We start from the raw sequence: 129,741 nt of genomic DNA on the forward strand, positions 1-129,741 counted from the left end.
CCGAATTGGAGCGCAGCTCTTGAGGAGGAGGAGGGAAGGGTACTGAGGGTTACCTGTTCTCGAAGCGGGGGGGGGGGGGGGGGGGGTCATGTGACCTTGGGGGGTCACGTGACCCCCCAGAAAAAAATTTTCCGCTAGATTAAGCGGGGAATTTTTCCCGCTAAATTTAGCGGAGAAATTTCCCTGCTAAATCTAGCGGAAAAATGTCCCCGCTAAATCTAGCGGAAAAACTTTCCCCGCTAGATTTAGCGGAAAAAATTTCCCGCTGAATCTAGCGGAAAAATTTTCCCGCTAAATTTAGCGGAAAAATTTCTCCGCTAAATTTAGCGGGGAATTTTTCCCGCTAGATTTTTCCGCTATATTTAGCGGAGAAATTTTTCCGCCAGATTTAGCGGGGAAATTTTTCCGCTAGATTTAGCGGGGAATTTTTTCCGCTAAATCTAGTGGGGAAAATTTTTACGCTAGATTTAGTGGAGAAATTTTTCCGCTAAATCTAGCGGGAGAAATTTTTCCGCTAGATTTAGCGGGGAAATTTACCCATAATGCACCGCGCGGCGACGGCGACGGCGACGGCGACGCCGACGGCGACGCCGACGCCGCTCAAGCCGGAAACGGGCCCCTAAGAGCTGCGCTCTAAAAAGTCCCTTGCCGTGTTGGCGAGCTGCTCGTCGGTCTTGTTCATCTTGAGGGCCATCGCCGAAGTGGCTCCCTTCTCCTTCCTCTTCCCCAGAAGTGTTCGGCGGACCGCCCAGGGCATTTTTACCGATGTCTTCTCTGAAAGAGAGGCGCTAAAATTGAGCCAGCGGCTAGAGTCCAGTTGCTTGGCATAGATCTTGGTTTCCACCGTGGCGCGCGTAATCGCACGCCGAGCATGCGGGGTCATGGGGCCGTTGCGGTAGCGTTGTATCGCTTGCAGCCGCTTTGCCCATAGGCCCAGTAGTCGGAGATCCGATGTCGGCGCGTCCCGCTTGACGCGAGTTTCGGCGGTTGCCTTTTTCAGCGCTGAGTGCAGAAGTCGATCGAAGGATGCCGCCGCGGAGGAGTCCGATTGTTCTAGGTCTTGACGAAACTTGTCCCAGTTGATAGTGCGTGCTGTGCGTTTCTTGCCTGTCTTGACTTTCCTTGTTGGGGAGAACTCAAAATAAATCGGGCAGTCGTCGCTTCCCAAGGAGTCCCGGAGACATTTACATTTGTGATATTGGTTGTGCGGATTGGAGGTCCAAGTGAGGTCCGGGAATGTGTTTTTGCTCCGGGCGTCCCCGATCCTCGCCTTGATTCCTGGTTTGTTTACCAGCTGTATGCGATGAGCTTGCATTTCCCCAATGAAGCTCTCTGCGCAGTGGGTGTTATGATCCTAGCCCCACAGATGGTGCTGCATATTGAAGTCGCCCCCATATAGCTTCTTGTCCCTCGGGTATAGATCGTGCAAGTGCCCGGTCCACCCGTGATCCAATTTTTGCTTGTTACTTCGGTTGGGTCTGTAGTAGGAAGAAGTAAAAACAACGTTCACGCCCTGGTGCATCCTGACGCGGACTGTGACGACTTCTTGCCTCTCGGTGCAGTAACTGCCCAAGTCGATCTGGTGGCGTTCAGTCCTATCCGACCGTACGTATACGAGGGACTTCCCTGGAGGGTCGTCCCTGGCCGGGGCGAAGGGAAGTGATGGACGGACGTGAATATACATTGAATCGATAAAAATTGATGGAGCTCGTGTTGGTTTCCGGAAGCAGGATTACGGCAGGCTTCTCTTCGGATTTGTCGTGGAAATTTGCACGAAGTTCAGCCGCCCGTTTGCTGAGCCCGTCGCAGTTCCACTGTAAGACCCGAATCACGTTGTTGTGGTGATGAATGGGCTGGTAAATAAAGTTTTAATCAGTGAAAACTTCGCCTTATACTGATTGTTCTCCTCTTGCTGGGCTTGAACCATGTTCTTAAGCCGATCCAGCTCAGCCTTGAGGAAAGCGCATGTGTCCCTAAGCTCTTGCACCTCTGCCGACTGTGTTGTCGCAGGCGCCGCTGGCAGTGTCGGTGGTTCGCGGCCGCGTTTGACCATGTCGGCCCACGTGGCGGCGTTGGGCGGGAGTGGGACTTTTACTTCCCGCGCCGCCTCTTGTCATTGTTGCTGTGCCTTATTCAGCTCTTTGTGTTTTTTTACCTCTTCCCGGATTTGCTTGTTTGCCTCCAGCCACGTCCGGCAGGTTCGGTCAGTGCCTATGTGACCTGCCTTTCGGCACCCTTGACAAAACAGGGCGCTGGGGCTTTTGCACCTGACGTCTTGGAGGATGTCGTGATGTATGTTGCCGCAGGTGGCACAATCCTAAGCATTGGGGCAGATGTCCGGCTTGTGGCCCAGGCGATGGCAGTTGGTGCATGTAACTGCCTTTTGCTTGTATGGATATACTCGCATATACCGTCCTCCGTATAACACGGATCGTGGTATCCTGTCACTGTCGAAGGTGAGCATCGCCGTGGTGGCCTTGCCCAGGCGCCGGGCTGCTACTACAGGAATCTTCTCAGAGTCCAGTTCGAGGTTTACGACCTTGTCCTGCGGATCTTCTTTTAAGGTGTGGATGTCATAAATAGCTCCCTTGCAGTAAGCGACTCCATATGCCCGGAATACTTGCACGGGTATATTTTGTTGCTCTATAACGACCTCCCGGATCTCCTGGATGGACTTGGCAACCTCCTCTGAGTCAGTCCTGACAGAGATGGTGTTGCCCTTTCCATCAAGTGCATTGTAAATGCTGCCGTATCATGTCGTGTCTTGATCATGGTTTTCAGTTGGGGTAGTAGCAGCTTGATCGATGTCCTGGTCCGAGTAAGGCGGATCTTATACTCGTTGAAGCGTTTCTGACGGGGCTTCGCTGGGGCCACGCACTGTGTAGCGGTAGAAGGACCGGCCCGAAAGCGTTTCCTCTTTTTTTTTTTTGTTTGTAACGGGGATCCATTCGGAGCCGTCATTGTCGCCCGCAGGCGCGACACCAGCTACGTCGCTCACCATATTCGTACCGTCAGTGGGCGTCAGCATCCCTTCTGCGCCGCAGGGCTGGCTCAGCATTGGAATATCTGATGCAATGGTGGTTGGATTTGACGAAAAGTCAATTTCCTTTGTTGTTGCTACAGGAGCTATCGGGGCTTTACCGGCCGCCGAATTCTTCTTCTTTCTCCGCGTCGATGCCTTGACCGTTGCAGAGGAATTGCCTGTTGAGTCTTCTAGAATGTTCTTGAAAATGTTGACTAGGCTTTCCCGTGGAATGCTCCGAAGCAAGGTCCGTAACACTTGCTCTTTGCCTGAGGCCGGGCAGGTCGGTAAGAGTGGAAGTTGCTCACTGATAGTGGTGGTCTACGGTTGGAAGTGCCTGAGAAATCTGACAGTCCTTGTCCGCCGTGGCGGCGGCGGGCTTGGGTCCTGCGGCAGATCCCTTTGTTTTCGCGTCCATATGTTCAAGTCCTCGAATGCAGGGGCCAGATGCTTCGAACGCCTCTTTGCGGTTCCCCAAAGATGCGGCCGAGTTCGCCTGGCTGTCCATGCTTGTCTGAATTGCCTGGACGAGAGCGATGCTATAGGCTTAGGCCTAGCCGCTACGGTTCCGGTGCTTATCTTCGGACCCTTGAAATTCCCTTTTCGGGGACTTCCAAGGGTCCATCGGCATGTCGGCTGGTTAGCTGTGGCGTCCTTGTTGGTCCTCGATATAAAAAAAAACAACACAAATTGGGTTATGGGGATATTTATACAGCGTGTAGTTGGTCAGCCATTTAAAGTTGCGACGAGTCACTCGCTGTAGATGAGCGATTTAGCCAGTGCGGTACAACCGCTAGCCTGAAGTCTTTAACGTGCAGCACGCAGTAGTGATACCCGACCGCACGCCGGTACGAAGCTCATTCAGATCGAAACGGGCAGATCGAGAGTGGCTGCGAAGGGGTGCCAAGGCCCCTTCGAATTGGAGCAATGAAAAACCGTCTGTTTTTAGGTATGGTACCAGTAATATAATTCTGCGACAAGTTTATACATACAAGTATTTGGGTATTTTTTTCGTGCCTAGTCTCAAATGGGATAAGCACATCAGCTCTATTTGTTCTCGCGCTCTGCAAAGGCTAGGATATGTCAAACGAACTTTAAAATCTTCAACTAGGGAAGTTAAAATAACCGCGTATAAAAATTTGATTGGACCTATCTTAGAGTATTGTTGTGTGGTGTGGGATCCGTATCTAAAGGGTGATATTAAGCAGATTGACAATATTGACACGCCAGTCAACAATTTGTTCCTTCTTGGTAGGGTTTATTGCGAAAGCCCGTGGCAACCGACGAACCGCATGTCCCTATGTCAGGGAACAATTATTACCCTGCCTGACATTCTCGCATAGATGAGTGTGCTGGGCCACGCTATTGAGCCAGCTGAGGACAGCTGGCAGCCGCGCGAGAAAGGCCACGATGGGAACGTGATGGTGCTCGAGCCATCCCACCCCACGGGTGCGTGTCGCCATCTATTGGTTGAACTAACGCCTTGTTCAAGATGGCTGCCATGAGACCGCGGCCTTAATTATACCAACTTAAAAACCGTAACGAAATCTGCAATATTCTTAGATCGTAAAGCAACAAAACTGCTTGAGAACATGATGAAATTTATACAAGCGGAGATGGAAATCGAATAAGAAAATGAAAGGCATTTACAATTCCCTGTAACGCCGGATGAGAGCGCAGCTCTTGAGGAGGAGGAGGAGGGGGTACTGAGGGATAGGATGGAAGGGCACTGAGGGATAGGTGACTCCCTGATGTCACGTGACCTCAGAGGGGGGGGGACACGTGATTTTAGGGGGTAACCCTAGTAACCCTTGTGAGGGTAACCCTCGTGAGGGTACCCTTGGTGAAAAGTCGTTCAAAATCAGTATACTGAATGTATACTGATAGCGAACTTAGGGTATGTACTAAAATCGTACTAGTTTCACAGTTTTATGAGACAAAATAGTATACCTTTAGTACACCCCATGTACATATGTAGTATATCATAAGTACACGTCTGGTGTACATCTAGCCTAATATAAGTGTACATTTTGTACACTACATGCATACTTTTCGTGTACTAAATATACACTAGCAGTACTTATATATGGGGTGTCCTAGATAACTTGCACCAAACTTTAAAAAAAAAAAACCGGGGCGTTCTGCGGGAGTGAAACCAACTGTACGATGTTAGCAAGTCTCTTGCGAAAGCGTACATAACTTTTTTAGTGGGCCTAGTTATTTAATTAAGAATAACAAGCTAACTTTTGAAATGTTTGTTTAAAAGCCGAGGTGTGAATTGGGAAGTTGTAGAGCGCATTAAAAACACCATTTTGAACTATTTTCAAAAAGGTGCACTTTGCATGTTCCTCTTTCTAGCCTTAAAAAAGCGCCCGCAAGATACAAAATATTGCGTGAGAACTCGCGTCCCCAATCACGGCGCGCGGGTGTGCCGCGAATGTACGTTCTTTGAAGGCCGGAAAAAAGTACGAAAGCGTATTATGTTGCAAACACTTTAATTGGGTGTTTCTCAATGCGCCCTGCAACTTTACAATTGACATCTTGGCCCTTAAAAGAATATTTGAAACGTTAGCTGATTAATCTTAGTTATTTAGATAACCAGGTGCTTTAAAAAGGTCCGTGTACTTTCGCAAGACGCTTGCTAACGACAGATGATTTCACTCCTGCAGAGCGCTCTGGTGTTTATTAAGTATGGTGAAAGTTATCTGGCACGCCGTGTATGTCGGGCGTTCTGAATGGCAAAAAACAGTCTAAAATTGGCAAAAAAAAAATAATCGGCGCCTGTATTTAAAAAGTTGACTTTTCGAAGGTGTTTCTTTGAACGGCTGGATTCTAACTTGTGAAATTTCATGACGTATAGCTCCATTCTCGTCAAATGTTAAGAAACAGCATTGACAACTTAATTGATGATAATGCAGTGGCGCCACCATCGGGAGATGCACTTTTAAAAATGTCAGGAAATTTACAAGGAAATTCTTGGCAGCTCTATTTCCAAACATTTCTCTTCAAAATAACGTACAATCATGTCATGAAATTGTGTGGGAAAAGTGAAAAAAAGAGGCACTGCATTTTGAAGTTGCGAGCATATACGTGAAAATGACCAATTGAATCATTTCCAAATCTTCCCTCGTGAAAATAATGTACTGCCGTTTTTCAACATTGACTAGGAGAGTCGTCATTTTGATTTGCGGCTATGTGCGTGAAAATTACGAGGAAATCTTTGGCAGCTCTATTTGCAGACATTCCTGGTGAAAATAACGTACCAGCGTCTTCTAAAACTGTGTGAGAAAAACCACAAAGAAAAGGTGCATTGCATTTTTCAACTGAAAGTATGTATGTGTAGCATACAAACAGAATGATCAGTGTTCTTCACGTAATTGATAAGACAGAAATTGAAATCCTACATATCACTTTAATCAAGTTTCCGAGCCTGCCTCACTGTACACTCTCCTTTGTGATGATGGTGTGCTATTACATCCTGCGTAAAAAGAGAAGAGAAAATTGCCCTATGCCACCCTATGATATAACGTCACATAACTGGCTCAAAGGAGTAATATGTGAGGAAGGTAAGATAGTAACAACTTCATCCTGACACAAGGGTGAGGAAAATCGGACAATAGAATTTCTGAAAGCCTGATATGTCAGACATTGGTGGTGTGCCTTCTTTCCATGCCCAGGGCTATACTACAGGTAATAGTGTTCATTGCAGGGCACAACATTTATTACCTAAAATCTTTGGCACCATAAAGAAAATGTGACAAACAATAGCATTTTCCAGATTCAGGGTTGAAGCTGTTACATATTAAGCAAATATTAATTGATGAAGGCAGCAACGAAAACATCCAAGAATGGCCATTTTCAGGGCTGTAGTAATATTAAAATTTTATTTTAGAAGTTTAATATATTACGGTATTTGATATTGGTTTCAAGATTAATTGTAATATTGTAAACGACTTAATCTTTGCGAAGTCTTAGTTTTTGCGAGTTTAAGTAACCCTATGGATGCGAATGGATTGAACATTACTCCTGATTGCGAAATTTTGTACCTGCCAAAGTATTCCCAACACTAACACTTCATACGATGTATGAAATATTGAGCTCGCGAAAATAAAGTCGTTTATGCCATTCAAACCTTTCAAGGCGCTCGCAAAGTCACTATTGGGATTGATTTGCTTTGTTCAGTGCGCTTCTCCGCATGTGCCAGTGCGCTGCAGAGATTAGTTCTGGATGAAATCCCAAGAATAAGACATTTGAACGCGAGACATACGCACTTTTTGATAAAATAGAATCTCGAAAATTTCACATCGAGTGGTTTCCCAGGAGACTTTTCGGGTCCGCATGCACTGTTACTCCGCAACAAGCAGGCTCTCTTGGGATGACAAGAAAAAACCCAGCGCCCTGAACGCTGTTCGAACCAGCACTCGGGAGAATTCAAAAGCCTGTCAGAGGGCACGACACCGCCACGGGAACAATGTACTTACGCCTCCTCTTTGTACAGACGGTCCTGCTCGCTGCCGCCCAACACATCGGTGCGCTCGGAACCAGCGCCGAAAGCTCGACGGAGATTGCCACGGACCACTACGGGCTACAGTGCTGACGCTGCTATCAGACTAATGACGCTGCAACCCACGCTCATCGAGAACCTTTACAACAACTGGCAACAACGAACGGTGACGTCAAGCCAAGTACTACAAAAGCATGAAGCACTGCTCGGCATACCAGGGCACGACACCGCCACGGGAACAATGTACTTACGCCTCCTCTCTGTACAGGTCAGTTACTTGAACCATTCTTCGTGCATCAGGAGTAGTAACCGTTTCTTAATACTGGTGTCGTGCCCAAACGACTTTGCTGTGACGCGGAAGTGCATGTCTATCTATGTTAAAGCATGCGCCAATATCTTCGTGCCAGACTTGCTGTTGCTGCTCTCCGGTGATGTGGAGCGGAATCCCGGTCCCCTTACTACAGCTCAGGCTGACTTACTGACTCAAATCCACGCTACTGTAACCCAGTTACAGACGGGACAGACAGACCTGGCGAAACAAATAGGGGCACTCACTGAACATTAAAAGCGTATCTTACCAGTTAGTTTGCGACCTGAACGCACGAGTGAGCGCTATTGAAGAACATTTGCCAATTCCCCTGAGTGAACAGTATACCGCCCAAAAAACTGAGTCGGAGCTGAAAGCAGCTTAAACAGAGCTCGCGCTTTTAAAGGCGCGCTCTGCCGACAACGAGAACCGGTCACGCAGGTCGAACTTAGTCTTTTTTGGATTTCAAAACAAAGCGAAGGAAACATGATCTGAATCTGAGTCACTCGTGGTCAACCTGTGCGCGAGTAAACTAAACATAGCAATCAACCCTGATAACATAAAAAGAGCACACCGTATCGGTCCTTTTAAAACTGGAAAAAAAGGCCCCCCAATCGTTGCGAAATTCTGCTTCTTTAAGCAAAAAATGCAATATTAACTGCAGGTATAAAACTTAGATATACTGGATTTGTAGTCAGTGAGGATTTTCCTCGACCTGTGCAGTTGGCCCGTCGTAAACTATTGGAATTTGCTAGAACACAAAACACTCGTTATATACTGCGCGTAGACAATTGTACATTGATGAAAAGTGCTTTAGTTTTGATGATGTGTCAGGCAGTGTTGTTGAAATAAAGAAATAGCAACCCGGGAGCACCGCTGTCCGGTCACCACGTGCACTTCAAATTGAATTCAGTGCACATCCTCAACGTAACCATTCTATTGTAAAGCTTTCCAACAGACCCCTGTCCTTTCTTTATACCAATATAAGAAGTGTTATGTCAAAGCAAGATGAGATATGCAGCCTCATAGCATCTACTGATTCTGACGTCATAGTTCTTACTGAAATATGGCTATCATCACCTATCACTGCTACCGAAATTGTCCCCGACGTATCTGGTTATAATTTATTTCGACGGGATAGGACATGTAGCCGAGGGGGTGGGGTCCTGATCGCAATAAAAGATAGTTTCGTGTGCAAACTTGTGGATATTTCCTCGCCAGTCGAAATGTTGTGGCTCTCTGTTCATCTTTGCATGCTACATTTCTTATTGGTGTAAGCTACCGACCACCTCACAAGGATCCAACTTTTCTTATTCATCTGAATGATGCACTCGGTGTTTTGTGCCTCAGACATCCCCTGTCCAGCATTCTGCTTTTCGGTGATTTTAACTACCCCTCAATAAACTGGTCGGCCCTAGCTGTTTCAACTCCCCTTGATAAGAGTGAAGCAACGGAATTCATTAATTTCTGCTTTAATTTCAATCTTTCGCAAGTTATAACTGAACCCACGCGATCAACTTCCCCTTCTTCTAATATTCTTGACCTCATTCTTTGTTCAAAGCCTGAGACTTTGAAATCGATCAACTCCTTACGCGAAATAAGTGACCATAAAGTAATTCACTGTACTTTTTTTTTGCATCTTCAGTCTAAATCCAAGCGAGTTAAAACCGTATCACTATACGATAAAGGGAATTACCAAAGTATGAATGCTGAACTAGAAAAATTTTTATTTTCCTTTCTGGTTGACTTTGATGTTCGCTGTTTCTGATAATTTTTTTTTCAAACGCAAAATGCAAGAACTTGCGGCCATGTTCATTCCAACTGTCACTTTTTGTGAAAACTCGTCTGCACCCTGGTTTAACTCTTCTTTAAAACGCATAAATTCAAAAAAAGAAGAGACTGTTTCTAACGGCTAAGTCCGCTGGGTGCAGCTTAAGCTGGGAAAAATTTTATTCCGTCGATAGGCAGCGCAGAGTTGAAATTAAGAAGCGAAAACAATCATTTAATAACATCGATCTTGCGTGTATGCTTAAAAATGATCCTAAAAAGTTCTGGAAAGTTATTAACCCTAAATCTGATACTGCAATCACACTTAAAAATAACGGTGACACATTGGTTCACGATAACGAATCTGCCGATTTACTGAATCATACTTTTTGTTTCATATTTACGCAAGAAAATAGCGAAGCCTTTTTTTCTCTTCTTTCCGCTATTCCTACACCGATGTCAGGTATTGTGTTTGAACCCGCAGGCATCGCTAAAATCATTCACAACCTTAAAATCTCTTCATCAGCAGGCATGGATAACGTAAATGCAAACATTCTAAAAAACACGAAAGACTTGGTGAGCGTGATATTAGCTAAAATATTTTCGCAATCTCTTTTAAGGAGTCTACTGTCTGATGACTGGAAAGTGGCAAAGATTGTCCCGATTTTCAAAAATGGTGACAAATACTCTCCATTTAACTACCGACCCATCTCCCTAACAAGCGTATCATGCCAACTAATGGAGCATATCATCTACACTAACATCATTCAATTTCAGTCAGACAACTGTTTCATCAACCCATCCTAGCACGGCTTTCGAAAAAGATTTTTTATGTAAAACTTAACTTGCATCGTTTCCTCATGACATACATGTTAACCTTGATTCAAACATTCAGACTGACGCTATCTTCCTGGACTTCGCCAAAGCGTTTGATAAGGTTCCTCATAGACGACTCATATACAAGCTTTCTATACTCAACTTAGATTCCACGATTCTGAACTAGATTATTAACTTTTTAACTAACACGCAGCAACTTGTTACCGCTAACCAGTAATCATCTTCTTTTGCTCCAGTCATTTCCGGTGTTCCTCAAGGATCGGTCCTCGGACCCCTTCTATTTTTAATTTACATTAATGACATGCCTACATCAATAACATAGCATGTTCGTCTTTTTGCTGACGACTGTGTCATCTATCGCCAAGTGACTAACCCATCAGATCACCTACTCCTCTAAGGTGACCTGAACCGCATCCAAGCGTGGTGCAATAAATGGCAGATGTGTCTCAATGTCCATAAGCGCAAGCTTGTGTCTTTTACACGTCGCTTTAAACCCTCTATCTTTTCCTACTCCCTTAACAGCGTTCCTTTGGAAAGAACTAATTTTTACAAGTACCTCGGAGTTCATCTTACATCCAATCTTTCCTGGGCTACTCATATCAGTCACACCATATCCTCTGCTAATCGCTCTCTAGGTTTTTTGAGGCGCAATTTGAAACTGGCCCCTCCTCACATAAAACAACTTGCCTACTCATCCCTTATCCGCCCTAAACTGGAATACGCATCTGCTATCTGGGATCCGCACCAAGCCTACCTCATCAATAACATCGAATCAGTTCAGCGTCGAGCATTACGTTTTATTTACCCAGATTATTCTTCTTTTACTAGCGTCACGTCTCTTTGAACCCCTGCCAACCTCCCCTCTCTCTGAACGCCGCCGTTTAGCTAGGTTATCTCTTTTTCACAATTTTTTTTTACAGCCCGTGCCTCCGATTATTGTGCATCGATCTTTCTGTACGCCGCAACCGTCGCATGGGTCACAATCTCGATATACAGCGACCAAAGGCAAGAATTTCAGAACTCATTTTTTTCACGTACAGCCTCTGATTGGAATGGGCTCCCCCAGAACATTGTAACTACTCATGACTCATTAGAATTTAAAGAATTAATACGTGCAATTGCGTTCTAGGTATATTTGGTGTTTTTTTGTTTTGTTTGCATACTAATTTTCTTGACAATTTTGTTTTATTTTATATGCATAATTTGCTTTTGTGATATTTGTACCCTTTTGTTGATGTTTATTGTATGCCACCCCTTATGTAATACCCCCTACGGGGGCCCTTAAGTTATATAAATAAAAAAGAAAGCGCTAGCTATCAGGAGAGGCCGCTTACTTCCGGTGGCTTCATATCTCTCTGCTCGATGCACCATCCAGCCACCCATAGTAGAGATCAGTGGGTGGACGTCACTTTTACTCTTGTGTGGTACAGTTCCCTGCAGGTTCCCATGGGTTGCAACCTGCTAACCAAACTGAGTCAGGCGTGCAGCCCTGCGGGAAATGTCAATTCCACTCTTTTAGACGTAGACACCAGACTTTGGAAGTAATTAGTTACAAGTAACGAAATTACCTGTAATTAATTACTTTTCTAGTAATTTTGTAATTAATACGTTACTTTTTTGAAAATGTAATTTGTAATTTAATTTCATTACTTTTTCAGCAACGTGTTACTGAAATAACTCGTTACGATTCTTTCGCCCCGTCAAAGGGAAAAATAGAGTGGAAGAAGGGGGATGCAACGGCCTTCGCGCTTTTAGCATGGTAACAGAAGGCGGGGGTTCGCTCGCGAAGAGAGTGCTGGCGAGGGAAAGGAATTCACGGAAACGGCGACAGCCCAGCCAAAGCCCGTTTCTGGACTACTAGTTCGTAGGGTCAGTTAGGCTGGGAGGATTCGACTGTCTACATGAAGGCAACAAGCTTCGAGTTGAAAATGAACGGACTGTTTCGAGCGCACAAAAGAGCAGAAAACTCATGGCCCATAAAACCGTCGCGCGGGGGTCGTGAAGAGTACGAACGTGGACACTGACAGTGGTGCATATGTCCGCTCGCCCCCTTCCCCCCCCCCTCCCCCCCCCCCTCCTTTTCGCTCCACACCCTGCATGATGTCCCCCAAAAACCAATCAGCATTTTCTTTTTTTGCGACATGAGACCGTCCTGTGCTTGTCGATGTTCCGCCTACACACACACCCGGCAGACAAAAAAAAAATTTGTAAGGAAACCTTGACCCTGTTCATTTTTGACAGCGCGGTGAAAGCTAAACACTGGCTGGACCAATTCTTTGTGGCTTCTGTCACTTGACTTCGCAATGGCGGATGCGTAAGGCACTAACATAAGGGAAGTGATGGCAACAGCTCATTGGAACAGAAAAAAAAAGTAGCATCAATATTACTGTCAGTTAAAACTGTAGCTTTCGACAGCAGGCGATAAGGTGGCCGGGAAGCCGCAGCCAAAATGGCTTGGGACTTCGAAGCTGAACCCATATTCCTAGAAACAAGAATGATGGGGTTCTCGTCAACGGATTGTGCCTACGGAAACTTACTTCAACATTTTAGGGAAAGGAAACACAGCCCGAGTTTTCTGAGAATAAACAGTGGCTGACTTGGACACAGGAGTTAAGGCAGCGTAAGGCGGCTGTGAACGCGTAAGATACATTGAAGCCTGCTGTTCACTGACAATTGTGTTTTTTTTTAATAATTCCTAAAAGAAAAAAAAATCAGCTTAGCTGCAAGATTGTGGATTAATATTTTGTGTGAAGTTTCGGTTTTGATTAGTTTGATGATCAAGAAAAAAGATCAGGTGGGTCAAGGCCCGATAACAATCTTCAACAAGCGGGACTCTTTGAAGTGTGCCCAAACGCAACTGCCGCATGTAGGTCTCACAGGCAGTTGGTTTTAGTGGCTAAACTAGCCCCTATTTAGGCAATATGCAGAAACCATAGAAAAAACAGATCTTCAGGAGAGTCGTGTTCTAAAATTTGCCGATGCTATATTTCGAATGGTGTGTGTGCCTCCGCCGCCCATGTGCATTCGTCGCATGTTCATGGGATTCAGTTCTGTCCCGGGTGAACAACGCTAGATTCGTTTATATCGAACACCTGTTCCGGCCCTTTACAGCTTTATGGATCCATCCTCCTAAAAATATTATCCTAAAATAATCGGTAGATATAGTACTGAATCTGTTTTATTGTTGATGGGGCCCGAAATGCCCCCCACGAACACGCAGTAGATATTGCAGGTATACTTTGCGTGTTTCTTTGGAGTAACGTAAAAGTAATTGAGTAAAGTAACGAAGTAATTAATCAGTTACTTTTTATGGGGAGTAATGTGTAACGGTAATATACTACTTTTTAGGCCAAGTAATTATAATTGTAATTAATTACTTTTTGGGGTAACGAGCGCAAGTCTGGTAGACACCCCACATTTCGCGTGTACCTGAAAGAAGCTCTAACGCAGAGGAAACAAAATGATTGGCCCTTTTTGAATGCATCCTTCTCTTTTGCAGAGAACATACATAAAAGTCACACGCGATCACATATTCAGTGGTGCGGCATAATTTATGATGCGCACTTTTTCTGATAGAACTTCGAGCTTTTAGAGAAAAGATTTAATATAGTGGTTCGGACATAAATGGTTGCTATGAACTATCCTATACATTTACACATTACCTGATATCATAAAAGCACTAGAGCAGGGAAAGCTGTACTGCATCAATTACAAATTTGTAACCAGTTAAAAGTTGGCATTTATTTAAATTATTACTATTAGCTATTTCTTTTTGGCAAAAAATAACTGGGCGAGTTGGTATAGTCTTTCAACTCCATCGAATATTCAAGTCCTTTTCGATTTTTTCACGCTTTTGCTTTGTCTATCCGTCCTCCTTCTTGCAGCGGCTTTCGCCGCCACTAAAAAAGCGTGAAATTCAAACTCACTTTATGTACATCACACAATCGTAAACTTGAAAAGCGTGCTGTTTCGGCATACGCAAAGAAACCGCGCGCCTCTACAGCACAGGCATCAGCACAGGCAAGAAATCATGCTGCTCGCTCTTGTAACGTTTTTCTCGCTCCCGCTTTATGAAGCAAATCGTTGGCGAGAGGCTGTTGGGACCACACGTCAGAACTAGCATGACCTGTGTTTGCTTGACCTGCCGTCAGACTGCACTTGAACGCTCCGCAAAGGTGTCGTCGGGCGAGCGTCGTAGGACAGCGCCCAGAAGAGGCCCGCGGCTGGCTTTCGTTTCCGCCGCACACGAATCTTTCTCACTCTGCGGAAAGAGTAATAAATTTTGAAGATACAATCTTTCAAATAACGAAATAACACCGGGTAGAGCATAGTTAGAATCAAGCATAGCTTAGCAAGCAAACGGTACACGACAAAGTTTGAAATAACGGCGCACTTCGGCAAAAACAAAAGAAACTTCCTCACCGGCGGATCTTTTGGACCACGTTGTCTGCAGTGAAATGAGAAATGAAGCATCCCTTTGTCACATTATGTCAGCTATACCCGGTGATATTTTTTTATTCAACAGGTTTTTAAAAAAGGGCTCACTGCCATGTTGATGCACTCTTCATGTGTGTCGTGCGACTCGACGGATATTACATGGGTGGATAACCGTGGCAAAATGTTTATTAATTAACTAAAATCCGTAAATTACCTTTTTTACTATAGCAGTTTTAGAGACAGTGATTATTAGACCCCAACCCAATCAAAGCTATTCAGGAAATAGCAAAGGGCTTTGAGATATTTATTTATCAAGTTTTGCACTTTCTTCCCCCGATTCAAGAACCACGCGTGACAGGGGCGGGGAAAGTGTAGAGTAACTTCGCGGTTTTGACATGGTATGTCGGTGATGGCATGTTTGTTTGTGTTAGTGAGAACTTCTGATATTGGAGTTCATGCATTATTTAATTTTCTAGTGAATTTACAACCCTCATAAAGTGCTGTCGCATTCAGCATGAACAAACTTGTACACTTTTGACAGCGGCCCGTTAGTGGATGGTCCAGCATTATACATCCAACGGTGCGTGTGAAGGGACTACGTAAGCATAACATCCTGCGCTCTGTCCAGCGCGCTGTTTTTTAATCAGGCGACGAAAGGCAGACTTTTAGCTATGAATAACCCAAAACTCGTCGCCTTTTCGCAAATTGTTTCAGTTGGGCTAGAGTTTATACATAGCCCCTTTAAAATTGAAAATTCAACATTGTCAATTACACTGTCAAATAAAAAAAGTTAATTAGGCAACGTACTGTGACGTGTATTTACTCATCTAATGTCCGCCGAGCTCCACAAATATCCTGTGAAAACGGCATCGGCCTATCTATCGCGTTTTTAATGTGTTTATCTTAAAAAAATCGCACTATCTATCAATATATATATATCGTAAAAAGGAGGTAAATGCTTTAAAACGTATTTATTGGACGACGTTCCGAGTGGGATCCGCTCTTCATCAGGTCCCAATGTTGCAGTGAAAGCTGGAAGCCCGCCACCATAACAAAAAACAAAAAAAAAGAGCATTGAGGAAAGGCGAAAAACAACCTCTCAAAACCGACTATGGGTAGACGAAGGCCGCGGCCACGGAAGGGGCCCCGCATGCATCCCAAACAACCTCCCGCTAGGCGCCGTTGGGGCTCGGCAGTGTCCAGAACGAAACAAGGGAATAAAACAAAATCAAGTAAACCCAAAAGCGCGCCCGGGTGGCCGAGAAGAGCCAGCAGAGACACAGGAGCAGCTCGGGTGTGAACCGAGACGCGCGATGGTTCAAGTTACACACCCAAACACCCCTCTCCACCCCCCTCCCCCCCTCCCCCCCCCCCCCCCCCCACACACACACCCACACTCTCACGTGCAAGCATGCCCCCCCCCCCCCCCCCCCCCGCTTTTTTCTTCCGTTTTCCTTTATATATATATTGTAAGACTTGAGAAGGGTTCATTTAATGGGGTGATAGTTGACTGAACGATGGCGGTCTCCGACGAACTGACTTCTTCCACTTCGTTCACCACAGTTACTCCTCCGTGCAGAAAGCGCCGGAATCCGGCGTTAGGGTGCAGGACTTTGGTAACGCTTTAGGCGTGCAACATGAACGATGTGAGTTTGTTTTGAGCGATGGTCAGAGTGTGGGGAAACCGGGGCGACCTCGTAGTTGGTCGCGGAGATTCGGCGAAGTATTTGGTATGGCCCCTTGAACTTTTTGAGCAGCTTATCGTACTTGTATGGCACTCGAGACGGTGTCCATAAGAGTACGTCTTCACCCACTGTATACTCAACCGGAGTATGAGTGTCGGAATAGCGGAGAACTTGCTCTTGTTGACACCTTAATGTGTAAATGCGCGAAAGTTGGCGAGCTTCCTCCGCACGACATAATATATCTTCAGCGTAACTCTCAAGGGATGTGTCATCAAGGTAGGGCAAGAGGGTGTCCATCGTTGACAGGGGTTCACGTGCGTGTAAGAAATAATATGGAGAATAATTGGTGGTAGCATGGCGACCAGTGTTGTATGCGTCTGTGACGTAGGGCAGAATGGTGTCCCCATTGTCGTGGTCCTCTGCGATGTACATCGAGATCATGTCGGTCAATGTATGATTTAGGCGTTCGACGAGGCCGTTGGTTTGAGGATGGTAAGCGCTTGTGATGTGATGGACAGCGCTCGTGAGGCCACAAAGCTCATTGAGGACTTTTGCGACGAAGGGAGTGCTGCGGTCGGTAATTATGGCTTGCGGGGCTCCGTGCCGTAGCAGGATGGAGTGCAGGTAGAAGTCAGCCACTTCAGAAGCTGTAGCGGCTGACACTGCTTTAGTTTCAGCGTATGGGGTAAAGTAATCGATGGCCACTATTATCCATCGGCGGTTCTGTGCCGAGCAGGGAAAAGGGCCTAAGAAATCGATACCAAGGCGTTCAAAGGGATGATTTGGTGGGGGAATGGGTCTCAGGACTCCAGCAAGCTTGGCCGATGTTTTTGTCTGTGTTTGGCACTGGTGACATGCCCTGACATATTTGCTAATTGAGCGGTGCATATCATTCCAGAAGTATTTTGTGCGTGTTCTGAAATACGTCTTGGCGAATCCTAGATGACCAGAGGTTGGGTCATCGTGATTTGCTTTTATGATTTCTTTTTGGAGACGGCGGGGGACGACGAATAGGCTGGGTCGTCCTTGTGGCTCATAATTTCTTCTGTAGAGGACGCCATTGTGAAGTTGGAAGAGCGGGGCGCGACGCTTGATGCGTGGGGTGGTGGAAGGCGTGCTGATTCCCTGAAGATAGAGAATTAGTGGTCTTAGTGCACCATCTTCCAGCTGACAGGAGTGTATATTGACGGTATCTAGCGTGGCAGTGGCAGTAATATCGAGTGTAGAGGAATGCTTCGGACCAGGTATGCTAGAAGGGAGTGGACATCGGGATAAACTGTCAGCATCGAGATGTTTTCTGCCTGATTTGTATACAACTGTAAAATCAAATTCCTGTAGCTTCAACGACCATCGGACAAGTCGTCCCGAGGGAACCTTGAGGCTAGATAACCAGCATAGTGCGTGGTGGTCTGTTACTATCCGGAAGGAAGAGCCGTAGAGGTATGGCCGAAACTTTGAAATTGCCCAAATGACGGCCAAGCTCTCTTTTTCTGTGGTAGAAAAGTTTCTTTCAGACTTGATAAGAGTACGACTTGCATATGCGATGACGCGCTGCGTGTCGTTGATGACCTGAGCGAGGACAGCCCCGATGCCATGGCCGCTGGCGTCTGTTCTTATTTCAGTACCCGCACCTTCAATGAAATGACCGAGGATAGGAGCGGATGTTAGAGTTTTCTTGAGTGTGGCAAAAGAATCCTGCTGGGCCAGAGTCCAGTTGAAGGGAACCCCAGTACGGAGCAGCTGGTTAAGTGGTTGGCAATATCTGAGAAAGCCCGTATAAACTTGCGAAAATATGTGCATAGACCCAGAAATATCTGCACGTCTTTTACTTTTTTCGGGACTGAAAATTCTGATACTGCCTGTATTTTTTGAAGATCCGGGCGTACCCCCTCAGAATTAACAAGAAGGCCCAAAACACGAATTTCGCGAGCGCCAAAAGTGCAATTCTTTGAGTTTAGTTGCAACCCAGCAGCACGGAAGCAGTCAAGGACCTGACAGAGCCTCTGTAAGTGGTCGGTGAACGTGGTTGAAAAGACGACAACATCATCAAGATAACACAAGTATATGTTCCACGTGAGTCCTCTCAGCAAAGAGTCCATCGTGCGCTCGAAGGTCGCAGGCGCATTACAAAGGCCGAAAGGCATTACGGTGAATTGATAAAGACATTGGGTTGTGATGAAAGCTGTCTTGGGTTTATCGGTATCGGCAAGCGGAATTTGCCAATAGCCACTGCCGCAGGTCCATTGATGAGAAATAAGAGGAGCTTTGTAGAGTATCGAGCGTGTCATCAATTCTGGGTAGCGGATAGAGATCTTTTCGGGTGACTTTGTTGAGCTTGCGATAATCGACAAAAAAGCGCCAGGAGCCGTCTATCTTTTTCACTAGCACAACCGGAGAGGACCACGGGCTGGATGATAACGTTTTAACTCAATAACGTTTTTCTTACGCATGTCATCGATCTGTTGTTGAATGATTCGACGTTCAGCGGCGGCGACCCTGTATGGTCTGCTCCGAACAGGTGGTGAGTCACCAGTGTCAATGTGATGCTGTACAATTGGTGTACGTGGCAGTGTATCAGTGCCGAAGTCAAACGTGTCACAGCACCTCGTAAGGAGTTGAGCTAAACTTCTCTTCTCTCGTGTCGCCAGAATCGAGTCTATCATGCTTTCGATTTGTTGGGAGAAATCGGTGGAGATCATGGGAGCAGGACTTAATATTGTGTTAGACAGCGCCGTGAAATTTTCCCCTGTATGGGCGTTGAAGTTAGCAATATGGCTATGACGAGGAAGGATTTGGGGCTGGGAGGAGGCGTTAGTGATCCATACATGAAGTTTGCCTTTTGTTACTGATGCAAGAGAATAGGGAATTACAACACCTTTTTGGACAAAAGTAGTGGCAAGTGGCTCGATAAGACCGAATGATGTTTCGAGAGTCTTGCTTGGGATAAGGACAGCTGCAACGGCCGTCTTCGGTGGTAGGTACAAATCCTCTTCAAGTTCGAGGGCAACGAGAGTCGGAATTGAGGGGAGGGTGGGCATAGCCAGAATCCGTCAGGTGAAGTTCACGGCTAGCACAATTAATAAATGCGTCAGCGGACGACAAAAAGTCCCATCCTGGGATGACGTCGGCGATGCAGCTAGTGAGCACTGTAGATATTACGGTGTGATGACTTTGACCAATGCGTATAGGAAGGGCACAATAACCAAGCGGTTGAACAAGGTCATCGTTTCCCATACGCAGCAAGTCTCCGGCGGTTGGGGGTGTGGGCACCCGATGCAAGTGAGAGCGAACACGCACTGATAAACACGACTTAGAAGCTCCCGTGTCGACTAACGCGTCAAATTTGTGTCCTCCGATTTCCACTGTAATAGTCGACGGCGTTACGGCAGGAGGATTTGCGGCGTATCGTGTAAGTGCAGCCTGACCTCCGGTGTCGATGCAGGCTGCTCTCTTCAGTTTGACGGCGGCGAAGTCGATGGTGCGGCGTCGTTGAGGGGTGATATAGAGCGGCGACGAACTGGATACGGGGACAAGGGTCGGCCACGGCGGTTCTGGGATGTAAAGACGGGACTCTGAGAGCGGCGGGTGGACGGACGGTCGTCGTCTTCATAGGTCGGTGAACGGCGTGTTGGGAGGCGAGGGAGCCTAGGGCCGTCGGTGGTTCGGCTTTCCGGAAATACGGCGCTGTCGTCAGGACCGTCAGTGCGGAGAGTACGGCCGAATGTAGAACGGTGGTAGCCAGCGTCATGCAGCCGCCGACGGCAGTAGCGCAGGATGTGGCCAGGTGTATGGCAACAATAGCATATAGGTTGCTGGTGCTCGGTCCTCCAGATGTCTGTTCTGCGACGCAATTGATTTCGTTGAGCTTGTGGGTGCGTAGTGGGGAACGTCTGGTAGGCGCACAGCGAGGTGACTGCGGGAGCCGCTGGTGAGTAAGCAGGTGACGTGGCCGTCAAGGAGTATAATGCAGCACGCATCTCGTTCTGGATTGTAGTTCGAAGATTTTGGAAATCTCCGTGGGACTGCAGACCATCGTGAGCTCTCCGTAGCTCCGTCTTAAATTCTTGCAGCTCCTCGCGAATAATTGTGCGTATCGAGGTAGTAAGACTGTTGTCCATTGGAATGCTGTGGGCCACTTCGAGAAGGTGGTCAAAAGTTCGTTTTAAAATTCGTGCGCCGTCGAGTTCTTCATATTTCCTGCATTCTGCAACAAGGATGGTGACGGCTGCAGGGGACTTCGGGGCGACGATCGAAAAAAGTTCGTATGACAGTCTTTTCAGCAAATGACGGACCTCGTCGTCCTCGGTCATCTGGGGGTCTACTCGCCGGCAGAGGCGTAGACCATCCTGGATGTAAGCGGTAGCGGACTCGTCTTTAATTTGGTAACGTCGGAGCTATATGTCCGTGGCCTGCTGTTTTTAATGTTCTGGTTTGCTGAACGCTTCGGCATACGGGGCTTTCAACCCATCCCAGGAGTTTATCGTGTCGTCGTGGTTGTCGAAACAACGGAGCGCCGTGGCTTTCAGAAAAAACACGACATTGGCCAGTTTGAAGGAATCGTCCCAGTTGTTGTGGTGACTCACCCGTTCATAGTTCTTAAGCCAGTCATCGACGTACTCATCTGAAGTTCCTGAGAATGTTGGAGGATCCCGCTGGCGGTGTTTCACAGTGATGGCAGGGGTGGTCCGTTGCGTGATGGGTTGGTCGGTGTCGTTCCCATTTTCTTCGGGCATGGTTAGTCGCGCAGTTCGGCCACTGCGGAGCTTCAGGATGTTAGCGAGAGGTGGGGAAGTTGTTCGCACCTCCACGAACCTGTAATACTTGAGAAGGGTTGATTTAATGGGGTGATAGTTGACTGAACGATGGCGGTCTCCGACGAACTGACCTCTTCTTCCGCTTCCTTCACCACAATATATATATATATATATATATTTATATATATTTATATATATTTATATATATAGACGCTTTTCAGCAGCTGTTCATGGGCGCCGCCATAAGTGACATTCAGTTTTTGTTTCCTTTTATTTTGATCACTTCCCTCCATCATTGCCCCAGCAGGACAGGTTATTGCCATATTAGATCCGACTGTGTCTTTCTCCCCAGCAATGGCCTTTGTGGAGGCTCCTCAAAGCGCGCTTCAGTGGCTCGGTATCTCGGTAAGGCAAGAGAAGGTCAGTAATGGCGGCTGTAATATAGCTCGTGTGCAAAGCGTCTATATACCCGTTACTATAAATTGAGCACGCCGACTGCAACCACTGAAAGTAGACCTTTAGTATAGTGAAGTGCACTTCCTGTATACTGATTTTGAACTACATTTACCGCGGACACTACGATTCCACTACATGTACTAGTTTTGTACGGACGAGTATACTTTCAGTCCAGCACCATGTTTACTGCAAGTATACTTTAAGTACGCTTGAAGTATACATTTCGTACGAAAACCACACTGAAATTATACTTTTAGTATACTTCAGTGTACTTCTAGTATACTGATTTTAAACGACTTTTCTCCAAGGGTAACCCTTTGAGGGTAACTAACCCTCGCAATCCTCGTGAAGGTAACGCTCGTGACCCTCGTGATCCTCGTGAGGGTAACTTTCGTAGCCCTCGTGAGAGTAACCCTCGTAACCCTCACGAGGGTAACTCTCGTGACGTCCTTATAGGAAACTTGCCATAATATAACGCGCGGTTACGCCGACGCCGACGGTGACGCCGCTCAAGACGTAAACGGGCGCCTAAGAGCTGCGCTCTAAAAGACCAAAGAAGTAGTACACATGCAGCAGGGAAACCTCACACAAAGACGAGAAAATGGTGCGTGGCGTGCCTTCCCAATTGGGTCGGTAGGGGGTTACTTGGTAAACCATCATAAACCAAGAACCGCCCGGTCTTGTGAACTTGTTCATGCGGACTCGCACAATAAATAAATAAATAACCAAATATCAAAGCATCACAAAAAAGGAGTGGATGGCAGATACGGTTAATGGCGTGCCACCACTTGGGGATGGCAAGGGGTTATTTAGCGAGCCATCCACGGCCAAAACCTGCCCTGTCTAGCAAACATCATCTTGCAAACGCGCACGAAAAAAAAAAAAAAGCAAAAACAAAAAAAATAAGATCGAATTTAAGATATAATGAGGTGTGCTGCACGGAAACACCTGAAACAGCTGAACCCTGAAAATAAAAAAAGATCCTCATGACAAAGACCAACAAAACTGTCCCTATTGCAGGAATGAAAATATTACGACAAAATTCACAATATAAAAACTAAGGTAAATTCGAAAGTGACATGTAAACTATATTATTTAACCAATTAAATAAAAAAACTTGAAGAAAGAAGGGGACTGGACAATGTGAATACAATATCCATTGATGTAAAAAAGAAAAAAGAGGAAACCTCCTCGCAGTTGCATAAAACATCTGCAGTGGGTAAAAACCGAAAACATTACCAATGTACATTAGTAAAAGTATATATATAAATGAATAAAAATATGTAAAAAAATGTACATATTACAAAAAAGTATATCGGATACTGTAAAATACCGTTTAATCAATTGTAATAAGCAAGCGCTTTAACAAATATGTTATATAATATTACACCTTGGATATCCCTTTTTTCATTGAGCGACTTAATATGTTGGAACTAGGTAGAGAACAGTATTAAAAATCTCTTTACATTAATAAATAATAAAAATATTCAGAGATATTGGCACATTAGTTTTTGATTGCGCAATCGAAGAATCAAAATGGCAGCCAGGTAGCTTATTTGCTCCTAACTTTAGCTTCCTAACACTTTACCGCGTATTACTGAACACACCATCAAAATAATTTTTTTCAGGAAACCATGCAAACTATCACACCAACGTCATTGTAATTCTTCATTGATCAACTCCAATTTGTCTAGCCACATCATCAAAGTAATCTTTCATGCAAAATTTCTGCGTCCCACACCCTGATAATTACATTTGCCTAGCTACAAATCATTTTCAACCTATTAAACATGTACAAGATTGTATCATGGATGAAGAAAGAATAAAACAATTAAAACAGGGACAACACAACCACATCTTTCAACTAGCAACAGACGAGTAAACGTTCAACAGCGAGCAGCCGACTATACCCAGTAGGAGTAGAAGGAGAAAAGGAAAGATAAGACACACGAAGTGCAAGTCAGGGCGGTAGGGTTATCTCGGATTTTAAAAATTCAACCTCAGTTTTCGTCAGCAGGAGGGAAGGGTTTGACACGTTGTTTTTTGCTGTGGTCATGGCGAATGACTCTATGATTTCCCCGCCGAATCTGCTGTCATGCCCCCCCCCCCCCCCCCCCCAGGATTTTTGTGTCATCAAAGAGGGGATGACAACGCAAACACGAGCGGGCATGTATGACTATGGGGTGATCAGAGTCTGGAGAGGCCTTAGAAACTTCGTTGTGATGTTCGCGGAGTCTGTGATTGGTGCATCTGCCGGTCTGTCCTATGTATTGATGGCCACAGCTCAAGGGGATGGAGTAAACTTTCTTCTCTTTGCATGGAATGAATTTCATTTCGTGTTTGGCAGTGCAGCCAATCGGAACCCGGTTGTTGTTCACTTGTTGACAGAGTTGTTTAAGACGCATGCGGCACGAGAGGACAACATTCGTGTCGAACTTTGAGGCAATTTATTTTATCCGGTGGGCTGAATTGTGTTCGTAAGGAATGACGGCGAATCGGGCTTTCTTTACTGTGGCTGGTGACTGGCGATCAGGCCCGCGAATCATCCTTTCCATTACAGATCGGAGAAGGTCGACGGGAAACCCTGCCCTGACAACCCTCATGTGCTGCAATTTGAAGCTATCTTCTGAAAGATGACAGCAAGACTTCGTGAAGGATGAAGAAAAGAACGATTTGATGATACCGTGTTTTACCGACTTCGAATGGGCGCTAGAAAAGGGTAGGACAGGTTTGGCAGACCTTTGTTGAAAGGCCCAGCAGACCTTTCAACAAAGGTCTGCCAAACCTGTCCTACCGTTTTCTACCGCCCATTCGAAGTCGGTAAAACACGGTATCATCAAATCGTTGTTTTATTCGTCCTTCACGAAGTCTTGCTGTCATCTTTCAGAAGATAGCTTCAAATTGCAGCACATGAGGGTTGTCAGGGCAGGGTTTCCCGTCGACCTTCTCCGATCTGTAATGGAAAGGATGATTCGCGGGCCTGATCGCCAGTCACCAGCCACAAAGAAATAAGGCCCGATTCGCGGTCATTAATTACGTATACAATTCAGCCCACCGGAAAAAAATCCATTGCCTCAAAGTTCGACACGAATGTTGTCTTCTCGTGCCGCATGCGTCTTAAACAACTCTGTCAACAAGTGAACAACAACCGGATTTCGATTGGCTGCACTGTCAAACACGAAAAGAAATTCATTCCATGCAAAGAGAAGAAAGTTTACTCCATCCCCTTGAGCTGTGGCCATCAATACATAGGACAGACCGGCAGATGCACCAATCACAGACTCCGCGAACATCACAACGAAGTTTCTAAGGCCTCTCCAGATTCTTATCATCCCATAGTCATACATGCCCGTTCGTGTTTGCGTTGTCATCCCCTCTTTGATGATACAAAAATCCTGGGGGGGCATGCCAGCAGGTTCGGCAGGGAAATCATAGAATCATTCGCCATGACCACAACGAAAAACAACGTGTCAAACCCCTCCCTCCTGCTGACGAAAACTGAGGTTGAATTTTTAAAATCTGAGATAGTCTTACCACCCTGGCTTGCACTTCGCGTGTCTTATCTTTCTTTCTCTCCCCCTACTCCTTCTGGGTATACTCGGCTACTCGCTGTTGAAAGTTTACTCGTCTGTTGCTAGTTGAAAGATGTGGTTGGCGTTGTCTCTGTTTTAAATGTTTTATCCTTTCTTCGTCCATGACTTAAACCAACACGCTCTTCTCCCAAGCAAGATTGTATCACTAAGTCTTAATATAGTAGAACTCTTAACTGAAATTTAAAATAAAAAAATAATAGCATAACTACGTACACACAAGATATTACAAACTCGTTAAATATAAACAATGAAAACCATTCTACTTAAAATTTTCGTGTATTTATGAATATGCAAACACATATATAAATAGATATTCATTGTCTATTCCATCATATTAATATATTGCAGCTAAGAACATCAACTCAAGTACCAAAAAACCTGCAAAAAGAATAAAAAAGGACAACAGTTCAAGAAGCGAGAGTTAACAAGAAAAAAAAAATGTATGCCTGGGTGTGTGTGTGTATATGTATACATTTATGTTACAAAGTAAAACAATAAATACACCGCAGATATTGCAGGCTCGCTCCAGGGATGGTGGCCCTTCTTCCCTTCCTTCAATTGCCATTTATTTAAAAAAAAAACAATTTTTTATAGGAATTTTAAATTTTTATATTTATTATTTGGTTTAAACCTGTGATATTTCGTATGGTACAGGTCGGAGAGAACTTTATTTTTCACCTTTGTTTTGACTCTCTCCACGTAGAATTCTGCCTGCACGTGAATATCAAATTCGGAAGTGACCACCCGCTTTCGTAACCAGCACAAAAGTGGTCATTCCACTCTGGCTTAGGGTCGTCACTTTACCCAAAGGCTAGTCACTCGCCTTTTGGGGTAGGCAAAGTCCCCAAAACGGCATTTTGACTACCCAGGGTAGTAATTTTTTCTTAGAGTGTAGATACGGCTCCTCAAAACTTCACCTTTGTCCCCAGAGTGGATTATCTTCGTCCCTAAAGTTGATGCAAGGAAGTCGTCTTTTCTTTCTCTCTCGCCCATAATGTAGCAAAGAAATAATGAAGGAACGAAATGAAACGGCGCGCACAAATCCGCTCAACACCAGCTCGTGTGGTCGTTGCAGGGAGAGTCCGCTTCTTCGCATCAGTACGCTTCCCTCTTCGTTGTAGGCGAGCAAGCTGACTAGTTACAAATTGCAAACAACCAACCACACACACAGAAAAAAAAAAAAAGACTGAGTCGAAGTTTTAGGTGACGTGAAGACTTTGAGCATCTGAAGAATGCCAGGCCTTGCGTTTTGTAAATGAAGGTGTATTAATTCCATAGCCGGTGACAGGCTAAGAACGAAGTGGAAGCTCCTCCCACACCTTTCCACTTCAGCGAAGCGAATGGAAGAGAGGAGGTTGCCTCCTCTCCAGCGTTCGCTCTACTAAAGTGGAAAGAAGTGGGAGGAGCTTCCACTTCCACCTGTCACAAACTATAGTAAAGCTAACCCATCCCAAGTGGATATTTTTGCAAGTGGTGCCCCTTGCAAGTGGTACCTGTTCAATACACCACTTAGAAGTGGTATCACTTGTGAAACCACTTTCTAGTGGTACCACTTGCTAGTGACACTTCTTGCAAACAGTACCATTGTCATATCGATGCACAAAAACAAAGACAGATGCTAGTCTTCCTTACTTTTATTTTGCAGTTGAGAGTGCCTGATGAAGATTAAATTTCCTCAAAACCCAGGCGCCTCAGGCCTTTTCGGGAGTCCTGGACCTTTTGTGACAGGACTGTCGACATGTTAGTGATGACTTGCTGAACAGGCACCTTGTTCTGATGTCCCCAATGTTGCAATGTTTCTGCGAAGACACCAGAAAAATACTAATCTAATAACAGCTCACGGGGATACAGTCATATGATTGAAAAGTTCGAACTCATTTACCTATGAGGAGTCCAACTTTGAAGGGACTCAGTTTCTTCCGGACCACCACATTTTGCTTTTGTTTATCCTTCGGTGCCACCTTGCCTTCATAAGTCCAACGGGCAAGTCCCACACGACCCCAAATCGCTTGTGCCATGTCTTTAGCTTGGTAGGAGCAGATGGTGGTGCCCCGATTTACGTTGTACTGAAAGGTCAAAAGGGTATCGTAGCTTTGGCAACGGTCAACACCAAACCCACAATTCACGCAAAACCAATCGTCGCGATGAGTTGCCTCGTGCCATTTAGGCGTTCGTGTGAGAAAAGCTCGATGTTCCAGAGTCAGTACTCTCGATGGAATCTATCGTGCGCTGTTCGTTATAAATTGGGGAGAGTAGGCAGATTTACTCAAGGTAGAAAGAACACACTCACGTGAGGCTTGGTGGGATGATAGACTGTGCGGTTTGGAAACGCGACAGAACAGCACACGACAAAACAGCACGCGACAAAACAGCACGGTCATAACAGCACGCGTCAAAACGGCACAGCGTCAAAACAGCACGGCGACAAAACAGCACGCGTCAAAATAGCACGCGACAAAAGAGCACAGCGTCAAAACGGCACAGCGACAGAAGAGCACATGCCAAAACAGCACGGCGTCAAAACAGCACGCATGCAGCACCTTCGAGCGCGCTCTTCACCTCTCTCTGCGCGAATAATTTCGAACCTCCTTGACCTTTTCATTTACTGTCACTAGGTTCTAAAAAAAATATTGTCTATTTTAGTGCTTACCAAACTCCGCAACCCTAACTGCAATATAGCATCTAATTTGGCTCTCATGAAAGTGGTGACTAGTTGTTCTCTTCGACAAGAAAGAGCGCACTGAAAGTCAATTATCGTGCGGCGATTTTACGGATTACACTATATAGGTCAGTGTTTGTTTTGCCTTTTCAGGACAAAAATTATGTATTTTGGTTTTGAAAAAGTGGTCACCAGTTGGCCTCTTCCACAAGTCGCCCTTCGACGAATTGACCTATTCAAAAAATTGGCCATCGACGGGTTGGCTTTCGACGGAAGCCAACTCGTCGAATGCCTGCTTCCCGCACCTTTAGCATCTACATTACCATTTGATTCTTTTAGAAGTGCATTAACCAGTCATTTATGTCAGCAGGCACCCTTACTGCTTTGTCTCTTGTTAATCTTTTGTATTTATTCTCATTTCTGTATTATGGTTTGTCACTTGCCCCTCCCCTCTGTAGTGCCCTCGGGCCTTGAGGGTACTGAAATGAATAAATAAATAAATTGGCCTAGACCCTTCATTCCTTTTCAGTGCCTACTTTGACACATGCATTTTTTAACTCCATACGCTATATGTGGGGTTTATCGTTTTCGGCTTAAACCGAATAAAACCAGTCAACGCACGCCGAAGTCATTTTTCCGAATTTGGTTTTTACTTTTTACTGAAAAAGGCTAATTTTTTCGAGGGCGTTTGGAAGGGGGGGGGGGGGGGGGTGACCCATTACTGACCGTATGATCACCTCCTTCCCCATTTCGCATCTTGTCTTCGAGATCACTTCAACTTTCAAAAAAAAGCTCCAGGGGGCAGGTGTCTTCAGGACGAAAGCTGGGTTTTTGAACCTTATAGTTGTTTGTGTGCAGAATTCTTTGTTCAAATAAGAGTGTTTAATCATGAACTGAACAATGAAGATCATGGGCGTCCGAAAATGCCGAACATGTTTTAACAGCTCTAGCGTCCGTCTACTAAAGAAGGGCATAAATACGATTGTTTTACCACCTCTCGCAGTCGTGAAAGTGGGGAAAAAAAAACGCACTGAGTACAATGCTTGCGAATTTCTGGATTTTGATATTTTCCTCTCCGACCGAAGTGGTATAGCAAAGATCATGTTCGTCCTGTGTACAAATACGAGCAAACGACGATAATGGCAGATCACAACAGGGCCCCAGTGCGTCTTGCAGAGCAGGTCCCGTCGGCTGCCACATATTGCAACAAATAAGAAAGCCAGTACATGGTTTACTCGCTATACATTTTAAACAAATGCTTTTAAAAACTATTGCAGTTTCGTCAGTATACTGGTTTTCGTCATTTAACTGAAAAAAACCGAGAAGTTTGTGAGTCTACAAATACTCATCTCAATAAACCGAAAACTTCTGTTGGGAATTGAAAAAAAAGTACGCCGAATTTCGAAATAATAAAAACCGAAAAGGCTAGACTCTAGGTATATTGTCAATGTCTTGTTTTGACGCGGCACCGTTTTTTCGCGGTACTGTTTTAACGCCGTTCTCTTCTGTCACTGTGCCCTTTTGACGCTGTGCTGTTTTGTCGCTGTGCTGTTTTGTCGCTGTGCTGTTTTGACGCCGTGCTGTTTTGTCGCGTGCTATTTTGATGCGTGCTGTTTTGTCGCCGTGCTGTTTTGACGCTGTGCTGTTTTGACGCGTGCTGTTTTGACCGTGCTGTTTTGTCGCGTGCTGTTTTGTCGTGTGCTGTTCTGTCATGGTGCCGTGCGGTTTATCATGCCAATGGGAAAAATGCTGCCCCGATGACTGACGGGAAGATGAAATTTCACGTAAAGGCTGTCGACGGTGATTGACCGTTTTAGTGGTGTGAGTGACGTTGCAGGTCAGGCAGTTTCCAGCGGCAATGGTCAGCTCCTTAGCTTCAATCTTGGTCCTTTCAATGTGTAGGGCGATCTCGATAACTTGCTCGAAAGGAATGTTGCTGTCCAGGAGCAGCAGTTTTCGAATGTTAGGAGCAGAAATCCAGCCGTGAACTGCACTCTGATTTTTCTCCCCTGTTTTGGACCGAAGTTGGTTGGAACTGCCAAGTCCCGTAGTCAAATAATCTGACAGTGATTCTTCGGGTTGCTGATAACGGTGGCGTAACCGGTGACGATCCAGGTCGATGTTGCACGACTTTTTAAAGTGGGCGCGCTGATTGTGTAAACGTCTGTCGTCTGAGTTCTGGAAGCGGCTGCCGCTGACGTCGTATCTGGCGACGGCACAGCGACAGCGTGGGAAAACGGCAACGTGTCGAAGACCTGTTGACCCTCCACTCCCAGGCAGTGGCTGAGCAGGTATCGACGACATTCCGAGGGCAGTGCGTGAGTACCACGTGCCACCATAAAGCATTCGAAGAGCGAAATCCATCGTTCACAGGAAATTTCCGACTTCCCTGATTTATTCAAGGAGTCTTGAGGAGGTTTGGTGCCGAATCCGCCGTCCATCCCGTCATCAAAAGAATGTGGAGTCCTCGGTGGAGCCGGGGAGGGAACGTGCAGTCACCTGTGCTGCTCTCATAAGACTCTTTATTAAAAAATGATTACGAAAACGAAGTAAGTGAATTAACACCTAGCATAGAAGAAGACGAAGTTATCCGAATATATGAAAATATAACAATGAAGACACAACACCCCCAACGGGTACACGCAGTACACGTGGCAAAACACGGCGTAAGGATCGCAGGGCGTGACTCGTTATCTTCCTGGTTCGTGATTGGTTCTCCGGCGTTCGTCTCGGCTAATGTCGCATTTTCATTGGCTGTGAAGGGATGACGAGACGCTCAAGACTTGCCATGCGCCCTGCGTTTCTTGAGCTCGAGCTCAAGAAACGTCTTGTTGCAAATTTTTCAATTTAAAGGGGTCATGAAACGATTTTTTTACTTCTTTCTCATTAGCTGTAATCCTTAACTCAAATGCGTATTGTGAAATCACGTTCTCATGACATTCTTCGGCGCCGGTGCGATGACTCCTAGCTTCCACCGTGCTTTTTATGCGCACCATAGAACTTGTCATTCCCCGGTGACGATAAGTTCCGTCAGGGCACTCATTGGCCCCGAACGCGAATCCCAATATTCGTCGACGGATTTATTGTTGACGAGCGCATACGTCCGAGTGACGCAGTCCTCGTGTCCAATGCGTGAGCTGGGCTCGGCTGACGTCAGGTTGGCACCGCTGACGCGCTTTGGGAACCGCGGAGTGTTTTCGAAGGAAAGAAGAAATAGTCCGCTATATCTTCAAATGCTCGTACCGAAAAGCTGGCTTTTGACTTTCTACCCTTTTTCGTTTGGCCAACTACGCGATATGCGAATAGTAAAGTTTCAATTTAAAATAATTTATTCCACACCAAAATTCGTTTCATGGCCCCTTTAAAGGAAGGACCTCCAGGAAGTGCATTACTGTTTGCGGGAACAGATTTCCAAAATTTCTAATGGCTTAGTGAATCTCGTATACAAAATAAAACAAAAAAACACGATTTGATTTGTTAATATTCAGATTTCCTGCCTTTTTCTCCGTGGATTAAAAAATCTAACGAATAACAATGATTCCCTCCCTTGCGTAAAAAACAAGACAAATTGAATTGTTTTACCTTATAGAATACGTAATTCTACCCTTACAAATTTACTGATAAATATAAGCGATTTGAAATAATTTTGTGACTTGTTTAGTAGCGGATTACGTACAAGTCTGCCCTCAAGCTATGCCCGCAATCTTCGATGGGTTTTCAAAGAACCTAATTCCTGCAGCCAAGCAAGCCCGAAAAAACACGTTTTGAAGCAGCCGGCATCTGCACCGAAGGACTAGAAGGGAAATGCAGATGAGTTGGCTTCGCAAGAGGATTGTGAACAGACCGAGCAAAAATAAAGAAACGGTTCTCAGCATGCACTCCATTACCTTTAAATTAGAGCCTTCTATAAAAGCCTATATAGGAGGCTCTGTCTGCATGCACAGCCACTGAAAATTAACCACTATAGTATAAAAATGCTACGGCTGGCTGCGGCCCGCTCCCGGCCACCCAGTGGCGCTTTCAGCCAGCCATGTGGCATTGAGCACTTCATAGGTGGTGTCATGCCTCACTAGACTGGCCGGAAGACGGCGGGCGCTTATCCAGTTTTACTGTGGAGTGTAATCTCACCTAAAAACCATCGTACCTAAACGCTTGCGTTCGAGCGTCCCTACCAACAGCCGCAAGCATAATGAATCCAAGCCCTCTCGGCCGCTAGGCCTGCCGACAAAAGGGTTGACGACAACGCTATGCCTCCTTTTAAGGAATGTCCATCGATCACAGCACCATGGTCCAAGCGAGGAAAAAAAACCTATCAAGACAAAGCGTTGCCTGCGACTTCGAGCTGCCCGCCTTGTCAATTTCCATAACGCTTCAGTCTAGCTACAGTGGAAAGTACCAAATCAACGCAGTGCCGCCATATCGTTCTGGATTATTTAATTGTTCTTCCTGCAGCTTAATGCTCCCCTTTGTTGAAAAATCTATCACTCAGGAGCCGTCACACTCCAATGTGGTACTTGTCTACAAATGCTGCATTGCACAGTGTGCGAAAGAAAAAAAAAGTGAAAGCCGTTTACAACTTCCTGTGACGCCGAATTGGAGCGCAGCTCTTGAGGAGGAGGGAAGGGTTCTGAGGGGAGGGTATATTCCTCCTCCTCCCTCGTGATCATGCCTGCTAGTCCTCCTCCCCTCCTCCACCCCCTCCCTCTCCTTCACCGCCTCCTCGTCCTTCAAGCTCCTCCTCTCCCCTCGCCTCCGCCTCCCCCTCCTCCTCCTCGCCCCCAAGGTCATGTGACCCCCGCCCCCCGAGGTCACGTGACCCCCCCGGACCGTACTAGACAATAAGGGGAGGAGGAGGAGAAGGAGGAAGAGGAGGAGGAGAAGGAGGGAGAGGAGGAAGAGGGGGAGGGGCGCGGTTACGCCGACGCCGCACAGGCTGGAAACGGGTCATGTGACCCCTCCCCCCGAGGTCACGTGACCCCCTCGGACCATACTAAATGAGGGGAGGAGGGGAGGAGGATGGGGAGGAGGAGGAGGGGAGGAGGAGGAGAAGGAGGAGGGGGAGGGGCGCGGTTACGCCGACGCCGACGCCGACGCCGCTCAGGCTGGAAACGGGCCCCTAAAAGCTGCGCTCTAAAAAAAACAAAAAAAAAAATCTGCATGTAGCAAAATACATATTTTTTACCGTCATTCCCTTTACTTCTATATAGTAAGTCCTATGCCATCAGCGAAATGCTCCGCACAAACCTTTTCCGTGAGGGTGCCGCCATCTTCTAATCTAAATGGAACAGCGCGGAACATAGGACAGAAAGAACAGGACAACACGAGCGCTGACTTACAACTGACTGTTTAATGAGAAGCGAAGGAAGAAGAAGAAATAAGAAGCGAAGGAAGAAGAAGAAATAAACTGAAAATAAGGATTAAAACAAAATACTTGCAATGAAAATAATTAAAGATGAGGGAAAAGCAAAACAAAAACAAAAGTGAAGAAAAGAAAATAACTTTTTAGAAAAAGCAAGGTTCATTAAGTGCTCTCGAGATATGCGATTTCCTTCCTCAACAGGGTCACGGAAGGCATGCTGACTGCGCTTGTGTCTTTCTTAATGATGGAGAACGCTTCGATGATCTCGCGCGTGCGACAGTCTCTATGGTGTTTGATAATCTCGCATCTGTCAAATGCTGGGACGCAGGCACACGCTGCACAATGCCTGGCTAGGTTGCTGCCGGTGGTCGTTCCCAATGAGGCGCGGTGTTCTCTCAGACGATCGTTGATGCACCGCCCGGTCTGGCCAACATACGACCGACCGCACGATAGCGGAACGTCGTACACGACGCCTTCGACACACTCGACGAAAGGAGTTGCATGGCTCTTCTGGCATTGCCTGATGGAGGTGGCAAAGGGGTTGGTAGAGTTTACTTTTTTGCACAGACGACCCAGTTTGTTAGGTGCAGAGAAAAGTACCTGAACGCCTGCCTTGGCTCCAAACTTTTTCAGGGTGTGGGACAGGCCACGGATGTAGGGTATGACTGTCCAAGGAGATTTCTTGCGTGTATCTTGAGGCTTGCTAGTGGAGCGACGCGACTCAAGAAGGAGCTTTTCTGCCAGGCTACTCAGCAGAGGTTGCGGGAAGCCTGCGGACAGCAGTCTGACCACTTGGGCGTTGAAGCCTCTCTCAACCTGGTGATGGCAGGATCTTTGCGTGGCATTTTTCATAGCGGCTAGCGCTATTCCTTCGCTTCTCATTAAACAGTCAGTTGTAAGTCAGCGCTCGTGTTGTCCTGTTCTTTCTGTCCTATGTTCCGCGCTGTTCCATTTAGTCATGAACCAACTAGCCCATCAAAGCACACTGCTCAAGTTTATATCTTCTAATCGTGCGACGTCTAACTGCTTAAGACGTGCAATTCTGGCTGGCTGTGGCGAGGCAAATATCTAGGTACAGGGTGGGTATGGGTGAACTTGGCTAGACGTGGCTGGACACTCGAAGGACCGACCCGTGCTGGCTTATAGCAGCTCATCACCACGCCTTCTTGAAAGAGCAATGACGAAGACGGTGGGCGTTTTGATTAAGCTTCTTTAATGAAGCAACGAATGAACAGTTTAATGACGTAGCTTAGGCACATAAGATATCGACATTTGGTGAATACATGTAACTCAAATAAAATAAAATCGTAAAATCATCTATTTGCATCTGAAAGTACAAATCTATAGCGGTGGCACGTAGGCTTTCTCAAGCCCGTCACATGATTTAAAGTGTTAATAAACATTTCATCACCAAGAAAGTACCAGACGTACAAAATAGTGTGAGCAGTAGCAGAGGCTTTATTATCGACGTTTAGAGTAGAGCCTGCTCTTTTTCAAGTGTAAAAAATAGAACTGGCATAATGTTTGGGTTCGAGATCGAGAAAGAGGGAGAGAGAGAGAAGTAAAACAATAATAAACAAACCCAAGCATACTCTAAAGACAAACTCACTCAAAAGATGCGATGTTTGTAACAACACCCGGGCACGCTATAGAGGAAACACACGCGCGCACGCGCACAAAAACGACACCACCTGTTTATGGCATCTCCAGAAAAAGCAAAAAAAAAAAAAAAAAAAATCTATTTATTTACAAATGCCATCAGAGCCCCCATGGGCATTACAGAGAGGAGTGGTGGTTTAGTGCGATGCGAAACTTGGTGTTATCTGGGATGGTGACGATGTTATCGGGACGGCAATTCTGTAGAAGTGAACGCTGGTGGGCTGTAGATTTAGTCTTGGGTCGGGCAATCTTGCATGTGTGGTCCAGTGTTGAAGAAACATAGTTGGGTGGGCTAAGGAGAGACTGATTTAACGAGGGAGAGTAATACACTTTATTCAGAAGGGAAAGCTTGGAAATTTTGCGGTGCAGAAAAAGGTCAGGGAGGGTTAACTGGGATTTTATTTCAGTGACACTGGAGAAATGGAAGTAATCGGAAAGAATGAAACGAGCTGCGCGGTTTTGGACTGCTTCTATTGCACTGGTGAGAAATGAAAGGTGAGGATGCCAAATAGATGTGGCGTAAGTCTAGTTTAGGGCGAACAAGTGTAATATAGAGAAGTCTTTTGAGGTTGGAAGGAGCTAGCCGACTTGAAGTTACGCCGAATTAAACCAAGAAAGCAATTAGCTGGGGATATGATCTTAGCAACTTGAATATTCCAGGATAAATTATTAGTTAAATAAACACGAAGATATTTATATTCGCTAGTGGTCTGGAGGACGAGCGCGTGAAACATACATGCGTGCATTATATATATATGGGTGATTTCATCTCAACTCAGGCGCGGATTTAGAGGCAAATTTTTTAATTTTGACGAAAAAAAAATATTTTTGGGCAATTCCTATAATACAAGTAGATGCAAACGGCGATTTCGTCGGATTTTTTGTTTTCAAGTGATGGACCGTTGAAGCGGCCAACGTGGAAACTGACGTTTTTCCAGCTGATCGGAGGAGCCGTATTTCACTCCATCCCCTTTACCTACTTTTTACGCAACAACAATATAACTTTCTGGGAACACTCTAGACATAGGCTTTTCCATACTAATTAAGCGTCTAGGTCATAACATTCTTAATGATTTTGTTTATTTGTCAGACCGCCTCTCTGCGACCATATTTGACAAAGTTCAGCAAGCTGTGCTGTGTGACCTAGTCAATATATTTTTATGATCTTTATATCACCGTAAATCTCCAATTAAGCTATTTCTTTTGAGTATAATTTCAATATTTTAGAATAAGTATATAATGCGCTACATGTGCCAGAAAAACGAAAACTTCGAAAAGCTGGCAAGTTTGGAGTCGATTTCTTGAAAACCCCACTTTTTATTTATTTCATTTTTTATTCACAGTTATTTAATATAGTATCGGAAACTACCAACAGAAACTGTAATATATTGTTGGTATGGCAGATATTAAGAATTGAATCTCGTGCTATGAGCGTTTTCAACGGGAATTCGCACAGGCGCAGAAGTTTGACCTATGTAAGTAAGGCTTTCTATTTATCGTTAGCAGTTACCTCAATATCCAACCATAAACATGAATAAAATTTGGAGTAGTGTGCTTAAAAAAATTTACTTCGAAGTTCGTGTCCACAAGTGCGGACACAGCGCTTACGTCCTCCCGATTCGGGGGAATGCAGATCGTTAGAGAATTCCTCTAAGGCCTTTTGCTTTCGGCTTTGAGTTTGAAATAACGAACTTGGCAAGTAATTGTCATATTGTTTGTGTCAAACAGATATGCAGTGCATATACATATGTACGATTTAGTATTTGACGCTTAGGAAGTACAGTTTATTTTGTGCGCGTACGGACTATTTCGTAAAATAACCAGCATTTCGTAGCGTGTAAGGCTTCAAACGTGTTAGTCCTGTGTTTAGGTTTCATTTCTATTTTAAGTGATTCATGCCGGGTTACTTAGTTTTTTTTTTTCTCTTGCCTTAAGTTTGTCCGGGAGTCTAGACGTTACGTATCTTCTCCGTCAATACATAGGGCGAAGCTCATACACCTTGCCAATCAAGCCAGTGTCGAGTAAATAAATATTGTTAGGACAAATATTGTTGCTTCACTGGATTTTACGCTCAGATATTGAGGTATGTACTAACCTTAAATTGAACACCTTACATAGGTCAAAATTCTGCTTGGTTGAGCGTCTATGCGAAGTCCCGTTCAAAACTCTCACAGCACGAGATTCGAGTCCTAATAGCGGCCATACAAACAATATATTACAATTTCTGTTTGTAGGTCCTGACAGATTTCTATATTACCTAACTGTAAATAAAAAAAAATAAAACAAATAAAAGGTGTTTTTTTTAGAACATAGACTTCAAACTTGACCGTCTTTCTTTAGAAACCTTGCAAGTTTGAAGTCGATTTTCTAAAAAAATAACACATTGCGCGACGCAGCCTCTGCTGCGTCGCGCAGTGGCAGCGCAGCAGAGGTCGGTTGCGCTATCTCTCCACGGGGCGCGTTACCGCGGGGCTGAGATGCGCTCCGATAGCAAACCGAAACTTAAAAACCCGTCGATTTTGTGCGGTTTTTCAGAAAGTCGTAAAATGCTTCGCGTGCCTTCTATCGTTCTGCGATTTGTTGGTTTAGTGTTTTTCGATGATGCTTAGCAATTTTCTATTTTAAACCATACCCTTAAACACAACATTAAGGAAGTTAATTACGCAAAAATATTTAACAACTGAATTATCCCGGATCTTAATAATTTTCCTATATGGGCCCATTGCCCAGGACCAAAACGCCAGACGCCTTTTTTCTTTGCGATGAGTAGTTTTTGCAGGAGCGATTTGGCCTGAGTTCTCTGAAACACACTATATATATATATATATATATATATATATATATATATATATATATATATATATATATATATATATATATAACAATTCAAGTCTCTGACGTCACGCCACTGTGGTGGCGCTACCGTCGGCACTGCGCGTGCGCAGAACCTTCGCCGCACGCGAATCTGGTTTCTGCGCAAGCGCAATGCCCACACCCAGTGTGGGCAAATGTGGGCTTGTGTGTCAACATTGTGTTGGTGTATATAGTGAAACGGGGGGGGGGGGGGGGGGGGGGGAATTGGTGGCCGAGTAGACTAGCCCACACCAGCTCGAAGCATGTGGAGGGAAAGCACTACTGCATGGTTCACATTAAAGACACTAGGCTAGCGGTTGTACTGCACTGGCTAAATTGCTCATCTACAGCGAGTGACTCGTCGCAACTTTGAAATGGCTGACCAACTACACGCTGTATAAATATTCACAAAAACCCCCAATTATTATATAGTGAAAGGAGGTGTTTGCTTTATCTATACGCGCGACCTAACAACAGAAGTACGAAGTTTGTAACCAGAACTAACCACGTCACGAAAAAAGCAAAAAGCAAAAACAAAAACATAAACACAATTGAAGTGAACAGCGAGCGCCGGAGACGAGGAGGCGACGCAGGAAGTGAGGGCCGTAAGCCACCTCCTCAGTGTAATTGGATACCCCACGTCCAGCGGCGTGGTGACAAACCGCGCCTTGGTTGAAGGGTTAAGTTCTAGTAAGTTCGGTCCGTTAGGGGACGTTGTCTCGAAACCATGTAAGCAGTAAACCTACAAAAAAAAAAAAAACAAGAACAAAAAAACACAAAATTATTTTATATTTTTTCTTTCTTGCTTTCTTTTGAGAAATTACGCGATGCGATTGGGATTTGTCTGTACCAATAAGTAGAATACAAGAACCTATGGAGGTTTCCCTTTAAAATGTTGATGTCAAGTGGAGCTCTCGAACTAAATTTCGATATGTAAATTGACTCTTTATTTTTACTTGTGATATTATTTTTTAAATTACTCTCCAGGGTGGTAGTATTTAGATGCGTATTGATGTTATGCTAGTCACAGTTGAAGTGTTTAGCAACGGGTGTATTTTACTTATTTACAAAATCCGACTTGTGGTGGCCATAGAATCGCTCCTTCATGAAATTTCTAGAATCCCCCACATATTGCATATTGAAGAGCGTGGAGTTAATAATATCTATCACGTCAGGAGATTTGCAGGGAATACGTTGCTTAATATTAATAAAAAAAAAGGTGTTGCACAGCTCGAAATACGATCAGCGGTCAAAAGGAAAGGACAGATCTGGCATGTTTTACTCCGTCAAGGACCGCAGTCACCAGATGAATCGGAACTTTCTGTATAAGATGGGCGTAGCATTATGCTAAAACTTCGATGCTTGTGGAAAGTGGCACGCCACATAACATAAAAAGATCGGCCTGCCTGGCATAGACAGAGCGCGCGGAACGAGCAGTGGAAAGGGCAGGAAGGCGCGCTTCCCATCTGTTGGTGACCCAAAATATTCAGTGCCAATGCTTTGTATCCGGGTGGTGTTGAAGGCAAGCGTGCCCAGCTTCACAAAGAGACAATAGTGTGGCGTTCTGTGTTTTCATAAAAGCCTTGCTTTATACTCCGCTTCACTTTAACTGTGAGCGTAGCAGAAGCTACAATAGCGAGTTTTAGAATAGGCGTCCTAAAGCTTTGGGAGCCCCAAACAGCTCGGGGCATCGCAGTGGGCATGCGCAGATGTTCTGCACATACGAAGTGGGACGCCCTAAGCTGTTTGGGGCACCCAAAGCTGTGGGGCCTCCTATTCTAAAACTCGCTATTAGCGAGCTCCGGGTTCTCAGCGTCCCTGACAAGCACGATCGCTCGTGTAGTGCAAGCGTTGCTGAGGGCCATGCATGCTCACGCTTACAGCTTCGGCCTTGCTTGCGCCTAAAGTCAAACGCTGTATAGGCAACAGCCGAAATGAAGATTACCACCCACCTCATGCACTGAAAGACTAAAGGCTCATTCACGCTGCCCCATTTGCTAACGCTAAGTTACGTTACGTAGAAGTCAGCGATACATTCGTGTTTCGAACCTCGCGTGTCATGCTTTCTCCTTAAACTGGTAGCCTCGCTTAATATGAAGCACAGAGGTCCCGATTACTTCAAGGCAATATTTCGTAACGTAACGTAACGGAAGAAAAGGGGGCATTGTGAACCGGTCTTTAGTTTAGTCTTGAGGGTCATGATGCCTAGGCACCACTCGAACTTTACTCGAACTAAAAGCACCACCAACCCTATAAAGTTACCGCATTTAATCGGGCTTTTTAGAATGGCAAAGCATGTATCCAATTTTTATTCTTATATTATCAGCTTGCACCACACTTGCCAAGTATCGTCGAAAGCAATTAAACTACATTTTCAAAATATTTGTATTTCACTCAAGACAGTTTAAAGTAAAAGTAACTTTATTACTACTATAACTACATTTTTAAATGGGTATTTAGCCCATTTTGTTAAAGACTTCTGTTAGGTTTTAAATACTCTTGCTGAGTATTTGACACACCACTGGTTTAGTATGGCGCGTATTTTTAATTTTTTGTAAGTTTCGTGTTTTTTGGCACAAGTTCATCACATGCCTGTTTTTTATATACGACTAGGGGGTTCACTGTACAAAAAATTTTGTAAATGAATTTGCAGAAGGTCAGCTCCTTGTCCTTGTCGTTGTCCCTTACCCAGAGAGCACATCCTTTTCGTCCATCTGAAAATACAATATCAGCAACATAGAAACCGCTGCAAGTTTGCGCACTTCAGCTCGGAGCACGTGAACCGAACGCTCACGCCGATGAACACAGGTATCATATGTTCACCACTCACTCCTGCCTATTTCGATCTCAATGAGCACCGTACCAGCGTCCTGTCCTGTATCACTTTTGCAAAAAGCTCGTTACAGACAACAGTTTGGCATTTGTAGTGCACTGGCCAAAGGCTCCGTCTTCAGAGGGAATTAGTGTGGCACGTTAATCAGTATTAATATAGAATCGCTCCCTTTAGGAAGGATTTTGATTTTTAACCTGCTTGCTTTTAACTTGGTTTCGTGTTTTCTTAACAACCGTTATTGATTTTTTACATCTTCCTGTTCCACAAACAAATATATCTTTATAGATACCAGGCTGCACCTACCATACTTATTTGGTTAAACGAGGTTGTTTTTGTAAACAAGCAAACCAATAAATAATAATAAAAGGATTCAGTAGAAAAATGGCACACATGTTTAGCCGTAGAGCCGGGAAAACATGTGCGAAAGACCGGCCCGAAATTGCCCAAAATTCATAACGTACAAACGTTGTATAACACTACATAAATAAGCGAGAATATTTAAAATGACGGAAGGTTGGGAAAATTAATACAAAAGCATAATAATAATAAAAAAGAAGCCGCGCGAAAAGACGACGGACGAATAACAAGAACTGACGAGACACAGCGGTGCCTCGTCAGCTCAACGAGCGTAGTTAATGCAAATAAATCGCATATATGATTTTACTAAAACATAATTTGCGATTTCTGTATACAATGATTGCCCATGCGTAGTTAGTTTCTCACATTGCGGTGTGAATTTAATTTTACATGCTCTAAATTTTGTGTGACTTTTGGTTTTTTGGAGGCGCATGTTTTTCAACTATAAATTTTAGATATCAAAACTTTCCAAAATAATTATATATACAGCATTGATTTTTTTCTTAATTTAGGAACGCCGATTTCGCTAAATATAGTCGTATTTATAAAATCTAAAACCTTGGTAAATATACCTTTTAAAGGCCGGCCCGCAAGCAGAGAGAAGGAACCCGACCCTCACTTTCCTTCTCGCCACTATGAAAGAAGGAAATCACCTCTCGTTTCCTCCTCGCCATTTTCCGATATTTTTTTTTTTTTGCCAGCTGCCTGTTTTTTTTTTGTTTTTTTTACAAGTTTGGGGTGGAGGAAATGAAAGCTTCAAGGATTTGAAAAGATTATCCAGAAGCCAGCCGGCACACCTGCGACAAGGAGCTGAACCAACCGATGTAGCTGTTTTGAGCGAGCTTCGCACTTGCTCTTCCCAACGAGTTGCATTAGCTTTTTTTTAGCATTGGTTTGGAAGACGATTCTTTGCTGTTGTGAGAGCACAAATGCCTTGTTCTGCTCAAAGAAGTAGTCATTGAAGTATCAATTTTAATATAAATATCTGATTTCGCATCTTTCGTTGTTTAGGCGGATTCATGGCGACAACGGGAAGTACGAGCAGCGTTTTCTGTATATCAGGGATGGCGCTCCATAGACCAGTGGTTCTGAATCATCATGGTTCGTAAACCGGCAGAGGTGACGGAGGATCCCATCCGTAGTGGGTCTAGTACTTTTCGGTGTAGAGCGTTTTGCTGTAGGGCATTTCGGTGCGGACTTTTTGGTGCACAGACATTTCAGTGTACGGACTTTTTGCTGCAAAGACTTTTCGGTGTGGGACTTTTCGGTGCGCGGATATTCCGGTGCACAGACATTTTGATGCATGGACATTCGACGCTATGGTTTGCTCGCCGGTCTCTCTTTTCCAACGTACGCAGACACGCTTCACATCGTGTTTGTGCGTTGAGTTGATAGAGATAGTCTCCTCTATGAGGTTTTGGCTTTATTAGTGGTCCTGCGTGTAGGAAACGACCCAAACAGCAAGACGTTTGAGGTTGTTTGTGCATTCAGAACAATTTTGAATATCTTGAAATGCGCCTCCTCCGCGCAATCGCATAGCTCCGATTGTTAATAATAAATTGTAATGACCTCGCACGACAAAAAAACAACAACAACAACAACAAAAAACAATGTAATTATCACTTGTAACTCATTAGGGAATAAAGTAGGCGTGTGGGGGTACAAAATAAGTGTAATCAAATCAAATATCGATTTGAATCAAGTAAACAAGCCGAATTTGGTGAATGCTAAATCTATTTTATTTGGTATCAAATGTTTGCTCATTCTCGTACAAAAAAAAAAAACAACAACAGTGACCACAGATCATACACAGCGTATGATGATCTGTGGTCAACGTCTCCTTCCATGCCGTAATGATGTCGCCAGACGTAAAGAACTGCCTTACAATCGTGCTTATACAGGGCGATTTTTTTTAACGAATAGACATTTTTCTAAAAAAGACGTCAGAGTTACGCAATTGCGGTTTTTGCCTTATCTGTAGTCATCAAAAACACCAAATCATTCATTTTTAAAGAGATGTAGTGGACATGAAGTGGCTCACGGCGTCCTGAAAAGCCTAATTTGGACGCGAATCGTGTTACCGCAATCTTTTCGGCCAGCGCACTCCTCGCCCCTTCTACAGTGTCGCTGTCACAGCGATGCGCATGATTTGTCGCTTTGGCTTCATGGCGTTAGGCTGTGCCACGCGGAGATGGAGCCCACATAAAATCAGAACTATATTTTCGCGCCCAAATTAGGAGGACGCCGTATAATTGTGTACGCGCGTTACATCTTTTTAAGAATGGACGGTTTGGTGGCTTACGATTATGGCCAACAAGTTTCTAAATACAAGATGCCGTTTTATTTTCTAATTAAAAGGTTAATTAGCAAATTTAGGCAATCGGTCGGTTTTAGTTGCGTACGTTATTGAACCTTATCCTCGCCTGGCCGTATAACTTACCTACACAAACCGCGATGGCGCTAATTTTCACTGCACAATTTGGTGGCTTTCGATTACGCCCAACAACTTTATAAATCAACTATCCCGTTTTCTTTTATAATCAAAAAGTTAATTAACCAATGTTAGGTAATCAGTCGGTTTTTGTTGCGTTCTTTCTTGAACCCAATCTTCGCCCGGCCGCATAGCTCACATCGACAAAACGTTAATTTCCACGTTTCTTTGTAATATCTAGTAGGTGAAAAAAACAAAACAATAAACGTTGTATATAAAACAGAGGGCAGTTCTTTTCTGATATAAATAAAGCATGCATCTCTTTCTTTTTCCGGCCTATGAAAACAAATACCGGGACATTCGAAATTGAGTTTATGATGGGGGTATTTTGTCATGTTTCATAAGCTTTATTACTAATCAGAAGGAAGCCAAGCGAGCCGTATCACGTTGCTAACAGCTAATCGGGTGTTTATCAAGCAGCTCTAGAACTTTCCAAATGACATTTTGGTTCTTAATACATCTAAATACGTTTGGTACTTAGTCCTAAACATTTAATTTATTAGGCATAATTAAAATACTGCAACTCTCGCAAGACGTCTGCCCAAAACATAAAGTTGGTTTCATTGGCGTAAAGTGGCTGCGTCTTTCATTTTTATGCTTGCTCTTTAAAGATTCGTGAAAAGCATTCGCGACCTTATCTGTCAAGCCGCGTACGCGGACAGCGCGGCCTCCTCGGCAAGTTGTTCCCTCATCGAAGACGACAATGAATAAAAGGTACGATCAAAATCTTAATGCCTGAAGAAAGCGCAAGTTTAAAATAATTCTAAGGATGTCAGTTGATTTTATTTCTGCTATATTTAAATTTCAACACTCGTCGCGGGCAGCATGAAAGGAAGCACTGCTTGGCGCGAACCAGTGCCCAGTCAACGGTCCTACACTCAAACACGCATCACCACCCGACCTGTTTGAAAAATAAATAATTTCCAGTACTTTTGGTAGAAAATGTGAATTTTCTACTGAGCGTGATATTTTGTGGACCCAAAAGTCCTGTAGCCGAGATCGGTAGTTCATAGCTTCAGGAAGACGAAGAACGACGGATGCATTATTTCCCGCGGAAGTACTGTTTTGACTTTGAATTCCACATAAAATTGTATATGCACAAATTGTGGCACGATACCGAACTTGCTTGATTACTTTTCTTTTAAAGACAACATAACCAGGCATAATCTACGGATATTGCAGAATTCATTTTAATTGGCGTACTGCGCGAAAGACAAGTATGGACATAAAGAACACAATAGAGCTCTGCATTTCTACTGCATTTCTTTCTGTACTTGTTGATAGTTAGTCCGCATGAATATATTCAAAAACTGCCAAATCGTTTAAGCCTACCCCTTTTTATAGTTTTTTTCGTGGATGAATTGTGGCGAATCCCGGCTGGGTTCGGGTAAAGATCTCGCACGTGTTCAAGGACGCATTTCGGCATAATTTCCCGCTTGGTGACGACGTTGAGCTGACCGCTGTTCCGCTTCCTTTCTAAGTAGGCGGGGAACGCCAGACGCCTAAATTAGCCAAGCAGCCCCAAAACTTGCGGTAGCACACCTTCCGAACTCCTGGTTTTTTTTGGAGATGGCCTTCGCCCACCCTGACAGAGCCCCAAACAATTATGTAAGGGCTGCAGAGGCTATCTGGGCATTCCATTTCTTCATCAGTGAACAAATGCGAACAGAAGAGAATGAAAACTCCGTAATACCTGCTGTCTTTTAATAAATGGCATATTATGCTACTATTGCTAGTTGCACACTTTTACGCGAAGAAAATTGTGATTTTGCGGTTCAATCTCCGTGTTTCCCGTTCTCTTTGCTGATACGCAAGATATTTGTTGGGTGTCAACTTTTCAGTTACATTTGTTGACAGAAACTAAATGCACGTTTGGCCACGAAGAAATTTTTTTCGAAGGCTGAAGATAGATGAAATATACCATAAACCGTTTCAGTTTTTATGGAAGTTTGTTTTTGCTCTTCTTAGTAGCTTGAACGAGGCGGCCGTCACTCTAGAAAACACCTGTAGTACGAACCTATATATTATGCCCCAGAAATGGTCAGACTGTGTCCCTCTGACTGCAATATATTTGACTTGTAATTACTCATGATTATTAGTTTGTACAAAAAAAAAAAGAAAACACAATAGTGATACAATCACCCTTCAGAGTGCCGTTGTTAGAACGACCAATTTTCAACTCTCTGGGTAGAGCTCAAAGTTCAGATAAAAATACCCATCTTCTTTCCTTCTGCTGTGATGTTCAAGTTCCGTTCACTCGAGATAAATATGCGGTGTTGTAGCGTGTGTGGCCGCATGCGGAAGTATCCGAATGTAAAAGAACTTGTTGTTGGGCTAGTTGGTGTTGACTATCTGAGTGTTTTTTAGAACTGCAAAAAAAAAAGCAAAAAAAAAAAAGCAAAAAAAGAAAAGCGAGCCAGCCCGAACCCTTCCGAGCTCATATTCAGCCTGCCTAACTAATCCCTGGTGTTTGGGATTGAAGCAGAGAACCTTGAAGGGTTACAGAGATTTTGTCGGGGGGCCGGTAAGCCCATTAGCACTCGTGCGAGAAGGCCGTAAAAAGCGAGGAGGAAATGAAGCAGGAAAGGAGAGGAGGAAAAAAAGAAAAGAGGGGGAATCTTCTGCCACGCTGAAGAAAATTTTGAGCGCCCGCCTTTAAGATAAGGCGAAACACAAGTGCCAAACTTTCCCTTTTATTTCTAGTTGTGATAAAGCGGTACGAGGTGAATTTCGATTTTACAATTAAATCAAATCGAATTTGGGCACTTCACGTGCTACTCAATGGAGGGAATATGGCACTCCCCCACGAAGGACAGACGATTAATCTCGACAACCTGAAGGTTTCTCAACATGCAATTAGTATCTTGATTACACGGCGCCATCAAACGCAATAAGTCTTCGTCAGATTGCTTACACCTCGACCGGGATTTGAGTCCGTCAACTGAGAATTCGTTGGTCACTGCTTTGCCTGAGAGTCACCGAGGTGGCTGAGCTTGCAATTAGAGGTGAATATTTGTGCATTGTTTTCTCAGAGAGTTAGTGATACGTTTACGCGTCGAAGGCGGAATTCACGGCGTCAGAAACCATACAAACAGGCACTACAAATAAAATAAAAAATGACGCCCCATAAAAAAAAAGGTAGAGATAGAGAGAAAGAGAGAGAGAGAGATTATAAAAATTCACTGAAGCGGGCTTACCAAATTAGAACCGAGCAAACAAATAGAAACTAATTAGACGTTCGATGTTTGGCCGACGTGACCTTAGTTTACCAGAGTACTGTCGAGACCGGTTATAATGAAGTCGGTTATAACGAAATAGCGGCTACAGCGAGGCGATCACCATTTCCCTTTCCCTTCTGCATATTTTCAATGCATTTTTGTCTGTTTTTAGCGAAGGGAATTGAGCGACTCCTGCGGATATAGCTAAAATAAATTTTGCAGTTAATAAAAAAAATTATAAAATTCTGAAATTTTATTAACTCTCAGACCGCCGCACTTTGCTGCCACGGCCTGGACGCCACCCATAACAGGCTGCAGAAGATGCTGGAAAAAGGCCGTCGGCGGCAGTCTCTGCAACGTCGTCTGCTCCTCGCTCCTTATCTGGGGAGCGGCTTTACCGCATTGCCCGCGGAGAAGTCGTCGTGGCATGCCGACAGGGGCGCTCGGTGCGTCAGCGACAACGTACCGGCGGAGAATTTTACACTGGAAACGCATTCGCGTTCGCAACGCGGTTGCGAGCGTGGTTGTATAAAGATCCAGTACAATTGCACGCGCACGTAAAGATCGAGTACAATTGCACGCGCATTTGATGACATCGAGTGCGCGTGCAATTGTACTGGATCTTTATACAACCGCGTTCGCAACCGCTTTGCGAACGCGGATCCGCTTCCAGTGTGAATGAGCGGTAAGAGAGGGAGCAGTACGATTGTCGCATGGCCAGTGTCGCAAGGAAATTGGGCTGAGAGGCGGACACGTTTGCAGAAGGTGAACGCTTCTGAAGTTTGAGTTCTTGCATGCTGCAGCTCGCTTTGCAAACGCGGCCGACAAGCCATGTTACCCCGATCGAGCCGTTGCCCCATCTCTGAAATCTAGGTTCTCTACACCGACGAAAGACAGGCTTGAGCGCCAACTCGGTGCCGTGCGGGCTTCTCTGTTTCCTTCGTGATCCGTGTCGGCGTCTGGTCGGTGAGGTCACTCTTGCGCGAAAGTCTACTTCGCTCAAGCCCCGATTCGGCGAATCATCGCCACTCAATGATTGAGAGACCCGCCAGCGCCGTCACCTCGACAAGGAAGACGAAGCCTGCCACCCTCGACGGAGTGCGCATTAACGTAAAGAATGCCGCCCACCGCCGGCGGCCTCCGCGGGGCCGTCGCAGCTGTCGACACCTTCCGTACGTAGCAGGATCTTCTTCCTATCGGAGCTTCTCGCAGTTAGCGAGAAGCGGCTTCGGTCTAAAAGAGGCCACGTGCAGGGAAGCCTCGACCGCTTTCTGCAGGCTCGATAAACATGTGCCCGTGACAACTCCTGTTATCTTATTTTTAATGCGAAAGCCTTAACTGTCCCATGGAGCGATCCGACGTCATCAGCTTCGAAGTCGCGGCAAACGGCGCTTTAACTCACCTCTCCAAGTGAAGCCAGCTCCCAGCTATGAAACCACGTGAAAATGCCTAGCCAAACGGCACCTAGTTTCACCGATCCCAAAGGAGCGGAGTAAAGCTGATAGATTTCGGCTTCAGTCAAACTAACTGGCGCGCTTCAAAGAGGTTCCCATTGGTCAATGCGCGTCAGTTTCAACGATGGCCACTCTGCCGCCGGAGCAAATACGCTGCAGACGAAATAATGGAGCGGAAGAATGACGTATATGCTTTCGCATTCACAACTCATAAGAGGTGCTGAGGTGTACCTGGAGCCTTTTACTGTTATTTTTATGAGTTCACATATAACGAAGAAGCGTATATAGCGAAGAAACTTCTGATTCCCATTGACTTTGTTATAACAGGTATCGACATTATCCCGACGCCGTTACACGCTGTACATGAAAAATGTAACCAGTGTAGTACGACTGCTAGCTGTCTTTAACGTGCAGCACGCATTATTATGTAGTTTTTGTAGGTCGTTTCCGCCGTCCCGCAACTCTCTCCGCAACCCGCTACAAGATGTGAATTTTTTCCTGCCCAAGGGGGGCTAGCGGCGCGCAGGCGCGGTAGCGGTCTCATCGTTGCGGATAGATTAGCAGAGGGAGGAAAGCGGTTTACGAAAACTTCTTGGTGATACAAAGCCGAGTACCGGTACGATGCTCATCCAGCTGGAAACTGATAGGGACTGGGATTGAATCCAAAACCCCCTTGTGATTCAAAATGGAAAGTGGAGAAAGGAGTCGACGAAAGTATACTCAGTTTAATTGCAAGGCCTGTTCGACTAGGTCGCTGAAAATCCCTGGAGGCTGCTGCGAGAGGAATTGTGGGACTTCTGCGATGTAGGCTTGTGCGGCCTTGAACTATGGTGGCTAGAACGCGTCTTCGACTGGTGCGTTTACGGCGTCGAAAAAAGTGTTCCCTCGATTTCCGCCTGATGACGTTATAAAACTGTCACGCTGTCGCCAGTCGCGATCCTGGCGGCGTTCCAACAGCTGTGGTGTAAGTGGCAAACGCCTGTCCTACTGCAGGTTGCTCTCCAGTGTGGCAGTTCATGACAGCTTCGGTGCCCAGAAGTTGGAACGCCGTGACGACAGCGACACTCGCATTCACTCGTGCTTTTCGCCAGCATTTCTACGGCCAACCACCAGGATGGCGACATGCAACAGCATGATACTCCGGCTTCTGTGACGTCATTCGTTGCCATCCTGGAGCCACTTTTGATGTGTGGGCGGGATAGGACGCTAAAACGCACCAGTAGGAGACGCGCTCCAGGCACGATACTTGAACGCTTTGTATTCGCTCTGTTTCGCGTGACTTCAAACGTTGTTGGAGCCAGTGTGCAAATAGCCCCCAAACAATTCCGGTTCTGAACTAGGCCTCTAAACTCGTCAAACAGAGAGTTGGGGCAGAAGTTGACAAAGCACACCGATTAGCCTATCATGACGATAACTTCGCGCTTTTTTCGCCGTCGTTTAATCTGCGCGCTCCGCGAATTTTTGTCTCCAACTCTGCGTGTAACTAGTTTAGGGCCCCAGGACGCCGGGTTTTTACGATATTTGTGACATGAAAATTATGCGCTATTTTCGGAAAATGATTGCTTGTGCCACTGCTAGAAATAAGTCACTCTATGGTAAAAAAAATGATACGTAAAAATTATAAAATATACCCGCAGAGGAAGTGTGCTGGGGCTATGCGATAGATAGCGTCACTGAGTTTGTTGGCAAACAAAAAAGGGGCGAATATCCTGGAAGAGAGTGAAACTATTCATTCTCCTTTATGATTAGAAGCTTAGAACGCGTAAAAAACAAAACGATCACAAAGCAAGGTTATCAGGTATTTAGATTTGAACACATTTTGCCTTCTCTGCGCTCTGAAATCACAAAACGTTAAACCAAGGTCAACTTCGTTTTCGATTCCTGCGTAATCTCGCGTGCCGTCCCTCGGAACGTCAAAAGGCTGATCAAGCAGATTACGGGGTCGCATCATATTTTCATATATATATATATATACAATGGGAATGAGTGAAGATTGACGAGTGCAGCCGTAGTAATATTGTGAACGAAGAGGGGAGAAGGTGATTATAGAATTTATTGAATTAAAGTTAGGGAAAGGGAAAGGGAAAGGGAAAGAGAGCTGGAGAAAAATTGGACCAAGAGCGGGGATCGAACCCGCAACATTCGCCTGTCCGGGGCGACGCCTGAGCCGATTAGACCATCCCGGCCACTGGTTGCGGCGGACTCAATTTCTGACCAGCTCTCTGTGTACTGTTTAGTTTCCAATTCGCTTAACTTGGTAGACGACAACCGTTGCTGGTCTAAGGCCCGCGCTATTTCCGACATGCGGCAGTGACGTGACACGTCATCTCAGCTTGCAAATGTCGGAAAGGGCCCGTCTTCCAAGATATGGGAACCACTCCTCCCCATAGGGGACAGGCTGCACCGTATATATAATGGGAATGAGTGAAGATTGACAAGTGCAGCCGTAGTAATATTGTGAACGAAGAGGGGAGAAGGTGATTCTTGAATTTATTGCATTAAAGTTAGGGAAACGGAAAGGGACCTCGACCAACATGACCGATCAGAATGGCAACAAGTTCTCCTTGAAGGTTCACTTAAACTGGTTCAAATAGCGATTCAGCATAGTGACAAACAAGTAAAACAGTTAGCGACTGCGGCCGCTACACTTCTCCGTTCAAATGGCCCCTTATCGACATCCGAAATTAGCGCCCTATCTGAATTCGATAGAAAGAAACGCCATGACCTCGCAACAATCAAGCTACGTAAGCTACAGCACGATAAGTTTCCTAACCTTGTTTTACCTTATCTGACGACATCATTTAACTATAGCGAACATACTCAACCGGCCATTAGCATAATAGACGATAGGTCAAGCACTAGTGCCCTTGTGGCACTGCAATTGTTCATCTATCTGGCGTGACTATATCAACAGAAGAGGAAAGACTCCTTTCGAGAGGATTAAACTTCTGTCCGCCACAGGTTTTGTTGACGAATTTTAATTACTACGCAACCTCGACAACTTTGCTCGAAATTTAAGATTGCGGGAATACTTCTTGGACAAAACTTCTAGCTACAACACCTCTCAGCAGCGTGCAACAAGCGACTGGACGCCAAAGGCTAACCGTGATGATTGTCTTGACTTATACATAGCCGCTGCGCAAAAAGATATAATGCGGGAATATCGCAGGCAGGCGGGAAGACGGGATAACCACACTAAATCCGAAAGGGCTAGTTTAAAAACCCTGAGCAATAGGGCAGGAAACCGCCAACTAAATGACTCAAAGTTTTATGAACCTCTTGCGGATGACCCTACGGTGCCCCACACTCAGATTGTGACCTCGGTCCTTAAGAATCTCCTAGACGAGGGCAAAATAACCGCTAACGAACATAAATTAATGCAACCGGTACAGCCTTCCCCGGGCCGCTTCTACATGCTCCCTAAGATTCACAAACCTGGTAACCCAGGGCGCCCAATCATATTCGGAATAGGTACAGTAACCGAACCCATATCAGGATATGCAGACAGTTTAATTAAACATCTACCTACAAGTCTCGATTCGTACATTAAAGACACAACTCACTTCTTAAGGGGAATATCAAATTTATCCATACCAAAAGGATCATATCTGGTTACACTCGATGTGTCATCAGTGTATACGTATATCCCACACGATGATGGAATACCGTATTTACTCGCATATTGGTCGATACGTCGTATAGGTCGACCCCCTAACTTCGGGACCCCCGAAAAAAAAAAAAAGTTGAAAAATATAATACCGGGATTCGCGTATTGGTCGACCCCCCAGTTTTGATGAGGCGATTTTTGAAAAACAAGTCGACCTATACGCGAGTAAATAAGGTAATTTCTTTAATTGACATGTACGAACTCCACAAACAACCGGATAACCAAGATGGACACGTCGTCGCTACTCTAGCGAGACTTGTCTTAGAACTCAACACGTTCGAATTTAACAATAAATACTTTAGGCAGGTTAGCGGAACCGCGATGGGCACCAAATGGCCCCGAACTATGCCAACGTATTTATGGGAAAACTAGAATCTCAGTTCCTTTCTGAATGTCCCTTAAAGCCGCTAATATACAAAAGGTTTATAGATGATATATTTATTGTAGGGCTGGGCAATTGATCGATTAACCATCCGATTAATCAATTAAGGCTTTAATCGCGATCAAATGTTCTAACCGGTTAATCGGTTTTTTAATCGGTACTCAAAAAAAAGTCAAATGGATGCACGCATGGCTCTATCTTGGTTTTCCGCACCCAGCCAGGTGCTATGAGCAAGGTGCGAATCTCGCGCTCGCGAAGCGTCACGTGTTCGAGGATGTACATTCCAGTTCTGCCGAGGCCAGTCAGACAGGCCGGGCCCGCAATTCATCCTTGCGCGACCGCGAAATTTCACTTGTTGAGGATCTCTTTCACATCCTGCCAAAGCAAGACAAACAAGCAGAAAAACAAGCTGGGAAGCTAACCACATCATGGTTACTTGTTCCAGTATTCGGTCCGTACAAATGGACGAGTTCACGAGTATGAAAGGCAATCTCGCTGGACAGTTTGGGTTTAAAGTAAACTCCAGCGGTGAAGTTTTTAACTCGAAGGAAGTCCACTGCATCATCTGCAAAAGCCGTTTTCGTACAGTGGAAGCGTAAGTTCGCTTCAGTATTACCTACCAGCGAAGCACCCATGTACGCCGCTGCAGCAAGGACCATTCGCCAAAACGCAAACAACAATCAACGCCTTCTTATCGAAGCCCCTTTCTCTAAACAAAGAAGAAAACATCACCCAAGCCCTGACTTCTTGTCGTCCCGTCGGAGAATCTGGACAAACTTTGTCTTCGGAGCTGGCGCGAAAATATATGTGTCTTTGAATCGTTGAACTATATGTTTCCTCAATTCTAAATGTCCTTTGCGCTGTGTACCAGAGAGTAAAATAAGTCTTCAAAGGCAAGACGAGTTTTTGCATTATTTTTAACATGTTATTTATAAAAATCAACGCAACCGATTAATCGATTAATTATTCGATTAAAGGGTAGCGATTAATCTTGTTAAAAATTTTAATCGACGCCCAGCCCTAATTTATTGCCTGGCCGCACACTGAGGAGCTGGTGGACTTCATAGGTCGATACAACGCTGCTCATCCGAGCATCCGCTTTACACATTCGTACTCTCAAACCGAAATAAACTTCCTAGACGTCAACGTTAAAATAAACGAAGGTAAATTCGCCACGAGCCTGCACCGTAAGCCAACAGATCGACAGCAATACCTGCATTATCAAAGCGACCACCTACACCATTGCAAAACAGCATACCCTATAGCCAAGCTCATCGTTTCAAACAAATTTGTTCAAAAGAAACAAATTTTGATGCGAGCGTCAAAATTTAAAGTCAGTGCTTGAGAAACAAGGGTATCCACCCCTCAATCGCACCAATGCCGAAACATTCTGCACAATGATTCTCCCGGCTGCCAGGAGATAGACATGGCCTAAATCTAGAGGTAATCTGGAAGAATACATTTAGGAAAAACGATCAATTGTCACGAAGTAGGTTCCAGTGCACTTACGTTGACGAGACGGGACTTGAATGGTGTAATTCGAGGGAGATGTCGAGACGGCCACGGCAAAATCACCACTCGAACACAGAAACGAAGGGGCGCCCGTGAAGATTCAACACGATGTAGCACAAGCTGTCGTTTGTAAAACCGAACACTAAACGGATCACAAAATATTCTTGGGCTTCTTTGAAGAAATCGCTTGCAGAAGCAGACATACGCAGCAGCCATACAGAGCGGATTCACACGCCAAACTAGGTCCGGCTAAACGCATTCCGAGATCGCCAGCGGCTAATACGTCATCCGACAAACCACGTGACCACTCACCATTTACAACGCTTTCAGCTTAGGGAGAGAGAGAAAAGGATAGAAGGGGAGGCCAAAACGGGGTTTCACGAACAAAAGGCTTATCTTATGGGGCCACAACGGAGGGATTTGTCACTTGTAACGAAGGTTGACAGTGCAGTGAATGCTATGTGTGGTCTTGGGCGCCAGGCAGGTGCGATGTCCTGCTTTATCACCAGATTCGAGACTGTAGTCACGTGACCCTAACCGGAGACACGATTGGCCTAAAACACGCGTAGCGTCTACCCTGCTGTCAATACCGAGTGAACATATAGCTCTATGAAGTTCAGCTTATGAACTTCCAAAGAAGCTGTCCAGCTCAAAAGTGACCCAAAACGATGCGAGTTTGAAGATTCTATGTTTTACGCTGTATAACCCGCATTATAATTTTAAATGAAAAAATAAACGCGACTATTGTTTGTGCACGATGCCCACAAATAAATCGATATATAAATATGTATATATATTTTTACCAATAAATTTAAAATCATGTGTACACTGTTAGGTTCGCGTTTTGTTACACATAAAAACGAGTTACACATAAAAGACACCACGCACAGCACATCTCCCGACTTTCGACACACGATGAATCGCCGACGCTCGCAAACGAACGGATGCGATGCTGCGCGAACGAGTTTTGAAAGAGCTGCGTATTGTACTCCGGGCGCAACGGCTTCGAAGCCGTTCGAAGGGAAAAGGATTCAGGACGACGAAGTAGAGCGTTTTGCATCTTCGGTAAGCTAACGGTTCGAGTTTACCCGCTGAATTTTGCGAAGAAACATGAACAATATTAGTTTCACTGCCAGATTTAGCGGAAAAATTGACGTCACGTGACATACTTACCAATTCAATTTCTCGCTAAATTTAGCGGGGAGATTACACCGATGGTGACGCGTACACCGCTTAACTCCGAAACGGGTGCCTAAGAGCAGCAACCAAAATCCATTATTTGATTAACTCGAGTTCCGATCGCACTGCGTCATATTGTCAAACGTCAAACATACAACCAAATTTCATTTGCCTTTCAATCTTCAAATTGCGCAATTGATTAATTGGTCCAAATACCTGGAATAACTTCACTTTAAGGATGTTGACAATAGTTAACCAATTACATGAGACTCACGCAATATAGATCAATCAACTAGTGTCTTAGCGAGTACATATGACTTGTTGCTTGCACGACCGAAACGGGCCGATATATCATTATCAGGGGCTATATTTGAACGCGTATATGGCGATATATGGCCGTATTTACGCACTTATACGGCCACATCTGGCAGTATTTGCCTACCTACATGGCGAAATACGGCCGTATTTGCTCCCATATATGGCGGAATATGGCCATATTTGACTGCTTATTTTATCATATCTGGCCGTATATAAAATATATCAGGGCCATATCTGACATTTTCGTACAGGATAGGAAAGCTAAAGGGATGATGATATTTCGGAAAAGAATACTAATGAAAACAAACGATGTAGCGGTATTCGTTTTTGGAAAAAACGAGCGCAGTTTACTTGAGAGTTTACACCGGCCTTTTATAAGCTGCGCAGTTCTTTATCTTATAGAACACCTTAAAAGACAGTAAGCACATACCGTTCTAATATAACATTGTTTATAGATTCGGAGCGCGCAAAGAACTACATCGCTTAAATGCTCCGTTGTACTCCGACGTTTAGCATAGCGAACGTGGCGTAGCGCAACGCACGCATATACTTATTTGTCGCTGATATTGAGTTCCTACTCGCCGGTCAATCAAACGCCCGCGTTCTGCGCTACGCTACGTTCGCTGCGCTCAATGTCGGAGTACAAACTGAAGACTAGCAGTGGCGGTGCGCCATCGGCCTGTGCCGCTGATCAGTCCGTAACGCAACGAAAAATAAAAATAAAAATAAATAAATAAATAAATAAATAAATAAACAAATAAATAAATAAATAACACGCGACGCGGCTGACCCGTGACACGACTAACATTTTGAGTAAATTAATTTTTTTCAAGAAAACTCTTCTCTCGAATTGAATTGAACAAATGTCGGAAGGCATATTGGCTGTGTCAATGATCCTTGTTCCTAACATATTCAGGAAAGTGCGAAATAAATTATCCGTAGCACCACTGTCGCGTTAAAAAAATATGCAATTGTTTGTAGTCTTTGGCTTATAAGATATTAACTTTTGTACGAAGTGAACATCGCCTTTGGCAAGGCCGTCGTGAAGGGGGGTTCCAATGTGTACATGGTTACATACTGCATATCTCGGAAAGAACTGTTGATATTAACTAATTTCTTCTTAGTTACATAACTGAAATTTTTTCCGGTTATAGCCGTTTCTTGTTATTAATAAAATATAAATAATTTGGCAACACTGAACACTCGGTGATTTGATAGGCGTTGACTGACATATTTCAAACTTTTTTTTAAAATCCGACTGTTAAGATGTCGGTTTGCTAGAACTAAAATAAAAGGCTCTGACACTGTTGTGATTGTTAACAGATAAAGAGTGATTTCTGTAATTATCCATAGGGGGCATTCTAAAATCAATATGCTCCAAACATATCCTGACTAAAAATTAAAAAATAAATAAATAGATATACGCTTTTTTTTCTAAAACAACAGCATCATGTTGTCCTAACAACAAAAAAAGTAATCACAGGTAACAATTAATAAAGCCATAGATCAGTTGCACATACTTTAACTTTTCGGGAGAATGACCCTGGTGCTTTTAAGTGCGTTCACACACGACACACTCACGTATTCACCGGGTTTATCAAAATGATCAAGGCAGGTTTAAATTTATGAACTAGTGTAGTGTGCGAGGAGTATGGTTTAATGAAAAGTTACCACGGGTTCTGGGCTCTGCTGGTCCTTGTTCTGGTTCTGGGTTCCGGGCGGCTTAATAAAGCTACAGATTTAAGCATCGTATGTACTATGAAGACTGGCGCGAATGTGTAACTAATTTATTATAACGCCAGTTCAATCAATACACACCATTTAATAAATTAAATGCAACGCGCAAAAGGACGGGGAGAAAGAAAAGCACAGAGGGCGAACGCTGCACTGTGAACTGAACATTGATCGAAAAAATGGCTCGAAAAAGAAACCATCCTACAATCAGTGTTGCTGTTGTTACCGGAAAGAAGTCAACCACATAGGACTGCAGTTTGATCTCCATATTGTGGAATGAAAACCCATAAACACTCTTATTGTTTATACTTGTCGACAAAAGGGCTCTAAAGAAATACTAAACAACAATTGTTATAGCGGGCAGCCCTGTTTAACTGACGAGTCCACAGAAATCCGTGATGTACGTTTCCCGTTGATTATAACCTGTGTTGTACATCCCGTATATTCCATTTGAACAAATTTTCTTATAATTCTGCCCACTCGTACTTGATCTAATATTTTATGCAGGACGGTATGCTGCACTGGGTCAAATTGTTTCTCCACATCAATCTGGAGGATGGCAGCCTGATCAAGTTCAGCAACGCACAACTCTAATATACTCCTCGAAATGTGCACGGTCGTTAAAATGAATCTACCTGGGATACTACAGGTCTGGTGATCTCCTACTATAATGTCACAAATAACATTCTGTAGCCGTCGAGCGAGAAGTTTTATTAATACTTTATAGTCGACGTTACCTAAATCATTGGATCTGTAGCTCTTAACATTTCCTCATTTTTGTGTTTAGAAAGGAAGGCGGTAACGTCTCTGCCTTATTCACTTCGGTTATTGCGCCGTGCAAGCTTGCAGCAATATCATGTTTAATATTTTACGGGAAAGCCTTACTTGTCCCACTGAGCGACCAATCGGAGTAAATGGCCATAAAAATGCGATTGAGCGGCACGGTCGTCCTAGACCTCTAGTATGGCCTCACTTGTCACAGTACGTGGAAAAACAAGCGGCGTCCGTCTGCTTTGTGGGCGAAAGATGGGAATAAAAATATGTCACCAAGCGTCATTAGCGTGATGTCCTCAAGCGTCATCATACGTCATCAGCGTGATGTCACCGCCGGAGTGCCGTGTGCAAAAGGTGCGCTTCGGACTTCATCTGTGCTGGTTGTGTGCTTCGTGCGAGAGACTGTGAGGCGTCTGCGTCTTCATCTACGGCCTTGACATCGGCAGCAGCGTCTACATCTACGGCGGCTTCCGCAGGCAAACGTGGCCGCCCACGCAAATACGTCACAGCCTCCTTCGCGAGTGTGCTCGTCTAGGCGTCACTCTCGATGCCGTTCTAGACGTCGTCCTCTAGGCATCGTTCTTGACATCGTCCTAGACTTTGTCCTAAAGGTCGTCCTACAGGTCGTCTTAAAAGTCTTCCTAGACGTCGTCCTAGAGGTTGTCCTAGGAGTCGTCCTAGACGCCGTTATAGAGGTCGTCATATATGTCGTCCTCTAGGCGTGGTTCTTGACGTCGCCCTAAACATTGTCCTCGAGGTGTCGTTCTCGACGTCGCCCTAGATGTCTTCCTTAAGGTCGTCCTAGAGGTCGTCCTAGAGGTCGTCCTAGAGTTCGTCCTAGAAGTCGTCCTCAAGGTCGTCCTAGACGCCGTACTTGGCGTTGATCTCTAGGAAGTCGTCTTTGACGTCGTCCTATACGTCGTCTTCAACTCTTATACGTGTAGAAACATTACTCGAAAACATTTCTCCCGCGGGTCTACAATGCTTTCGCCTTCCTTATTAAAAATACGGTATACGGAGTACGTAGCGCTTGGTCCCTGAGAGTACCTCGTCCTAGAACAAATTATGGGCTTCAAATGTTACAGCATACATTGCCAACATTACTGAACTTTTTAACAGACCACCATGTCTGTCTTGATGCACTAAATAAGAAAACAATACGCACAATACTCACTTCTAACTTTTAAACTTTTTTCTCCTGCATAGAACTGCCTGTTTTGTTTTTTCGCCTTTAAAATGTTTCTGTTAGCGTTTCCTGTCTGCCGATCTGCCGATAGGGGGCAGGGGCTTTGTCAAGCTGCACATTTTGCAGCTTTTTTTCCTGTCTCCGTCACCCATATGTACAAATGGGAGTAAATAAATGAATTGAATTGAATTGAAAAGTGAGCAGTCTTGAGTTTACTCGTGTAATCTTTGTAAAATGCCGCAGTTATTCCATCAGGACCTGGAGCTTTCATTGTTGCCAGTTCATCGATCGCCTGCTTCATTTTTGTGACGCTTATCGATATTCTCATTTTTCTGTTATCTCTTCTCCGAGACGGGGTACCACTACCAGGCAATCTTCAAGTTGCGCGTCGCTGCGTGCTCCTATCGCGGAGAAAGATTACTATAATATTCAATATATGCATTTTCTACAACCTCCGGGTGACTATTTAACAAGCCATTGTATTCTATTTCGGCTATGTTTTTTTTCCCTTACATGCTTAGCGTCGGCACGTAACGCCCGTTTGGTAGGCTGCTCCCCTAGAATGTATTTAGCGGGTAGGGCCAGCACGATGGCTCCTTTAAAGTTTCCCACCTTTAAGTCCACAATTTTATTCTTTACTGTCTTATGCCGGTGCCACACGGGCAGCTCGAATGCCATTTACAACGAATGACATCCGTGTGATCAACGAATCAGCTAGCGATCTGTCGCGCGTGGAACGCCCCACGCTCGGAATGTGGCGCGCTGATTGGTCGATCGTTCAAATGTCATTCGTTGTAAATGGCATTCGAGTTTGCATAGTCGGTGATGGTCATCAAAAAGCAACTTTACTTTGGTTTTCTTCTAGTAAGCAAGCGTGTAAGACCGTTCTATTGCACTAAATTTAACTTTGCGCTTAAAACATTCCCACTATTTGCACGCCCCTACGGGGTGCATTTTACTTAATAATTGATCTACTCTCGGTGAAAACTTCGTCCTTACAAAGTTTTTTTTTTTTTACATTTTACACTGGTCCCAATGAAACCGTTTTTTTTTTTGTAACTACCGGCAATGAAAGAAATCAGTGCATGATCAGAAAAAAATAACGGCAGCACATTATAGTCCTCGTATCCGGTTAAAAGTTCAATTGACACGTAAGCTCTATCAAGACGGGCATGACATGAAGCCGGATAATGTGTGTACCATAAACAATCGTTGGTTCTGTGGTAAGTCGCGACATACTGCAAAAATGTATTCCGTAATCAACTCGTTTCAAATAATTGTACCGTACTACTGTCACTTTGTCTTGTAATTTTAAATCGGTCCCGTGCGTCTCAAACGCAGTTAAAGTCACCTAACACGACAACTTTACGTTGACAATCTAGATATTGGTCAATGCTTTGGAAAAACACTTCCTTTTCGTTAATGTCATTGGGGGCATATACATTTGAAATACAATACTCCACATTACAAATACTACAGTCGCAAATGACGAGTCGACCAACATTGTCGATTGTAACTAATTGGACTTGTGCGTTCAAATATTTTCGTAAAAATAACGTACAACCCTCGGACATAGCGTTTGCGAGAGACCCGCACACTTTGAAATAGTGCAATAAGGAAGCCAGTAGACATGCGGTCTCTTCGTCACTTCCAACTTTGGTCTCCTGGATGGCGAGGACATATTTACCTTTGTCGAGTAGGAGCCTCTTAACCTCATATTGCTTGCGACGCTAGGCAACGCCTCGAACGTTAAGTGTCAAAGACGACTTCGCATGTCAGGGGCTCACCTCGTCTAGAGAACCGCACCAGGTACCGGCTCATAACCGCGTCAGCCGGTCGGCTTGTCCGGTCCTCCGGGGTTCATAAAACAAAAATTGGTGCGGGTCGAGACTGTCTCCACCTCGTGGATACCGTCTTCGCTTGCGGCTTCTCGGGCATCAAGTCACCGCCAACGTTAGCCGCGTTCGAGTCCGAATCCGAATCGAATTCCAGTGGTCGTTTCGTAGTTAGAGCACCTGCGTCAGCATATCCACGTTGATGCTCAGTTGCATCTCGGAACACGTCGTTGGCTCGGTGGCTCTCGCCTTGTCCCCCTTCTTTCATCGGCGCAGCGTTGTGTGGTGTCTTCTGGTCAAGCCTCGTCGCGGCCACGATAACTAGCGTGGCCGCCGCCATCCTCGGCAACTCTGCGGGCGCCTGTCGGTCGGTGCCGTTCTTAGCCCTTTCTTCATTGTCTATGGCAGTGGTAGCGGCACTCGCGGCGACTTTTTCCGCGTCTGCCTTGTCTATGACGCGCTCAGTGTTTGTCCCGCCGCCTCGGGAATCTGCATCCACTGCATAAGTCCTCACACACTGGTCAGCGTCGTGGCCTATATGGTGGCAGGACTGACACTTGGGCACGCTGCAGTTGCGGCGGATGCGGCCACACAGACACGCTTGCACGGCTTGCGAACAAGCGGAGTTTATATGTTTATCTATCGCATTCCACTCTTAAAGGCAAAGCTCAAGCATCCTCCTGTAATTTTTAATTGCATGTGGCTCCAGCACCTCTCTTTCTACATTTCTACTCCCCCTGCCAATGATTACGGTATTTTTGAAGATAGTTTCACAAAGGCAGTCTATTTACAGTGCAAATATGGCCTCCGGCCATTGACCGCAAAAAAAAGGCATGCTCACGCACTCTTTCATTAACGCATCGTCCCAAGCGCCACATAAACTCGGTCAGATGACCGCATGTACTCGCACTGTAGAGATTGCCTGTGTCACCTCACACTCTTAAAACAAAAAGGGTGCGCAAAGGGACCAATCGTCATCCTTCATCCCCCAGAACCCTAGCGCCCTCTATTCAGAGCGGTAATTCGAGCAGTTTGTCCCGCGGGCATTTTGTTGCTCCCACTGGAGTTGCTCCCCTAATTAATACTTTAGTCCTCTCGTCAATAATGGCTGCCACAAGCCTTCGATGAAGTGGAAGAAGCATCACTCGAGTAGCTATTCTAGAAAAAAGCCTTGGCAAAACAAAATTTTGGCCCCGGGATTTAGAAATGGTGACTACACGCGCATATTTGGTGAAAGTTTCCGACCGCGAAAAACATGAGAACGTAACCCGAGCGACGCGGAGGCACCGGTAACGAGGCTACCTACTCTCCAACTGCCGCTCCCGCGCTCGAGTTTGAACTAGAGGTGACGGTTGAACCCCACTGAGCTCAATGACAATTGCTAGATCGCGCTTCCCGCTCCCGCAAGTGAAGCCACCGGACGGCCATCTTGCTTGGGTAGAATTTGCGGCTTTGCTAGCGTTTCGCTGTGGTGTTTCAGCGTGCTGTAAACGCGTTTTTACTCGTTCGTCATCATTCGCCGAAGAAGGTTTTTAAGACTCTTTGTACCGCTGAGACTTTCCGTTGTAAACACGTGGAAAATTTTACGAAAGCGCAGTGCAGCAGGAAAAAGCCACCACTCGTTTAAAGCAAGTTTCGCCGGTCTCGCGGCGAGATCAAAGCTTCTTTGGCACGCCGAGTGCTGCATCTTTGTGCGTTCGCACGCTTGAATACCGATCAAAAATTGACGCCGCACCAAAGTTCTGAAGGTGTGTCGCGCGTAGATGTCTTTAGATCATATATATATATATATATCGGTCACGGAGTTCTGGATCGTCCAGCTGTTCCGGTGAGTTGCTATCAATAAAAGGGAGGGAGACCTGTACGTGTTCTTATGTACTATTAATCATGGCTATGTTACAAATCTATTCAAATGGATTACGTGGGAGAACGAATAGAGCAACGCTGTAGAGCAAGGAGGGTTTGCGAAAGCAAAAGTACAAGACGGCGAGAATGAAAATCTTTGAAGCGCGGCCGATATGGTCGTGTGCAATCTGTTGACCTATTACAATTAGGCGAGCCGCGCTCAAACGTCAAGTGCAATTAAGTAGGTTGATAATGAGCCAGCAGTGATCAGTAATGAGGAGCTGTTGTGCCCGGTATTGTGTAAATCGTCTAAGGACGAAAAAAAAGACGTACCTTCCCCCCCTCTTCCCTCGCTAGTGGACAATGGATTTAGCTCGTTTCTATACCGCGAGGTCCGCAAGTATACAGTCGTCAGAGTAGAGTAAGACGCTGATCCAGAGGCACATATGGTTTCACGCACATTGCACTTGCAAAACACATTCACACGGGGTCGGTCCTTAGTCGGTATCCAAGCGCGTGAAGACACAGAGACACGGCACTAAGGCGTGCCAAGGAAGCTTTGAGCACGCCACCAGACCGGCGAAACTTGCTTTCGACGAGTTGTGCCTTTTTTCTGCGACACTGCGCTTTCGTAAAAGTTTCCACGCCTTCACAACGGCAAGTCTGAACGGTACACAGAGGCTTGAAAAACTTCTTCGGCAAATGACGACGAACAAGCAAAAGTCTAGCAAAACCGCAAATCCTACCCGAGTAAGATGGCCGTCCAGCGGCTTCACTCGCGCTGCAGCGAACAAGCGGGGAAGCGCGATTCAGCAATTGTCATTGAGATCAGTGGTTGGCGGTGCGTGGATGCGTCGTCGGATGCAGTCGGATTGGCGACCGATTGAACGGTGAGGTATGATTGCTTTGGCTACTTGCAGAGCAGCAGAAATGTTATAGGCATTTCAGAACGTACTTCATAAAGTCGCAGGATTGACCTGTACGATAGGCGCTCGCTTTTCAACGCGGTCGAAGGCGTACTCGCCCATGTTAACGTGCATTCAAGGCCTAGCTCCAGACTTGTACGTAATCCGTTACAAGTAACGAAATTACTTCTAATCCCTTACATTTATCGGTAATTTAGTAACGGAATAATTACATATTTCCTAGAGTAATTTTAAAGTAATTCCCTTACATTTTTTACGTAACGGATTCCTTGTAATTCGTTATACTTTTTTTTTTCAGAACCTGGATCCCCCCCCCCCCCCTTATTTTTTTTCTTTCTAAAGAAAAGGTCGTTTTCATTTCGGCAAAGTTGAGCACGGTGACACTGTCACGCGAATGGACCAGCGCAAAGGGAAGCTTGGCACTCTTCAGTTCCGCAAAGCCTTTTTTTTTTTTTTTTGCAACACCAAATCCCTCAATCTATTTTTTTTTAGACCTTAACAACACTGTAAAAATATTCAAAGAAACATTTCTACATAAAAAAATGGGGGGGGGGGGGGGCAAGTTATATCCGATTCTTTTAGGGATCCTTGTTTTTTTCTTTGCGTTCGAAGGCGGGGAGAGGAAGGCACCAAGTGATTGTATGCCTCTTCGAGAAGCTCAAGGCGGTAAGTGCACAGACAAGAATTAACAATGTTCTTCTGGGTTATAGTGACTGGGACCATTTTCATAATGTCACAACACGAGACAACGCTCCCTCTGTCCTAAAATCTACTAAAAAAGATGTGATAATATGTGAAGGTGTTATTGCCACAAGCATCCTCGTTCGTCGATGCACACTTATCATCTTCTCTTAGAAAACAGGATGTATTTTTTGTCTGCTTCTTTCAACTTATTCTACCCTGTTTTAAAAGCTACTTGCTTGTTTTTGTAGTTAAAACTTCTAGGGTTGGCCCACTTTATTTGTGGATTCCAGCCAGGTTATCTGCATCTCAGTTACTCTTTTTGTGAGTCAGCTTTTTGCGAGCACTTCGAAAATGGTAATAGTCTTCCTTTTTCTTCTTCCTGTTTTTACCCCAGCAGGACGCACCTGCTGGGGCAAAAATATTTTTTTTTTACCCCTGATATTTTTTTAAAAATTAAACATAATGGTGGCTTACGTAGATTTGATATTCTGGGCTTGAGGAGAGAGTGAAACTCGTGAGTGAGGCCATAGCACGGCTTACTTAGAAGTTAGTTCTCTGCCCTTCGCTGCCCGTGGCATCAGCGGACGTCTCTCTGGAGAACACCAGAGTAAACATCAGTCGGTCCGTGCTCCGTGCGTTTTTGAATGGCACCAAGAAAAGTACACATTGCAAAAGTGCGTTTACATTTCCTTGTTTTAACCAATGTTCTAATTAATTGTTGTTATGAGTGTCCTGGTGTTTTTTTTTTCGATTACTTATATTTAAACATTGGAAGCTTTTTCTTATTCACCAACGTCTCAACCGAGGCTTGACCTGTTTAGAACCAAAGGAAGAAGAATATCAAGCCAAACTTATTTATTATTTAATTATCACCTTACTCTTACCAACTCTACTAAAACTCTCGAATATCAGGCGACGACTGCAGCGACGAAGATTTGCTCTATGTTAGAGCAAAATAGTACTTACATTGCTTCGCTGAAAAAGCTCAATGCAGAATATGAAACATTCGTGAGGCACAATATGGCACTCCCATCCAGTGCCCCAGTTCAAAGGGTGTTCAGTGTAGCAGTTGACATATCGAGTAAGAAATAACTCAAAATGTCTGACGAGACTTTCGAGTGCCAGCTGTTGCTAAAAATACTCAAGGTCAATAAATCGAACAGGTTGCAACAATAAGAACTTGAAAAACCTTCTTCCCTTGGTTTCTTAATTGAGGAAAATATTGTTGAAAGTAACGCCACGAAAGTAACGGATTACTTTTGGGTGTAACGGTCACTTACTTTTATGGGAGGGTAATTGTAATTGTAATAAATTACAATTTAGTCTTGAGTAATTGTAAATCTAATTCCCTACTATTTTTCAGTAACGTGTACAAGTCTGCCTAGCACTTCAAAACTATTGCCGTCGGCAATCAGTTCATCAAACAAATGATGTTACACCGGCAGATCGTTTCGTCGACGCAGCAGAGTTTTAATGCGACTTAGGTTCATCGAAAAGTTCCCTTGTTCCTTTCTCATCGACCAACCTTGCAACGCTTCATCGAAAGCGTCTTTACGCACATATCGCCTCGGTCGGCGACCAAGGCGATGCGAGCTTGACGAAACCGTTGCGGTTCGTATGAGGCTTGGTGCGAGTTCGCGCCTCGAGAGTAAAGTTTCGCCCTTACGTTCTTAGGCGAAAGGTATGGTCGTATCTGGTATGCGTAAATAAACATGTTCTCAGTCAATATTAAAGTTTCCCCGAGCGGAGCGAGGGGTTTCAGCGCGTAGTGCGGACTGTTTGAAAGCGGCGATCGCGAATTCATTTGAGGCGTATCAGAGTCGCCAGGGCAAGTCCGCTTTAGTTGAGGTAGGCATGCGGCGAACGATATGAAACCAATAATGCAATCCCCGTGTTGAAAAAAAACAAAATACAAGAAACAGTCGACGAAACGTCGTAGGAGCACGTGTACACAAAATTGAGCTGTACCGCGAAGTCGTGCACGCGCGCGTTTAGTGAAGCATTACTTTATGTTTTTACTTTCTCTGCGGGTTTCCGAGTGTCTTTCGGACCTCGATGTTTCGGCCGATGCTGGTTGGCTCCGCGGCACGGTTTATAGTTTCAACCATTGTCGGGAATCACCAAATTGGAATTGAACTTGAACGCTGTAACGATGCACTTGTTTATAGAACCCAGCATCGAGGTGTTTTGACTTGTAATACTTTTGCTTTTGAGACCCTCACTTCGGAGTTTGGGTTCGCCCGGTGTATAACTTATCTTGTGCTCGTGGCTTCGAAAGGTGTTTTGTATTCTTCAAAACTGCTCCTGTAAACTTCGTTTATAACGTTTTTTCTTTGTATGCTTGTTATTTGATAGCTGTGTTTGTTTTGGGCTCTGAGCATTTTCATTGCTTTGGACTCTGAGCATTTTCACACAGTCTTGTTAGGACACGCGTGTCGAAAAATAACTTTTACGCGAATAAAAAAAAGTAGAGTAATATTTATTTATATTTATTCATTGAAAGTACCCTCAGAGCCCGAAGGCATTACAGAGGGGGAGAGGCACATACATAAAATAAAGCTAGTAATATAGTAACAAGTCAACAATATTAAATATGGAACAAACAAAGAACAGGTCATAGGTCACTGCTGAAATAGTGATTGCGCGAGACGCGATTTAGTCGGTAATCACGTCCTTTCCACTTGTTTTCTCTTGGCTTTCGGGTGCGGGGAGGAGAGGTGGATTGCCTTGGCCATCGCGTTGAGGTGGAGAAATGGTCTGACAATCTTATTGAAAAGGAAATTGCGTATTACCATTCCATGACGTCATGGAATTCATGAAAAATTAATCTCGTGCCATCAATATTGCCCTTAAAAAACTTTTTGTGTAAAATTTATTTTTCGACACTTGTGTCCTTTACAAACTGTTTTTAAATTTTTTATTTTTCAGGGGTTCTTTAGGGTGCAACTTTCTCGTCTTGATTGTCATTCAATTTTGCAATAATAAATTCTGGTTATGAGAGAAACTATGCTTTATGACAGTATCTTACATAAAGCATAGGGTTATACCACGTAGCATCGTCATTTTGGAACAGAAGCTGCAGCAAACAAAAATAAAAACAAGTCACCTAAAAATAATTTTGCACATGTCATGAACAGTTGTCATCACGACACAAAATGTTGCTATAGCTTCATTTAAAGGACCCTTTAATCTTGAGTTGGCCTAACACCTTATAAATACCAATACCTTAGCATTTGAGTTTCTTTTTCGGTTATCATGTTTCAGTGCAGGGTACAAAGTGGACAGTGATATGTTAGCATTGGCCTAGAACTCTTGTTCAGTTGGTGAGAATACGTCTTCCAGGCTGAATGCAAACGCAGCACTTTTCCAGTCTGCCTTGCGGTGACCTATGTGAGGGGGGGTAGAATCCAGGAACACTATGGCCTTGCGATCTAGGAAGTGTTGAAATAACTGAGTAGTATCTGATTATTGAGCTCTTTAAACTATTGATTTCGGGCTTGTAGGCTCCTTTGTCTCTTGAATGTTATGAGAAAAATACTTGTGATGGAAAAAAAATACTCGACCACAGGTGGAGAACAGACAGATGGAAAAGGGTTGATTTATGAACAGAAGTTTAGGGCGAAAACGATCTGGCGCTAGCTAATTAAGACTGTGTCTCCCTGTCCTTTCTTTTTCGCAGTCTCGGAGTGTTTTACTATGTTCAAGGTTGGTTTACTTCGTTCCTTCTAATTTTCGGAAGCTGCAAGCATCCTCGCCCAGGACTGAAGATTGACATTTCATAGCCGGCTAGATGGACGCAATGAGAAGAAAAAGAAAGGAAACGGCTAGGTATATTGAGATGGTGCAAGATGCCATAGAGAGGACTTTTGGGGCAAAGATAGTACATCAGCATACACCCTACAATCTCCAATATCGTAAACGACTATCCATCTCTAAAGCTCACAGAACAGGTACTGCGTTGCTTACTACCCCTAAAACTCCACCCGTGTGTAACGATGTTGCTCATGGTTTTAGGAGCAGTAAGTACCCTGATAAGACCACAACCAACCCCATTATGGTGCATTCGCGCTGCTAGCGATCGAGAGCTCCCGCAGGGAGATCTCATTGGCTTGGTGACGCGGTTTGGGAAAATGTTCCGCAACGCGCAGATCTGCTTTGCGGTTGCGCTGATCTGCTTGCCGGTTGCGGCTCCAGTCCTGGCATAAACGCTCCGTTAGTCCTGTCATGGTGAAGCCTGGCACCATGATGGGTCTCCTTTTTATCCCACTGACATCAATTACGATTTTTTACAACTCATAAATCATGATTTTTTTCGATTTTTCTTTTAAAAAGAGCAGTTTACGAACATCTTCAAGTAGACTGAATATCTGAAAATAATTTTTCTTGCAGATATTTGCAGTGTTCTTTCGTATTAGTATTGGCGTCAAGGCAAAGAAGCGATTTATGGATGTTGCCTCAGAAAACCTGTTAACTGTTCTTATGGTGACTGAGGGAAAACCAAGACCGGCCCTGTTCTGCGAGATAATCGTAAGGCTTCATGATGCAGAAGATATAGAAAAAAAGGTGCACTTTATTTTTTGCGGTATTACACTTTTCTTTTTCAGCACATTTGCAGTAAATGAAGCCGTTGTTAGTCTTTTGCTATTAATTTCCTTCCAAGGGCTCAGCTTACGGGTTTGCAGAAATTACAGGCTCTCTGGACAAGTATTTCTTTTCCCCTGTCCTCATGCACATGAGTATGTGCAGAAAGCATGGTCACCAGTTTTATGATCAACAACTGGCTGAATCTGAGACCATACCCCATGTGATAACAAGGTTTACAATGGCACTGCCCTGCTAACCTGTTGGAAGTTTTCAACAAAACAAGAGAGCAAGCACACTGTGCTTGCCCTGTTGCTCAATTCAGTGGGAATTATTTAACTTCAACATGCCTTTAAGAAAAAACAATTATGTTCATAGGATAGGTTTTGCAGGCCTTTTTTATAGCAGTATTATAAGAAAATACTTGCGTTTTAGTTATATTTTTGGAGCGCTAGAAAACCGAGCAAATAGCTTTATATTTTGGGAGGTTCCTCCTGCTGAGCGAGACTTGGTGCAGCTGAGATGCATCTCATCGAAACTCGCCAAACAAGAACACTACGCGTTCTGCATTAGTTGGCTTATGTGGAGAATTAGAGTACTTCATACTTGTTTTTATTTCTTTGTTTATTTTAAAGTATTAACCGCATTTTTCAAAGCACGGGCAAAACTAAATGTGATCACAAGCATAATGAAATGCGCTTGGAACAAATTACTTTCAGAAAACTGATAACAACACCGTAGCATTATTAACTGGCACTTCCTCCACGGTAAAAGCAAGCCACCACGAGTCTTTTTTATCCCACTCACATCTTTGCAATTACGATTCTGTTTCGCATAATAAAATGGGAATCTTCTCTTCTTGCCTTCTGCTTTCCTACAGGGTAGTTTACGATTTATAGGTTGACTAAAGATCAAATATTTTTATTTCAGATTTTTGCTGAGTTTCATCGCATCACAAGCATTGATGCCAAGCAACGCTTTTTTGAAATTGCCTCAGAAAACCTAACGATCATCCTTGAGCTGACAGAGGCCAAGCCAAAGCCGGACATTTTCTACCGGACTGTTGAAAGGATGGATGATGTTAAAGAATCGGAGAAACAAGGTATACCTGCTTTATAATTTAGCCTTCATTGACTGTTAGCGGAAGTCCCAATCCAGCTAGCTTTCTATTACAAGCAAATTGGTGCCGACTCAGTTCATGTGATAGGTGGGTGCAAACTATGTCAATTAAATTTGAGATATTTAACAGTACGGCATCAGAAATTCCAATTGCTTCTGCACATTAATTTTAAATTGTGAGCGACCGTCTGGTGATGAGTAACATTAAAAAAATGGGTGAATGGCAGCATTTAAAAAGAAATATATAAATATGCATTACTGATGTCATGCTGAAATACAGCCTTCATATTTTGTGTTGAATTGCCGTGACACTTGGCACTGAGCACATTGAATGGATTAGTTTTAAAAAAATCTACTAGCATGAGTGATTAATCTGTTCATTAAGTGTGTGCATATGAGGAAACAAAATCAGGCCCTTATTTTTCACCTGGTAGGATTTGGCTGCATGGTATTAATGTTTCACCCTACGTCCGGATGCAGCGGATGCTAAGAGCAATCCCAGCCGATCGTGCTCTTTGAACATAGCACATAACACGTGTCGCTGCGCCCGCTCTCTAAGGACACATAACACTCGCACAGCTTTGGATTTGCTTTGATGGCTCGTAGCGTCCGCTTCGCCCTGACTAAGGTAAAACAGAGTATAGTGTAGATGGTGGTTGGACGAAAAAATCCTGGAGTGTTTGTGCTATGTGGTGTGAAAATATCTTAAAGGGATACTTCAACAAAATTCGAAATGTACCAGCCGTCTTCAGAAATAGGCTGAATGTGATCAACAATATCCGTAAATGACAATCTCACGTTTGTATTCTGAGCCTGAAGGTTGAAGCTTTCGTTATAAATGAAATACCTTTCTGACTTTAATGCAAGGCATTAGATGCATCCGTGTTAAGACCCTATGCACATACAGCAACCGCATCTAGGAGTTTTAGATATCGCAGTGCTCCCTAAACCTACTGTTGCCCGTAGATGGTCCATCTTTTGCGTTGTTTGTGCTACCCCTTGGCTTACCAGTCGAACCACGTGGTGAAGTTTGGGTACCCAATGATGACCTAGCCTGGAGAAGATATTCCAGCTGCTCCAATGAGCAATTTAGCTTTGATTTGCCAAGCACAATATTTGGGTTCCTGTTTTGTGGTGTTAGGTTTAGGGAGTATGTTCTGAACCTGTTTCAGCTAGTCTATCATCAGTTACCTGCATCTGCTCTAAAGGGAGACCTCTTTTTTGTTACAGAGACTAAGATTTTACGATTTGTCTTAATTTCAAACCTTTGTTTCAGACGTGCCCCGCAGTCTATTCCATCGCAGTGTGTCCCAGGACCGTGACAGAGCGTTGCAGTGTGCTTTTTGTAAATCAGGCTTATCAGACAGAGGGCCCTCTGGAAGCTGTGGCACTTTGTTTCTGCCTGGCATGGGTTTTCGACCTACAGTACTTTGTTAAATATCGTCGCACATTTGTTTGTTTTGTGAGACTCGTAGGTCTCATACATTCAAAGCTGGGCTGCATGGGCAAAAGGCTGCTGACCTGCGTGAATTAAAAAAAAATGCTCCCACATATGTTGTTAAAAGAAAGTTTTCTGTGCTTGTGTAAGGCATTGAACGAATTCATTCGCCTTTAAGTGAAAAATATTTTTCCATTCTTGAGCATATATATTCCTGAATGTCAAAAACCCATGCCAGGTTTTTGTTCTGTTTTTTTTTTAATTTATAAATATAGGGTGACCCAAATCACCAGACTCGATCAAAAATGGACCCTAAAATCGTCGCCTTCACGTCGTAGACTGTGGCAAGTTTCTTGGCCCTATTTTTTACAGAAAAAGAGCTACGCTATGTAATCTTACAAAAAAAAAGGAAACCTATGAAATACATATTTGACAAAAAGTTTACATCGCTACGTACAGGCATCAATTTTTACGGTTTATTTTAGATCGAGCCTAGTGACTTGAGTCATTCTATATAGTAGTAATTTTTTGAGCAGATATATTCCTGAAGGTCAAAAACTCAAGCCAGAGTTTTTTTTAGATTTATAAATATACTAGTAATTTTACTGCGTCATATTTTATGATTGGGAGCTTTTTTACTAGGGTGTTGGATTTTTTATGGTCATTCTGATTATACAAGGAAACAAAGGACATTGAAAAGAGCTGTCTCTTGGTTGCCTTTTTTTCTCTCCAAGTTTTCTTATTCTTCAATGGATATATATAGGGTGTCCACAATATGTTATAGTTCTGTAAAACGAGCCAAAAAAATCAGATCCTGCATGTAGAAAGCTCAAGTAAGATTTAACCAAATGTGAATTTTTCCCGCAGAAATTTCAAAGCTTAGCTCCCTTCACATGAAAAATAAGACCAACACACTGGCCAGTGTCAATAGCAGTCATGTCTGCAGATGTTGGAGTTAGCGATGGTTGTAACTCCCGATAGGCACAACGAGCAGATGAAAGATCCCCTTCTGCTTGCTGTGCTTAGAACTAAATGACGTCACAGTTTACAACCATTGCTAACTCTGCAAGCATGACCACCGTAGGCCCCGGCAAGTTGGTCTCATTTTTCACACAAAGGAGGCGAAATGCCTTACAATTTCAACAGGTACCTTGCACATTCAGTGAATGCTTTAACTTTTAATGTGCAGGCACCAATTTTTCGGGCTCGTTCCGCAGCACTAAGAACCATTGTAGATGCCTATATAAATGCTAGTGATGTGAAATTTCGGCAAGTCCTTCAGTGCCAAGATGGCAGTCTTTTCTTCTATACTTTCTTGTGATGTGCAATTGTTTTCATTTTCAGTGTTGTGTAGTTCTAGAATTAATATACTCCACAATGAAAGTGCTAATTTTTTTTCTACAGATATTTGGTGCAACGTGTTTCGTAAAATGGTGATGTTGGCTGTCAAATCCTGCCAGAAAGTTCTACGGGTGTTGTCCGCATATCCAGTCTTCGCAGCTTGTTTAACTACACAGGCTTTCTTTTTCCAAATAAAGGTGTGCGACTTTTCAGAAGTACTGCAATATTTAGCTGTGAATGGGAGTGAAAGGTGTGCGGTATTGAATACCTCCCTGTTCCGAACAGACACTTTGTGCAACTTTTCAGAAGAGATACCTTTTCAAACAAGTTGCACAATCTGCCTTTTCTGAATAGGAAGCTGTTCAATGCCGCAAACATTTCACTCCTATTCACAGCTGAAGGGCCTCATTACTAGTAAATTCGTCTCTAAAAGTGTCAAAATGCGTCCACAAAAGGGCGAAAGTTACTCTCTCATTACTATAAAATTCATTTCTAAAAGGGTCAAAACTGATCCTCAAAGGGACGAAATTTACTCCCTCATTACTGTAAAATTCATCCCTAAAAGGATCAAAATTGGTCTTGAAAGGGACGAAAGTTACTCCCCCGTCATTATAAATATGACCCTTTAAGTTGCAAAATTAATCCCCAAAGGGACAAAACTTAGTCATCAATCAAACAGAAAAAAAAGTTAGTCCCCAATCACCACTGTTGATCCCCAAAGAGATCAAAGCTACTCCCCCAATTATAAACACGTCGGCGCTCAAGCGACCATAATTAATCCCCTGATGAGTTAAACTTGGTCCCTGATGCCCTGCTGTAGGGATCAAAAATACTCCTCTTAACGGTTCAAAACTTCGACCTCAAGGGATCAATGGAAAGGGACTAAAAGAAAAGAAAGGGACTAAACGGGGGTGTTGCCGTCTTTGGAGGATCACTATGAGTGACATCGATTTAGTCCCCAAAAAGGACGAAGAACAACTCCTCTTTGTTAAGAGTGGTGCGCTCTTTAAAAAAAAGAAGTAGTACTTCGTCCTTTTCCCGTGGTCAGGAAAGAGTTAGGGTATCTTTGAAGATGCTTGAGAGATACCCTAACTCTTTCATGACCACGGGAAAAGTAACAATTTCGAAAGGATCCGCGCAGATGATTTTATTTTCCTAACTTGCAAATGGAGCAAAATTACACATAAAAAGGTGGTTAATGAGTTCTTTAAAAAGAAACAAAGGTTGGTATAATAGAGATAAAAGGTTATAAATTTTTTACTTGAAAATGCAATGTACGTGCGGAAGGCGTATAAACGCCGGAACCTCTACATATATGTCAAATTAAGCAACAAATAAAAATTCCCAATATAAAAAACGTGCCCCACACCCATGGCTATTACTCCTGAATGTTAGTGTACTCTAACTAACGTTGTCTACTTTTGGTTCATGGGAGAGTTAGCCTCCGTAACTCATGTGCTTTGCAACGAAGGAATGTTTATATTGGTGAAGCACAGATAGTATATCTCACATCCCCAGCAAAATGTTTTCTTCGTGCTCTACCTTGGTTATGTCATAGCCTTGATTGCAGTTCCCTTATAGTTAAAATTTTCGTGCACCTTGTTAGGAACATAAAACGTGCACGTAGGCTCAGGACAGCCTTGGAAATTATAGTGATGCTTAATCTGTTAAGCGACACCCATAACATAATTTGAAGTGTCTCCAGAGCTCTCGAGGTCTAAACAATATGCCACAATACAGTTGAATCCTGTAAATAATGCCATTTTTGTTACGAACACTGATGCAAACAGTCAGCCTTGTTAAACAAGTGAAACCACTATTCCCAGGAGTATTTTTGACAGCCCACCACAATGTGATGAAGTTTAAACCTGTCTTGAAACCAAAATAGCGTTCTTTGGCTATCATCGATATTATGGAATATAACTCTCAACATTACATTCAACTTCTTGACGGAGCTTGGAAACCGTCAATCACCGGTGATCGATGGCCTATGGGCACAGTCAGGAAAGAGGGTACCATTGGCATGGGACGTACAAAATTGGAAAGAGAGGTGCTGGAGGAAGATGCAATATAAAAAGAAGGCGCGAGGCACTGCGTAAGTTAGCCCTCCATTTAGTTACATAACAATGAGATTGATTTTGCCGGTGCATGGTGAGGTACACGTCATCTACGTACAATAAAACTTTGGTTAAGGCTGGTTCGTTCATATCGATTAAAAGGTTAAAAGGCGCGAACAAAGCAGGACGAAAAGAGACATACGTACGACACGGACAGGCGCCTGTCCGTGTTGTACGTGGGCCTTTTTTCGTCCTGTTTTGTCCGCACCTTTTAACCTTTTTAGTCATCTACGTACGTTTTTTCTGTTTCTGATTTATGGCTGGTTTCTTGTTGCAGCCTTTTTTTTCTTCAATAAATGCTTAGTCAATAGCTCAGCGCTCGTCCTGTGAGCTTCTCTCTTTGTCCCTGTCGTTTTTCCCGCTGCTTTTAATTTATTCAGTCATGAACCAATTCGCCTGCATTGCTACCTTATTTCAATACACACACTCTTGTAAGTTAGCAGTAGCCCCTGTCAAATGTGTGCGTTTTTGCCCCTGTCCTGTTTACGCTTTAAACGTGAAGCGTTAAAAGCGTCGGCGGCCTTACACAAAAGTTTTGTGAAGTCGGCGACAATCTCGATGCTGAGAGGCTGAGCAAGGTCATAATGTCACACCTTCTATCTTGGACACCGCCCCCATTTGAAGTTAGGGGTGGGGGAGGGGGGGGGGTGGAGATGCCATTGGAGTAAGAAAGCGTTCGTGCCAGGCGGGAATCGAACTCAGACCATCAGTGCAATACGATATAATCTGCTGATTATAGCCTATTGCGCACGTTGTCAATTTTTTCTTTATTCTAGATACAAATGCAGGGCAAAAGTTGGAGAAGTAGTCAGTGCTGTGTGCTGTTTAATACTAAATGAGATATACATACCAGTTAAGCGTTCCGTCATTTTATATATTAGGCACTTCGAGTCGTAATAGTAAATTGGAAATTTGTTATCAAGCTGGGGGAAATCTAGAAAAGAAAGAAATTTATTTTTATTTTATTGATATATTTCTTTACCCTCAGGCAAAATGTGCATTGCGGAGGGAGGTGCATTTACAGAAAGATCTGGTAATAAATTAACTAAAGGTGCTGTTAGTAGGAGCTTGTTTAAAAGTAATAGCGTCTGTAATTGCATCGATTGAATCGGTAGGTGATTTCAGTCAGATGACGTTGGTCGTGTTAAGATAAACAACCCGTTTCCTAAAGTACGTTCATAATGTAAGCCGTTCATAATAACGAGCAAAATATGCATTTATTGACCGAGTTCGTCCCCGAAAAAGTTTGTCTTTACAGCGGGGTATCTACAGGAGTCACGGTTCAGGGTCCAACCGTTAGAAGAAATAGAGTGCATGATTAAGGAAAGAAGAAAGCTGTATTAAGGCGAAAGCGCTATACGTCCCATCGTTCAGTCGACTTTCAAAGTCCTTGAGCGAACACGTCGGCGACACGAGAAGTACGAAAACACGTCGGCGACACGAAAGGTGCCGAAACGAAAGGTACCAATGAAACGGCGCCAAAAGTGCGTTGTCAGAGAGCGAGCTGGCTCTGGAAGTTCGCTATCACCAAGACCACAGCCGACGCCACGCTCGGAATCAGTCAATGAAACGGCGCCAAAAGTGCGTCGTCAAAGAGAGCGCGAGCGCGCTGTCTTCGGAGGTACGCTATCACGTTTACACCGGCGCTTGGGCTTTCGCCTTCAAGTCGTCTCAGGGATAACATAAGAGATCGTCTGTATTTGTTTAGAGTGAGAGGATAAAATAAACTAATCTAAAAATGTACCAAAGTTATCAATGATCTCACATATTCGTTTCCACGTGACGATATTATGCTCGGTCTGTGCTGTAATGGTATCGGTCGGTAACGTTGGTCTGCGCCTTGAAATACCCGGTCTCTTTTTGAGTCCGGGATTCACATCCACTGATTTGGGTCACCAGCGAATCTGTCACTAATAAGTTCATCGGCACCCTTGTGATTGCTTGGTTTGCTGCCGAAAGTCGCTGGCACTGGTTTCGGTCACCACTGAATTCGTCACATGTAACTTCTTCGGCACCCTTGCGGTTGCTCGAGTCGCTTCCGAAAGTCCCACGCCAGCGTTGCGTCAATACCAAGGTCTCCTATCCTTTTCGGTTGTCGCCGAGCCTTCCCCGGGTCGTCGCCGGGCTCCTTTCAGTAGCTTCGGGGAATCATCCCGAAGCTGCGCCCCTCTACGTGACGTCGCCGAAATCTGGGCTCCACTGCTTCGAATGATGTTTCTCCTCTTCGCGCCTCTCGTCGGCTTCTTTCTTGTTTAGCTCGACCGTGAAACGTGACAACAGGATTAATCAAAATGATCGAAAGGCTTTGTGAAGAAACCACATAAATCTCAATTGTTTTATTTTTAGAGGCGCAGCTCTTAGGCGTTCTTTCCCGCGTTTTGCGGCGTCGCCGTCGGCGTAACCGGAGGACGACGGGAGGATACACAGGAGGAGGAGGGGAGGGTATGGAGTAACATGGGAGGATATGGCGGATGAGGAGAGCAGGGTACGAAGAAGGAGAAGGACACGGAAGGGGACGTGTGATAAATTTCTGCATAATTAAAGGAAGAGCACAACAGAAAAAAAAAATTCATTAGACGTTTTGCCTTCTATGCGGGAAGCATCTTCAGTAGTTACAAAGCAAATGCAAGGTTCAACGTCAAGTCAACGCTATTTATCAAGAATGTCCGTATAGGCTTCGTGGAGACGGCCCTGGTTTTTGTTGCATACAGATTTGTCCCTGCGGACGAACGACATTTCCAGGAGTTTCCGGGGCTTCCATCTATCCTTTCTCGCCAAGGTCGTGGCGGCCGCCAGGTTAAAAGAATGACCCATTGTCCACGGATTGTTCACTACTTCACTTCTTAGTCGCGTTGCGTGGGATAGGTACGTGACCTCACGATTGTGTGCTTTGAGCCTGGTCCCTCTCTTCTGTCCGGTTTCACCAATATGGGACGCTGGGCAGTCACTGCAGAGGATCTTGTAGATAACGCCTCTCTGGACGTTTTCCGGGGTGCATATTTTTAGGGCGGCGGCGATAGACCCCCAGCAACGGCGCCCACACCAGTGGTTCCTCATGCAGATGGACGCTGCCGCCGTCACACATAGTAACACGCAACTGCTTGTGTCGCGAAAAAAAATGTGTGGCTGTGTGTGTGTGGGGGGGGGGGGGGGGGGGGTTAAGTTTCGCCGTTTCAGCTCCACTGGGACTCTATCGGAGTTTCGCGGTTCTTGCGATGTGAACTTGGGGTGACGGCGCGCGTATCACTAGGGAGCCTGTTAAGCCACCCCCCTCCCCCCGACTTCCGTTCACGCCACTTCGCGGCGACAGTCAGCGGCTGCTCATTACAGATCTATTAATATTAATCCACTTGGCCTCCCTTACACGCCGCTTCCTGGTCTCCAGCCGGCAACCCAAGTCCCGCTGTCCCCAATTGCACCTCCGGAAAGGGAGTCCCATACCATTTAGTTCAGTGAAGTGCCGTCGACAACATTGTTTTTTTTTTTTTTTTTTCAGTGTTTATCGTAATAAAAATGTCGTAAATAACGCCAAATGCCTCGACAAAAAAAAATGTTCCAGAGAAAAAAAAGAGAAAAGTAAGCCAACACTGTGGATCGAACCAGGGTCCGCTGCGTATGAGGCAGACATCTTACCACTAAGCTACGCTACCGCTTCCGAGACTCGTTGTAACCGCTGCCTACGTCGAACGGTCGCAGCGTCCATCTCCACGAGCCAGCCAATCCGGCGTGAGCGCAGTTTTAGGGGGTGTATCGCTTGCGCCGTAAAAATTATGCTGCCGGGATTGGGTCCTTTCGTTTGGAAACGGAATTTCCAATAGTACTGTATGGCTCAAATACAGTTCGAATACCAAGGGTTCTCAAAGCGCGGCTCAGAGGTTCGGAGAGACCTTTAACTTGGGGGATGCACACTACATTCTTAGCTCTTTCTCTCCCACGCGGTTGCACAATTTGTTTAATTTGGCTGTTGACGTTGTTAATAAACCACTTTGGGTAGTCACGATTCTTCAAAGCTTCCTGTAAATGAGACATCTCATTTGCGCCATGAAGCTCGTTGGATGGCACAGTAATTGATTGGCGTAAAAACTATCGCACTACTGAATTCTTGTGTTGCACTTGGTGATGGGACAACAAATTTAAAAACTTGTCTGTGCCAAGTGCCGGCCAAAAGCACCCACTTGATTTGGGGCTGCTCGAAATTCCTTCCTATTCGAAATCTGCACATTGATGCCGTGCCCCCGGAGTACCTCGAAGTTACACCGAGTGGACGAGCCCCCATCCCACTAAACCTCTCGACCACAGCAAGCAGATCCTGGATTCTTGGCTTTCTTACGTGAGAGAAGCCAATCTAACTCAGTATATCTTGCCACTCATTTTTTACTGGTTCCATTTCCATCCCCTGCTTCCTCCTGCTCGTTCCCCCCGGCTCATGTGACTTTAGTTATGGGCAATGAATTGTATCCATGTTTCATATGAAGAATCAACGGTTCAGTCACCATCATTATCTTGTAAACCTAGTACCTGAATCTAGCCTCTAAATCATGCCAACAATCTTCTAAATATAAAAGTCTTTGTGACAAGATTCCCTTCGTCCCGAAAGCAGTAAGAATTTCAAATGTGGCGTAATATGGTTTCTAAACTCGTTAATATATGCCTTAATGTATTATTACGGCTTATTCTTGCTCTCATACTGTTGTAAGCGTTACGCAGCTATAGTAGTGGCTCCACAAAATCGGCCCAAAAACTTACTATTGGTGGTAAAATACGTCGATCTTCGGGGTTTGTGTTGTGTTTCTTCCATGGTTAACGTTACTGTTTTAGTTTCGCTGAAAGGTATCAAAGAAAAAATACATCACGTTATACTTATTTAAAATTGTAATATCACGACGGAAAAGTGTTTCACCGTCACTTAGTACAATGATGGTCCGGGTCACATTTTTATATTTATGTAAAAAGTACATGTGAAAGCCATTTTCTCGGGAGGAGCCTTGAGCTATATGTGAACGCTCTAGTTAATTTTATTCCGGAGATACATAATTTTGAAGCTGGAGGAGCGGACATTGCCAAGATTTAACTGAGGTACCTTTTACAGCCGAGAATTTCTCACAGAAGCACCCACGAGGCGATATGTTTTTTAAAATTTATTTTAGAAAGGTTTACAGCTTGTTTACAAAATATTAAAATAAAAATAAAGGATTTCAAGGGGAAAATTGCACTGAAACATGCCAGTGAAACACGTTTAAGAGCCTTTCACGAGTTATTTAGATACAAACTTATAACATATCGCAAAATATACTATAAACCTGAACGTTTTTAGATGCAAAATAAAAATATATAAAATATATGTGCTGAGCATGTTGGTGAGTTTGTTAACATGGTAAATATTAAAAATTCTTCAATTTTTATTTGTTTTAAAATCTTGTTACCAGTTTGTAGGGACTTGAATTAACTTTTGATGGCAAAATTATTAGTAACATATGATTTGCCAAAGAGAAAAGCGACAGCGAACCTTCACATTGAGCTAGATTGTCTTCGTTGTAGGGGCTTTGCCGCACGACGTGGTCTATTAAGGGATATTTTCTAAAACCGACAAGGGTATGTAGAGCCGTACTGCCCTATCATGGAGTGTAAAAATTTATGCTGACCCTTGCTTATTTTTATCTTTGTGTCACTAGTCGTCGCCCCCCCCCCCCCCCTTAAAAGAAATGCTGGGTGAGGTTTGCATTTTTAAGTCAAGTTGGATTTAATGGTTTTAGATAATGCCAAGTAAGTTTTTAATTCAAATTAAATCTTAATTTTTTTGCAATGACAGGGTTGATTACAAGAGTAATTACAAATTTAATTATATAGATCCCTTATTTTTTTTTAAATGGACCCTTTAACAGTACCAATGCTTCATCAACTTTGTTTTCTGTGCAATGTTTACTTTCACAAGAACGATTTGGCGCGCGTTTCATGAAACACCCTCTATGTAATGCTGAGTGCTTCTCCCAAGGACATAAATTTCACGTAATATATATTTTACACAAAATATAAACAAGTATGACTCAGAGCATCGTTGTATGAACTGAGGTAGAGCACGGAACAACCTAACACGTGTCGTTATAAAGTTTTATTTGTATTCCATTGTACGCGTATACGGTAGGCATCTATACGTAGAAATCGTAAGCTGGAAACACTGATATACCGACTTTCCAGATACTACTTCCCTCACTCTTTGTTTTCACTGTAACCAGAACGATCCTCGAATGCGGGATTTGGGTTTCATTGTAATGTGCCCTGCGTGCAGTTCGCTACTGCAGGTAACGGGGCGTCCGCCGACAGTACTTCGTGAGCAAAAGGCCGGGGGAGTTTTAGAAAGCAAAGTAAGAAAACAGTGCGATAAACTAAGCTAGGAAAGCATGAATTTCTACAAGCTGCACTACTGAACAGTCGTCGTCGGTTCTAGAAAATGCATTTGGAGCAGACATGGCGCGGTAAGGCCACTAAACGAAGAAAATCTAACTCTTAAATAAAGATTTGTCGTCGATTCTTTTTTTTTTGGGGGGGGGGGGGGGGCGGGGGGGAGGGGGAATTGATATGTTCCTCAATATTTTGCCATCAAAAGTTAATTCAAGTGACAAAAAAATATTAGAGAAAGTTTAAAAGAAATAATTGGATGGAATTTTTTTTTTCAGTATTTACGTGCAATTTTGCCAGAATTAGAAAGTTCAGCAGCGTTTCTGCATTAATACCAAAATTCTAATAATGGCTCGCCAGATTTTTATATTCGTAATATGCATGTAAAGATGCGCATTTTTATATATTTTACGACGTTTTATATAAAATAGTTTGTTTGTGAATAATTTGTAAATGGGTCCCTAAAACGTTTTTACTCACTTGCTTCGTAGCTTTTTATTTTCTTTTGCTTAGAAGTTCTTTTATTGTGTTTTTAATATTCCCTGAACATGCAAATTTTCATAAAAATATCCCTACGAGCATGGTTCGGTGTGAAATTAATGACTGCGGAAAGTACTATGGTGAAACCTTGGCAATGTTAACGCCTTAAACTTAAGCCAACTTTCTTATCTCTATCACATATAGAGTGTACAAAAATATAACATATATATGGATATATATGGATATATATATATATTGTTAGGAAAAGAAGAGGACGACGGGCTCGTGCAGCAAAAGGCGAACGAGAGGGCTCGAGGATTTTGAGCGTGCTGACCCCAACCGCCGATTTACAAACCGCATTGTAAATCTCATCCAGCATTAAATCATCGTTTTCCAACATCTTAACAATATATATATATATGATACGCACCATTATTGCATGAACTGAGGCGCAAACACCCAATTTCACCTTAAAACTGGATAAAGTGCGAGTCTGGTTTGTTTCAGATCCTGAGATAGCTCATCCCAAAGTGTGTCAAGAAAAAGGCATGTTATGTTCACTTTCAGATAACCCAGTGCATAAAAATACGACGATTAGGGTACACGTTGCACGCAGAACGGGGCTCGAGCGCCGGAGCCCTCTGGTGTTTCACCAGAGCAAGCTGGCAGCTAATGGCCGGTTCAGAAATAATTTCACGTATTCGGCGGCAGAGCACCTGTCTACGCAAATACAGCACTATGAATACACAACAAACGTTGAGTGCTTACATTGTATGTACATTGAATTCATCCGTCTACTTATTGCTCTTGGTGGTATGGTCTCCATGCCGGTGTCAGGAATGCTCACAATTCACAAACACGAGGTCCCACTGGGTTTAATGCGTTAGCATTAGTGCCCTGGTTCGTTCACTGACATTGGGCTGGTTTGGAGCACACGTATATAAAGTTCGCAACGTCGCCACGAAATGGCCCGACAGCCCGAATGGCTTCGGAAGAGGGTTGTAAACACTTTCTGCAAGCGCCGACAGATTGCGCCGGGGTGCATATTTTGGCAAGGGGTCGGACACATGGCAACGGAGGCCGCATTCGCCACGCAGTTGGGGCCGGTGGGCGTATTACAAAATATTAACCCATCTTGGCTTACTCGTACCAGCCGCTTCGTGACGCCACGCCGGCGTCTCAAAATAAGCGATCGTGATGCGGCTGCGCGCTTTGGACGCTCTCGGAAGCTCCTGCCGCCGGCTTTGGATACCTGTGAACGCACGTGGGTTGCGTTTTTATTCTCCGGCCTTCCACGTCGTTCTTGACGAGAAGTCGTCAAGAACGGCGGGGCTGTGTCGTTTTCCGCGCATTGCGCGCACGTCCTTTATGCACACGCTAGTCACTTGATCTGCTTTTACCAGGGAGAAGAAGGGTTTTGAGAATTTTCACCCCGCGGAAAAGTGCTGAGAGGCTGTATTGACCATGCTTTGTTATATACAACCGCTGCGCGAAATTCTCACGCATTTCTTTGTGAATAAGCTTTTTCCATAATGTAACGCGCAGCTTCACGAGCGGCGTCACGACGTTTCCCATAATATGACGTTCCCATAATGCGACAGTGACATCGTGTGTCATCGTGTCTTCACTCGTGACTTCGTGACGTCACGAGTGGCGTCACGAAGGTCACTCGTGAAGCCGCATCGGAGCGGAAGCGGAGGAGGCGGAGGAGAAGGAGTAAAGGAGGAGGAGGAGGAGGAGGGGAGATGCCAGCTACCCGTTGAGGCAGTCAAGTGATATCACCATTCATAAATCACAGGGAGGCATGTATGAAAAAGTGGTGTACTCGTTTTCTAAATGGCCATCTACATGGGTAAGGGTCTGTGTTGTACTCATCGATCTCTGTGGCACGTCAGACGAAGTTGGTAAATTGTGTGCCGCCAGGGTCGACTACGGCTGGCTCGTGGTAGCTCTGTATCTCTCCTCTACGGCACTCACCAAATATTTCGTGCAAGACAAAGAACTTCTATCAAGTCATAAAGGAAAACGTCCCATTAGGCCTCGAGGGTTGTGCGCTCGCTGTTCTGCTGTGCCATCTCGGGAGAGCACGCTCAAGACTAATGCTGAGGAAATCAAAAACGCCGAGCAGTCTTCGGCAGAGCCGAAGACTGACATCGAAAGTATCACGAACTTAGTCAAAGTGTGGACTGTAACGCTGTCTCGTTCTCCCGCCTTGCTCCTGCTGTCCTGTTTCCTGGCACCGGCAGAACTTAGACAGAGGGGAGATTCCAGATGTGAGAACAATATTTCCTCTCTTCGAACAAAGCGGTGAGCGACGATACTCCAATATATGTATATTGTGGCGTTTACGGCTTACAAGCTGTTCATTTACTGGACGTCCACTTGCTTTGCTCGTAGGCTTCCAACTCTGTCGCGAGCACTCTGTCTTATTCTCCTCGTTGTCTTCTTTTCCGCGACTTCACCTTCGCTATATTATCCACTCCCGTCTTCTGGAATTTTATCAGGGTTTAACGAAGTGCTTCATACAAGGACAGTCGATCACGATGAACCACGAGAGCCCGGGATCGGTCGTTTTGGCGTATGCGATAGACCACGTCACTGAGCCGTTTCACGATTGTAAAGGGTCCTTGGCAGCGACGCTGCAGTTTGGGGACAGTCCTCGTTTCCGAATCGGGTTATACAACCATACCCTGTCGCCTGGTAAAAAAGGGCGTGTTTTGACGTGTGCGTCATACTGGCTCTTCATGCGAGCGAGGCCGCTTGACAGCCGTTGTCGAGCAAATGCATGCATTCGCTCAAGATTTGTTCACAGCTTGCTCACGAACGACACAGGGTCTGTGGCCGATACTGATGCTCGTGGGCTGGTTAGTTCACAGGGTATACGAAGGTCATGGCCGAACAGCATCATCGCTGGCGCATAACCGGTGACCTCGTGAGCTGCTGTACCGTATGCGTACAAAAATAAGTTCACAACGCTGTCCCAGTCATCTTGACGATCATTTACAAACATCGTCAGATGTTGTAAGACGGTGCAGTTCATTCTTTCTTCCAAGCCGTTTGACTGCGGGTGGAAAGGTGTGGTCCTCGTCTTGATGATGTTGAAGATCTTGCAAAACTTCTTGAAATACGTGAGATTCAAAGCCCCTGCCTTAATCCGAGTGAATGCTCAGGGGCGCTCGTACCTGGTGATCCAATTCTTCACCAGGGCGTCAGCAATTTCAGGGGCGGTCTGGTTTCGAGTTGGAATAACCTCCGGCCACTTTGTAAAGTAGTCAACAGTGACTAGCAAGAAACTGTTACCAGATTTAGATCGGGGAAGTGGGCCTAGCACGTCAATACCAACGCGCGCAAAAGGCGCACCCGTCACATGCTCTTGACGGGGTGCTCGCTGTTTGGCGTGAGGTCCTTTACGAGAGGCGCACATGTCCCACTGACGACACCACTGCTTCACGTCACTGTGGCACTTCAGCCAGTAGAAGCGTTGGCGAATCTTCTTTATCGTGCGATTCACGCCTAAGTGTCCTCCTTCTGGACTGGTGTGCAGTTGTTGAAATACGTGGGAGCAGAGTGTGTGTGGCAGTACCAGTTGCCAGACAACTGAGCCACAGCCACCTGCAGCGCACTCCCAGCGTCGATAGAGAACGTTGTCGCGAAGGTATAAAGAGTCCCATTGCACCAAGTAGCCCTTAAGGGTAGGAGATAAGATGGATACCTCTTTGCCTTCAGGTAGTCTGTCCTTCATTTTCCATTGTATGAGCAGGCCGATGTCTGGATCGTCAAGTTGAGCTGCCCGAAGAGTTTCCGCTGTCTACGCTTCGTTGCCACAAGGAGTTGCTTTGAGCGAGATGCAGCAGTGTTTTACAATGCTTGTGCACTGCTTGCACGACTTCTCACCGCAAGGGCGACGCGAAAGGCCGTCGGCATCGGTGTGGAATGAGCCGGGGCGATGCTGTATGTCGAAGTTGTATTGGTTAAGGCGTTCCAGCAGTCGGGCGACCTGTCCATCAGGGGACTTAAAACTCAACATCGAAGTTAGTGATGCGTGGTCGCTTCGGATAATGAATTTCCGTCCCAGAAGATAATGATGGAAATCGGTTATGGCCTTGATGATGGCCAAAAGTTCGCGTCGGGTGGTGCAGTAGTTGCGTTCTGGCTTCGTAAAAACCTTACTATAATACGCAATGACTCGCTCATGCCCATCTTGTTCTTGCGATAGTACAGCACCGGCTGCCGAGGCGCTAGTGTCGGTTTCAAAGATGAATGGTGTTGTGTCTTTTGGGAAGGCAAGAGTTGGTAGAGACGTGAGGGCCGTTGTGAGTGTCTCGAAGGCCAGTTGGCATCTTGGGGAGCAGACCAACGGAGCTTTCTTTTCTCTCAAGATATACAAGGGCTTGGTGATGTGGACGAAACTAGGAACGAATTTTCGGTAGTACGATGCCAGCCCAATGAAGCTTTGAACGTCAGCGGTGGACATCGGGGTTGGCCACTCGGCAATAGCAGAGAGTTTCCGAGGCCGAAATGATGTGCCGGAGGTACTCAACCTGCCTTGTGCACAGCGAACATTTCTTTAGTGTAAGCTTTAGGCTTGCCTTTTGAAGTCGTGCAAGCACAAGCCCTAGATTCGCCAGGTGATCGGAAAATGTCTTGCTCAATACCACAAGGTCGTCGAGGTATACAAGACAAACTGCGCCTATGAGACCATGCAGCACAGATTCCATTAGTCTTTGGAATGTAACCGGGGCGTTGCAGAAGAACGCGAATGGCATCACTCGGAATTGATATGAGCCATGACCTGTAGTGAAGGCAGTCTTTTCGCAATCATCCGGGTGTGCGGGAACCTGCCAATATCAACTCTTGATATCAAGCGTAGAAAACCACTCGCTGCCTGCGAGAACGTCCAAGATATCGTCAGTTCGAGGCAAAGGAAAGTAGTCCTTATTGATGACATCATTAAGTCGTCGATAATCCACGCAAAAACGTGTTGACCCGTCCTTTTTCTTCACCAGTGTGACTGGTGAAGACCAAGGGGAACACGCAGGTTCAGTCACGCCCTGCTGTAGCATGGTCTTTACCATGTCGTTAACAGATGACTGTTGTGCAGTGGGAACGCGTCGAGGAAATTGTCGTACAGGGGTAGCCTGTCCCGTCACGATGTGCTGTGTTGCTGCTGATGACAAGTCCATATCCCTGGCTCCCGTGCTGAAAAGTTCTGTAAATCTTTCAAGTAGCTTATGAAGCTTACCCGCGCTGGTTTTATCGAGGCCAACAGTCGCGCCCTCGTAGAGAAGTAACACGTGTGGGGCCAACTTGGTTGGTAATACGTGGAGGCACGGACACGGGAACTCGGCGTTTATTGGGAGTCCACCGTCGCAGAGAAACGTCACTGTGGCAGCACCCAAGGGAAACGAGTCGGTTCCCAAATGCAGCCATCCGGCATTGAAGTCAAGCACGCATTTGTGTGCTTTGAGAATATCAACGCCAAGAATGCACTGCTCCTCGACAGCCGGGATGACAAGGGGCAAAGCAGCTTGAAGGCTTCACACAGTGAAAGGCACGGTAGTGCAGCCGAGTACAGCTACCGGCGCCCCTGTTGCGGTCTGTAGAGCATAGCAACCGGAGTTTGCTGGGGGGTCATTCCATGCCAAAGGAGACGGCAATTTTCGTCATATTTTGGATATGCTTGAAAAAAATAATATGAATAAAGACACATTTGAAAGTAAGGATGGCTAAGTTTGAGGGCTGAATTATGTTTATTTTTGCTGACGTCATGCCCCAAAGTGCAGGGAATTTGAGTAAACCTCCTGTCTTTCAAAAAATTGCTTAAGAAAAGCTATTCTTACCACATAATTTTACGTTTGCATGCAATCAAGCATAAATATATTCTATCTTACCTTAAAAGGAAAACACCTTACGCCGCCATTTTGGGTCCAGACAGGCACTCCAAACCGAAGCAAATTTTTAAGATTTCTTGAATTTTTTTAGACAACTTGAAATTAAAATTTGACTGAGAAACTTTTTCTACTTATTTTTATAAACCTTATACTCGACTAGGTTGCATTACAGCAGTAAAAAATTATTCGGACAGTTTTTAATTAAATGGTGAATATGACACTTTCTTCAAAAACTGCCCTATAGAGGATAAAAAAAAGCCATGTGGGCAACGGTGCTCGAATTTTCTGAAATAGCCGAAAGGTTAACCAACTCCCTCTGTTCAACATATCAAAAAATTAGAAAAGTACTTTTTGATATTTTGGAGAGATTATTTTTTAAATATGAGGCAGAACAACATCGCCTCCAGGTGTTCACCTCGTCGGCAACGCACGCCGTCGTCTGGTGCGGTCGAGCGAAACACTGCACGGGGAACTTGATTTCGTTAACTATATTTTTATAGCTAACGCTAAGAATCTTGACATTATGACATGTCTATTTATAGTGACTAGAAAGGTGATATTTTTTTTCGTCTAAACAGTATGTTTGGGTGCGCTTGCAAGTTGAATAGCGACAACTCGAATACTGTTTGGGATACTTTTTATCAAAGACGAAACAAACCACATTTGTAGTGCATCGACATTTCTTTTTTTGTTATGTACATGAATGTAATATATAGTCCAGAAATACTATGTACAGATGTCACTCAGATAAGATATCAATATACCAGAAAGGGCAGGCGAATACTCATATTTAGGGGTTTTCGATAGGAGCATAACACATAACTTTTTTTTCATATAGGGGAGACATATATTTTACAAGTGGTAAACACGTAACATGCTTTTGTTGTGTTATAATCTTCGAATGGCCGTTGGCCTGAATATCCACTCTTAACGTTCTGCTTCTTTTAATGTTCCACTCTCTGTATTTCAGTTGCACTATGTATTTGCACACCAATACCTTTTCGTTGAAAAGGAGGAAAATCACCGTTATCGCTAGGCATCGTTGACGATTTCCAGCGTTCACTATTTCATTTTTTACAAGCAAACGCAGTATGACCAAAAAGTAAAGACGCGCGCCGTCTGCTGACCAATTTTGATGAACCGTCTGCGTTCACAAACTCGGTTAGCAGACGACGGCTTTGTCTCCAGTCACCTGAGCACATGTAAAGTGCAATTGAAGCCTTCAAATTAGCGTGCCAAAAGAATATTATTACGTGGTGGCTAAAATAAAACCCACGTCCATCGTGCAGGAAGAGTTTTCCATGCGAATTTAAGACATCGCAGCAGACGGTTCACACCCGTGACGCTCCAGACGTGCGCAGTGTTCTAGCCTATGACATGAACTAAAAACTAATGAAACACTGATATTCTAAATGTGATATAGTATTTATTGACTATATCTTATATTTATCTACATAAGAAACAAAAACGTCGGTGAGCTGCAAATGTGCTTTGTTTCGGCTTTGATAAAAAGTATCCCAAACAATGTTTCGAGTTGTCGCTATTCAACTTGCAAGCGCACCCAAACATACTGTTTAGACGAAAAAAAATATCCCCTTTCTAGTCACGATAAATAGACATGTCATAATGTCAAGATTCTTAGCGTTAGGTATACAAATATAGTTAACGAAATCAAGTTCCCCGTGCAGTGTTTCGCTCGACCGCACCAGACGACGGCGTGCGTTGCCGACGAGGTGGACACCCGGAGGCGATGTTGTTCTGCCTCATATTTAAAAAATAATTTCTCCAAAATATCAAAAAGTACTTTTCTAATTTTTTGATATGTTGAACAGAGGGGGTTGGTTAACCTTTCGGCTATTTCAGAAAATTCGAGCACCGTTGCCCACATGGCTTTTTTTCATCCTCTATAGGGCAGTTTTTGAAGAAAGTGTCATATTCACCATTTAATTAAAAACTGTCCGAATAATTTTTTACTGTTGTAATGCAACCTAGTTGAGTATAAGGTTTATAAAAATGAGTAGAAAAAGTTTCTTAGTCGAATTTTAATTTCAAGTTGTCTAAAAAAAATCAAGAAATCTTAAAAATTTGCTTCGGTTTGGAGTGCCTGTCTGGACCCAAAATGGCGGCGTAAGGTGTTTTCCTTTCAAGGTAAGATAGAATATATTTATGCTTGATCGCATGCAAACGTTAAATTATGTGGTAACAATAGCTTTTCTTCAGCAATTGTTTGAAAGACAGGAGGTTTTCTCAAATTCCCTGCACTTTCGAGCATGACGTCAGCAAAAATAAACATAATTCAGCCCTCAAACTTAGCCATCCTTACTTTCAAATGTGTCTTTATTCATATTATTTGTTTCAAGCATATCCAAAATATGACGAAAATTGCCGTCTCCTTTGGCATGGAATGACCCTGGGACAACTCGGTTTGCCTTCACCAAAACTTCTGGCCGGATTTGAGAGGTTGTTGCGCCGGTATCGACAAGTTCACGCACTGGTACCCAGTCTAGGACGCCTTGGAGGTAGATGGAAGTCAAAGATGAAGCCAAAACGCGAGTTGACGTAATTCTTCTTGGAGCCATTGTCGTTGAGGTCCGGCTACCAAAGCCAAGGTCATGGTTTGGGCACTGCGACCGCATGTGACCTTGCTGGTGGCAATTCCAGCAACTTGGAGCTGGAGGTGTTGCCGTCTTTATTGCTGGAGTTTGCGGTTGCATGAAGGACTCTACACGCGTGGATCAAGATGCCTGTCGGGCAGCCTGTACCTCCCAGGCACAAGTGTGTGCTACCCACAGAGTCTTAGGGCGTGCAAGGTGAACCGCCTCCTGTACCTGAACAGACGAGATGGCGTCGATAAATGCCATGGTAGCGACAGCTTCCACCGTGTCCTCTGGGCGTTCAACGTCATCCGCGAGGTCGGAGATTGTCTCCAGCGCAGACTGACGACGGTTGCGAAGTTGTGCATGATGAAGGAACCGAAGCGGCCCTTCCCCATTGCGCTCGTTCAATGCCGCGACCAAAGCCTGGTAGGATTGACGATTTTCAGGAGGCAAAAGATGCAATAGGGTCAACGCTGGTCCGGCGAGATGGACGGCCAAGTCTTGATGAGTCTTTTGGGCCTCTGACCAATGGTTCGCTTCAGCGATGAGGTTGAATTGTGATATGTAGGGGAGCCAAGGAGGGGTACCGTTGTATGTTGATGGTTAGTCGCATGCTCGGGTACTTCAAGGGGGTTTGGGCTGGAACGTCAACGACTCGGGGCTCCATGGGGTCAGGCAATCGGTCCTTCAGACGATGGAAGCGTTTAGTGAAAGATTCTGTCAGTTCCCGAAGGGATGAGGTTGCGCTTTGCAGAAGCTGGCTCTCCCGCCGTGCGGAGGAGGCTTCCGCATGCTGGAGGTGGGTGGTTATAAGGGCTACGAGCTGGGAAGCTGGTGGGTCCGAGGTGGCCAGATTTCCGGCGCTGACACTCGCGGTGTGTTCACCTTGGGGAGCGGATGTAAATTCCATGTTTCGGGGAAAACGTCGGCCGGAACGGAGCTCCACTTCTGACACCAACCTAGCCGTTACAGCTTACAAGCTCTTCATTTTCTGGACGTCCGCTTGCTTTGCTCGTAGGCTTCCAACTGTGTCGCGAGGTTCTGTCTTCTTCTCCTCGTTGTCTTCTTTTCCGCGACATCATCTTCGCTACAATATATATATATATATATATATATATATATATATCTTTCTCAGGTGGTTTAGCTCGGTATATCACAAAATCAAATACGTCCAGAGAGGAACAGAAGGAAGAGGGAAGGAGGGGAGGAGGAGCAGAGGAGGAGAAGGTACGGATGAGGAGGAGGGGCATACTCTTCCCTGAGTACTCTCCCCCCTCCTCCTCCTCGAGAGCTGCGCTCTACTTCGGCGTCACAGGGAGTAGTAAAAGCTTTCATTTTTTATATTTTTATGTCGTCCACTTTTCCTCCCCTTGTTAAGCAATCCGCTATCAGATCTTTGATGTTACATAAATTAATGCAAGAATTAATAAAACATCCGCGTCAAGCACCACAATGCAATTACCTTTTGGGAGTTCTCGCTAAGGAATTTATGTAACTTATCGTGCGAATAATGGTTGGAAAAGAGGCAGATGAGAATTCACTGGTAACGCACTGTTTTCCATTAAGTTTATACCAATATGGAAGATACAGCAGGTATAATCTGTCTGTAGTTTTGAGAAACTGAAAGAGAAAGAAGTTTTAAAGGCCATGTATACAGCAGCACACCTCCTCAGAAACAATAAATAAAATTTACCATAAGATGTATTAATAGAAAATTTACATGTTTATTGGTTGAACCATAAAAATAAGAAAAAAATATGCATTCATAACTGAGTCGTGCTCTAAAGATTTTATTTGGTTATATAGCCGCGGAAGCATGTGCAATATAAATTAATAATTTGATAGTAGTTGTGAGTCTAGTTCTTAGAATGCATCTATTTAAAAGGGCGGTGCAACGAGGTTTAGTGCGGGAATTAGTCTTTGTATCTGACACAGCATGTAAACTAACGCTTCTAACGCAATTCAGACGTCCCGCAAAAACCGGTTTCTCAACGTATCACGCTGCAATTTACTACACAGGTGCATGTAGGTGGTGGAAGACTATAGTGAAACGTTGTTGCTAGTTGGAAGTCTTCGTTGTCCGTCCCGCCTTTCTATGTATCTTCCTCATGCCCAAAACAGGTTTCTATTTTTTGTTTTTGTTTTCTTTTGAACGAGGTTAGTGCATTTTTTAATTTTGTCATTGAAAATTCGCTACAGGTCGCCCGCTTCCTCCGCTAAGTTTAGAGGAGGAACTTGATTGGTGTCTATTGGCGAATTCCACGTGTAGATCCGGAGCGCTTTCCAAAATCCGCGAGGGAGGCAAAATTCCGCTCCGTGGGACCCGCTCCGAATCGACGAGGGGAACATAAGCTCGTATATTTAGAGCGACCTCCCGCACACCCCGCCCCCCCCCACCCCCCCCCCCCCCCCCCCCCCCCCCGCTTCCCCCCTCCGCCGTTCAAAATTGCCGCGTCTCTAACTTGACCAGCGTTGACTTGACAAACCCACCAACGCCTCAGCCGACTTATCTTTCCGACGACCAGTGGCCACTGTCACTGCTTAGCTGCATAAATAACACGCGACACAGGCCGGGCGAAATTATACGTACCACGGCGCCCATGTCACAAATAACGAAGACGTCCGCGTTCGGCACCGTATGTGACGCCGTTGAAGCGGCGGGGCACGGGCAGCGATTGCCAGCGGTGGAGTTCAGATTTCTGGTACGACTTTAATAAACACTCAAGTAACAAACCGTCACTTGTACGGTCGTTGCCTAATCTCTTCTTTCTTCATTGAACGGGGAAACGCCGGCGGAATACACTGTAGAAAAGTAAACAATCACTGGCTGCAGAATGAACAGGCCTAACCTTGCGTCTGCCTCCGGCTTTTCTGTCGTTCTTCCTCTCACGATCACAGATGTCAGCGCTGCCGATTTAACACGCTCCAGTCCCGGCTTTGTATCCCTGGTCTACACGAGGTAGAAGCGTTCGAGCCGTCACAATCCCGCATAAACAACCGACGAAACCGACCAGATCCAACTCGACGACCCGACCGTGGCCCGACCGGCCCGCCGACCTCGCCAACCGCGCCGCGCAACCACACTGCGGATTTAGAAGGAAATGACGTAGGGCGTTCTGTCAGCTTCCGGAATGATCTGTAAAATCCCGCAGAGCAAGTTCGGCGGGGTTTGAGGCGCTCCACGGAGCGGGCGCTGCCAGGGATTTACGAGTGGAAGATGACCAGCTCGAGCCAGATCTGCTAGTGAATATGCGCGCTCCAAATAGAGTGCTTTTGGAGCGCTCGAGATCTGCGAGCAGAATTCATCATATGTCACGAGACGTGAATTTTTCTGCTAAATATTACGGCTAACTAACTGATGCATATGCCACGCTGATGTTAGTTTCCCGCTAAATTTATAGAAGAAACTGGATTGATGTTTTTTCCAGAAGACGGGAAATTTACCGCAAAGATTTGCCGGGAAACTGGGTTGACGTATTGGTCACGTGGCGTCGATTTTCCGAAGTTGCACGTGACGTCACGTGACGTCACCTGCCAAAAATAGCAGGGAAACTGAATTAGCTCATAAATCACGGGACATCAATTTTGTTTTGCTAAATTTAGCAGGAAAACTGATTCGGTGTGTATGTCCCGTGACGTCACGTCACATGACAAATTTGCCCGCTAAATGTAGCTAAGAAACTGCATTCGTGTATTGGTCCCGTGATATCGATTTCCCCACTAAATTTAGCGGGAAATGTGCGGACAAACGGATGGATGGACCAAAGTGTGGGATCGGGGTGTGTCGTTAAAATCACTTCAATCTTCAAAAATTTCAGAATATTATTTTTCCTGCTAAAACTGCGGTGCCTAGAACGCGGGTGCGACTGGTGTGTTTAGCATCCTATTCCACCCATGCTTTGAAAGTGAACCCAAAGTGGTAATAAATGACGACACAAAAGCCGGAATGTCGCGCTGTCGGATGTCGAAATCCTGAAAATTGTACAAGTTCTGAAAAAAAAAAAAAAAAAAAAAAAAGCACGAGCAGACGTGAGTGTTGCTGTCGTAGCGGCGTCCCAACTTCTGGCTGCCGAAGCTTCCGTGGACCGTCACACCAGAGAGCGACTTACAGCAGAGCAGGCTTCTGCCACATACACCAGAGCTGCTGGGACGCCGACAGGATCGCGACCGACGACAGCGTGACACTCATGTGACGTCATCAGGTGGAAATCGAGGGACCACTTTTTTGGACGTGGTAAGCACACCAGTCGGAGACACGCTCCAGGCACCTTACTAAAACCAAGACCGAGCTGGCGACCACTGCGGGAAGCTCGGCGCGTAACTTCGGCGCCTGGGGGAGGTGCCCATTGCGATGCCTTGCCACTCACAAAATAGTTCAACACGTTAGAAAAAAAAAAAAAGTTACAGCACTTTTTAAAAAAAAAAAAGGTTAGAGGTTAGTTTTGGCGTATTTTTTTTTTTATCCAGTGAATCTGGATATTTCGTTCGTTTTTCCCGAAATTGTAACGATATGCGAGAAAGCAGAAAAACCTCCGAACAGTCGTGACGTCATACGCGTCCCATTGCTTGCTTGACGGATATATTTTCCGCATTGACACCAGCCGTGACGTCTCCTTCTGACCTTTTTGAACCTAGCAAGAGTGTGCGTGCATAACTTTGACAGGCGCTGAAGATGCGCGAGAGTGAAGATTTCGAAAACTCCTAATATGACGTCATGCTCCGGGAAGGAGGGGCTTTAGCGGTACTTTAAAAATTAATTTCTGCAGACTCCGTGCACCAAATAAAGAAAAAATAATCTCGATATTTGTGATACCGGAGTCAAAATAAAGACGATCTAAATGTTTTCCCTCAAGTACAGAACCGCGCCAGTCTCCCTTTAAGGACCACTTCGGTTTTTATTCGTTCTTAGGTATATGGACCAGGCGGCTCGAATGTGTAGTTGTGAAGATGCGCCCACGAAACCTTTGCAGATTTGTCATTTTTTTGAGGAACAAGTTCTCTTTTTCTTTCAACCAAGCGATTTGGAAGGCATGTCGATCCCGTAGAAGCAAATTTTAGGAGGCACCGCAGTTAGTCCTTGTCGGTGAGACTTTTTAAGTACCAAGTTTTTAAGTAAAAACAAGCAGCAAAAATAGCCAGCCACAAGTAACGTACTGCACTCGGAAGTTAGGTCATGTTTGTTTTTGTTTAGCTCCCCACACCCTGTATAAGAGTAAAGCAAGCGCTGTGCGTTTTCGTTAGCTTTGCGCGCTCCATGCTGTGCATGCGCGTCATCGCCATTCGCCAATTAGAGACGCAGTTTGAAGCTCCGCGCGCGCTCAGTGTGGAACACGCAACGCTAACGCAAACGCATAGCGCTTGCGGTTGTTGGTATACGCGATACTAAAACCCACTTATGCGTCGCACCGCTGAACCTCTGTGGTGCGGACGCAGTGCGGAGAGAAAGTACGCCACGGGCCGCCGGTTTAGCTTCTGCTTGAAGCCGGTACATTTCTTACCCCGTAGCCTCAACTACCAATTCTAAGTGTAATAACCACTGATCTCTCTGTCTATTTTCTGGATCGCGTTTGACCAGCTCCGCCTATGGACCGAAATGCGGTCACTGGCGGCCATCTTTAGGTAGAGTTATATCATCTCTAGCCATCATAGTAATATGGCGGACAGCGCAATGGCGGCCGGGTGCCATAAAATAGCCGTGGATCTAGTACACTGTACCGTGGGAGATATTTCGTGCTTGATTCAAGTTGTTCGACGACGCAGATTCTTGAAACCCGGCGTGAACGGTAGCCTCATCTTTGAGGGCCCGGGGAAAGTTCTACGAAAGCGCAGCACCGGGGGAAAGCAGCGCAGCTCGCATCGAAAGCAGACTCCGTACTGGCGTCTGCTTTTGATACTAATTTTGATGCGACTTTCGATGCGAGATGTGCTGCTTTTCCCCCGGTGCTGCGATTTCGTGAAACTTTCACCGGGTCCTCAAAGATTGCGCTACCGCTCACGCTGGGTTTCAAAAACATGTTTCGCCAAACAATTTCAATCAAGCACGAAATATCAACCACCCTATTTTGACGGCAGCCTGCCACCACACCTGCCAAAACGCTGTCTGCCATGGATGGATTACAGTGGATGCAGGAGTTGTACCTTGGCTAGAGGTAATATAACTCTACCTAAAGATGGCCGCCAGTGACCGCATTCGCAGAGCGGGCAAACGCGATCCAGCAATTATCATTGAGATCAGTGGTAATAACAATGCTTTCGCCCCCCCCCCCCCTTTCCCCCTTTTGCGCACACCAGAGGGCGCCGTCGGACGAAGAGGAGGGCATCCTCTTATCCGATGGTGCCTTCTGATGTTTGCGATAGTTCGAAGATAATCGATCTCCGAGATTTTAATAGAGAATTCTGTCGAGCAAGTATGTAATGTTTGGTATTTTAGGATGCTTGGGTCCCATAGATTGAGTTATTACCAGATGCAGACTATGACAGAAAGCGGTTTAGTGCCCCTTAAAGGGATGCTGAACCGAAATCTAGATTCCACAAAACACGGCGACAGAAGTGTGCAACGGGATGCTACGAACACCAAAACATCGCTCACACAGCGATATCTGGAACAAATGACCGTATTTCCGAAAAAAAAAAAAAAAAAAGGAGGCACATTTGACAGATATGTTTAGGATTTGTTTCTCCGAGAAGGAGAGGGAACGGCCTCGCGTCTTCTCCGCCTCGCCGCCTTGAGGGGGCGAAGCGAAGAGAGGATGAATCTAGGTATCTTGACGTCACGCGCCTCGTCGACCTTGTTCAATCTCGACCTCTTTTTACAAAAATACGGCCGTCCATTCCAGATATCACCTTGCAAGTGATATTGCAGGGATTGTAGCGTCCCACCTACCGCTCCTGCATTGTTTTCTAAGATCCAAATTTCGGTTCATCATCACTTTAACCCCAAGGAAAGTTTACGGTTGGTTTAGAAACTCTTGCCCTCCTAGAAAAAGTTTCCTGTTTCTTGCTGTGTCTTGCATATGAAATGAGGTGATCGTCGAGAAGCTGCGTGCTACTTCTCAATTACACATGTAAATAGGGAGTTTTCGTCGATCATTTCCGTCGTCTGCAGCTCTCTTCACACCCCGCTACGATATGCGGAACTTTGCACATAAGATCAGGAACTGTTCACATAGTAGCGGCATCTCCATTCCGTAGAGTGTAGCGGAGGAGCTGTCTACAAAACCTTAAAAATTTAGCGGGCTTACGTTCTGCCTAGTTCAGCGGAGAGTCTTCAAGGGACAGCTGAACGTGACGCAATGCCCTGACTTTGAAGTGACACGGTGACTTCACGTTACCTCATGACGTCACATCACACAAAATTCCCGCCCAATTTTGTGCATATCTTTTTTCTAAGTTTAGCTATGAAATTCTCGCGATAAATTTTGCGGAGAAATTTCCCCTTTCAATTTAAATGGGAACGACACGCGATACTGTGACGTCACAATGTAACAACACCTCTGATATCACGCTAAATTTAGCGAATAAAGTTTTTGGCTATATTTAGCAGGAAACGTTTGACGTCGTGTGACGCGACTTACCGCGACGCTGTAATTTCCAGCTAAAGTCATCAAAAAAATAAGCAAAAAAAAAAAAGAGAAAACTCGCTTCGCCAAATGTAGCGGACAATCTTTTGCAACTAAACTAAGCAGGCCACGGCTACTTACACACGCTAAATCTACTGCGAAACGTCGCCAATAATGGCCATCGTCGTGAAAAAAAAAGCAAAAACATACTGTAGAGACACAAAGCAACTCTAGTGCATTTAAGGAATGCATTTTTGCTTGGTATGGGGGGCTCTGTATATTGAGAAATATCCGGGAGAGCTCATCGCCCTAAAAAAGCATTCGCACGAAAACAAAGCACAAGACCGATGCCGTCGGTATTCAAACTGAAGTTAAAGCAAGTAGGCAGGCGAGCACGCACGTAGCCAAGATTTTGTTTCGGGGGGGGGGGGGGGAAGGGGGGGGGGGGGGCATGACGAAATGCTGTATGAAGAGGAGGACCCAGCAAAATGGAAGATTTCTGGGGGAGGGGGCGGCATGGCCCCGCCCCCCTGGCTCCGTGCCTGCAGGCGAGCTGGTTAAGGATAGATATAGTAACCCTGAAGCGAGGGAACACAAAAGGGGACGGACAGACACGAAACTCCGGATTCTCCATACTTCGGACTTTCGTGTCTGCCCGTCCCTTTTTTGCCCCCACGCTCCAGGGTTACTATGGATATTCAAACATTGGAAATTTGTGACATGAAGGATCCGCTTCGCGATTGCGATTCGAACGCCAATATGAGGGCAGCCTTAAAAACACACTAAAATGTATGAAACAAATTAAAGGGACACCTACATCCCCCGTTAAAGTTTGCTTTGGCGGGAAATGTCTGTTGTTTTTTTTTTTTTGGAGGGGGGGGGGGGGCTTTGGAAAGCCAAAAAGCGACTGCTCGAACCCGAAACCGAAACCTGCGCACGGCAATCATGTTTTTTTTTTTTTTTTAATTTGATAGTATCTTATGCAATTTTATATGATAGCACTTATGAGCGAACGCAACGCACTCTTTTAAATTCAATTGCATTCTTAAATTATGAGCTAATCCTATGCCCCTTCAAGTCCACCCGTCTTCTTGTAAACATCTAAAGAAATACGCCTGCGCGGGGGAGTAGTAAGGGGATAAAGTAAAGAAAAACACCGAAATACTAGATGTCCCCCAAAGGGAATAGAGCCCATGACCAGAACGTTATTAACCCCACGCACAACCAGTTAACCAAAAGAAATACTTATTTGAAAAATTAAGGCCTTACTTTTACATTAAAAAATCGCAATGCACAACGGGTCGCTGAAACATTTGGAAAAAAAGTTATTAAGCAAAACCGATGTTGCTCGAGATGACGATAAAATGCCTACTGCCAGTTTCCTCACGGGCCGTGAAAATCATTAAAATTAATCATTGACAGCTTCACGTTGGTCGCCCACTACTGCAGTTAATGGGGGTGTACGAACAATTGGTCCCGGAAATAATGGTCCCGGAAATAATGGTCGCCGAACAAATGGTCCCTGAACAAATGGTCCCGGAAAAAAATGGTCCCGGAATTAATGGTCCCAAGCGCAATATAGGAAAAATTGGTGCCCTAAGAAGGCTGTTTTGAAACTAAGAAATACCATGCAATACACTTCATCCGTTATGCAATCAGTGATTTCCTGGCGGAGTCAAGGATCTTGTCTATATTTTGAGGCCGGTTTCTTTGAAGAAAGTGGTCGGGAGTTGAACTTAATTTTATTCAAAATCGTCAGATTATTTCGAAATTAAATACTGTCCAACAGTTTACTCCTAACTGTAAATTTAGTGATGTTATACGATATTCTAGGAGTTATTACTAGTTTCATATCAGGGGCTTTAGAATATTAGATATCAGTAGGCTCTTTTGAAACAAAAAAATGAGTACCCCGAGTTCATATCACATGAGCGAATGATGTTTCAGTGAACAGCGACATTTGAGCGAATCGGCGTTTTAGCAAGTAACAAAAGCGCGTGCTAACCCCAACCCCCCCCCCCCCCCCCCCCCGCCCCCCGCGGTGCGCTTACGCCGCTTCGCGGCGACAGTCTGCATAGGCTCATTACAAAATTGTTAACTCACTTGGCCTGCCCGTAAACGCCGCTTTGCGGCGGCCGACTATACGCTAAAGTGTCATCCGGTGAAACGTGGGCGTTCACTAAAACGTCATTCAAACAAGTGAGTGCCTCCCCCCTAGTCATACTGTTGAAGCCATGAAACTCGAATTACTTCCATCTCGTCATGACACGTGATGGTAGCACATATAACGATCGGAGCTCGATGCCTTTATAGGTGCATTAGGTTTCCAATGCGAAAACATTTCTCAGCTTCCCAGCAAAATATAAAAATCGGTCGAGTTCGTGCAACCGGCAGCCTCAAAATTCGGCGAGTGTTATTGGATTTTATCGGATTTACTCAAAAAACGCAGCAGTCACATTGACGATATTTATCTGGGACTATTTTTTCCTAGTCTGTACTTGGGACCATTAGTTCCAGGACCATTCGTTCCGTTTCCCCAGTTACGAACATACTTTCTGGTACACATCTGCTCTCATGTTGACATTCTCAATGGACTAATAGGGTTCTGTACGGGCATGTAAATCCTCATGGCGACTTGTGAATCAGTGATTATAAAAATCGAGAATATATCGCGAACCCACACCGCGTTACATGCTGGTAGTGCCAACAGGTATCTTTGACTTTTTTTGTTTAAACGTATAAAGTAGGAGAGAAACATTTTAATTTTCCTAATGCTACAATAAAAGTCGTTGGTAGTTGAAATAGAAAGTTCCATCAGAACATTGTGTTATTATGTTTTAAATGTGATAGAATAACTTATGGACGCTGGCGAAGCATAATCTTAGAAGCTCCATAGCAACATCCAAGCAGCTTAGTAAGGAAATATTTACGCAGTGCGCAACGGGGGAATATGCTATAGCGTTGCAACGGCAATCAGCGAATAAACTTCAGTTGCAAATAGCGCTCTGTGTTGTTCGTTTCTTTTACTCGTCCGTTGTTTTTAGCGCTTTTACCCTCACAAGCAATCAGCGCGGCGACTAAAAAAATATATTTAGCGACCTATGCCAACTTGTATTGATGCAACTATTACTGAGACGCCGTTGGTAATTCTAGATAAGTTGTATCATTTTTATAAATTCTATACACAGTAAGAGGTTTTATTTTTTACTAAACGTATTTTTGTCGAGTCATATTACTTCTGCCTTTCTATACTCTTCCATGACACGTAAACCGCAGTTTACAGACCGCCCTTAATTAAGTTGTTCTTCTGCATGAGCTTTTAGAATTACTTTTTAGAATAGCGCCACATCGCAGACTAAAATTAAAATAAAAGATTGCATCCGAAAAAAAATATATATATATTACTTACGTCCCACGCATTTCGAGATTCCAAAATATTAGTTAAGCTTTCGAGGATATCTCCTGGAGGACATTCACACTGGTCTTCGGGTTTGCAAAAAACAGCAAACAAAGTTATTAAGGAAACTCTAAAAAATGTCTTCATCGTAATGCAACCAGTGTAAGCTAGTCACTGCCTAGCACTGACTTCAGCAACTTGAGAACATTTGCTGCCTTTATATCTGCATTCGTCACAGCACACGCAAACGCAGCTGTGAAACACAGAATCTAACTTTTGTTTAATTTTTTTTTGTTAATGTCTATAACTTTTTGAAAACACGACTAAATAGAAACCCTTTGAAGATCAATTAAACATATCAAAGTAAACTGCGAACCTGTAAATCGATGCCTCTCTGACAGAGTAAAATTTCAAACTTGCAGCGAGTAATTAAAACTAGTGACCGTTGAACTGGACCGGTCTTTATATTTGCCCGTGGCAAGCAAACAATTGCACTTTATCACCAAGGGTTTTTGGGGTTTTGGTGTTTTACCTGCAAACATCGAAAACGGCCAAGAGCCAACGTTAGCTTTTTTTAGTAAGACTAAACTTGGTATTATTTATTTATTTCTTATGCCTCAAACGACTCATAAACGGGGTGTTACAGGACAGTTAACACCTCAGAATATAACTTGTTCGATGGCTCTTTTTTAAAACAGTAAAGCACCGCGCCACTGGACAGATAATTGCAGTCGTTTGCTGTCTGGAGAAAGAACGAACAGAGATAGGCAGTAGTATTATCATACGTTGGATCACAGCTCTTTGGTGACTGAGGCGGCAACAAATGCGATTAACTAGCTTGATAGCAATGTTTTCAAATAATTCGTGACACAAGTTTTGGAAAGAATGACATCTGGAAATTTGCGTCGTAATTCATTATTTTATAGATTAGCCTAAGATTTTAGTCCAGTCACGCTTGCATAGTCGTCGGAGTAGACAAACTTCGCCGTTGAATTTTGAACCGATTGAAGTATTTTACAGGGATTATATTATTTAGTGTTCCAAATCGTACGTGCGTACTTTATTTTTGGTTGAACCAAAATCTAATAGGCTAATACTTTTGGAGAGGAAATGGCTAATCGCAAGTTTTGTTCCAGAGAGCCAAGGACGCGGTTAGTTTGATTAGACTTGTTGGTTATATGGGATGACATCGCAAGGTCATTAGTTAATTTTATGCCTAATAAAAATAATGCTGTGTGTATTTTTATAGAGTCGGAAGTTAGTCAGCCCCAATGGGCATCTGATGTGTTACCTGTAAATGAGAAATCTGGGTCTAGGACTTTTCGGTGGGGCTTTTAGGTGTACAGACTTTTCGGTGCACGGACGTTTTTGTGTACGGACTTTTCGCTCCAAGGACTTTTCCGTTCACGGACTTTTCGGTGTGGGACTTTTCGGTGCACGGCCATTTCATTCCTTCATTTCATTCATTCATTTATTGATACTGTCATCCCATTGGGCTATTACAGGAGTGGGTATACAAAAATATAAAATGAGAGTAACCATTATACAAATAGTAATTAAACAAGACAGTGGATTGCACAAGACCGCTTCATACACTTAAAAGCGCACAAGAAAAAGTTATAAACTGAAAGCAGCACAGGTATTAACATTTCAAAAGAAAGCAGAAACTTAATCCGTATTTGTACAATTACGGCTTTTCACGACTGCCACATTCGACAATGTTATGTATACTTTCTAAAAAGGTATCAAGGGATGTTAACGAGACAGTAGAATCGGGCAGCATATTCCACTCTTCAATGGTTCTAGGGAAAAAACTGAATTCAAAACAATCATTTCGTACAGATGAATTACGAATGAACATGCTATAGCGATACCTTGAGGATTCGTTAGTGCTCATTTCGAAGTAATCCGATTTGTTGATCTTTATAAATATATGTATAATTTGGAAAAAGGATTTCAACCTTTCGTACTTGGTCCTCAATTCCAAAGATGGGAGATTTGCGAGTTCACATAGTTTTGTAGGAGAAAATGCTTGGCCGAATTTGTTAAAGATGAACCTGGAAGCAAGTCACTGAATTTTTTCCAATTTATGAACATTCTTTACAGTATGTGGATCCCACGCAATTTTCGCGTACCTAATAATCGGTCTTACCAGGGCTGTATAAGTCAGGCTTCTTATTTCCGGAGTTGCACTGGTAAGGTTTCGTCGGAGGCACCATAGTGCTTTGTTGGCCTTAAGACAGACTTTATCGATGTGGGTATTCCAACGTAGGTCAGGTGTAAATACTAAACCTAGGTACTTATTCTCTTTTACTCCTTGAAGTCCGGCGCCGTCAATGTGATAGTTGCATGCTAAAATAGCTTTTTCTATATACTGACATGAAGACTGATTTTTCAAGATTTAACACTATCGGCCAATTATCACACCAGTGCTGAATTTTTTGTAGATTACGATTTAGTTCGTCCTGGTCAACTGGAGTTCCTATCTTATGGTATAGCACACAGTCATCCGCAAATAGTCTAATTGGAACGGCTATGTCTTTATGGAGATCATTTATGAATGTTAAAAACAAAAGTGGACCCAAAACACTCCCCTGGGGTACCCCTGAAGATACAGGTGAAAGGCTAGACTTATGTCCCTTAACTTCTACAAACTGTTCTCTAGAAGAAAGGTACGATGAAAACCACTGTGTGACGGCTGGATCTTTAAAAATTGACGTCAATTTTTAGTAATTGCTTATAGTGCGACACTTTGTCAAACGCTTTCGCGAAGTCCAAAAACACTACGTCAGTTTGACCGCAACCATTAATTGTATAAGAAAGGTCATGTACAGTTTCGATAAGTTGAGTTGGGGTGGAAAGTTCTTTCCGAAAGCCATGCTGGGATCGGAACAATTATTCATAACCTTAGAGATAATCCATTAAATTTTTAGATACGATGTGTTCAAGCAGCTTCAAACATGTACTAACAAGCGAAATGGGCCGATAGGTGCTTACGTCAGACACACTGCCACCTTTGTGGACAGGAACCACTTTCGCGCATTTCCAAGCACTAGGAAAAAAACAATTATTGATCGATGACTGGAAAATCATTAATAGATATTTGGAGACCCAAACTGCGTACCTTTTCAAAACCTCATTTGGGATTCCGTCCGGCCCGGGGCTCTTTTTTTGTATTGATATTAAGTAAAAGGTTCAAAACTCCTTCCTCGTTTATTTCTATATCTTTAATAGGAGGGCTGTCTGAAAAGTCAACAAATCTAGGCAAGTTTCCATCGTCATCGATAAACACAGACAAAAAGAAAGTGTTAAATTGTTCCATGCGCTCTTGATCATTGGTTTCATCGCTAGTGCGACGCGGATTGACCGAGGGATTAACGTACCGCCAAAACTTGTGTGGTGCCTTCCTGAGAAATCGTTTAGGTGTCACATTGTAAAATTTCCCATTAGGTTTCTTTACTAGCCGTTTTAATTGCTGACTCATGCGGTGAATGCATGATTTATCTTTGATATTCGAACCATGTGAACGCGCTCGCTTCCGTTTGAGTTTTCTTTTTGCATGTATTATTTCCCTATTAATCTGGGGGTTTTGGTTCCTAATTTTTTTATAATACTTTGGAATCAACCGCTCAAGGCATTGCTTAGTTATGTTCGTAAAGAAGTTCCATAGCGTCTCAGTACTGCCATTGTATTGAAAAAGAAACGTAAAGTCATCCAATGGGGACTCTTCAAGATAATCGAGCACGCTGACATCATCGGCAGCCCCGAAATTTAGAAACGTCTTTTGCGAGTATCTATGCGGGATATTTCGGGTCATTTCAAAAGACGCAAGTACCATTTTATGATTCGAAGAGCTCTCGACAGTTTCACAGCCGGAAAGAAACAATTTCAAGCATGCCGATATAAAAACTAGGTCCAAGATTGACGACCTTTTGAAGTCACTATTGTGTGATCAGTTACAACCTGGGTTAGATTGTAGCAACACGCAAGCTCTATTCATTGGTCATAGCTGGCTACTTCCGTCGATCCAGGAGAAAGTGATAACCAATCTACCCCGGGTAAGTTGAAATCCCCCAAAAGTAATATGTTGTCCTCGTGACGTAGATTCAAGTCCATATAAGTTTGAAGCTTTATCATCACATCAGCCGACGTATTCGGAGGCCTATACATTCCACCAATAAAGACAGTACTATTATCGAGCTCAGTGTTAATCCGCAATGCTTCAACGTCACGTACTTCATCAAGAGCAGAAAACTGAATGTTATTTTGAATCATGATAGCAACTCCACCGCCTCTTCCTTCTCTATCCTTTCTTACTATTGCGTAGTTCGGGGGAGTTACTTCAGAGTCGAGTAAATCTTTATGCAACCACGTTTCTGTAATTACGATGATATCAGGTTCATGTGCCAAGATTATGCCTTCAATTACATCGAATTTATTCAAAATACTTCTGGCATTCATGTTCATGATCTTAAAGCACACAGGTTCTTTGAATTTTAGTTACTCATTTTCATCTCGCGGGGTGGTTTCAATGGGAGTCCTCACCTCCTCATCCTCATCCTGCCTGCTACTCGGTGCACGACCAATCAAAATCACGAGATTATTTAAGTTTCCTCTAAACGTAATAAGCACTATATTAGCTAAAAATTAATTTCGTCGCACTCCATAATTTTTTAGACTGTCATCCATTTACGGTCACTTGCTGATATACGACCAATGTGAGTTTTTTAAGCACAGCAACATACTGCGTGAGGATCGGAGGCATTGGACGCTATGGTTTGTTTGCCGTTGCCTCTTTTCCAACTTACGCACTAGACGCATTACATCGTGTTTACGCTCTGGTTCGATATAGGCGTTCTCGGCGTCTTCTGTAAGGCTATGGGCTTCAATATTGGTAATCCGATCAGGAAAGGCCCCAACATTAAAATAGTTTGAGTATCTTGGAAATTATCCGAGTAAAAGATGAGAAACTTCTTCTAAGTTTGAGACGTCCTTTTTGCTGTGTTCTTTTTCTTCCTCAAAGTTTCCCATTTTTTACCGCGGTCTCAAGTTATTTTCAACTTCATCAACATCAAACTAGCTCGCCTGCATACTCACTGTCTTTTCGTAAAGCTTGAGAAGTTTTTGCTATATGATAGCTAAAAAAATAAGAATATCTTGAAATGTGCGTTTGCTGTGAAATCGCATGCATCGATTGTTTAGCACACCTGACAGGAGGAATTAAAGTTCTTCCCATCCGTCACGCGTCGCACGTTTTTTTTTAATATAAAGCGAGACATAAAACACACTCTTGTTGAAGTTTGTTACCAAGCGTAGTTCTCACAGACTGAATATAAGCTATTTTAAGAAAAAAAACAAAAAAAACGGCTTCTTTGGAGCGTGCAAGCCATATCCCTTATCTGTTGTGAATGACGCTCAGAAGTGCGTTCAGTAGTGGTACGTAAAGCTGCAGACCCTCGATATGAAGCTGGTCGATGCGAAGCCGCAGCACAGATATTTTGGTCAAAAGGTTGCAGATCAGCCTCGTAGGCAACAACGACCACAACTGATGGCTCGATTTAATAGAAAAAAAAAAAGAAAGCCGTTTACAATTCCCTGCGACGCCGGATTAGAGCACAGCTCTTGAGGAGGAGGATGGAAGCGTACTGAGGGATAGGTGACCCCTTGAGGTCACGTGACCGCAGGGGGGTCGTGTGACGTCAGGGGGTCACGTGACCTTTTTGACCTCAGGGGGTCACGTGACCTGAGGGGTCGCGCGACGGCGACAGCGACGCGACGCCTCTCAAGCCGGAAACGGGCCCCTGTATGACTTACTTCGTTGTAGACCGCTTTGCTCCCCTTCTTTTGTGACGAAGATGTGCTTCCTGGGCGGACCGCTCTTTCGGTCGGTAGTGGCGAGTCCGAAACGCTGAGAGGTTCAGGTGACAATTGATGAGAGCGGCAACAGCGCCTCTCATCCAGGGAGGCTGCCTGTTGAAAAGCTCGTAGTGCAGTAGGTCTACAATGCTGGATTTTCAAGTGTTTCTCCGTGAATAACCAGAAGTTCACTAGGGGGTATAGGCAATTACCGACGAAATCGCCTTGAGGAGCGTCTCGACTTTCCTTCGGTCGTCTCGTGGGTGAAAAGCGGAGAGAGTTTCCTCGTGGCTAAAGTAATCCTTGTCTAGAATTTCTTCCATGCTTTCTTGACCAGACGCTTTGAGGCACGAGGTGTAGTAGAAACGGGATCAACAGGACTAGGTGCGGTACTAAAGAAGTTAACAAGAGATCTGGTAGGTGTCATCTTTCGAGCGTCAATGTATCGCATATTGTTTGACAAACACGCCGGCCAGGATGTATTACGCCGGGTAAAAGAAATGTGCATTCCCATGTGACTAAAACCTTTGCTTTTAAATTGCGTTGCTCCCTATTGCCTACCAAAGTGTGGTTAGAACAAAAGAGACTATTCTGTCACGGCCAGAAAACTGTACCCTGTGTAAAACACCTAAAACAGTATAGCATGCTTTTATCTACTGCTGAGATGCAGTGTTCTTTTGGGATGTTTTGCAGCGCACTTAAAAAAAAAAAAGATATGGATATTACATGTTATACGGTTCGTTTCTCACCTGTTTCATCTGGTGACACGTTTCCTTATGACCTCGTAATTCCTCTGTCTTCGTACAGCATGTGGGAATTCCGTCTTGATGTTAAATCAGCTTCGTATACTAATACTTCGGGATAACACACAAAAGTGCTACAATGTTTCATAAAGTTGTAACTACAAACAGCCCATTTCGAACAACAATACTTCCTAAAGGTTCTCGTCAAGCTAAATCAAATTTATCTAGGGTTTTCAATCTTCCACCGTGCCACAACGTATGCGAGGAAAGACCAATCCAATTCACTAGTACAAAAATATTCAACTCATTGTCAGTTGGTCTTCGAAACTCGCCTAACTTTAATAAAGCAATAAAGCACTATCTTCTGTTTTCAACCTAAATCATCTTCATCTTATAGCCACTGCTTTTGTTTAGTTAATTATTATAGCTAGAAATAAATTATGTATATATATTGTTAAGTTGCTTCTCAGTTTTCCTTTTAATTCACATGTTAAACGCTCTGCATCTTAAGTAATATATTTTTTAATAAACCCACCCAATTGGCTATGGGTTAATCTTTTTTTAATTAAATTGTAAGTGCTTTCTAAAAAAATATTATAAAAACTGAAAACTGAAAATTATCCACCACCTTGACAGCATCCCCGCGCCAGCTCACTCAGGTCTTCACTTAAGGTATGCCCAACTCCTGCAAATCCATGGTAGGTCACTACCCCGAAGAAGTATCCGAAGCAGACATGAACGCATGCCTCCATACGGCTATTTCGAAAATCCGTTTCAAATGCAACTCGAAACCCGAACGTGGGGCGAACCACCGCTATCTCGTCACAAAAGCCCCCTGTAAAAAAAAATAAAGAAAAAGAAACCACAACGTTGACGCCGCGATTCATCACCGCGCGCCAGGTGACCACATGAAAACGGCGTCATCGCAAATGACCCCGTCACAGGCAACAGCTGCCGATGATCCTTCCTCAAGTGAGCTTTAACTGCTGTTACGCGGCACCACCGTTGCCGCACTATACTCTCGGGCAGCTATACCGAAAGACCTGGAGAGCGCGCGTGCACTGCTTTGATGGGTGCTCGAGATGCTCGAGCGCACGTTTGCCCTTTGACTGCATAGCCACAGAATGTTGTCCGCAAGTATTGTGCGTTAACTGTGGCTTAGCGTAACTACAGTTATGTGTGCCCGTGTAACAAGACTTCTCTTACGTGAAACAAGAGGCATTAGAGTTATTTTACAACCAGACTTTTTTAGAGTGTATCCAAAAGGCCGAGAGAAAGGAAAGGAACGCCAGGGACGTTTTTCAGTAAGCTCTAGTGAAGTAATTGTATTGCTTGTATGTTTAGCCAGCCTCGAAGACTGTACGCCTCAACGTGTCACCTGCCTCCCAGCTGCAGATGAGCGTTTTAGCCAGCGCAGTACAACCGCTAACCTGAGGTCTTTAACGTGCACCACGCAGTAATAATAGAGAGTTTAATGGAACCATTTTTGAACATCCGATACGGTACTATGGTCCTTCGGTACGAACTGCGCATGTGAGAGTCTTCTGCGGTAGCATATGCTCAGTTCATACCGGAGGGTGCATCGTACCGTATCGGATGCGCGAAAACGATTCTCTAAATCTCTCTATTTAAACAAACGCGTGCCGGTACAAAACTCATCCAGATCGAAACGGGCAGGGGGTGGGGGTTCTGCAGTACAAGGTTTCGCTTCACGCTGGGACGCGTTCGTCCCCTCAGCCACCGATCCCCCCCAGTAAATTCCGCTTTATCGGCGGAAATAAGAACAATAGCATACTGTAAACTTCGGCGATGCTGACTTTAGAATGCAATTACCGCAGGCCTCCGCCGAGCTTCTTACATATCATCAAACACTTTGCTCAAAGCTAAACATGTTTGTCCTGACGTCACACGTATGAACCACGGTGGTTTCCGCTCGCTCTCTCGCCCTGCTCTTTTGGGCGCCTAGGGAGTGGTAGGAATTTTTCGCCCCTTCAATGAAAAACTTCACGAAAATAAACGAATCTGGGGGTGTGTGGGGTGTGTGAGAAAAGAAAACTTTGCGGCGTTCTTTCGGTTACTCCCCCTGCTCTGTCATAAGACAAATAATATTTGCGTTGGATGAGTTTAGAGACCCTGGGTCGCTTAACTCGTCGAAGACAAAGTTGGGGCCGAAGTTCGCTCAGACGCGAGGCGAGGTGTCAGTCATCAAAACTCTCTCGGTGCTCAAATTCCACTGAGATTGTGAAACAAAATCGTAGCAAGCTTGATCGGAGCGCGCGCTCGAGCCAGCCGATTGAGAGACCGCACTGATAACGTAGCGCCTGCGTGCCCCTAATCCCTGAGCTTCGTCAGAGGTAATACTGTCTAGATTGTCCCAAGACAGATTGTGAACACTCTGAACTTTTTCGTCGCAAGATCGTCGTTTGTGGAAGTTATCGGTGACGACAAAGCGGCGTTTCACAACTTTATGAAAGAGTTATTCGAGGACAGAATTTCCGCTTCGAAATCGAGGTCAAGATTTAACTTTGTAATATTTTGGAGTCACAAAGAGGCGGCGTGAGTAGTGACATCGGTAGTGTTTGAGAGATAAGAGGGCAACGGGGGATGTCGAGAAAACGTCGGGCGAAGGGAAAGAAAAACGGGTATGACCAACAAACGCTCACAAAAGAATAAGGGACAGGAAGAGCCATGAACAATATTCTGAAGAAAAGGAAAAGGGGGGGGGGGGGGGTGATGGTAGTGATAAAGGGGAATATCCCCTCCTGCGAATGTTTTAATAAAACTTTCCTAAATGGCTGGCCACTGTATAGAAAACTATTGTCTGGGGTTGGGGCGATCGCCTTCCCCCCCTTTAATCTTTATGCCCCTTGCACTCTCTTTCGACGCCAGTAAGGGGGGGGGCGGTAAATCGCCGCCCTTCCCGTCCCCTATGACGACGCTCCTGCTCCGAATTGTTCTACCTGAGCGACGGCGAGGAACATTACAGCGTACAATTTTCGAAATAATGGTTCTAGATGTTCTGTAATTAAAACGGAACGCGTTCCCTGCAGACTCACGAGCGGTCACGAAAAAGTTCCAAGGGAGAGGCTCGTGCTAGGGCTCGTAGCTTGATCCCACCAGAATTGCCTGATTGCCCAAATACAAAAAAAAAATCAGAACAAAGCCGCGCGCTTCATATATAGTGACTATTCACCTTACACAAGCGTTTCGGCGCTTTAACAAAGTGCTAATTTACCTTTATTAGACGCCAGGCGCAAAGCCTTCCGTCTGGAGTTCATCTAATATATTTATTACTTGGATGTTAACCTTAAGGACCGCTTATTGCCTCCCTCTCATCGCATCTTTCCCAGACATGATCATCCTCACAAAATTCGCTTATCAAATTGTAGCACTAACCAATTTCGCAAATCGCCATTACAGCTTGCCATTACAGAATGGAACTCATTGCCCCACCACCTTGTAGATATGACAACCAAAAATAATTGAAATCTACATGTGAACGTTTCTTACACTTTTCCTAGGAACTTGAGTCATAGGATGGTGTCCTTTGTGTTTTTCATGTGAAGATAGTTTAATTTATTTTCCTGTAGCCTGGTTGGCACGATGCTGCCTGTTTGTGTACGAGTGTTCTTCTTTTGAGTGGGGATATTACATTATTCTTGTTTGTGCATACGAGTGTACTTTTTCTTGAGTTGGTATATTTGCATTGCTTCTTGTCTTTAAACATATACGTAAAAAATGTATTGTGTTAATATTTTTGTAAAAAAACAACAAAAGAAAAAAGAAACATTCACTCCCCTCATACAATGCCCGAAAAGGCGCTTTGATGTATATTAAATAAATAAATAAATAAATAAAGCTCTCTATGTACAGGAACGCGTGCCGGTACAAAACTCATCCAGATCAAAACGGGCAGGGGGGTGGGGGTTCTGCAGTGCAAGCTTTAGCTTCACGCTGAGATACGTTCGTCCCCTCGGCCACTGATCCCCCCCCCCCCCCCCCCCCGTAAATTCCGCTTTATGGGTGGAAATAAGAACAAAAGCATACTGTCAACTTCGGCGATGCTGACTTTAGAATGCAATTACCGCAGGCCTCCGCCGTGCTTCTTACATATCATCAAACATGTTGCTCAAAGGTAAACATATTTGTCCTGACATCACACGTATGAACCACGGTGGTTTCCGCTCGCTCTCTCGCCCTGCTCTTTTGGGCGCAGTGGGAGTGGTAGGAATTTTTCGCCCCTTCAATGAAAAACGTCACGAAAATAAACGAATCTAAGGGTGTGTGAGAAAAAAAAAACAAAAAAAACTGCGGCGTTCTTTCGGCTACTCCCTCCGCTCTGTCATAACTCAAAAAATATTTGCGTCGGACGAGTTTAGCGACCCTGGGTCGCTTAACTCGTCGAAGACAGAGTTGGAGCCGAAGTTCACTCAGACACAAGGCGAGGCCCCGAACATAATACCGGTGGCAGCTGTGCTAACACTCCGGTTTGCGGTGCAAATGTCGCATCTGTACGCGTGCCACGTATGTCGTTCTTTTTGCAATGAATTGCCAATTTATCATCACTTTTTTTAGGATAAAATGTGTTATGCATTTTTTTAAAACTTAACGTACCATAAGAAAACACGGAGTACAAGTTTTGACACTTTCAAAGAGATGCCTCTATGCATTCCAAGTTTCTAGACTTGTAATGCACCCAAAACGCGTTCTTATTTTTTTATTGAATAGAGGAAGGTCTCGTCTAGTTCCGTGAATGCGTGTTTTTCCTAATTAGCACACCCACATTTTTAATATTTATTCAAAAAGAGCCTTTTTGTTTTCCTATCTTGAAGTGTCGTAACTCAGTTTGACGTCGTAAGGCCGCCACGACATTTAAAGGGACACTGACACCCCCCAAAATTTTTTTTTAATTTTTTGCCAGGCGCTTCATTATGGTGTCGGAGGACTACCCAATTAATATTTTGCAACAGAGTAGCGTATTTTTTTAATAAAGCCAAAAGACGCAACTGCTCGAAACCGAAACCGAAACCCGACGGAGGTCGGAGAAGTGGAGAGAAGAGAGTGGAGTGGCGGAAGTCACGTGGCTACACGCAACCGTGTGTTTTTTTTTTTTTTTCTCCTTCCCGTAGCAGACGACATGCGGCGTACCGGAACTATTCACCGAGCGATTCTTTTGCAGTTATGTATGTTCCGCTCGTTGTTCTGTACTCCTAGATGAGTTGTTTTGTACATTGAGGAGTTGGAGATGAGTAGTGAGTGCCCGTGGTGAATTTTGATCGGCTCCGAGAAGAATACACCCAAGATGTTGCATGAAGAGCTGGCTCACATGCCCTGCGTCCGAAACAGAAGTGGCATTGTGCGACAGAGTTTCCGAAAGATCAAAGGGATCGGGACCAATGGCTGGCTGCAATTCCTGTAGACCATTTACGGGCACCTCGGAAAGCGGACGTTACCTGATTTATATGCTCCTTGCATTTTGTGGAAAGTGATTACATTGAGTTCGCAGGGGTCAAAATGTAAATCCCGTACCATTTAATTCAGCGACGTGTCGTCCACAACATTTGTTTCTTATTTTTTGTTTCTTCAGTGATAATTGTTTAAAAAGAAAAAGAAATGTAGACATCAAAAATATTAAAAAAAAAAAAAAAAAGTTTCACGGGGGATCGAACCCGGTCCTACCGCGTGAGAAGCGGACGTCTTTCCCACTGAGCTACTGGGGCATCCCGAATTTGGGGAATCTCTTTCCTTAGTAATAATTCAGCCGATAAACTAAGTTGGAAAGTTTGCTGCCGATTTTTCTCTAGTAAAAGCACTCCCGGGTCGAAGTCGGGATGCACCGCGCATAGGCGACATTCTCACGTAGTAAAGAAATCGTACGCGTGCATACTCAACTCGAAGTAGACACGTCGTGCTTGACGTTTGCGCGAGCGATGTCTTCAGCCACGAGAAGGGAGCGACGGCTCGGCGAGCTCTTCGTGCAAATCGGCTTGGTGATCGGGCGTGTCGTACGGGATGAATACCAGTTCTTTTGATCAGTCCCAAATTTCTCTTTTAAAGGCAGACAAAATTCGCCGGTACCGCGAACGACAGTTCTGAAATAGAGGTCCCACGCCCGTCGTCCGCTGCCATCGCCGTCCCTGCGAGTCCCACGATACGCGAAACGACGCACGCACAGATTGCTTCCGGTTGTCTGTGGAACTTTTTTTTTCAATCAACGTATTTGCAGCTTTTTAGAAGCCACAAAAAATGGGTTTCATATTTTTTTCTATTTTTAATATTGAGTGTGTGCCTTCAGTGATCCACGACTTTGATTAAATTTGGTGGTCGCATCGATACCTTAGAAAACGGCCCGTGACCGCGGAAAAGAGAGTGAGCGAGACTCGAACCGGCCAGTTCTTGATCGGCGGTTTTCGGGCGGAAAGAAACCGAATTTCGAGCCGTAAATTCTGTTCTGGGTAGTTGAGCTCTCATATGTCACGTACAACTAAAAACCTCGGCGAGCATAAATACCCTGTCAGTGTCCCTTTAAGGAAATACTTGTGGTAAACATAGGAAATCAGCATAAAAAATATTAGAAGTGTAATCCCACAGTGTTTTTGTAAACACCACTTGATTGAGATAAAATTTGAAAGAATTCCCTTCACGCGTCCTTGGTTTTCTCATAGCGTTCTGGCATCTGATCTCATTTTTTACCGTATGCTAGAGGAACTGGGCTGGTTCTCTGTAAGGCTGGTTTTGTTGCATTTATATTCACATTTGTTTTAACATTTTTTTTTAAATCCTGGGACTGTTTTCAAGCTCGACTCTTTACGCAAGAAACCGGTTTCAGAGAAGAGGATAGCAATTTTGGCAACGATTCTTTAATTAGGGCTGTTATCTTTCTGACTAAAATCACTTTCTTTGATTGTAAATTTTTTAAATTACACTATTTGTCTTAAATAGTAAAAAGGACTTATGTTGTAGCAGACGGCGCGCACTTGCACCATCTTTCGAAGGTGGCTGAAATTCGAGGTTGAGAAATTGAGGAAAAGTGGCGTGGATTTTGTCCCTGCCGTAGAGGATTCTCGTCTCAAATATTTTCTGGCGCTTCTTCTTTGTTGAATTACAGTTAGTCTTGCGAAAAAAAGAAACAAAAAAAAAATAACGAGAAGCGCGTCACCATAGAGTTATTATAATGTACGCTAGAGGTTCAAGTGGTGCTAGTGTGCTGACGCAAATTGAAGCAGACAGCAACCAGTCGGAAATTGACTTCCGGTAATGCATTTCTATGGGAAAAAGCGAAAGCAATTTCTCCCTGCGCTCGATCATAAGAGCAAATATCCCGAATAATTCATACGTACTAAGTAGCTTGAAACATTTCTCAGTCACGCAGACGAAATAATTGGTCAGTTACGGCGTTTTTCTTTCAAATTCAACGCATTAAAAATGGTGCTAAACGGCTTCGCACGTGTATTTATGTGCACTGTCGCACACTGTTAGTGCGAGCACGACGTCGGTGCTTTTCAGCATGGGGAATATAAATGCCAAACGAACAAAGAACATCTGGAAATTAAGCGAGACGGCAAGAACTACGCAGGGTAACTGGATCAGTAACTACCTGTGCATGTACGATCAAAACAAATTGAAGGCCGCGTAATCTATCCCGATTTTAAATAAGTAAGAACCGCTTTAGTCTTTCTGCTCTGAGCGAAGATGTACGTTCTACGTTCAAAATGTCACCCGCACGCTCAAAAGCTTTGAGAAAAAGTGCCCGATAAAAGCTGCCCAGCAGAGAAAACAATAAGAAGAGACACCTTTCATAGCCCACGTACTTTATTCTTTTCGTTTTGAATGTTTTTATTCGCTCATGCACGACGGGGTCATTTTCATACAGTGACAGGACTGGCATATTATCACTATATAAGCGTCACCGAAATGCTGGCGAGCCTTGAACACATTCTATATTCGTTTCGATCGTAATTTTGCTTTGAATCGTCGCTTGTTTTTACACACCTGCTTGCAGAACACACGTTTGGGACTGTAATGTAGCGAAGTTAAGGGGAATTCAACCACTCGTCACTCAATGGGCTAATTTCGCTACACAAACCCGAGTTTCAGGAATGCACGATAGTATTCATTCTTTTGGGGGTTACTTATGATAATGTAATGAAGGTTGTACGGCCCTTGAATTTTTCTTTTAGAGCGCTGGAGATTTTTAATAAAATCCAGAAATATGACCGTTTTGACTGTTTTTGGCGCGTTTTGAGACATTTTTGAAAATACAATTATTTAGAAGACAAATGTGACAAAACGCTTGGCCGTACGTACTAGGGGTGCCTTTAATCTTAATTTTAAGAACACGACGAGAAAGCAAAATATTGTTGTAATTGCGTATTTGTGTAAATAAAATCACCCTGTTAATTTAATTTCCAACTTGTTAAACGAGATGGCGACACTAGTACTAAATGCCTCAAACCGGAGATTTTCTTGCTGTTGCTATTGTTGTTTTTCTCTCAAGCTCGAATTCGACCGCGATGTCTCGTTGCTCGTGGATCGGGAGCACGTGTAGCGAATGCTCGTGCTGTAAAGCTCACTGATCATGGATTCAATCCACCGCCTCTCATCGCTTCAATCTGGATGAGCATCGTACCGGCGTGCTCTCATGTATCACTATTGCGTGATGCTCGTTAAAGTCGCCAGACAAGCATCGGTACACTGCACTGTCTTTCACCTCCAACAAAGACACCAGATGCCCTCAGAGCTGACTAACTTTCCGCTGTATAAACATAGACACAACAGAATTACAATTGATGGCTCCGCTGGTCGGGAGTTTTTGAACGTTGCAAAAAAGTGTAACTTTCATCAGCAGACTCCTAGCAAAAGGCGTGATAAGGCTCCGAAGGCCAAACTTTCGTTGATTTTATTTTTTTGTGTGTGCTGTGTTAGCGCGCGTGGTTAAACGCTTGCACACGCTACAAGCGTTGTTCGTGAGCACCCTAAGATCGTGCAGGGTTGAACAGAGATAGCCTAATATGTAGGGTGCCACAATGTCCTTATGCTTAGGGTGATTCCACCCTTTGTAGTACCCGATGCCGACAGCACGCGCTCACGGGTAAAATACGAATAAATCGACGAAAACAAAATGTCGCCATAGCACAGTCAGCGCCACATACGCGTTCCGGGACACGCTCTTTCACGCGCTTCTGAACACAAAAAGAAAAATAAAAGTGTGGGACAAAATGGCCAGAGGTCTCCACCCTGAGCGCACATGAAGGCACCTTACTAATATGTATTTGGTGGCTATCCACTAGCCACCTTGTTTGGTGGATAGTGGATATGAAAAACGAAAAAAGAAGCATGATTTCTATTATTTTGAACAATTAGAATATATTTTTAACCAACAAACAGGTGCTTACTCGGATGCAAATTAAATTTTGACGTTAGCGTTTTGGCGCCCGAAACAATGTTTTTTGTAAATTTAACACTTACCGTTTTGCGGATTAGTAAGGAAACCAAACGGGCCTTCAAGAGGTAGAAAATACGTTTCTACCTAAGGTGAGGCGTACGTTTTTTTTTTTTTTTTTTCACCTCTCTAATTTTTAGGCAAAATCAAAGGTACCTCTAAGTAACTTTAGTGTCTTCATAAATAACCTCGGGAGTTCACTATTTTGAACAAGCATCATGTGACGGGCTAGTTGGTTATACATTACGAATTTAAAAGTAGCGCTGAAGACGAGGACAGGTAGAAGACACAGACACGGACAGGCGCTGTCCGTGTCTGTGTCTTCTACTTGTCCTCGTCTTTAGCGCTACTTTTAAATTCACTATGTTATTGCCCGTCATGAACATTTCTTTCAAAAGTGATCTTACTATGACAAGGTGGAATGAAGCGGTGCTACCTTATTTGCCTGGAAACAAATTGGGGTGTGTGTGTGTGTGTTTATTCAGACTAGAACATAGTCTGCCTCAACGGGCGACGAGTCTCCCAGATGTAGATGAGAAATTTAGCCAGTGCAGTACAACCGGTAGCCTTGGGTCTTTAACGTGTATCACGCAGTAGTGATACATGACCACACGCCGGTACGATGCTCATCCAGATTGAAACAGGCAGGGGTGGGGATTGAACCCAGGACCCCTGGGTTACACAGCGCGAGCTTTCGCTCCACGTGCTCCGAGCTAGCGTGCTCTAGTGCTCTAGCCCACTCGGCCACCGATACTTTTTTTTTCTTTATTGCAGTTGGCCACCGATCCCTCTTTATCCGTCTAGATCTCTGTGGTTTGGACTAAAGCCCTTCGATGTGTTTGCGTTTGCCTTGCAAGTAGCGTCAAATTTACCAGTGCACGAGGCCCGTGTCTCGAGCGGCCCTAGGAAGCAGTAAAGCCCCTTGGAAGCGAATCGCAGCGGAGCACCCGGCTTTTCGCACCTGTCTTGCGCGTTTCCACAACAATGGTTGGCGGTCATTGTAAGCGTAAATTTTATCAAAGGAATTTGTTCTGCACTTCACGGCAGCGCCTTCAACTTATGAAATTTACGAGGATAGTTTGAGTGCAACATGGTTTTGTGTATTTGAGTGGTTCTTTTTCGCAGACAGGCAGACAGACGGAAAGGGTCCTTTCTTGCCATACCCGTTGCCAATATTAGCAGCTGCTGCGCACTTGGCGATTGATTGTGGACGAGTAGTAGAGCCGCGCCACTTGCTTGGACAGAGAACTCTTTGGTACAGTTCGCGGGTGGGAAACGGTTGCTTCTGGTTGCTTTTGACTCGCCGCGAAGAACTGTGGACCTTGCCGACAAGGTCCCCACCTCTCGACGCGTAGAAGTGTGGACCTCGTCGACGAGGTCTACACCTATGGACGTGCAGAAGTGTGGACCTCGCCGCGCAGAAGTTGGACCTCGCCGCTAAATGAGCTATGCTTAGGGTCGGCACTCTGTTCCCCCAATATTGCTGTGGCGCTGCCATCTTGGTGCTTGTACAGAGCAGACGCAACTGCCGATCGTCATGATTCAAAAGTGCGATTTCGTCGGCATTTCATTCGGTGTTAGAAAGCTCATGCAATATTGCTTTGCTCTTCCGCGAAGCGTTTAAACATCTGTGGGAGACATAAAAGCGTTTCCTGTTATTTCAGATAAATTTTCAGATAACTGGAAGCCCTGAATTTTAGCCAGAGTATGGACAAGTGTCGGTACTCTGAAGCGTAGCTTATTTAGTGGCACTAGGGAAGATCATGGCGGAACAGCGCAGCACTGAGCTAGATTTCAGTCGCCATGTTCATAGTGCCACTAAATAAGCTACGCTTCAGAGTAACGGCATTTGTTCCTATCGTGGCTCTAAATCATAATTGCCACTTATCTGAAGATTTATCTGAAATCACAGGAAACGCTTTTCCACCCTCCAAAATGTTTAAACAGTTCGCGATAGATAGAGCAATATTATATGAGCTTCCTAACACCGAATCTATGGCTGAGGAAGTCGCACTTTGGAATCATGGCGATCGACAGGTGTGTCTACTCTGCACATGCACCAAAATGTTGGTGCCCGCAACAATGTTGGGGAACAGAGTGCCGATACTCTAAGCGTAGCTCATTTAGTGGCTCTGGTTCTTCCCACGGGTGGCGCGCGGCACGCGTCTCGAGCATTTCCACAAAAATGATTGGCACCACTTTTCTCAGGATAGATGGGCTTTACTCCACACATCCTGGGAGCGGGTTTGCAAACCTGTATTCAAACGAAGAGCAGGCCGATATAGGACATAGGAAGTGCAAAAGTACTACTTTATTTCTCTTTTGTTTTCTAGCTTTAAATTTAACTCTAAAAATAAACTTTTTTTTTGCAAAACAACGTTTGCCTGTTAAATGTGGTGGTCCAAACGGCCGCAACGCCGCACCCTGTGCTTCCAAAAATTTTGAACGTGGATAGAATTTCAATTTATTCGAAAATCAGAGCTTATTCTACGTTTTGTAAGCCACTGTAATCTACGTATGTACTGGCTCGTATCTCGCGCCGCCTGTTGGCCACTTCCTGCAGCGGTGGACGCAGAGCGAAGAAGATCTAGCTCGCGATTGGCGGCGAACAGCCCGTGGCCCGAGCCCACCTCGAGCGCCCGACTTGCATGCACAGCTGCGAAAATGCAACTCGTTTGTTTCGGAAAACATCTGCGCCATCTATGAGGAAAAGGGTACAATAAATAGCGGTTGAATCCCCCCCGAAGCATCGTTCACTGCTGAAGAAAAATTCGCTAACTACTTTTACTTTTACAGTGTTAATCAAGGTACATACTATTCGGTACGGCCCAAAATAACCAAAGTGTTCCGTGTTTTTTTCCGGCGAAGGGACAAAGTGCACGCGCGTTTTCCCATAGGAATGCACAGCGGCACCGCGAAAGTAGACTGGTTGCTGTCTGCTTCAATTTGCGTCACGCAAGTCGCATAGTCACTAGCGCCAGTTGAACATCTAGCTTACATTATAACAACTCTATGCGCGTCACAGGGGTCATGACCAAGTTCTCCAAAATACCTAGTGCCTCTAAATAAGCTATTCAATGCTGCCCGCCATGTTCCGACTCCATGAAAGGGTGAAATATTGAACTACATGTGATACCGACGACATAGTGGAATTTCGTTTCCTACACTTTAAGGTAAAGGAACAGACGTTTTTTTAAGGTTCCAACTTTCCAACCGCGCCGGTTCTGTTTTGTTCGCCATCGTGCAGCGATTTAAGATTTTCAGCTTTGACGTTACTCTACTCGTAGACAACTTACGCAGAGTGTTATGTCCAAACCGCAGTGACTGGGCCTCACGGTAAGGCAACAAACAGCTAGTCATCGTGGCTCAAATCTTAGGCTCAGAAAAATGGTCTTATAAACCGCTTTCTCATGAAGTGTGCTATCAAAAGTGTTGCAGATAGGCGAAACCCTCCCCAGATCGTCTTCTTTGGATCTTTTTTCATTTCATTTATTGAAATAAGGTTAATGCCAGACGATCAACTTTCATGGTGTTGGTTTAATAATGCAACGAATCCAAGCTTTCACTTTGCGCTTTACAGCAACCATGACTCTTGCCCTTTGCAACTAATAATAAGCAGCCAGGGCCGACTTCCTAGAAACAGTGTCTCAGCAGAGACTGGGGGAAAGAAGGCACTGACAAAGCCAGTGCACGAGCTGAGCGGGACTCAAGCCGCGTCTCAAGACACTCGCGCTCCCTACCCTTTGCAGTGCTTTCTTTCAACCAGTGTCAGCTGAGGCGCTGTTCTAGCAAGCCGGTCCACGATCACAACTCGTGAAGTTTCCTCGCGCTTCCTTTTCGTTTTTGGGAGTCCTCGCAATCAGTGTTCTGTAGTTTTGCGAAATAAATCAAGCGAGATGATCATTGCTACCCTGCCATGTTCGATTCATGATCGAGCGCAATAGTATGTGGTCGAATCGCGACCGATTATCTCACACGTACGCCGAGACGAAAACCCTTCCATCAGTTATGGCTGTTGAAGTCGCCAAGTTCTTCATTGAGTCCATTGTCCTCCGGCACGGCGCCCCCGCGTTGTCCTCATTACCGATCGTGGATCATCGTTCATGGCTTAGCTGACGCAAGAAATTCTTTCTCTCATTAGCACCAGCCACCGTCGAACCACTGCATACCATTCACAGACAAATGGACTATACTTCGTTTCACCTTATGTGCGAGCGAAGGCAAAACTGAAAGCGCGAGCACGGAAGCTCCGTGCGTTCAGGCTTTGCTCGAGCGCGCGAGCTGAGGAGAAATGCAAAAAGCGCTGGTCTCGCGCTCCTAGCTTTGGCTTCGCTCGTAAATAAAGTGAAACGAAGTATAACGGAAAGGGTAAACAAAACTATCGCCGACAGGATCTCCATGTACATCGCCGCAGAGCACAAGACGTGGGACGAAATGTTACCCTACGTTACAGGAGTAACAAAGTTTCAGCTGGTGCATGGCCGAAAATTAAAGACCATGCTCAACGCGATGCTGCCCACGAACCAGCAGGCGATGGGAGCCACGACGCCCAGGTGGTTGCTCAACGAGCTTAAGAAGTGCGTCAGCTCGCCCGACTTCGGATTAAAGATCAACAACGTGCCGACGTTACCCGGTACAACCTTCGTGGGATCGATGTTCGCTTCAAGCCCGGAGACCTTCTGGAGGTCTGGACCCCGAAACGACAACGCGGTATTAGCTTGAAACTTCTGAACCGCTACTTCGAACCCTACAAAGTGCTTCGTCGACTCGGGGATCTGAGCTACGAAGTGATGCCTGACGAAACACGGACTTCATCGCGCCGCCCTCCACGACCGGAAGTCGTCCACGACGTGCGCCTCAAGCCGTACTACGATCAATAAGACTGTGAACTTCTTTTTTGTACTACGCTCGATAGGACTGTGTTTTACTAAAAAATAGTCAGAGTGCAGGCGAGCTGGTGTAAGTTGAACATGATGGTAAACCTGAGACTGGGGCAGAAAGAGAACACAACAGAAGGTAGTAAAAGAGGAGGCAACGTCTCAAACTCAGCTGCAAAGTTTATTTCGAACACGCTTTATATACCCCGTCTCCAAAGCCGTCTCTAAAAACAAACAAAAAAAAAAAACACACACACATGACTAGAGGACAATGACACTCAGGTAAACCTTCTCTTATCTCCCTTGACCTTGGCTGTGGGACACTCACACAAAGGGTCACTCTCTAGCATAACCACCGCCACCCGGCGAACGTAGGTGAAAACACTACTGAACACAAAGAAAGGGGTTTGACCTTCAAAGGTGCGTTTCCTCTAACAAATCACTCAGTCCAAAGAAACAATACTATACACTGCTAACAGCCGGAACTGGGGCCATCTCCAAGAATGAGAACGACATTGCCCTCCTACCACGAACCACAAATGGATAACACAGCGACTTTCTCGAACAAGTCCAAGGATACACAGATAAACAACACTAGTACTACAAAAAAAAAAAAAAAAAAAAAAAAAAACTTTACAAGCGTAGAAATTGTTTTTTTGGAACGAATGTAAACAATTTCTACGCTTGTAAAGTTTTTTTTTGTAGTATTGGTGTTGTTTATATGTGTATCCTTGGACTTGTTCGAGAAAGTCGCTGTGTTATCCATGCCGAAATGCGGCTCCTTAGCGTGTAATTAAAAGTGTTATACCAAGACACGACAAATTGGCGACGAGGACGGGATAAGTATGTACTCCGTCCATGGGGACATTGCCCCCGTATAGGAGAAACGTCTCCTATACGGAAGACGTTTCGTCTCCCGTATAGGAGACGAAACGTCTGATAAATGTTGGTATTGTTATGTAAGTCGGAGGTATTTGTTCTTTAACCCTTCTCAGCGGTCGGCGGAATCGAAGAAGAGCGCCCGTGAAAACGAGGCTTAGCGGACGGCAGGAATCTGTGCCAAAACAACGATGGCAGCACCGGTACCGGCGGCACTCATCGGTCAGCTCGACAGCTTTGATGAATCGGCGGAGGATTGGACCTCCTACATCGAACGAGCAGATGAGTACTGAATGGCCTACCGGACGAAAAGAAGGTCGCAGCCATCATAACAAGTATGGGAGCCAAAACCTACTCCATCCTAAGGAAACTAACGACGCCAAGCAAACCGTATGAGAAAACTTATGAAGAGATCAAGAAGCACCTGAGTGACTACTTTTCGCCTGCGCCGCTGGAAATGTCCGAGCGTTACCGATTTTACGAAAGAGGCCAACGAGTACATGGCTGAACTTCGGCGTCTCTCTCAAAACTGTAACTTTGGATCCTTTTTGGACCAGGCCCTGCGAGACAAGTTTGTATGCGGCCTTCGCTCCGTGCAAGTCCAGCAGCGCCTGCTGACGATGAAGAAGCTTACCTTGAAGCACGCACTCGACGAGGCTGTAGCTCACGAACTTGCTGCGAAGGACATCGCAGAGTTTGAAAACAAAGAAGAAACTCCGACCGCCACGGTGGCGCAGGTGGCGCACGTTGACAAGGACAAGCAAAAGTGCTTCAGGTGAAATCAGAAAGGCCACGCTCCAGCGAAGTGCAGATTTTTGGAAGCTGTTTGCCACAAGTGCAACGAAGTGGGTCACATCAGTCCAGCCTGTAGAAGTCGACGACCTTTAACCTGAAGTCGACGACCTTTAAAGAGCCAAGTCCCTGTCGTACGAGACGAAGATAGTGCTGAGTTCGAATTCCTGGCACACATCGACAATGGGAACAGGAGTAACCCTATCTGGCTCAAACCAAGAGTTGAAGGGCAGACCCTGGAAATGGAAATGGACACAGGCTCCAAATACTCCCTTCTACCAAAAGCTCTCTACGAGAAGCATCTCTTGCACGTGCCACCGCAAGCAACACCAGTGCGGTTTAAAACCCTGACCGTAGAAACCTTCAGTCCAGAAGGTGTGGCCACAGCTGAAGTGACATTTGGGAAGTCAACAGGCCAGCTGCAACTGTAAGTGGTGGACTCCCCGGGACCTCCACTCTTCGGGAGAGACTGGATTAATCATTTCAACCTCCTGGAGCTTAGCAATGTGCTGAAGGTTGACAGCCAACTTGGACTGATGTGGCAGGACCAGCTGGATAAGAGACTTGCGGAGTTCAAGGACGTCTTCGATGACAGCATGGGGAAGCTCAAGGACTTCAAATTGAAGCTGCACCTGAAGAGCGATGCTCACCCGAAGTTTTGTCGTCCACGTCAGGTCCCATATGCCTTGAAAGAAAAAGTAACAATCGAACTGGACCGTCTGGAGTCGGAGGGTATCCTGACAAGGGTCAACCACAGTGATTGGGCCACACCCATCGTTCCAGAAGTGAAGTCAAATGGAACTGTCCGTATTTGCGGCGACTTCAAAAGCACAATAAATCTCCTGATGAAGGCCAACCTGCAGAACTGCTCCTCTTTCAAGGACTCTGTGACTTACTGCGGTAACAAACTCGACGGAACGGGTCTGGACAAGACTCATGACAAGATCACGGCCGTGGTGGAAGCTCCGACGCCCAAGTCCACAACTGAACTGCGGTCGTTCCTCGGCCTTATAAACTACTATGGGAAGTTCATCCCCGACTGTGCGAACCTTCTACGCCCACTACATGCACTGCTGGAGAAGTCATCCACCTGGAAATGGACCAAGGAGTGTGACAAGGCATTCAAGCAAGCCAAGGAGATCATCGTGTCTGACACAGTGCTTGTCTACTATGACCCCAACCTGGAAGTGCGTCTTGCATGTGATGCTGGACCCCATGGACTGGGAGCAGTTCTCTCACACGTGATGCCTGATGGAAGCGAGAGACCCATCGCATTTGCTTCACGGACACTAAAGCCATCAGAAAGGAACTACTCACAAATAGACAAAGAGGCTCTAGCCATTGTCTGGGGAATTCAAAAGTTCCATGTGTACCTGCATGGAAGACACTTCAAACTGATCACTGATCATCAACCACTCACAAGAATCTTCAGCCCAAGCAGCAGCATACCTGCAATGCAGGCAGCCCGCATTCAGAAATATGCACTTTTTCTGGCTGGATTCAACTACGAGATTGAGTATCGGAAGTCAGAAGACAATGCCAACGGAGACAGCATGTCCAGACTTCCTCTGCCCGAGGTTCTAGTGGACAAGCCAGACGAAGCAGAGCTTTTCCACATGACTCAGATTGAACAACTCCCTGTCACTGCTCAGCAAGTACGACTGAAAAGCCAACGGGACCGAGTGCTGTCTAGAGTACATTTCTATATCCTCAATGGATGGGACACATGCAGTCAGGATGATGAGATCTCGCCTTACTACCGACGAAGAGATGAACTTTCGACTCACCAAGGGGTGATCACATGGGGCATTAGAACTGTCATACCGACGAAACTGCAAGAGAAAATTCTCACCGAACTTCACAGCGGCCACATTGGTATCGTGGGGATGAAAATGCTTGCCCGCTCGTATGTCTGGTGGCCCACTCTTGACAAGGACATTGAAAAGCAAGGAAAGAAGCGTGGCAGCCGCCGTGCCCAACAGAACCTTCCGGCGAAGGCATCACCTCACCCATGGGAACTTCCAAGTGGGCCTTGGAAGAGAATCAACTTCGACTTTGCTGGACAATTCAGGAACAAAATGTTCCTAGTCGTCATGGGCGCTTACTCGCGGTGGCCGGAGGTAGTGATCATGAACAGCACAACCGCCACACATACCATAGAAGTTCTCCGTGCGATCTTCTCCAGAAACGGGCTACCCAACCAGAGTTGTCAGCGACAACGGACCTCAATTCGCATCGAAGGAGTTTGCAGAGTTCCTCAAGACAAATGGTATGCAACACAGATTTTCAGCTCCTTAGTACCCCGCAACGAATGAGTCTGCGGAAAGATTGGTTCAGGCACTAAAAAACAGCTTGAAGTCCATGAAGGAAGAGGGAAGTCTATACAAGTGTGTGGCAACATTTTTGCTCAAGCATCGCACGACACCTCACACAGTCACTGGGGAGACCCCTGCAAAACTGTTCATGGTACGGGAACTTCGCACTCGTCTGTCACTACTTCAGAGTGACCCAGTGCAGCGGCAACTTCAAGGCCAGGAGAGAACACTGTTGGACTGCCGACGACGAACTCGTTCATTTCGGCAGGGGGACTTAGTCTCCGTAAGAGATTACAGAGGAAATCAAGAGTGGATCGGAGGAAAAATCAAATGTCGTAACGGGCCAGTATCCTACGAAGTGCAGGTTGGTGATGCGGTATGGCGCCGACATATTGACCAGCTTCGCGATTCAAGAGTTATTGAATCCACACCACATCCAAAACCCTTGGAAAATCAGCCTACTCGAGATGAACCACAACTGAACCCAGTATCTCCAGAGAGGCCGGAAGTGCCAGAAGATGAAGAGACTTCACAGGCAACCACGAGAAGCGTCGTCCATCCAGCGGATGCGTCAACACCGGCCAGATTTAATGTCGTGCCCGACAAGTCGTCGCCAACCGTGTGCGCGACACCCAAGATTCGACACCAGCGTGTTCGACGCCTACCCATTAAGTTGGACTTGTAATTTAAAAAGGGAGGAGTTGTTGTGTTCAGCTGCATACGTATATTCATTCGAGCAACCCTGTGCGTGGCAGCACATGGGTCTAAGCAAGACCGCCATGACCACGACGTCGTCGCGATTGTAACCGGACTTCCATTGTATGCCAAATTGCGGCTCCTTAGTATGTAATTAAAAGTGTTATACCAAGACACGACAGTAGGCACCCTAAGCACCATGGGTATAAGGTCCCTCCTCGGCGACCACGGTGTCTGTGGCGTAGCGAGCTCACCTTTTTCGCGGTGTGGTGATCTGGCAGTGGTGTGCGGCCAGTGACTGGCCTCGTGCTTTGCTTTGGTGCTGTGTCGATGACAGGTGCCACCATCATGCACGAAGGTGAGCCTTAACCCGAAGAAGAAGGTATACTATAAGAGTGGGAAAGACGTGCTTCGTTCGCAACTACAATGGGGGGTATTTCTCCTACTTGTGCATTTACTCTATCCTGAAGCCTCCGAAGTTCGGCAACTGTAGAGTAATTGAAGAGGAGAGGTCATCACCTGACGTGTCAGATCTCACAGCCCTGATCAGGACGTACGATAAAAGTCCGTGGTCTCCTCGTATCGTTGAGCAAGTGAAGACCAAGCTTGACAGTCTAATTTCTGTCAGACTGGGAATCCAAAGATGTCTGGAAAGAAAAGGCTGAAGGAACCAAGACTGTGGACTGCAAACTATATTATGTAACTGAGTTTTTGAGTGTGAAAATGAAAAAAAGCTACACGCTGCCATGCCTGCCGATCCGCTTTCAGCATCGACAAGAACACTTCTACTAAAGCAGCACTGACAAACGTGAAGAACAAAGGAGGCCTTTTACATCCCAACAGAAACCTTTTCCAGCTACAGAAAAGAAAGCGGAACCGCTATTCATGGAAAATAAAAGCCATCAAACTGTCTACTGGGACACAATCGACAGTGTTCTTGACACATACACAATGACGTTTACATGACCTGAACACAAAGAAGAAACAATTGTCCAGTTGCTCCACTACTACATCAGCATGCGAATGCGACAACACTGTAAGAATATTACTATACGTAGGAACAAACAACATCAAGAAAAGAAGAAACCAGCAGAGCAGTGCTCGTCTTAGTTTAAGAGCGTGGGCGACAAACACGGGATCTAGGAAATGGCATTCCTTGGAAGTTGGTAGTATGCAGTGAATTTAGCTTTTGTGTACATTTTAAAGCAAAAATGTTTGTCAGGTATTTTGTTTTACGTGTAAGACGGGGTGACACCATATTGTGAGTGTATGGATGAAAAGTGATCTATGTGCTACAACCGCTACTACTGTTTGACTTTCAGTCACTTTGTCCTCACTTCAGTCAGTATGTCATCATACTGTGTCCTTATTTCAGTCACTATCTCATCACAAATAAAAGTATTTTCTACACACATGGTTTGTATGTACCACAGTACCAGTTGACATCGTACGTATAAACCCTTTGGAATGCTAATACCTTTCTGCGCATATAAAAAATTATTTAGGCCCCACTGTGTAACATTATTATAATTTTGTTTTTCAATAAGAAGGCAGGAGCAGGGTGGAAAAGATCCCCCGACCCCGATAAGGCCACGCAATGTGTGTAAACAATTTACGAAACGGTTACCAAACATTGTCGGACAAAGTATGCGAGCACGACTCAGCAGTTTAACGCAATTATTTAGACTTACTCTGAATTATTGAACACCCAGCAGATTGTGCCGGGAAGCTTTATATTTATACCAGTATTTTGTCACGTTGAGGCATCATCGGAATGTTCTCGTTTAAAAAACAGCAACCGCACGGGGGGAAAGGCAATCAGTGCTAATGCGCCAACAAACGCCAGATTTATTATCCAAGATTCACACCAAAAATGTTTTGTACAGCCCATTTGCTAAATCGAGAGACGAGAAAGACCTCAAAATATTTAAAATGTACCGCTACGTCTTAACAAAAGAATTAAAGCGTGCTAAAGAGCGCTACCATTTCAAGGTGTTCAAGGCAGCAGAGGGACGTACGGACGTCACGTGGAAGGAGTTCAACTCTCTCTTAAAACGAAATCGTTCATCTATTTCAATTGATAAAATAGTGCGTAACGGTGTAGAACTAACCGGATGTTCTTTGGTGACCGCTTTAATGAGCATTTTGTGAATATTGGAAGCGGGATTGATACTGTAAAGTCTTCTTTTTTTGATGATGATAGAAACAGCAGCTCGATTTTTTAGAACCGGTTGTAGAACCGGAGGTCATTAATGTGATCTCACAACTTAAGAATAGCGGAGGTTGTGACGTGGATGATTTACAAATAAGGCCTGTTAAGAATGTTGTTCATTTATTAGCCGCAGTGCTAACGCATATATTCAATATTTCTTTGGTTACTGGTGTCTTTGCTAAACGAATGCAAATAGCCAAAGTGTCAGTAATGCACAAAAAGGGGAGTGTAAATGATATGGGCAATTACAGACCAATTTCTATATTGCCAGTTGGTTCTAAAGCCCTTGAAAAGGTACTTCATACACAGCTAGCTAATTTTTAAACTAAGTATAATTTGATAACTTCTTCGCAGTTTGGTTTTATAAAGCATAAATCTACCGAGGCTGCCCTCCTCGTCCAGAAAGAATTCATCTTGCAAAATCTTGAAGAACAAAAAGTTGTTCTCGGAATATTCATGGATTTCACAAAGGCATTTGATTGTCTACATCATGAACTTTTACTAGCAAAATTGGATACATATGGGATTCGAGGGCATGCTTTGCAGTGAGTGAAGTCGTACCTAGAGCATCGAATGCAACTAGTTTATATTGATGGATATTCGTCAAGCCGACCGTTGGTTCCTGCTGTTAGTGGAGGGCGTCGAGCGAACAAAATCTGGATTGTCTAGATCGGCGGCAAACAGCCCGTGGCCCGAGAAAATCCCGAGGGCCCGAGCTGCATGCGC

The 129,741-nt window shown here is 44.6% G+C and overlaps 1 protein-coding gene across 1 annotated transcript; it reads right to left on the reverse strand.

Annotated features, from left to right (window-relative positions):
• Positions 1-40,436: 40,436 nt before the first annotated feature.
• LOC120848721 lies at positions 40,437-101,350 on the reverse strand. Its single transcript, XM_040220734.1, has 5 exons — positions 101,216-101,350; positions 91,710-91,867; positions 79,630-79,706; positions 75,734-75,817; positions 40,437-40,606 (listed from the first exon to the last, which is right to left on the reverse strand). The coding sequence occupies exons 1-5, from the start codon at positions 101,348-101,350 to the stop codon at positions 40,437-40,439; spliced, it is 624 nt and encodes a 207-aa protein (XP_040076668.1).
• Positions 101,351-129,741: the final 28,391 nt, after the last annotated feature.

This window comes from Ixodes scapularis, unplaced genomic scaffold (genome assembly GCF_016920785.2).
Source record: "Ixodes scapularis isolate PalLabHiFi unplaced genomic scaffold, ASM1692078v2 PGA_scaffold0__279_contigs__length_252992795, whole genome shotgun sequence".
Taxonomy (NCBI): domain Eukaryota; kingdom Metazoa; phylum Arthropoda; class Arachnida; order Ixodida; family Ixodidae; genus Ixodes; species Ixodes scapularis.

Bases quoted from the DNA above. Each gene is read 5' to 3' on its own strand.
- LOC120848721 (XM_040220734.1), bottom strand. From the start codon at position 101,350: ATGAAGACATTTTTTAGAGTTTCCTTAATAACTTTGTTTGCTGTTTTT. The intron at 79,707-91,709 runs GTAATTGCATTG...GATACCTTTCAG, and splicing joins TTAGCGAGAACTCCCAAAAG to CGAAACTAAAACAGTAACGT. The intron at 75,818-79,629 runs GTAAGTTTTTGG...TTTCTTTTCTAG, and splicing joins GACGTATTTTACCACCAATA to ATTTCCCCCAGCTTGATAAC.